Below are 118764 nucleotides of genomic sequence, written 5' to 3'. Positions count from 1 at the left end.
AAACAAAGCCAGTGCCTGCTGTGGAGTCCGGGTTACGGGAAGACGACCACACGTGGGCGAGACCCCGCCCCCGCCACGTGACTCCTCCCACAGCTGGGGCGGGGCCTCTGAGCTCTGACCTGTCCATGCGGGGTCACAGGAACGTGGAAAGCACGACTTTCTAGGCTCACACAAAATCCCCCTTTTTTCCTTTATTAAAACTTCCGTTTCCACACCTAAATCCAGTCAGTGCCTCCTGACATCCTTTCCCTGTGCGTGCGTCCTTCATCTGTCTCCTCTTTACGTGAATGTGGGAAGGGAGCAAGGCTGACCGGCACGGACCGTTAGAGGGGGCAGCCTCTCCCACGGGCGCAGGTACAGAGAGCCCGGCGCAGAGCCAGGCTGGGCAGGAGCCTCCCCTGAGGCAGTGCTCTGGGCTGGAGGCGGCTCTGCATCTCCTTCCCTTTATGTGCTTGGAGGGAGCCAGACGGCCACTCTCCTGCCGAGCTGACCTTCACACCCTTCTGGATGACCGTTCCTAAGCTTTATACACGAAATCAAAGTGGGAGCTTGGGCCAACTGTCATGCTTACGAAATTCACATTAGAACCCAGCGTTTACGTTTTACAGTAATTCACTATTCATTTCCCCCATCAGGAAGATGAGATTTCACTAAGGGTCAATACCAGGCTCCAGTACTTACATAGAGACAATAAATAGGGGCAGCTAGGTGGTGCAGTGCATAGAGCACCAGTCAGGAGTCAGGAGGATCTGAGTTCAAATCTCACCTCAGACACTTGACACTCACTAGCTGTGTGACCTTGGGCAAGTCACTTAACCCCAACTGCCTCATCCTGGGTCATCTCCAGTCATTCTGATGAATATCAGGTCACTGGATTCAGACGGCTCTGGAGGAGAAGTGAGGCTGGTGACCTGCACAGCCCTCCCTCACTCAAAACAAAGTCAAGTGCAAGTCATGTCATCATTTCTCTCATGGCAATGAAGGACAAACATGCACAAAATACAATAAGTAATCATTTTTAACCCTACATATCACAACATAAAACAATTCCAACTTCTGGTCATGTGACGCTTCTTTTAAAGCATTTACAAATAGATCACAAACCATTTTTCTTTTAGCGTTAACCCACTGAGACAAAATAATAACTACGTATGCTAACCTCACAAGTGTTAGGCCTGACTGTATTCACACTATTACTAAAAATTAAAGGGCCCTAACTTATTGTTGTTGGTCTAAAGTCTAAAGGTCTAAAGCCTAACAGCCACCTGGAACCATAAAATTCCTGGTCTCCCGTATCTTGTCCCTTACCTTCCAAACCCCCATAAAACTTGAAGTTATTATAACAAATTAGCTTACAAATATAAATTTGGTAGGTAGGCCTTTCAAAATTCATGCAGAAGATTTTACAAAACATTTCTTCGTACAACAAATATCTTCCTCTTATCACAAAACTCTCACGAACCTAATTGGCAAAAATTATAAGATCTAAAACCAAGACCTTTTCACATTTGGCCGTAAGCTTCCTTTTACAAACATACTTTTGTAAATGCTTGATTCGTAGCAAAAATAATTTTAGTTAAAACTTCCTTCTTAACAGCAGAAACAAACTTTGAATATACTTAATACATCCTTAGATGGAGCAGACTTGAAAATCACAACCATATATAAATATATGTATATATGAATTTTTCCGCAAGGATTCGCATTTTCTCAATAGGAATTCTACAACACAGAAACTCTTACACAGAATTTGTAACAGTTTTCTTTTTAACCAATTCATCATTCATTTAACGATGCAATTTCTAATATAACAACATTTAGATTTACTTAAAAATTTTAAACTATTTAAGTTTACTTAAAACTTTAAATGAGCTATTACTCCATTCAGCTGAATGCATTTCCACATCCCTTTGCACAGTAATTCATCTCCTTACCACCATGTGGGCACACTATCACCTAATCAGATAGAGTCAGCTCAAATTTGATTGCGCTATTAATTATATTAAATCAAGCTACATGATTTTTCTGTTTTCTTAAATTACTTCCTCACACCCTCACTACTTACTGAAACCATCTGAAACTGACCCATCCAGAACTTTTCATCTTTCCAAGTTGCTCAGTCCCATTACTCGATTCAGTTCCTCCCCATCTTAACTATAACTGTCTGCACTGGATTCTCAGTCTAGCCTAAATAAAGCAAAAGTTAACTCTCCCATTATATAGCAAATATCAGCATTTTCACTGCTTATTTATAGCCAAATATAAGTTTCAAATTGCCAGGCTTAGAGGCCTGAGGGCTACCCGAGTCTTACCTTACCTATCGCAGGTCTTCGGCTGGCCAAACTGGATAAACGTATGAGAGAAGAGACTTTCCGGAGTCGAACAAGGGTTAGGCTTTATTCAGGGTCTTGGTTACATGTGCAGGGGGAACTCTTCCTGGGGAGCAAGGAATCTCCCAAGGAGGCAAAGATCTTACAGTAGGAGAATGAAAGTGGAAGTGGAAGTGGGGAGAGAGGGGAGAGGGAAGAAAGAAGAGAGGAAGAGGGAAGAGGGGCCTTCTGTCCTCTAAGGGCCCCTCAGCCTAAGAGCGCCTTCAGGCTTTCCTGACCCTACTTAAGCTCTCCTGCTGCATAGTTTGCACCTGAATACCGTGCCTGTTAGACAACAATAGGTGTGCTCAGATCCGGGCCAATCTCAAGGGCGGGGATGCTCTCTCCCAGCGTTTCCCACGGGAAGAGGCGGAAATGCACGAGATAGCTCAGTCTCACACCTCAATTCCCTGTTGTTCCCTGGGGGGCCTCATGAGAACTCTAAGGTTTAGAAGTTCTCACCTTTACCCGCCCGAGACTGTCCACATGGAACTGAGCTTACACCCCCAACATCAAATTATCAAATTTCTATCACATCCTTTTATTATTATTATTATTATTTATTTTTAACACAGCTTATAACATAAAACAATTCCAACTTTTGGTCAGGTGATACATCTTTTTAAAGCATGGACCACAGAAGAAATTTTTTTTTTAAACATTAACCAACTGAGACACAAATAATATTTATGTTGCTAACTTCACAAGCTCTTGACCTAATTGTCTCCACAGTATTACTAAGAACTAAAGGACCCTAACTTGTTGGTCTACTAAAGTCCTATGCCTAATAGCTTAATTTTAGACTTCACCTCAGATGTTCCCCTACCCATAATCTATAATTGAATAGATCTGGTATTGAGCTTACAAACCTTTTGACTATAGGAAATTGTCACCAAGAGTAGGGACATTGCAGGGAAACAACATCTCCCCAAATTCATGTCTATTCCAGGCAGGAGTAGATTGTCAACTTGCATTCAGTCAGGCTTAAAGTCTGCCAGGTGTCAGTGGGGAAACTGAGTCAGGAAAATCCCACCTCAGCCCATGCTGAACAGCTGCTCTCCCACCCTTCCCTTGAGATCCCCTATGCAGTTCATACCAGCATCTCATCAGCTTACTGGCATCATGGATTGGAGGCTCATATCGCCTTTCTTGCTACCCATACCTGGAGTTAGACTCAGAAGGACAGTCACTTAATAGTCCCATAGCATCTAAAAATGGCAAGTTCCAATAACTAGGTTTCAAATATGATTATAGTTTCACTTTTGCTAAGGAACAGCTTTTGAGGCAAATCTTAAGTGGCTTACATGCCTTTCCATACATGTTCTAGTTCCTGATTAAATGGCAATCATAAAATCAAATTTACCATTAAAACCTTGACTTTTCCATCAATGCCAAATTTTACCCGAGGTTACCTTCCTCTGGGAAATTTAGACTGAAATTCTTTTCTCCAAACTAAAGATGTCATTGATTTATTCTCAGTAATTAATTCAGTCTGTTGTTTTAATACTAATTGCTTTTACTTCACTTTATAACATGTCCAGTTTTTCACCCCATCATTTTCCTCCCCCCACTTCCTAATACCTTGCATTCCGATTACTCCTTCCCTCAGTGTATCCTCCCCTCCATCACACCCCACCCCTCTCCTGTCCCCATCTGCTCTCTTTTCTTGCAGGGCAAGATAAATTTCCATGCCCTCTCCCTTAGTTCTTATTTCCCAATTATATGCAATAAAAATTCTCAACATTCGTTTCTAATACTTTGAATTCCAACTTCTCTCCCTCCCCCTGCTCCCTCCCCAGCCCCACTGAGAAGGCAAGCAATTCAATACTGACTAAATATGTGTTGTTTTACAAAAGACTTCCATAGTAATCATGTTGTGTAATACTAATTATATTGCCCTCTGACCTACCCTATCCCCTCTTATTTTCCTCCCTACAATTGACCTTGTCCCTTCTCGAAAGTGTTTATTACTAGTGACTCCCTTCTCCCATTTGCCCTCCCTTCTAACTTTCCCCTCAATCCACTTGTCGCCTCCTCTTCTACTTTCCTATGGTGTATATAAATTTTCATATCAAATTTAGTGAGCATGCTATTCCCTCATTCAGCCACATATGGGGAGAGTAGCTCTGTTTTTCCCCATCTCCCCTTCTCCCTTATCTCCTCCATTGAATAAGATTTTTCTTATCTCTTTTATGAGTTATAGCCTGCCCCATTCCATTACTCCCTTTCTCTTCCCAGAATTTTCCTCCTTCACCCCTTAATTTTTATTTTATTTTATTTTTGTACGTGTGGACATTATCTCTTCTGATATAACACACCCTGTACTCTCTATCTATCTATGTGTATGTGTGTGTGTGTATGTGTATGTACAATCTCTCCAGCTACTCAAATACTGAGAAAAAATTCAAGAGTTAAAAATATTTTCTTTCCATGTAGTAATGTAAACAGTTCAGCTTTAGAGAGTCTTTTATGATTTTTCTTTTCTGTTTTCCTTTTCATGCTTCTTTTGATTCTTGTCTTGGGAAGTAAAATTTTTAAATACAGATCTGGTCTTTCCTCAACATGAAATCTTCAAATTTGTCTATATCACTGAATGATCATTTTTTCCCTTGAAGTATTATATTCAGATTTGCTGGGTAGGTGATTCTTGGCTTCAGTCCTAGTTCCTTTGACTTCTGAAAGATCTCACTCCAAGCCCTTTGATCTCTTAATGTTGAAGCTGCCAGATCCTATGTTATCCTGCTTGTATTTCCACAGTACTCAAATTGTCTCTTTCTAGCTGCTTGCAATATTTTCTCCTTGATCTGGGAACTCTGAAATTTGGCCACAATATTCCTAGGAGTTTCTCTGTTTGGGTTTCTTTCAGGAGGTGATTGATGAATTCTCTTGATATCCATTTTGCCCTCTGATTCTATAACCTCAGGGCAGTTTTCCTTGATAATTTCATGAAAGATGATGTCTAGGCTCCTTCTTGATCATGGCTTTCAGGTAGTCCAATAATTTTTAAATTATTTCTCCTGGATCTGTTTTCCAGGTCAGTTGTTTTTCCAATGAGTTGTTTCACCTTATCTTCTATTTTTTCAAATTTTTGGTTTTGTTTACTAACTTCTTGGTTTAACTCATAGTCATTTGTTTCCCTGAACTCAATTCCCTCTTTCAATGAATTATTTTGTTCAGTGAGCTTTTGAACATTCTCCTCCATTTGGCTAATTTTGCTTTTTAAAGCCTCCTTCTCCTCGTTGGCTTTTTGGACCTCTTTTTCCAATTGAATTAGCCTCTTTTTAAAGTTGTTATTTTCCTCAGCATTTTTTTGGTTCTCCTTTAGTAAGCTGCTAACTTGTTTTTTAAGGTCTTCTATTGCCTGAACCAAGTTTAAGTCCCTTTTGGAGGCAGGGGCCTTGACTTCCTCTGACAGTATGCCTTGTTCTTCCTCATCCAAAAGGATGGGGGGAGACATCTGTTCCCCAAGAAAGTAACCTTCTATGGTCTTATTTTTTTTCCGTTTTTTGGGCATTTTCCCAGCCGGTTACTTGACTTCTGAGTTTCCTCTCCACAACCACCTAGCCTCCAGTTCCGCCCAGCCAACACTTGGGGGCTGAGATTCAAATGCTGCTCCCAAGCCTTAGGGGTTTTCAGGGCAGGGGCGGGGCTGCTATGCAGTGTGAGATTAAGTTCAATGCTCAGGTGGGGGCAGGGCCGCCACACTGAGCTTAGTTCCCTCAGGGGGTTTATGAGAAGACCTTCAACGGATGGGCCACTGCCTGCTTTGGGAGCCCCTGTCCGCCACCGCCTCCACTGCTGTCTCCTGAGGGGGCCTGAGTTATGGGGACACCCCACTCCCCTGTCAGCCAGCCGAAAAATCCTCTCACTTACCTTTGATGCCTGTGGGTTGAGGGACCTGCCACTGGAGATTCTGTCCCTGAAGCCTGCTCGGATCTGCTTCTCTCAGTGCCTGTGGCCAAGGCAGGGCTGGGCTCTGCTCCTCGTCTAGTGAGCACCAGACCTTTCCCATCAGTTTTTCAGGTCTCTCTGGAACAGAAATCTCCTCCACTCCTTGTTCTGTGGTTTCTGCTGCTCCAGAATTTGTTGAGAGTTCTTCTTTACAGGCATTTTATGGGCTGTGGGGGAAGACCTAAGCGTATGTGTATCTTTCTACTCTACCATCTTGGCTCCTCCCCCTCACATCCTCTTTAAAACCCCAGTCTATATATAGCAAACTCCAAATTTAAAACTTGTGTAACAATTACATTAGATTAATGTTGTATCAAACATATACCCATCCTTATGTTAAGCGCTTTACAATCATAAATGCTGAATAACAAAATCTTTTTCTGCTTAATCCCGATAGGAAGAACATTCTCAGATGCTGCTTGTTATTCCTTCAGGACAGATTTTAACTTGAATCATATCAAACCTGGATTTATAATCACTAGTGATATCCATTTTTTTCAAATGAATACTCTTGTAATTTAAAAGAAAACTTTATTTATAACTTCCCATAATCTCTTTTTTACTGTACTTCCTTAAAGAGCTGAAAAACCCTCTTCCAGCTCCCCTCCCTCTTCCAGGTCCACCAAACTAGCTCTCCCAGTTGCATTCCAGCCTTTAAATCATATTGGGGGGGGGGGGAACCTTCCCCTTGTCCACGTAGTCTGGGCACATGGACAGAGTTAATGCTTCTAAGAGAAATCACTGAAATTCTAAAGTGAATTTGCAATTTTAAACATATTGTCTTCTGGTATCAGATATATGTACTTAATTTAACCATGAAGTACAGATTTTAGCTTTAAGATCTCATCAAATCAAAACACAACCTCACTCCAGACTGCCTGTCCCTCACTCTGCCAATCTCCATTACAAAATAGATCCTCCTTGCCCAGGCAAAAGGCCCAAACAATTTAATACTGACAAAGTGTGACTTCCAAGCATGAAGCCTGGGAACCCAATAACTAATAGTAATAATTATAAATCACAGTAAACAATTTTTAAATCCTATAATCTTCCATAACTTTGTCTATTGGTTTCCCAATCAGGCTAAACATTTTCTTAAGTGGGATGGGGGGGAAGGGAGTTCAAGGTCCAAGCACATGGAATACTCTACCATCCTACTCATATCCTCCCCTTCAAATAAACCAAATACTCACCATTTCTTCCAGCTTCTTTGTTCCTAAAAAAGAAACCTTAGAGATTAAGAGTCTAACAATTTAATTTAATTTAACAATTTAACTAATAGAGCCACATTTTTTAAGTTGAATACTCTGCAAAGAGCCAAAATCTTTTTTTTCATATTCACAGAACCTGGCCAGGGTGCTAGAATGCAGAAAGAAAGATTTTTTAAAAGTAATTTCTTAAAAGTTTTCTAACTTTCTATTATCACCTATATCTATTATCAAGCCAAAGAGTGAAGTATTTTTTTCCCCTTTTTCTCTATCTTTCCCCAGTCTGCTCACTCCTCTGAGGCTGCTGTAATCAGGGAGAGAAGGAGAAGGGAAGATTAAAAGATAGCAAAATTCCAAGGAAAGTCCTCTGGCTAGCTGCATGGCTGCATTTACAATTTAACAAAACATTTCACAAACACACAGACAAATACACAACAGATGGAGCAATACAGATCCTCTCTTTTTAGGAAATAAACTAATTTTAGATTGTTCAGGTCAAAATTCAACTATTCATGTCAATTTACTCTGACTGATTCTAAGCCAATTTCAAAAGGAACCTTCCCAGAATTTAGATTCTCCCTCCGCACTCTTTCACTTTGCTCTCTGTCTCTCCAGAACAGACAGAGGAAGGAATATAGCCAGCATTCCTTCATATGGGTTTCTGAAGGAACACCCAGAGGATTATCCATCCTCTCCTAGGTACCATTATTTTAAGAGTGCACACTTGGTATCTTAGGACTTAGGCTCTCAAGGTCCCCAAGTTCTGACCTTGCCTAAGATCCCCGGGGCACACAAGGCACAGATTTTAGCCACAGATTTTCCTGTCCTTGCTCAGGTCCCCAACTTACGCTGCCTCTGGTCGTCCAATCCTTTGTTTCAGGTGTGTTCTTGAGTTCACAAGAATTCCAAACAGTCCTGGAGAAGTTAGCCGTCAGAAGAAGGGAAACATGCCTGTGGGTTTTTGGGCCACTGAAAAATCAATGGGCACACGCCCATGCCTCACAAGCAAGATTCCATCCTAGCCTTTCTGATGCTAAAGATCCCAGAGGAGACCCCAAGAATTGTTAGAAGTGAGCCTATTTAACAGGCCCCTGACAGTGAGAAACATGCTCACCTTAAATAAAGAACAATACCTGTTGTGGAATCAGGAAAGCCTTTATTAATCTTTACATCCATTCCACCTGAATGGAGGGGTAGCCTCCCCAGTAAGGTTACAGGAAAACTATAACACATGCAGGAAGATGAGGCTTCTTATACCGTTTTCTGAACTTTGGATCTGCCCCGACACCATCCATGGGAACTAGAACAAGTCATGTGATATTACAGAGGAAAAACTGCCTTTGGAAGCCCTTAGAATTCCACCCATGAGGGGGTAGGGGGGTGGGGGGATGTCGGGATGTCGGGGTGTCCTGTCCCCACCTCTTGCCCTCGAGGGCCAGACTGAGACAGGCACTTTTGGACGTTGCCATCCTGGGCATGATGATGCTGGTGCTTTGCCTTCTGGGTGAGGGCTTTGTCCTCTGTTACTGTTAAAAATGGATGGGGAGGGACAGGAGGAAGAAGAGAGAATTTTTAAAAATTAGGTTCCATACAGGAGGTCTTGTGGAGGTAAAATGGCAAGATTGGACAACTGAAAATGGACAACTGGAATATGAGGAATTTGGAGAATGAGAATTTGAAGAGAACACCAAGATTATGGACTTGGGACATTGAAATAGTGGTGCCTTTGAAAAGAACAAGTGGGGAGGTCAGTTGGTACTAAGGCAGATGGAGCACTGCCCTGGAGTCAGGAGGATCTGAGTTCAAATCCAACCTCAGATGATTACTAGCTGTGTGACCCTAAACAAGGAATTTAACCTTGGTTACCTAAAGAAAAAAAAGTTTAATTCACTGGATTTGGGCAAGAAAGATAATTCTATTTTGACCATGAGAGTTTTTCAGGGCATCTGATTTAAAGCATAGTTGTTGATTTAGGACTGAAGCTCAAGGAGAAAGTGTGAGATTAGATATGTATATCTGTAAGTACATAATTAACTAATAAGATTTTTAAATCCATGGGAAAGGATAAAGTCACCTAGAGTATAGGACCAGGAGTTTTTACCCAAGACTGTGAAATTTAAAAACAAAAATTATTTTTCCTCCGTATTTGTAAAAACAATTTTTATAATCCATTAGGTTTTTTTTAAGTTCAGAGGCCAAATTCTATCCCTTCCTCCCTCTGTTCCCTGCCTCCCTTTTTGAGACTGTAAACAATCTGATATAGATTATACAAGTGAAATCATGAGACATTTCCATATTAGTAATTTTATGCAAGAAGACAAACAAAAAAGTGAAAAGTAGTATGTTTTTAAAAAATATTTTTCTAAGTATTTCAATGTAATTGTTTTCCTTTGTAATCCAATGTATGGTTTTTTGCATTTTGAAATTCTCCTGAGAGGAGTCCATATGTGTCACCAGACTGCCAGAGGGACTGGGTGCATGACACAAAAAAGGTGAAGAACCCCCACACCAACCCTCCATCCCCCAGGGAGAGAAAACCCTGGACACATCGATAGTTAGGGGACATGATCTGGAAGGGGTGAAAAATAGCAGACTGGTTTTATGTCTAGGGAATCATCAGAAGAAATAGGGTAGTTGGAAGGAGGGTGGTGGAGAGAGAGGTTGAGCTAAGTCTGAACACATGGAGTGTGAGTGCCAACAAAGGTATATGAGCTTACAGTATATCCAACAAGTATTTAGAAGTGTGGACTAGAATGGGTGGAGGGGGAAGATAAAACTCAGGGAGCCCTTTGCATAGAGGTGATAATGTAAGGCAGGGGAGAAAAAGGAGTGTCATGTTTGTGACTATTTCTATCTCAATGCCTATTTTTCTAAGTTCTAGAAAGTCAAATTTATTTATTTTTTAAAAGTCCCTGCATCCAGTGTTGCTGGAGAACCTACACAATATAAATGAGTAAGCACATGCTGGGTTTAAACCACTGGGGAACAGAAAAAGCTTCTATAAGAAAGGAACTTACAGTCTAACAAAGGGATGACAACCAAAAAGCTATATTATTACATAAGAACATTATAGAGTCCTCCAAAATGTACCACTTAGGGTCTAAGGGTGATGGTCCATAATATCTGGAGCAAGAGGCTGTCTGGAGGAAGGAAGTCATATCCCCATAGAATTGTTAGATCACATGAATACATACCAAAAATAGTGATACAGAAAATAACTGAGTTAAAAAAAAAAGACACCATGGGCTCTAAGAGAGGAAGTCTTCACAGTACTATAGAATCTGAGAGGTGAAAGGGTCCCCTGGAGATCACTCATTCTAACCCATAGAGGAACCCCCTCTGCAACTTCCCCAAGACTCAAGCAGCCTTCACTGGAAGATCTCTGGAGCTTAAGAAAAACCCACTACATCCTAAGGCAAGGGTTCTTTATCTGGGGTCCAATGAACTTGTTTTTTAAAAAAGTTTTCATCACTGTATTTGAATGATTAGTTTCATTTGTAATCCCATGTATTTTGTTTTATGCATTTACTAACATTCAAGGGTTAGGCATCACTAGGCTGCCACAAGAGCATTGATCACTGTCCTTTGTTCATCTTATTTGACTAAATTTTGTTTTTTTAAAATGTTTTTATTCATTTTGAACTTAAATACAAAAAGACCAAAGAAAACCCCAACCATTTCCATATACACAGCATAACATAGAATGAGAAAATTCAATACAAAAATATGAATTTCCATTTCAGACTGTTTACTTTTTTTTGAATAACCATGTAATAAATACTACACATTGTTTTCAAAGATATCCTACTTTTCTGTGCTTCCTTCTAAGTTTTCTTTTGTTCTCAGCTGTGCATTTTTTCTCTCTCCTTCCCCACCCCACCAAGGGAAGGCTACAATTAAAAATACACACACATATGTAAATGTGTAAAACCATATACTTCTATTTATCAGTTCTTTCTGTGGAGGTGGATAACATCTTCCTTCATAGGTCCTTTGTTGTTGATTTGAGTATTTCTGCTAGTCAAGATGAATTAGTCATTCAAAGTTGTTCTTAGGACAATATTTCTGTTGCTATGTATAACATCCTCTTGGTACTGCCTCATTTCACTTTTCATTATTCCATGCAAATCTTTCCACATTTTTCTGAAAATAACCAGTTTGTCATTTCTTACAGCACAGTAGTATTCGAACACAATCACGTACCACAATTTGTTTATCCATTCCCCACTGAAGGGCGTTTATCATTTTTAGCCATTCTGATATGTAAGATTATGTCTCAGTTATTTTAATTTGCATTTCCCTTACCAATGATTTAGAACATTTTTCATGACTATATGTAGTTTTGATTTCATCATTGAAAAAATGTCTGTTCACATTCTTTGACAATTTATCAATTAAGGAATGACTTGTATTCTTATAAATTCGACAAAGTTCTTTATATATTCAAAAAATGAGCCCTTTATCTAAAAGACTACCTATAAAATTTTTTCCCTAATTTTCTACTTTCCTTTTAATCTTGACTACACTGGATTTATTTGTACAAAACCTTTTTAACTTAATGTAATCAAAATTATCCATTTTATACCTCACAATGCTATTTCTTGTTTATTCATAAATTGTACTATCTTTGCCTGATAGGTAATACGTTCCACATTTTAATTCTTGTGATATCTCCCTTTCTGTCAGGTATCCATTTTGATCATATTTTGATAGGTAAATGATTTAAGATATTGGTCAAGAACTGATGGAGTCGGAATGCAAATCAAAGTATACTAGTTTCACTTTTTTTCATGTTTTTTCCCCTTTTGTTCTGTTTCTTCTTTCACAGCATGACTAATGTGGAAATCTGTTTATATGATTTCACATGTATAACCTATATCAGATTGCTTGTTGCCTTTGGGAGGGAGGGAGAAAAAAATTGGGACTCAGAATCTTTAAAAAAATGAATGTTGAAAATTGTCTTTACATGTAATTGGGAAAAAATACTATTAAATTTTTTAAAAAGATATTTGTCTACACCCAGTCTTATTTGACTTGTCAATAGATCTAATTGTTAGAATGGCTTAGGCTTGAGTCAGGGAAAATCTTTCTCACAGCAACCTGATTTCTCTTTGTATCCATACCAGGACCTAGCACAGCGCCTGGTATATAGTGAGCATCCAATAGTTTATTGATTGGATAACAAAAAAAATCTATAAACCCTTTTCCAAAGGCCAGCCCTTCCCATACCAGAACCCAGTTCTCATCCTCCCCTACCTGTTTTCTTTTGTTTGGAATAAACATGCCTTTGTTTGGAATAAACATGGTTTCTTCAATGATAGGGGTCTGGCATGCTCTCAAATCTCCCCACCACCAATGAGCATTTGTTAAATCATTTTCCACATGCCAGACACTGTGTTGTGGCCTGGGGATTGGCCAGGAAAGGGATATGGCTTTGATCAGTGAGTGAATTCATGTTTAGGGAATTCCTGGAAGGGGAGCACAGACTTGTCCAAGGTCACACAGCCAGTATGAGTCATCGCTGGGACCTAAAATGCACTTTTCCAAACTCAGGTCAATTCTCTAAACATGTGGCCTCTAACCCTGGGGACAAAGACAAAAAATGATGGTCCTTGTCCTTTAGTCTTACACGCTGCTGGGCACAGGAGAGGTGAGGGACCCATGGAAATGTACAAGTGTGTGCATAAAGTACACAAGATGAATCCAAGGTGGCTTGAGAAGGGCATTGACAGCTAGGAGTAATAAGAAAGGTTACACATAGGAGTTAGAAATCTTGAGGGAACCAAGGTGGCAAAGCACTAAGCAGAGGTCAGATTGGCATTGGTGAAAAAGAGGCAGGAGGACAGACAGAAGAAAACACATGCAGGATCTAGTGACGAGGCCCATGGATGGATGCAAAGAACTTGTGTTAGAATGAGCCTTGCCTCATCCCCAGGACATTAGGAAGCTTCAGGATGGAAATGTTATAAAAAATCGATATTTTTTTGTTCAGTCATGTCTGACTCTGTGATCCCATTTAGAATTTTCTTGGCAGAGACACTGGAATGATTTGCCGTTTCTTTCTCCAGTCTATTTTACAGATGAGGAAACTGAGGCAAAGTGAAGTGACTTGCCTAGGGCCCCATAGCTAAGAACAGATTTGAGCTCAGGGAGATGAGCCTTCCTGACTCCAGGCCTGGCACTCTAGCCAGTGTCACCTAGCTGCCAAGAATACTGATATAGGAATGGTGTCAACAAGGATAGATCAGGGGAAAGACAAGACTGAAGATAGGAAAGAAGTCAGAACCCTGCCGGATGACTTAACTTAGCTTTCAGGTCTTTCCTCCAAGAGAATATTACTGAACGAGAAATGCTAGAACACAAACAGTTAGCAGGGAGTAGAAGACTCCTCCTTCAGCCCTAATTTCCTTTAAAGGCAGGTTGAGGTGCAACCTCCCACCAAGCCTTGATTCCCACCACTCCTGGCTTCATCCTTTCCTTCTCAAAGTTACTAAGGGGGTATGTGCTGTATCCCCCAGTAGAACGTATGTTTCACAGAACACAGGTGTTTAATAAGTGTTTGTTGTTGAATTCAAGTTGGAGGTGGCAAGATTGCTTGGACTAGGCCAGGGTAGTGTCTGCAGGAACAAAGAGGAAGTAACACGTAAAACATCCTACTGCAGGCAGGATTCTTCAAATAAAACATCAGCTTCATGACTGGCTAGATATAAGACCTGATACTAGATCTAGGGTATTAAAGTGAGGAATGAAGTTAAAGAAATTTTATTTGTTTCAATTAGTAAGCATTTAGTTTCTCTCCTTTCAGCCAGCCCTCTCCCCACTCCCCAACTGGAGGGGAAAAAACCCAAACCTCTTTTAACAAGTAAGCAAAGTCAAGGCAAAACAAATCCTCCACTGTGTATCTACTTGTCTCCATCTGGATCCATTACCCTGTGTGTAAGAGGTGGGGAGATGCTGTATAAAGCTAAGAAAAGAGAGGCTCACCTAAGGAAACGAGATTTCGCCACACTTCATCAATATAATTTTATAATGAATTATTATAATTTACCTTTCATCCCTGGAAATAGGAACTTAAAATACTACAACATTAAATACTGCCCAATAGAAGGGAATTATTTTAAGCATGAAGCTTAAAACAAATCCTTCTGAGAATCCAACGTTCTCAATCATATAAAAATAAAACAAACTCAACCCTTATCTTGGCCTCTGGGAGAATAACTATTAAAACACCTAATTTTTTTTAAAAAATGGTATTTTTATTTCACCACAAAATATAAGCCTTGGAACAAAGTATGTTCATGGTAATTCTAATGGTGTCTATTTTTAAGTGTTTTTAAAAGTTCTCACTGGGCTTTGTTGCTGCTCAGTCATTTTCAGTTGTGTCCAACTTTTCATGGCCCCATCTAGGGTTTACAAGGCAAAGATATTGGAGAGGTTTGCCATTTCCTTCTCATTTGACAGATGAGGGAACTGAAGCAAGAGGATTAAGTGACTTGTTCAGGGTCACACATCTAATAAGTATCTGAGGTTGGATTTGAACTCAGGCGTTGCTGACTCCAGAACCAGCATTCCGTGCATCATGTAGGTCTTTGGAGATCATCTAATCCTGCTCATTTCCCTCATTTTACAGATGAGGAAACGAAAGTCTTCTGTTCTAGTCTTTCTATCCAGCAAACTGTCTATGTCTTAGCTATGCCCTTCCTCTGTTTGGTACTCTCTCTCTCTTCTGTCCTCTCTACTCTCTGTCCTAGTCCATGGATTCCTCCTTGTCTGTGGCCTAAGCAAAAGGAAACCAATCAGAACTACTTGAGTAGAACTCCATCCTTTCTATATAATATCTGACTAGCCTTGATCCCAGAGTCAAAGTGGGTGTTAAAGAACTGCGCCAGGCTTCACAACTAGGCTCCAACCTCCAACTTCAGGACTCTGCAAAAGTGCTAACAGTGTACCTATCGATCCTACTTAATAAACTGGCAAAAATCAGTCTTGGTCAACTTTCTACTGACCTAACATATACCTGCCACTGTGATGACTGAGTGCTGAAAAAGTCCATGTGCAGGTGCTATATAATACAAGAACAGATCTGATCTTTATTATTTTGGTACCCAAACTACAAAGTAGCACTTTCCGTAATCCCATCAATGTCTTATAAGCACCCATTTTAAAACCACTTTTGTGCTCGGAAAAAACATTAACTGACCAAAAGAGAAGAGTTGAAAAGTCATTCTTGCTGCTCTCCTTTAATGAGGAATCTTAAAGAGAAGATGTACCCAAAGGGACTGAACACAGATGTTACTGAAGGTACAGCTCAAAGGGAAAAGGCCCAGAGGCGTCAAGAAGCAAGCCCTGGTGACCAACATGGACTCTCTCTCCTATGTCAACAGTTACAGCTGGAGTCAGAGAAAAGACTAACATGTCCTTTGTGCAGCCTGCAAAAAATTAAACACAAAAAGATAATGGGTCTCTTCAGCGAGGGGCAACACTGACTTTTGGAGGAACATCTAGGTCCATCCATACACATGGAGTTGGAAAGTCCCAAAGACTTTAAGGAGTTCCTGGGATTTTTTTTTAAAGTGACATTCCCCAAGGTTCTGTAATAGAAGTCGGCTCTAAAAGCAATACAGCTAACAGCTGTCCATCCACACTTAAGTAGCATTCATTAAGCACCTACTATGTGCCAGGCGAAACAGTCCCTGGACCCAAGGAAGCTCTTTGAGAGCAGGAACTGGCTTTGTCTGTGCTTCTTTTAAGTATCCTCAGGTCAGCCCAGAGCCAGGGACATGGGAGCCGCGGGCACATAGTGGGGAGGCACTGAATAAGGGTTTTCTCTTTTACCTTCAGGAGGAAGGGCAGGCTGTCAGATGGACAAACGTTGGGGCTTTTTTCCTTCGATTACTAAACCTTGGTTAAATTCCACTTAAACATCCCCGGGACCGCGGGAAGTCCTTGGCGTGGGCAGGGACAAGAAGAGTTAACTTCCAGCTGTCAGCAAAGTCACCAGGGCTGGATGGTTTTGGGGGGGGGGGGGGCAGGGCCGTCTAAAAGCTGCGGGAATCGCAATGAAAAAGCCCCGTCTGGGACACTGCCTTAGCTGCGTGACCCTGGGCCTCAGTTTCCCCATGTGAAGAACTAGGGTCTCGGCGGCTAGCCCGCGCTCGTGGGGTCTGCTGGAGGAGGGAGGGGGAGGCTGACTCCAGGGGCGGGTCTGGGCCCCCGGGGAGCCCCCTCCCCCGCCCAGCCGGAGCGCGCGCGCGCACGCGCACACCGAGGCGCGCACGCGCACACCGAGGCGCACACGCACCGGGGCCAAGGCCGGAGGACGAAGCGGGGCGGAGCCAGCCCCCCTCAGCAGAGCCGGGTGCGAGGCCGGGGCTGCAGCTGGCGCTGGCGCCGCTTCCGCTGGCTGTTGTACAGCCTCTGGGCGATCTTCCGCTCATGGCCCGCGGGCACCGGCCGGTTGGTGCGGAGCTCTCGCTCCAGCCGGGTGCGGCCCTTGCTCCAGCCGGGCCCGCGGATGGGGTACTCCCGCAGGTTGTAGTAGTCGTAGCAGTCGTAGTGCTCCTCCTCGAAGCTCGCCAGCGGCAGCTCTTCCTGGGACTTCTGCCGGGTCAGAGACTGGAACCGAGGAGGCGGCGGGGGCGGTGATGGCTGCCGCTCCGCGTTCCTCTCCATCCCGTGGGCGCACTCCCGGGTCTGGGCGCTCCTCGGGCGAGTAAGAGACCCGCCACGTGACGGGAGCCCGGGGCGCCCATTGGCTTAGCTCAGGGGGCGGTACCTACAGTTCCCGCCCCCTCCGTGCGTCACAGAGCGCGCAGCCAATCGTCGCCCGACCTACGTCATCTGTCTTACCCTAACCCCCACCCACCTAGCTACAAGCGAGGAAACCCTCCCGAGTAGATTTAAATTGGCAGCTTGGTCCCCGCCCTCCTCGTCTGTAGAACTTGGAAAGGAGAAGAGAACTCCCGCTCCACGTGCCCTCTCTTCTCGTTCTCTTCTCGCGGGACTTCCTACAGCCTGAAGATCTGCCCGAACTACCGATCCCAGCATGCCTAGCTAGCGGGTTAAAGGACCTTATCTTCAAGCTGGTGTTCTCAAGGAGCTTAATAAGTGCTCTGTTACCCGTCCGTCTACTTTGTCAGTAATCGATCTGCCTACCTGAATGTAGTGTGTTAAGGTTTGCATCTAATAATAAAAGTAATAACACTGCTTTAAGACTGACAAAGCAGTTTACGTATGTTAGATCTAGCTCATCATAACAGCTAATACTTACACAGGACTTGGAGACTCGTGCAGTGCTCTCTGCTTGTTAATCTGTCCTTACCTTGCCTCAGCTTCATCCCTCCTTCCGGGCTCCTCTGCACCCATCACCTTCGGATGAAGCCCAGCAATAACACCCCCTTCCTTGGTGTGGTTCCATGACCAGCCGTTCCCCCCTCCACGGACGCTCCCAGCCTCCATGTCTTTGCCCCCACACAAAGCGCCCTCCTAAGTGTTGCAGCGTGCATGAGGACTCACTTCCCATCGATGACCTCTTTGAGGGATAGATAAATACCGGAGAGGAAGCTCTGAGTCAAAGGGCATGGGTACCTTGATCGCTTGATGTGCGCAGCAGCATGCTGCCCTACCCTGAGAGCCTGTCTGCCCCCCGCACCCCTCCCCAGCACTGATCGTTGCCATACTCGGTCATCTTTGCCAAAATGTAAGATGTGAGGGGACATCTCGGCTTGTTTGGGGTTTGATTTTCCCTTCTCTCATTATTCATGATCTGGCTCATTCCTTCGTAGGGCTCTATGCAGTTCTTTGTTCCTATCTCATAGCCACTTATCTGTTAGGAATTTACTTTGGTCATATCTTTGTATGAATATGTAATATAATATTGTGACTCCAAGAAGCTGTAGCATGCGCAGTGGCCACATCCCACATCCACCAGGTGTGGGTAGCCAACAGGCCTCAAACCTTTCAGTGAGCTAGGGGGACATCTGCCTCAAGCATGTGAAGACTTTCCCAGGAAGAAGGGGCAGATGGGAACACTTTGTTCAAACAGGCCTGGAAGGCTGAAACAGGTGCTTAGAACTTGGTCAAACGGGAGATACCAAGATTGTTCACCGTGTCCCAGGTCATTGCCAGTCCTCTTGACTTTTGTCCTGCCACTGGAATTAAATGACTCTGGAGGAGAGACCCTTGTTTGGACAAGAATACATCTCCTGTTCACAGTGGTGAAAGGTATATAATCTACTTCTCTTCCACTTTTTCTATTATTTCATTGATTTTCAAATTTGCAGAGTTCTGCTACCCATCACATTCTCACCCCATGGAGAGCCTTCCTCAGAAACAGGAGAACCAGCCTCTGACACTTATTGGCCTGGTGACTGGGCAAATCGCTCAACCTCTCGGTGCCCCCCAGACAACTCTTCAAGACTTTAAGTTTCTGAGAAAATGCCAACTAGCATTGTAGAAGGAATTTCTTCATTTGGGAGTTCCCTATGCCAGTGAAATCACAGGCCCAGTTCCAGTATCAAATTGGATGAACTCAACTTAAAAAAGGATTGGATCTTTCAATTTCACTCTGCAGAAAATTGAGGCCAACCCTGGACCCAACTTGAAACATTTCTCATACCTTCTCATAACTGCTGTGTCCTTGGGCACATACCGAGACTCTCTGCTCAGTTTCCCTATTTATAAAATGAGAAGCCTAGACTAGATGATCTTTGAAATCCCTTCCAATTATATTAATGAGAGTTTAATTTGTTGTACTAGGGCAGGGCTAAGGTTCTGTTAAATGTAGACCCAATAAGACAAATATGCAGAATTCCTGATAAATAGTTTTCTCTTTGCCTTCTGCATATTTGTCTTGGGCCTACATTTAACAGAACCTTAGCCCGATTCTATGCAGATTCATTTTCCTGAATTCAGATCTGGCCTCAGATACTTAATAGCATGTAACTCTGCATGCTGGATGAGTCACTTAGCTCTGATTGCCTCAATTTCCTCAGCTGTCAAATGAGCTTGAGATGGGAATGACCAACTACTCCAGCATCTTTGTCAAGAAAACCCCAGATGGGGCCCCTGAGAGTCAGACATGCCTGGAACAACTGAACAGCAACCAGAGATGAAGTTGCACTCTGCCATATGCTGACTGCAGAGGGAGTCAGCCTGCTTGGGCAAAATCCGGGATCCTTGGACTATTGCAACTCTTGGTATTTGTCACAGTTATAGCAGGAGATGAGGATTTTCATCTAATGTGAAAAAAAACAGCTTATCAACAGACCACAGCACTTTTAGCAACAGTGAACAGGGGTAAAGGAAGCAGCGTGGAAGGTGTCGAAGAGCAGGGCTGCAAATGGAAGTGGGCCAGTTGTGCTGGCAGACCCAGATGGGAGAAATAGTGGTGGCACTCAGTGCCTGAGGTTTGCAAAGCACTTTCCACACATTAGCTTACTTGATCCAGTAATCCTAGAGCTAGGGGCTATTGTCATCCCCACCTGATAGATAAGGAAACTGTACCAGGCAGAGGTTAAGTGACTGGGTCCAAGTGCTGTGCTAAGTACTGGGGTACAAACAAAAGCAAACAAGACAGCCTCTGCCTTCAAAGCGCTTACGCTGTAAAGAGGGAGGACTACGCAGAGGAGGAAGCTGGAAAGGAGAAGGGGAGGGAAGGGTCCTTGGCCACAGTGATAGAAGCGTGGCCAGAAAAGGGGCTAGAAGTTAGGCATGGCAGGAGAGGGTCAGGGTCCCCAAGGGGACGATTTTCTCTGCGTCTGGGGGATGCTCCTCTCTCTGATCCCTGTCTGGATCTCCCTGTCTGGATCTCCCTGTCTGGATCTTCCTGCCTGGAACTAGTATAGTCACTCTCCTTTCTAAGAGCCAGCCAAAGTTCCTTCCTGTGGGACCACATGTTCTAGCATTGAATGAGATAACCTCATTCTGCCCCTGATTAGCAGGGCTTCAGCCTGGAGCCAGGGAGGCCACAGACGAGGAAAGAGAAGGAGGGAATGACTTAATTTTCCCTCCCCGTTGCCATAAACAGCTAACCTATAACTCAAACAAGTCCTCTGCCTTTGAGCCCAGGAATCCCAGGAGCTGATTCCTGTTTTAAGGCAGAAACCCTCTGAGTTCCTTAGCCACAAGAGGTATTAGATGGCAGTCACCCACTGGGCCTGGGAAAGGGCCCTGGCACAGAACCAGGGGCTGACCTCAGGGCCAATGAGTGAAAGTTCTAGCCGCCCTCCCCACCCTGCCCAACACAGACTGCCCTGGGAATGAGATGGGGCCAGGGTGTGCCTGTTTAAAGAAGCTAATCAGGGCAGATACAGACAGGGCTGTTGCTAGAAAAGTGGGAGGCCTAGTCTTTGCCACCTTAGGCCAACATCGTGGGGCAGGAACAATTATCTTGCCAGCACTTTCCAGTTCTCCCATCAACTCCCAGTACTAATGATTTAACTGCGCCTTCATTAGAAACTACTCTCAGGAAAATGCGACATACCAGTGAAGGTTCCCTGGCCCCCTTCAAGCTGTTTTAACTAGCTCACTCTTCCCTAGAGATGGCTACTATCCCTTTGGGATCTGTCTTTCCTAAACTACTAAACCTCAGTGCTGATTCAGAGACGTCTTTTCAGTTGGGTTATTCTGGAGTCCCAGCTAGCAGAATTACAGAGCCAGAGTCGGGAGGAACATCAGAGGGGGTCAAACCCAGGTTTATAGATGAGAAAACAGGCTCAGGAAGATGAGGTGACTTACAGGATGAGATCCAGAAATAGAAGGGGCCTCAGGGCCCTTCAGGTCCAACAGGAACACAGAGGTTAAGGGATGTGCCCAGATCACATGGAGTGGAGGGGAGGGGGTCACATGCCCAGAAGCCCTCTGGGTCCAGAGCCGGGGCCTTCCCCACAAGTACCAGGCTGTCTGCAAAGCCACCCCATTTTTAGTTTACTCTCCTATTTGGTGCCATATAATTAGGAGTGGGGATAGTGGCCTATATACATCATGAGAAGCAGTGCAATTTTGGCGACTCATTACGAGGACAAGTCCTGGAGGACTATTTTTAATAAATCACTAAAGCGTTGCTTCTATCCACATATCCTGACTCCAAGCGACTCAGAAAGAAAAAAGTGAATCCAATTCAATCACAGAGAGGCATCAAGGCAAACAGAAAACTGCTCCAAGTCCTGTGTGTGGACTGAAGTCAGCCAGTCTTTGCCTTGAGCTTAAACCTCATTCTGATGGACGTTTCTGAGTTTTTGTTGACTAATTGGCTTTGGGTTCACACCCTATTACTACCTGGGTTGGGCAGCACCTTGCGGTCCCTTTAAATGAAGGAATGTGTACAAATGTTCTGGCTCCACAAACAGAAACATTTTCCATCAGTATTTAGTCACTGTGGGACTAAATGTAAGGGAAGAGAACTGCCCCAATCAAAAAGCCCTGATTAAGCACTGGTTCTGTGTTTGGCATTGGGGCTGCCAAGGGAAGAGACACCCTTCTCATGAGGAGTTTGCTTTCTAATGGGGGGATAACAAGGACCTTTATATAAGGAAGTATGGACAGAACCCCTTTGAAGATAACCAGCACAGAGTGGTTCTATGCACCATGGTTGGGGAGGGGAGGGCAGAGGGAGCTGGGGGAATCAGGAAAGAATTTTTGGAGAACATGGGACTTGAGCTATGTTTTGAAGGATGAGAGGGTTTCTGTGAGATAGAGGTAGAAAAGGAGTGAATTCCAGGCTTGGAAGGCTTTGGGGACATGAGAAGATTTAACAATTAAGGTAAGACACACCACAGACTGTTTTTAGGAATGGGATGAAGGTAGGTAGTATATACTACTCTCCACTTTCCACTTCCTGAAATGCAAACAATTTTGGTAAAAGTCATTATCAAATCCTCGTTGGGTGAAACAGGATACCTGTGAGTGTTTTAAAGTGAGAGGAAGGGCCCTTGATGGTTCATTGCCCAGAAGTAGGTTCACCGAGACTCTCTCCAAATGTTGGATCTACAGAAGCTGGAGAATATTTTGAATGCTCCAAAAAAAACCACCAGAAAGGGCAAATCCACACATGGGCTAAGGCCTGGGTCCCCATACAGTTCCCCATAACACATGAATAACAAATTTGTAATTTGGGCATGGTATCACTCTGTGCAACTAATAAAGTAGAATTTTAATTATGGTTCAATGTTGCATTTTTTCACTTATGATTTCACTATGCACTAAAACCAGAGGCAGCTAGGTGGCGCAGTGGAGAAAATGCCAGACCTGGAGTCAGGAAGATTCCTCTTCCTCAGTTCAAACATGGTCTCAGACACTAGCTATGTGACTCTGGGTAAGTCACTTAACCCTGTTTGCCTCAGTTTCCTCATCTGTCAAATGAGCTGAAGAAGGAAATGGCAAACCCCTCCAATATCTGCCAAGAAAACCCCAAGTCAGGTCACGAAGAGTCAGACACCTGAAACTGTTGAAATTGGAGGGAGCCTTATCTAATTAGATGAACTGGGTAAAAGCTGCCTAGTTTATTTAATGAATTAAAAAAACCCACAAAAGTAAGCAGGAGCTGGAAGATTTAATCACTTATTCACCTCAGTTTCCCTCTGCCCATGACCAGATCTAGGATCACACAGTTTCAGGGGGAAGAGACCTCAGAGACCCTCCAACCCAACCTAGATCTAAACACGAATTCTCCCTACATGATAGCAGCAGGCAGTCATTGAGACTTGGCTTGTAAACCTTTAAGAGCCAACTGAGGGATGCATATCTGTGATCCCTGTTACTATGGGAAGCCAAGGCTGGTGAATTGGTTGGGTTTTGGAGTTCTGAGCTGCAGTACAGCTAAAACTCATTGGGCATTTGTGTGAAATAGTAGTGCAAATGTCATGGGCCACCAGAAGCAGGAGGCTGCCATGCTGTCTAAGGAAGGGTGAATCAGCCTGGGTAGGAAATGGAGCAGGGCAAAGTTTCTGAGCCCATCAATCAAGAAATGTTTATTTAGTGCTTACTATGTGCTGTGCACTAGGCTAAGCAGTAGGGCAAAAGACAGTCCCTGCACTCAAGGACCTTACAATCTTATTGGGGAGACAACATATAACCAAATATATACAAATATATATGTGTATATGTATGTATGTATATAAGTAATATGTATGTATGTATGTATAATAAATGTATGTAAATAAATATATGTGTACACACATACACACAAAGATATATATGATAAACAGGAAGTAAATAACAGAGGGAAGGTGCTAGAATTGAGAGGGGTGTGGAAAAGCTTCCAGTAAAAAAAGGGATTTTAGTTGGGATTTAAAGGAAGCTAAGGAGGTCAGTCATCAAAATGAAGTCCAGAGAGAGTGTTCTAGGCACGGATAATAGCTAGAGAAAGTGCCCAGTGTCTTGTCTGTGGGATAAGTCAAATCGAGGAGTAAGGTGTAAGAAGACAGGAAACACAGGAATGGGCTAAAGTATGCCTTTGGCTTTGAATGCCAAACACAGAATGTTGCATTTGATCCTAAGAGCAGGGAGATGGGGCTGTGGATGGCCACTATAATGCCAGGCTGAGCTAGATATGGACATCCAGTCTCAAATAAATAGGCAAATAAATAAAAGAAAACCTCCAGCAAGAGGGGACCTACTACCTGCTGATGCAGCCAGTGTGTCTTTAGTGTAGATTTAATTTTTAGGAAGTTTTCCTAAACCTCAAGCCTAAACTTGCCTCTCTGTCATGTCTAAGCCTTGCTTTCCCCACCTTCTACCCTCTATGGCCAGCAGAACAAGTTTAATGCAGTTCTCTGCAATAGCTGTTCAGATACTTGAGGCCAGCTACCTCGTCCTAAATCTCTTCTTCAAGCTATCTCTCTATTTCCCACTTCTGATCCTCATATGGCTTCATACTGAAGCTTTTGCCCATTCCGGCTGCCCTCCTTTGGCCCCTCCTCTCTGGCCTATCAATGCTTTTCCTATTGTGTGGGATGGCTCAGGTCCCTACATAAATCAATTACTCAGAGGCCTCTCAAAGTGATGACAGAAAACAGATTTATTCAATTCTCGAGAAGCGGGGCTAACCTGTAGGAGTAGGAAAGCTGAAGACAAAGAAAAGGGCAGTGATTTATATAGACCCTAACGCAGGTCCCTCCTCCCCCCACTGACCATTATCCTCATTAGCTGAGAATATGATCTTACATTCTAGACACAAAATCTAACCAATCCTTTTTGAAATGAAGACATTGAGGAATTATGTGAGTTTTGTCCAATCATTGAGACCCTAATACACTACACAATTTTATATTCTTATATGGAACTATTCTTTTCTAAAAATATTGTAACCTTGAGCCTTTAGGCCTTACCTCACCCCTGGAAGATGAATTACAATCTGAGAAGTCTTCACTAAACCTATCCCACTCACTATTATATCCCATCTTGAATGCAAGCTGATATTCTATATGTGGTCTGGCCAAGGCAGATATGGTGCCATTATTGCCTCCCTAATCCTGGATACCGGGCATCTCTTATGCAATCTGAGATTGCGTTATCTTTCTAGGTCGCCATATCACACTATTGACTCATACCAAGCTTGTAATCCCCAAACACCAACGCTGACCCCACCCCCACATCTCTTTCAGTCAGACTGGCATCTGGTTGTGCCTTCTCCTTCTATACTTTCAAAGTTGATTTTTTCAACCCTCCCAAAAAAGTACTTTGCATTCGGCACTTTGCATTCATCTTATGAAAGCTGACCCAATTTGTCAAGATGTTTTTCCATCTTGACTGTCACCTAACATGTTATCTCTTCTAATGTATTGTCATCTGCGAAACTGATTTATGTACCATCTATGTTATTATTCAAGAAATTGACATAAACTTCAGACAACAAAGGGACCAAAAGGGATCCCTGGGATGCTCCAGTGGAGATCTCCTTTCAAGCTGACATTGAATAATGATTACTCTTTGGCTTCAAACATTCAACCAGTTCTGAATTTGCCTAAATGTACCATTATTGAGGCTACAACCTCCCTATCTTTTCCATAAACATAATATGAGAGACTTCATTATATACTTCACTAAAATCTAGGTAAATAGAATTCAGCTGTATCTCTAATGCTTTCCTAATCTGCCATTCAAGGATCCTGGTCAGAAGAGGAAATGAGCGTGTTCTATTCATCCATTTGTGACCAATGCTTGCCTTCCTGGGTGTTTTCTTAGCTATCGCTATGGTAATAGGGTAGAAATCAAATTCACCAGTTTAGAGTTTGCTGGCTCCAATCTCTTTTTTTTTTTTTTTGGAAAATTAGAACAATATGGTGGTAGAGCTCCAAACCTATTCTCCCTGATCTTCCTCCCTCCCTCCTTCCCTCCCTCCCTTCCTTCCTTCCTTTCTAGACAACATAAGTTTCATGAGGTTAGGGACCTTGTTTTACATGTATGCATACACTCACATATAAATTTACTTTGTTGTCGTTCAGTCATGCCTGACTCTGGGGGTTTTCTAGGCAAAGATACTGGAGTGGTTTGCCATTTCCTTCATCAGTTCACTTTACAGATGAGGAAACTGAGGTAAACAAAGTGACATGACTTCTTCAAAAAGCAACTGAACTCAAACTGAGCTCTTAGGCATCATAACTCACTGGAATCATTTAGAAAATCCATGATAACAGTTGTGTTCAAAGCAGTTCATTATACAAAACTTTCCTAATTCCAAGATTGTCAAATTGGGGTCTACAGAATCTTCCCTAGGGTACTGGTGTGGAAGCTTGCTTAAAGTCTTCTGGGTGTATTGTCCAAGTATTATTTGGTCTTTGGTGTTCTTACAAGATTACCCAGTTAGGGGCAGCTAGATGACTGGACCTGAAATCAGGAGTATCTGAGTTCACATCTGGCCTTAGACACTTGCTAGCTTATGACTCTGGGCAAGTCACTTAACCCCTATGTGCCTCAGTTTCCTCATCCAGAAAATGGGAATAATAATGTTGTGTTGGAATGAATGGAATGGAATGAGACAATGCTTGTCAAAAAACATTTAGCTCAGTGCTTGGCACAAGTAAGTGCTATTTAAATATTAGCTATTATTATTTCATATTTCAAGCTGATGTGAAGATATTATTTGTGAATCTGCAACTCCTGCCTCTAGTTTCTTTTCATCTTCTCCCTGGAACAACATATCTGTTCCCCAATTCAAAGGCCTTGCCAGAAAGTGCCTAGGTTGTAAATTCATTATCATTGTTTTCTAATGACCAAAGAAATTTTCTTATAACATCCATGCCAAGCCTAACTATGGTAATATTTACTTATTGTTATTATTGATATACTATTATTATCATTGACATAATAATAATATTGTTGGAGAGTAGGATCAGGAAGACTTAGGTTCCTGGCTCATACACACACTAGCTGTGTGACCCTGGGCTCTTGCCCTAGGTGACTTTCTAAGATTATAAATGACAAATGGTTTGAGCGATTTTTACACACAGGGAATTCTCTACATAGATGAAATCACAGGTCTCCCCCTGAAATTGTTATTAATTATTACAGAGTCTCAGCATGCTTCCATAGCACTGACATTTGGCTTTTCTAGGATTCACTTTCTTTTGCCAAAATCCTACTTTGCTTCCACATTGTGGAATGAAGGTGCCAGGGGTTGTGTTTGAGAGGAATTAAGTGACCTGCCCAGGATGATCCAGTGAGGATGTGGATCTGAGGTAGGGTTAGAGCCAAGTATCCTTGATTCCAAGGCCAGCGCCTCGGCCACTGCAACGCCTAGCTGCTCAAATATTTGGAAACTCTTGGACTACAAAGGCTATTCATTTGGAAAGAAGAAGGAAAACTTCTAGAATATAAAGTCTCCAAGCCCTTTCAAATCAGGGTTAACACAAACACTAAAGTACAAAGTACCAGTATCAGTGACCTGGCCTTCAATGACCACAAGTCAATGGTGTTGAACTTTGGAAGCACCTTCTGGCAGCTTGTCTCAAAGGGCTTTACACATCTACACATCACCCCCCACACACCCTTCCACGTAGTCGAGGAGAGAATTGTAAAGTGATGAGTCATTGCAAAATCCCTAACATCGGTTCCTTCTTTCTCCTTTCCCCCTGGTCTTTGACAGAGAGGTAGCCTTTCTCTTTGGCACCATTCTTGTCCCCTCTTCTCCCCTATAAGAGGTCATCCAATCTGTCATTCTCTATCTCTTCTCATATCTTTAACCTCTCCTTGTTAACTGATTCCTTCCCTCCTGCCTTCAAACATGACTAAATCAACCCCATCCTTAAAAAAACTTCACTAGACCATACCATCTCCTCAAGCTATTATCCCATATCTCTCCTTCCCTTCCCCAGGGAACTCCTAGAAAAAATTAGCTACGCTCATTCCCTACATTGTCAGTCTGGCTTCAGACCTCATCACTCAACTGAAACTGCTCTCTCCAAAGTTACTAATGAGCTCAATTGCCAAATATTATGGTCCTTTCTCAGTCTTCACACTCCCTTACACCTTTGCAGTTTCTGACACTACGATCATCCTCTCTGCCTGGATATGGGCTCCCTTCTGGGTGTTTATGACATTCCTTTATTCTGGATTTCTTCAGTCCTTTCTGACATCTCTTTCTCAGTCTCCTTTTGGAGTACATCATCTTTATCATGCCCCCTCATTGTGGGAGTTCCTCAAGGTTCTGCCATAGATTTTCTTCTCTCTCTCTCTCTTTCTCTCTCTCCATTTCTCTCTTTCTCTGTCTCTCTCTTTCCCTTTCTCTTTCTCTTTCCTTTTCACCATCTTTCTGACTTTCCATTTCTCTCTCTTGATATCCCTCTCTCTTTCCATCACTCTCTTGCCATTTTTCTCTCTTTTACTCTCTCTCTCTCTCTCCCCCTCCTCCCACAGGTTTAAATATCATTTCTGTATAGATGACTCCCAGATCTATGTGTCTCCTCTTAGTCTCTCCCTCAGCTGGGCTTTATAGTCTCACTTCATTAATTGCCTAATGGACATCCCAAATAGCTTAGCCTGAAGACATCTAAAATTCACCATGTCCAAAACTGAACTGATCTTATTTCCTTTCCCAATGAACTCTCCCCTCCTCTTCCTAGTTTCCCTATTGCTATCAAAGAACCCACTGTCCTTCTGGTGCAACAGGTTCATAACCTTGCCATTATCTAGGACTCCTCACTCTCTCACCTCACTTTTCTCACAACCAAGTTGCCAAATCTTACTGGGGCTTTTTTTAACCTTAAAAATGACTCTCATATCTATCCCTGCCTCTCACTCACAAGATGTCACCTTAGTTCATTCCCACATTAGCTCTTCTCTGTACTATTGTAACTAATTGGTGTCCCTTTCTCATGTCTCTCCCCACTCCAGTCTATTGTACTCAAGCACAGATCTGACCATGGGCCTCCTCAATGTAACCAATTCTAGTGACTTCTTATCAAAACCTCTAGGATAAATTCCTCAGTTTTGCTTTTAAAGTCCTAAATAAACTTGTCCCAATGTATCTTTCCAGGCTCGTTGTCCTGCTCAAGCAATCTGCAAATCAGCTCAACTGGCCTTTTTTCTGGTCTTCATACACAGTCATCTCTCGTCTCTGTTTCTTTGCACTGGGAATGTATCACCTCCTTGCCTTTGCCTGTTGATGAATACACACCCTCCTAGCCTCTGACCTCACTCCCACTCTGCTGTAGGCCCTTATCACCTCACTCCTGGACTACTGTAATAGGCCAATGGTGGGTCTGCCTGCCTCAAGTCTCTTCCCACTCCAGTCCAGCCTCCATTCAGCTGGCAAAGTGATTGTCCTAAACACCTGTCTAAGCACATCCTCCACTACTCAGTAAACTCTAGTAGTTTCCTATTGCCTCCAAGAGCAAATACAAAATGCTCTGTTTGGCCTTCAAAGCCCTTCACCACCTAACCCCTCCTACCTTTCCAGTCTTCTTCCACCTTACTCTCTAACACTCTGCATTCTAGCCATACTGACCTGATGGTTCCACCAACAAGACCCTCCGTGTCTCAGCTGGAGAATGCCCTGGGCGTTCTCTTGGGCTGAGACCCCATGCTTGGAATATTCTCCTTCCTCCTCTCTATCTACTGACTTCCCTGGCTTCCTTTAAGTCCCAATTATAATCCCATCTTTTAAAGGAATCCTCTTAATTCTTGTGCTTTCCCTCTTTTAATTATTTCCTGTTTATGCTACCGATAGCTTGTTCTTTATATATATACACATATGTGTATGAATATACACACATATATACATATATAAATATATAACTATAGTTAGGGGTGGTTTAGTTTTTAAATAACCTTTTAAAGATGGAGATTTTGGTTTAGGGGAGAGGACTGATACCAAGAAGAAACCCTTTGAGTTGATCTATTAGCTTTTTTGGTGAGGTGATTGGTTCAAAAGATGTACTCTCCTACCCTATAAATCTTCATGAGAAATTTCCAGTTGCAATGATTTAACCAGTGGTTCCACATTCCTTGAGATCCTCTTCCAGCTTTAGAGTTAAGAACCTCTCTGATGCCAGACTCTAAGGATAGTTGGTATCCACCTGAGTCACCCAACTTTCACCTATGTCTCTATAGTATTGCACGGTGTACCCAACCCAGTAAACTGACTCAGCAAATGGGCCAAACCAGATTGAGGGTAGCCGAGGGGTCTCAAATCAGTCAGTGTCAGTGAGCTGAGGGTGTCTACCCCAAGTAGTATAATGGGTGGAATGAGAACAATTTGTTCCAAGGGTCACAAAGACAACTGAAGCAGGTATTGCAGAGTGTTTAGAGTCTGGTCAGACATTGAAGACGTCAAGATCATCCACTGAATCCCAGGCCATCACCCGTCATCTTGACTTTGTCTTGCCACTGGACTTGGATGACTCTGGAAAAGAGAGTAAGGTTGATGACCTGACTCAACCTCTGCCTCCTTTGAATGCACTTCAAGAATGAATCAAAAATCCCTCTGAGCTACACAGCTACTTGGGAGATGTTCGGGGTGATTCGGTCTCTTTTTAACTTTTTCCTTGGGATTCTTTTCATAGGCTGGATCCTCCAATGTGTGAGTTTTCTTGTTCCTCAACTCCTCTATCACGTACAGAGTTACATCTATGAAGAACCTATACTACGTACCAGGTACTAGGGGTATAGGAATAAAGAATGAAGTCACTCCTACTCACAAGGAACTTCTGTTTTGAAGGTGGAGACAAGAAATACAGATATAAATATACACAACACAAACATGGAATGAATAAATACAAATAGATCCACAGCGTTCAGTAGAAGGTAGTTTAGAAGGAGAGGCGTTAGAGTTTGGGACGATCAGGACACAATTTATGCTGGAGATGGTGTTTTGAAATGTGTTTTATTAAATTATTTTTTAGTCTGAGCTTAAACACCAAAAATAACATTTCCATACACACAGAATGGAAGAAAAGAGGAATCTCTATGAAACTGTGAATCTCCATTTCATGACAGTTTGCCCACCATGGCCTCTGTTTTTCTTATTCATTGCTCATTCATTTCTTATTCACCTTTAATACTCTCTGAAAATATTAAGGATCTGAAGAGATACTTATTTCTTCTCCCCCACCAGACTATTAGCACTACATCATTGTATAGCTACTTCTACCTTCTCAGAAAAGTGCCTCAGACACTTGCTAGCTGTGAGACCCTGGGCCCTGTCTGCCTCAGCTACTTCAACTGTAAGGTGGGGATAATAATGGTATCTGTTTTCTATTTCTATTTATGAGAATCAGAGGACATAATATTTGCAAAGTGATTAGCACAATACCAGTCATACAGTAGGCGCTTAATAAGTAGTTGTTTCCTTCCCCCAAATATATTTTTACCTCCCTAGGTTTTCGAGCTGTGCCTTAAATGAAGACCTCCTCTGTGGAGGTGAGGAAGAGTGCCTTCCAGGAACGTGGGATACTCAGTGCAAGAAATTCTTTAAGGTTTGCAAAGTAATGGAGATGCCTGAAATACGTGGAGAGGAAAGAAATGGACTACAGAAGTCTGGTTGAAGTGGGTTCATTGGTGATGCAGAACTCCAGTCGCATTTCACTTTTCAGTTAGTGGTGGTTTCTTCCAAACTGGGCCCTATGTTTTCTCCCATGCCAGCCTTTGAACAATGGAGACCTTTTCTTGAACTTGAAATGGGTGAAGAAGAAACACACTCTGTACTGTTAGAGCATTTTTAATGCGTCCAGGACAGTAACTGGTCAATTCTTCCGTCCATCCACTTTGCTTGAGTTGCTCCCCAGTACATTTTGATGAGCTGGGCTTTTGTCAAGGGGAACAAAGCAGGCTCTAATGGCCATGTTGATTTGAATGCTTGCATTGTCTTCTCTTATTGTTTCATCGTCCTTGGGGAAAAATCCAAAGTGGCGGCAGCAGCGTTGGGAGGATGTAGTGTTGGCTCACTGTTTCCTCTGCTGACGAGATGCAACAGGCCATGAGAACAGGGTTGGGTGGGCAAGGAGTTTGAAATCTCCCATTCGAAACAAGGAAATTCAGAAAGCAACAATTAAAACTCAAAAATTTTCTTCTCAGTCTCCCAAGTACTTTCTCTTGTTTCTTTATTTTGCACCCTGGAAACCACAAGGAGTAATTTCAGAGTTTTAGTTTAATTAGCAATGACATTTTTTTTCCAGGCCAGGAATGGAAACAGTGAACCTGACTTTAAAAAAAAAAGCCCAAAACATTTACTTTCTAAAATCTCATCTTTCCTGACTCTGACTTCCTATTCTCTTGACCTTTTACAGTAGAGCTACCCTGAGATAGATAGAAACACAGAGAGACATAGAGACAGACAGATAGACAGACAGACAGACAGATAGATAGTTGTTGTTCAGTTGTGTTTAACTCTTTGTCACCCCATTTTGAAATTTTCTTGGCAAAGATACTGGAGTGGTTTGCCATTTCCTTCTTCAGCTCACTTGACAGATGAGGAAACTGAGGCAAACAGGGTTAAGTGACTTGCCCAGGGTCATACAGCTAGTAAGTTTCAGAGGCCAGATTTGAATTCGTGAAGATGAGTCTTCCTGACTCTAGGATAGGCGTTCTATCCACTCAGTCACCTAGCTGTCTGAGGTAGAGTATATTTATTAAACAGTCCTTACTATGTGCCAGATATTGTGCTAAAGCCCTGTGGATACAAAACAAACAAAACTAGATGATCCACACTCTCAAGAAGGCCACATTCCAGTAGGGAGAACAAACCATAAAGGGGAACTGAAAGAGGAGGGGAAGGGAGGAAAGGGACCCAGGGCTGCTGGTGAAGCAGTTTGGAAGGTGAGCAGAAAGGAAAGTGAGCAGTGTGCCTCAGGCTTCTCAGCCTAACAGGGTTAAGGCACAGGGCCTCACCCCCAGTCCTGCAAGAGGCCACAGGCCAGAGTCATCCTCTATTGGGCAAGGTATGCAGCAGGAGCAGATGGTTGAGCAAACAGTGAGTCAAGGAGGCAGCTTCCTTCCAGTTCCCTTTTCTCCTATGGAATCTTGTGGCCTGATTTTTCCTCCAGCAGCGAACTTTGCATCTCATGCCCTTAATCTGAGTTAGCCAGTTGTGAAATCTAGCTGCCTTCAAGAACTAGCTCAGATCTCCTCTCCATTTGGAAGCCTTCCTGATGGCCCTTAATAGGAATGCCTGCCCTTAGTTGATTATCACAGGTTTATCCTGTGTATGGCTTGTCTGCACACAGCTGTTTTTATGTTGCTCGCACTGAGACTCCCCATGAGGTCCTTGAAAGCAGGACTTGTCTTTTGCCTCCTTTGTTTTCATAGAGCAGGGTGGGGAACCTTCAGCCTCAAGGGGTGTTCCTCTAGATCCTCAAGTGTGGCTGTACATATGAACACAACACGCATGTACCCATATATACACACCTTTGTGTATGTGTACATCGGAATTTATTCATCTGTTTCCTTCTCCATTCATTTATTCGTTTATTGATTTCTGTTGTTTTCCTTCAGGAGAACAGAAGCTTTTTGAGGACACAAACTGTCTCACTTTTATATAGTGCCTGGCACATAGTAGGCACTCAATAAATTTCTGTTGATTTAAATTTAATTTAACTGTGTGACCTTGGACAAGCCATGCCACCCTGTTTGTCTCAGTTTCCTCATCTGTAAAAAAGACTGGAGAAGGAAATGGCAAATTACTCCAGCAGCTCTGCCAAGAAAGCCCCAAATAGGATCACAGAGAATCAAATATGACAGAAGAACCACTGAAAAACAACAAAAGATGCCAAGGACAAGGCAACTTATAATTATAAAATTTTTATATCTGGCAGGGACTTTAAAGCTTATCTAATTCACCCTGTTTATTTTACAGATGAAGAAAATGAGACCAGAAAAGGGAAGTAGTTTGTTCAAGCTAGTTAGTGAGAGAGCCACAACATCTGTGCATTCTTGACAAACTTGGGTTCCAATAATTTAATTAGAAAAAAAATGAATGGAAAACCTGGGATCCTACAGAGTCACAGTGTTAGAGGTAGAAAGGAACATGGCAGTTATATAGCCCATCCCCACCACCCCACCCCCACCCATTGTACAGAGGAGGAAACCCAGGAGTTTGGGAGTTGGGCTGGGCCATTGGCAGCCTTTGCCCTCCAGAGCAAACAAGGGTGAGTGGAGGTGGCATTGGTTCATTAGATTATGCTGCTAACAAGCTTGGACAAGTAGAGAGTTGAGGAATGTGGCTAGCCAGGGTATAAAAGTGGAGGGACAGACTGGTTGTCATCAGAGCTGAGGAAGTGACTGCTTTCTCTAGAGCTTTTTCACCTAGGACTTTGCTCCCTAAAGTTGGCTGGATCAGTGTGTTCCCTTGGGGGGGGGGGTGTCTTTCCTGACTATGTAAGAAATGTATATGATAAAGGCCCAAGATTGATTCCCCCTTCCCCCCAAACAATCGTACATTTAAATACTCCATTAGACCATAAGATCTTTGAGAACTGTCTGTGTTGTGTTTCTTGACATCTGTCCTTGGTTTAGAAAGATCACAGGCTTTATTGGACTGAATTCTCAATGAGCTCTTCCTTTTGCAGGCAGATTGGGGTTTTTCTGTGTGTATTTAGTATCTTATTTTTCCCCAGTTACATGTAAAAACAATTTTTGACATTTATTTCTAAAATTTTGAGTTCCAAACTCTCTCCCTTTCTCTCTCCTCTGCCTCCCCCACTGAGAAGGCAAGCATTTCAATATAGGTTATACATGTGTAGTCATTGCAAGCAAGATGCCATTACAAAAGTGTCACACCCATGGTGTATCTTTCCATGGCCCTTTGAGTTAATGATTTTAATTCTTATTAGCTCATGTTTTGTGATTGACAGCCACATAGTGTGATTGGGAGAATGATGATATTAAACAGAGGGGCTTTGGCAGTAGTGTGTGTGGGGGAATATCATTGAAAATCCTGCCCAGTTTCATGTCATCTCTGACTGGTAAAGAAGAGGGGTGCCTCAAAGTTAATGATAAACTAACTTAGTATTAGAAAATTGCCATGCTGAAGAAGCCAGTCATGGAGCAACTCTCAATTGCTTTAGGATTCCAGTGTAACTATCCTGGCTGAGTGTTTGTCTTGGGAGATTGATTCTACATGAAGACAGACATCAATGTCAAAGAGCCAAATCAATACCATCTTCACTTCTGATTCTGACGTGAATTTTGGGTTTTGGGGGATGATGGAATTTGAAACAACAAGCTGACTTCCATTTTTAGATCATACTGATGTTATCCAAGGAGCAGGACATGCCCTCTCTCACAAGGAGCTCCTGCTCTGGATTCCCATGAAGCACATTCAGTCCTGGTGGAGTCTGACCTCAAAGGCTTTCTCTCAATTTAGTTTGTTCTGGCCCCAGCTCAGAGTTCCAAAGGAGATCTCTTAAACAAAGCTTAGGTATGTACTATGTCTAGGGTCTCTTCTAAAAGAGATTAACAGGTCACCTTCTACTCAGTGTACAAAGGAGATACCAGAGATAGGACAGCTACCTCCGTATAGGACAGCTAATATAAAAGAAATGCTTAAAATTAAAAAGACTCATGAGCCTGAATGAAATACTTAAAAAAATGCAAAAACAATAGCCCATCAAACTGATTATATTGTCCTGTAAGTTAAATGTGCTTTGTGGGATTATGAATCAGTTCACTTGCACCTCAGATCACTCTCCTGAGCAACTCACAAGGTCCAGCTTTCCTGGCTGCCACCCATGGCTTTGGGTTTAGGCCATTGGTTGCAGAATCCTCCTGATGGTAGTGCCTTTCTTATAAAAGCTACTGTGGAAATCACCTGATGACCAACCCACATCTGATGAAAGAACTCCTGACCTCTTAAACTCTTGAGGTTACTGAAAGGGCTAGAAGTGCCAATAAACACACACGCACACACACACACACACACACACATATACACACACACGAATCAGCTGTCTCAAAGGTCTCAAAGCCTTGTCTCAGGCTCATTTAAACAAGTACACATTGACTGCCTTTGATATGAGTCCAGATTATGGGTTTCCAAGGCTATTAAGGTTGGGGTAAGAGGAAGAGGGAAAATCCCTTCGCTTCCAAAGAAAGTCAAAGGAAAAATATATTTCTAAATAGCTACAGCACAGTGGGAAGACCATCAGAGTGTCTATTTCATGGGAAATGCACCAATCCAACAGATTAAGGGACCTCTCCCCCGATTACCCCTGATACACTTGAGAACACTATATTTTGTAACTACTGTTTTCTTCCAAGATGTGTTAACTTCTCCATAAAAATGGGAATAAATGTCAACTCTCTCTGTCTCTGTCTGTCTCTCTCAATCACTGAGTATGATGTGGAATAATATTCGCAGAAACACTGCTTACCTTTTAAATAAGTCAGAATATTCCTTCTTCTAAATTGAACTTTTTGATCATCATTATCACAGTTAATAATACGTATAAATATAGTAAATCTCTGACCCAACTACCAGTTTTATTGGTCCTTCGCAGTTGATCAAATGACAACTTCATGAAACATCATGGACAAGGTCTATTTATCATTATTTTTATTATTTATTAATATTATTTTTTATTATGAACAAATATACGATTTCAGTACAGAGTATAATTTTTACTCTATAAATCAACAAACATAAAATTTCAGTCTACAGAGAAACAAAATGAAACCACAAAATACTAAGTACAATTTTTTGAAAGTGTATTTTAAATTTAACATGTTCCCTATATTCCTCAAGCCATTAACATCACTTCATCCTTATATGCTTCCTATAACATTCAGAATGCCATGCTTGAAGACTTATTTCATGTCATCAGAAATATGATATTCATTGCTTTAAATAATGATCATTCATTCAAGAGTCACACATTAAGTATCTGAGGCTGGGTTTGAACTCATAAAGATGCATAAAGTACCTTTCACTTCTGTGCATCATAATTGCTAAGTAGATGACCTTATGATAACAAGGCTAACTAGATGACCTTAAAAATAACGCAGTCACAAATGGAAGTCTTGCAATATGACACTGCTATGATCCTTCTACATACCATGCCCCCCCCCACACACATGTAGGAAGTCTCATAAATTTATACTGACAACTTGTCTAATCCTTAACCTGTGACTAAGAATTAGCATATTTTGAAAATCTGATGGATCAGTGATCTCATCATAATGGTACTCTCTCCATCAGTGCACATAGCAACAATTATCACCCTATATAGCCTTGGTCCATGTCATCCACTAGAACTGTCTCAGAGAGTCCACCCACCATCCTAGTGGTTTTCCTCTAGCTCTCTTAACTAGTTCTTTTCTTTAAAAATTTTTTTAAAAATTATTTTATTTGTTTTCAGTTTTCTACAATCACTTTCATATATCTGAGATTTTTCCCCTCCCTCCCCACTTCATCCCCGAGATGACAGACAGTCTTATATAGGTTCTATACGTACATTCCTATTAAATACATTTTCACCTTAGTCATGTTGAATAGAAGAATTAAAATTAATGGGAGAAACCACAAAACAAAACAAAACATAATACAAAAGAAAATGGTCTGCTTCATTCTGTGATCCAGTTCCATAGTTCTTTCTCTAGGTGTGGAAGGAGTTTTGCCTAAAAAGTCCATTGGGAATTTTTTACATCCTTGCATTGCTATGAAGGACTAAGTCTACCAGAAAAATTCCTCGCACATGATACTGTGTATAATGATCTCCTGGTTGTGCTCCTTTCACTCAGCATCAGGTCACATAAGTCTTTCCAGGCCTCTCTGAAGTCTTACTGTTCATCATTTCTTATAGCACAATAGTTTTCCATTACATTCATATACCACAACTTGTTCATCCATTCCCCAATTGATGGGCATCCCCTCAATTTCCAGTTTTTGGCCACCACAAAGAGGGCTACTATAAATATTTTTGTACATGTGGGACCCTTTCCCATTTCTATGATCTCTTTGGGATACAGTCCTAGAAGCGAAATTGCTGGGTCAAAGGGTGTGCACATTTTTGTAGGCCTTTGGGCATATTTCCAAATGGCTCTCCAGAATGGTTGGATCAGCTCACAGCTCTACCAACAATGAATTAGTGTTCCAGCTCTCCCACATCTCCTGTTTTGTCATGTTAGCCAATCTGATAGGTGTGATGTGGTACCTCAGAGTTGTTTTAATTTGCATCTCTCCAATCAATAATGATTTAGAGCATTTGCCATATGACTATAGATAGCTTTAGTTTCTTCCTCTGAAAACTGCCTGTTTACATCCTTTGACATTTAACAATTGGGGAATGACTTGTATTCTTGTAAATTTGACTCAGTTCTCTGTATATTTTAGAAATGAGGCCTTTATCATAGACACTATTAACTAATTCTTTTAACCCTCTTACTAGCACTGTGATACAGATGGAGCTCACAGACTATCCATTGATCATCCCTCCATCTTGTTATGTGGTTGTTACACAGTTTCATTTCCACACATATAGCCCTCTTACATAATCATATATATATGTGTATATATATATATATATACATACACATGACATATACATAAAGCATACAAATACACACATATACATATAGTCTCTTACACTGCTTCCTTCTCCAATGCAGTTCTAGGTTCCATTGAGGGAGCCAGAGTGTGTAAAGTCGTTTACAAATTTATTTTTAATTTTAATTTTTTTTTTTTGCAAATGGCGCAGAATTCTTTGTTAAGAGGAATCATGGCACATTGAATGTCTAACACAATGGGAGAGTTGAGAGACTCATTAATGTACAGTTTCAATAAAAGCAGCTGTTTTTATTTAGTTCTTTGCAAATTTAAAGTCTGAGATGTTTTGAGGTTCATGTGAGCACCTACACAGACGAGTTTTATTTATTTTTGCAAATATCATATTTGCTATACTATGATGCTGGTAAGTAAAATTTAGAGTAAATAAAATTACCTACACATTTTCTTGTCGACAACAACATCCAAAATTCATGGCCGACCTAGTGAAACTCATGGCATCCCAGTGTGCCATGGAACTCCCTTTGAGAGCCCCCGATGTGGAATGTGGGAGGTTATAGCTGGTCTTTTGCCCAGACTAGACAGTAGCTGCAGTTCTGGGTTTAGTTTTGGATGCCACATTTTAGAAAGAATGTTAATAAGTGGGAATGCATTGAAATGATAAAGGTCAGGATAGTGAGAGGATTGAAGACACAGATCAGCAGCGACAACTTGAGATATTTGGCTTGGAGGGGTGAAGACAGCACAACATGGTGGCAGGTTTCAAGGGTCTGAAGGGTTGTTAAAGAGAAGGACTTTGTGTTCTTATATTCTGCTCTGCCCTAGAGGGTAGAGCTGGGATAACGGGTATAGGTTTGCAAAGGGACAGTTTTAGGAAAAATATCCCAGTAATAAAAGAAATTCCAAAGTGGAAAATACTTTCTTTGAGGGATAGTGCGTTTCATCTCACAGGAGGTCTTTAAATAAAGGCTGAATAAAGACTTGTTGACTGTGGAGGAAGGGATTCTTGACTGGATGTGGATTAGATGAGATAGCTTCTGAGGTCCTTTTCAGGACTGAAATTCTACATTGGAAATGTGCTAAAAAGAAACAACATATACATTTAGAAGAGTATAAACATCTTCTAAATTTATAAAGAAATAAGATAGTGAGGGAACATGATAAAAGAAGGCACGTAGATTAAGAATTAGGAGGGTGGGGAAGAGATAAGGGAGGGACTATTAGAGAGGTTGGTGATTAAGGAATAGGAAGGCAATAGTGGTTAGGGATAGGGTAAAGAGGGGAGAGGGATAATGAGGAAAAATAGCGAGGTAAATACACAGCTAGTTATTATAATTTTGAATGTGAATGGGATGAATTTACTCATAAAAGGAAAGGGACAGCAGAATGTATTAAAAATCTGAACTCATCAATATGTTGTTTACTAGAAACATAATAAAAAATGAGAGATACAAACAGATAAAATAAAGGACTGGAATAGAATTTATTATACTTCAGCTGATGTAAAAAAAAGCAGGGGTAGCAATCATGTTCCCAGACAAAGTTAAAGCTAAAATAGATTTAATTAAAAGATAAACAGGAAAACTACACTATGCATCATTCATATTATTTAATATCATTGTAGGTCATTTAAAATAACTTTAGATAGTATAAAATGACTGAGAGTATACCTGACAAAACAGACTCAGGAACTACATGAACATAATTATAAAACACTCTTTATAAAATAAAGTTAGATTTAAATAATTGGAGAAACATTAATTGTTCACATGTAGGCAAAGCCAATATAATAAAAATGACAATTTTACCTAACTAATCTATTTATTTAATGTCATCCTCAATTAAATTACTAAAAAATTATTTTACTGAATTAGAAAAATAATAAAATTCACTTAGAAGAACAAAAGATCAAGGATTTCAAAGAAATTAATGAAAAAAAATGTAAAGGAGGGAAACTTTGCAGCACCAGACCTCAAACTGTATTATAAAGCAACAAGTATCAAAATTATATGATACTGGCTAAGAAACAGAAAGGTAGATCTGTGGAGCAGAATAAACAGACAATCCACAGCAGTAAAGAATTACAGTAAATTTGTGCTTGACAAATGCAAAGATTTAAGTTTTGGGAATAAGAATACATTAGTTGGTAAAAATTGTTGGGAAAGTAGTTGAGCAAAAATTGGGCATAGACCAATATCTTAAGCCATGTACCAAGATAAGGTTAAAATGGATACATGACCTAGATATAAAGGGAGATATCACAAGAAAATTAGAAGAACATGGGCCATATTATCTATTAGACTTATGTATAGGAGAACAATTTATGAATAACGAGAGAGAGAAAGAGAGAGAGAGAGAGAGAGAGAGAGAGAGAGAGAGAGAGAGAGAGAGAGAGGATTGTGAGGTATAAAATAGATAACTTTGATTATATTAATTTAAAAATTCTTGTACAAATAAAATACCAATGTAGCTAAGAAGGAAAGCAGAAAATTGGGGGAAAATTTTCTTAGCTCAGATAAAGGTCTCCTTTCTCAAATACATAAAGAACTTTGTCAAATTTATTAAAATGCAAGTCATTCCCTACTTGATAAATGGCCAAAGAATATGAACAGACAGTTTTTCTTTTTTCTTTTAAACATTTATAATTTTGTTTTTAGTTCTAAACATTCACTTCCATAAAGTTTTTGAATTCTAAATTTTCTCCCCCTCCTTCTGCTTCCCCTCCTGCAAGACGGTGTGAATCTGATATAGGCTATACATGTACAATCATATTAAACATAATTTCCACATTAGTCATGTTGTAAAGAAGAATTAGATCCAAAGGGAAAGACCACGAGAAAGAAGAAACAGAAAAGAGAGAGAGAAAATAGTATGCTTTGATCTGCATTCAGACTACACAGTTCTTTCTCTGGATGTAGACAGCTTTTCCATCATAAGTCTTTTGGATTGTCTTAGATCCTTGTATTACTGAGAAGAGTCAAGTTTATCAAAGTTAGTCATTGCACAATGTAGCTGTTACTGTGTACAATGTTCTCCTCACTCTACTCATTTAACTCAGCATCAGTTCATGCAAATCTTTCCAGGTTTTTCTGAAGTCTACCTGCTCACCATTTCTTATGGAAGAATAGTATTCCATTGCATTCATAAGCCACAACTTGTTCCGTGATGGGCATCTCTTCCGTTTCCAATTGTTGGCCACCACAAAAAGAGTTGCTATATTTTTGCACATGTGGATCCTTTCCCCATTTTTATTATTTCCTTGGGATACAGACCTAGAAATGGTATTGTTGGGTCAAAGGGTATGCACAGTTCTATATCCTTTTGCGAACAGTTTCACATTGCCCTCCAGAATGGTTGGATCAGTTCATAACTCCACCAACAATGCATTAGTATTCCAGTTTTCCTATATCTTCTCCAACATTTATCATTTTCTTTTTTCATCATGTTAACCAATTTGAGATGTGGCACCTCAGAGTTGTTTTAATTTGCATTTCTCTAATCCATAGTGATTTAGAGCATTTTTTCATATGACTATAGATAGGAACAGGCAGTTTTTCTTTTTAAATTTTTTCTATCATTTTTTTCAATTTATTTGTTTATTTTTAGTTTTCAACATTCACTTCCATAAGATTTTGAGTTTCAAATTTTCTCCCCCTTTTCTCCCTTCCCCCACTCCAAGATGGCATGTATTGAACCTATTTTCACATTAGTCATGTTGTAAAGAAGAATTAGAATCAATAGGAGAAACCATGAGAAAGAAGAAACAAGCAAAAAAAGAAAAAAAGAAAGAGTAAATAATATGCATCAATTTGCCTTCAGACTCCATAGTTCTTTTTCTGGATGCGGACAGCATTTTCCATCATGAGTCCTTTGGAATTATCTTGGATCCTTGCAATGCTAAGAAGAGATAAGTCTATGAAAGTTAGTCCTGCACATTGTGGCTGTTACTGTGATATTCTCCTGGTTCTACTGATTTCACTGGGCATCAGTTCATTCAAGTTTTTCCAGGCTTTTCTGAAGTCTGAGAAGAGAAAGTTTTTCAATGAAGAAATCAAAACTACAGTCACATGAAAAAATGCTCTAAATCATTATTGATTAGACAAATGCAAATGACAACAACTTTGAGATATTAGATTGATGCCTAATGACAAATGCCCCTCAGTAGGGAGTGGATAAGTGAATTGTGATACATGATAGTGATGGAATACAACTGTGCTATAAGAAATGATGAGCTGATTGATTTTAGAAAAACATGGAAAGACTTGGATCTATGGAGAAAGATGCTCTTCCTCTCCAGACGAAGAACTGACAAATAGAAATACGTATAGTATGATCTTACATATATCTATACGTGTTTATGTATGTGTGTACATATATATTTACATATATATTATATCTATATATTCATGTTTAATTTTAGCCTTCTCTAGGGCAAGAAGGGGAGGGAAGGAGAAAAAAAAGTGCACAGTAGAGAACAGAAAAAAGTCAGAGGGAAGTACAGAAAAGTTGGATAACCTTGAAAACAATGTAGTATTTATTACATAGTTTTTTTAAAAAGGGAAACAGTCTGAAATGGAAATTTATGGTTGTATATTGAATCCTATATGTTCTGTTCTGTACGTGAAAATATTCTTTTTTCATTTTTTATTTAAGTTTAAAATGAATAATTTTTTTTAAAAAACCCTGAAATTTTTCAGTTCTATAATTTTGCCCAGAAGAGTGGAAGGCAAGAGATGCATCTCTGTGATGACTTCCAAATTCATTGTCTTGCCTATGTGGGATTATTAAAGATGATCCTGGAGATTTTTTCTCTTCTTTTTTTAAAGACTAGCGCAACGGAAGAATCACAGAGTTGTGAGCAACCTTCACCATCATCTTTCACTTTATTTTGAAATTTGATTTTAAACTTTACAATTTCTTTTAATTCACCAAAACTGATTTTCCCTACCTTCACCCCCAACATCCAAAAATAAGCCTGGCCAAGCACACTAAGTTCCCATATTCATTATGTCCAGTGTGGACTCATTCTGCACTCTGAGTTCAACACTTTTCTGTTAGGTGGCGGGTAGAATTTTTCTTACTTGGTCCTCTGGAATCCTCGGTCATTGAATTTCATTTTATTCTTTGTGTCTCTGTCTCTGTCTCTGTCTCTGTCTCTGTCTCTGTCTCTCTCTCTAATCTATCAACTCGTGTCCCCATTTTGTCCTCACTAGAAGTATGGGAGCTACTCATGGGTCCAGTACTAATCAGTACAGTAGCTCCGGCTTCCATTTCCAACCTGGGCCAGTTTGACCCTCCTGAGGTGTGCTTCTAATTACCTTCTGCCTTGCTCCCAGCAGCTCGCCTTATGGATGTCAAACTTAATGGTGACTACCAGTCAGCAGAGCCCACTACAGTTTAGAATTCCAGAGTTCAAGGAATCCACCAGCTTCAGTTTCCCAAATAGGTGGGATTATATACCTTTCTACCATGTCCAGCCACCAATTTATTTAATAAAGAAAGAGGAGGTTCAGAGAGTTGTGGTGACTTGCCCAATGTCACGCTGCTAGCTAATGGCAGAACTGGAGCTAGCATCCAGGTCTTTGTACACCTAATTCATTTTTTTTTCCACCAGAGCACACTGCCTCTGTAATTTTAAAAGTGTTACCATTGAGTGGTCTTCTAAGGCAAAATGCCTTCCACATTCAAAGAAAGATGTATGGAATTCAATCGCAGAATGTAGCAGATCATTGTGTGTGTGTGTGTGTGTGTGTGTGTGTGTGTGTATTATGTTTTGATTTGCTATATGATTTCTCCCATTTATTTAGTTCTTCTACACAGCATGACTACAATGAAAATGTATTCAATAGGAACGTATGTGTAGATCCTATATAGAATTGTTTGCTGTCTTGGGGAGGGAGAGGGAGGTGGGGGTAGGTAGGGGGAAGAAATCTAAGTTTTATGGTAGTGATTGTAGAGCATTAAAAAGAAATAAAATGAATATATTAAAAAAAGTGTTACCACTGGGAAATTGAATTCCCATTTCTTGTATGACCAATAAGGATACTTATCCCTAGATCTTGATTTGAGATAAAAGAAAGGACACATTCCTGTAGAGTGGTAGTTTGCTAAAATGTGAACTCCTTGATAGGACTGGGTGCCATGCCCATGTGTGAGAAAGAGTTGAGCAAATCTCATGTGGCACCCATGAGATTCACAAATAGAATTTTATAGAAGCCCCATGGAATTGTTCATCCCCTGAGTCCTTGAGTGGTTTAATTATGTTCTGGAATAGGTCTAAGGGGAAATGGTAACTGGGCTACTTTAATTCCCAGACATTTCAAGCAATAAGGGATCCACAATGTAACATTTTCCTAAAAATCTGACCTTCAGCATGATTTGGGGGTACGTTGCTGCATAATTCCTTGATCTGTGAACCTAGTAGTGTATTGGGGACAGAACCCCTACCAATAATGTCTGGTTTTATTTTGACTTTCAGCTCTTCTGACCTCATGCTGATCAACACTAAATGGGCACAGAAGGTGACGTTTTCTAGTTCCATCAAAGGGAGAAGGATTCACAGCCTTCTGGGATATTTAAGGACTAGGGCTATGACTCCTGAAACCTTGTCCTCATTAAGCATGCTTTTGAGATTTCTGCATCAGAGACTGACTGGAACAGGTTGTGTTGCCAGTATAGGAGACACATCTATCTGAAAAAAAGAAACATTTCAAGGGTAGTAACGTTAATTGTCCATGGAAAAATGACAAAACTGGATATAAAAGCAGGTGAAGCATTTCTTAATAAGTTTTAACCAATTTACTCTTAGGCCTTCTGTGAATCACTGAAGAGTTAAATAGAATTTTTTAGGGGAGTTAATTAGGATGCTTTTAGACAAGCAAAATGATGAAAAATTCATAGACATTCTGCTGGCAGACAAATGTTTATAACACACATCCGTGGTAGGAATCAATCCAGTGTTTTGGAAGAATTATATTTGACTTGTGCTCCACTTTAAACATACCAACTATATCTTGGTTGGTTTCAATGTCCTCTTATCTTTCTAGAATAAAAGTCTTGGGGGCCTTCTCCAGTTGTCCTGATCTATATCTTGCCACTGGACATAGATGGCTCTGGAGAAGAGAGTGAGATTGGTGACCAATTCATTTGCAAGGTATGGCATCACCTTCCTGAAGTCATAGTCCTCTCTGAGAGTGAACAACGATCTTATTATCTTAAAAAACTTGGGATATAGACATTTACCATTTTTTAAAAAAATCAGCCCATTATATCAACATTGTGCTTATTTCCCACATAAGCCCATAAAGTAAATCATTAATACCCTCTTTGTTCTACTACCAGAACATAAACTCTTTCCCAGAATAAGAAGGGTTTCTGAAGTATGGAAACATTTTTTCTGCATTGGTATGGAGTCAAGAATCTAGGTGCTTAACCAAGGGCTGGGACAAACTGTGGAAACAGCTAACTCCAATTCTTAAGAGGCTCTCAAGACAGTCTCAAGGTCCCATAAATATACAATGTGAGATACAAATGGTGAAGAAACTCAAGTCAGGCACTTCATTCTCTGAAATCAGCAAGGCTCTGAGGAATCTGCAGTCCTTTGGAGATATTCAGGGATGTGTTTTATGCGTTCATTTTTTTTTTAAAGACTGGTTTCTGCAGCATCTGATATAGAAGTGAGTGAGTGAGACTTCTGAGGCTCAAAGGAGTCTCCTCAGCCTTGGGATGGCAATTTCCGGGTTTACTTGCCAGTTGACTAATGACCAGTCACTGTAAGACCCCAAGCAGAACAGCTATACCAGTCTTTGAAATAGGTGCAGTAGCAGACAGGGTAACCAGGGGTGATGATGAAGTGAACCCTTAATAATACTTCGGTCAATCAGGAGAGAGACTATAATGAGAAAATATGATAATTAATGTTGCCCGTGATACAATAATAATAATGAGCACATTGTTAATCTTTCTAGACAACTTAGGGGATAAGGCTAGGACCCTGACATGAGGAAAAGAGGACCTGTGTCTCTTTTATTTCCGATTCACCCCAGGTAGGAACCTCACTGGATCTTTCACAACTTGGTTATGCTGGTGGGGAGGGCAGGAGAAGGAATGCCACATTCATGGCACTCAGGTGGCCAACCAACCAACCAAATGGAATGAGGAGAGCTAGCCTCCCTGCCCATGTCCTCCTTAGGATGGTCCGGTGATGTTATCTTTGTATAGAGCGAGAGAAGCACCACTGAATCATGACTGATGAGTTCACCACCCTTCCTCTCACCCAGCTGCCATTGAAGAAAACAACGCTGTTGCTTCTTTATAAGGATATAACAAAAACAGGAAGTATTCTCCTTAGGATGTGGAGATGATGGTTAGATGTACCATGAGTCGGTCCTGAGTTCCTTCTTATCTTCCAGGGTGGTGGCAAGATTTTTCCACAGTCCCTGCAGCACACAGGCATGTTTACCAGCAGCTGACAGGCCTCCAGCTGACCGACACACCCCTAAGTGGACCCTTGCAGGCATTCCTGGTACAAACTGCTTGGCAGGCAGCTTTCCCTGGAGGCCTAGCCCGTGGAACCAGAGGTTGTGGCTTCATTATCAACTTAGATTTGCCAAGTGCCCTGCTTCTGAGGCAGAAGGAATAGGCATTTATTAGGCACCTACTATGTTCAGTAGAGAGCCAACATCCCCTGTTAGGAAAAGCTGCCCTGACTCCTGCCCCCTTGGCTCTCTCTCTCTATTCCTGATGGGCTCCCACATTCATTCAGGCGCCCTAAAGGTACTCTCTAGACGGTGGCAGGGAAGGGAGCCTCAGAAAGCTTCCTCTGGCACATACATATAGAACTGGGGCAGCTCTGCCCTCCACAAGCCCTCCACGCGGGCACCGAGCTGGCTCTGCCAGCCTGCTGGGCACGCTCCGGGGCTGCCCTCCCAACGCCTTTCGTAGAACCCAGGTTTTCAGGCTGCTTCTTCCAAGGGGGGGCTCGCGGGCTCGCCTTCCTTGGCGCTGGGCCCCGGGGCCTGGCACACACCAGGCGGGCACCGACACCTGCTCGTGGGCCGTGGAAGGGGAGCCCTAATACCAACAGCCCCAGCCCCGATCGAGGCCAGGCCAGGCCGGGGAGCTGGTCTCCGAGGAGAGGCCGCGGCCCAGGGGGGATGGGCAGAGGCTTCTCGAGTGCAGACTTGAGGGGAAGTCAGGGAGGGGAGTGCTTTCCAGTCGTTGGGAGGCGGTCAGTGCAAAGGCTCGGAGGGGGGACCAGACTCCAGAGCGGGGTCACTGGAGCCCGGGGAGCGTGGGAGGTGAGGAAGCTCGCGAGTGTCGGAGGGCATCGAGGCTGGCCCTCCAGGCCTGAGGGGGCGAAGGTGCCCAAGGGACCGAGACTCCCCCAGGGCGGACCCGCTGCTTTTAGCCCCGGGGGGCGGGGATGCTCGGGAGGGTGGGGCCGGGAGGGAGCGCCTGCGGCCCCGGGGGATTCCCCCTCATTTCTGGGAAAGGACGTGGATCCTCGTGGTCGGGCGGCGAGCCCACGAGCGCCCGCGAACCGTTGCCTAGTCCATAGCACCCGGAGAGGCCAGCATCCCTGGGGCGCGGCGCCGGCCCTCCTCCCCACCCCCTCCCTCCCGGCAGGCCCCGCCCCTTCTGCGCGCTCGCGCCCCCGAGGCCCAGCCCCTCCCAGGGGCGCTCCGCCTCCCTCTCCTTCCCGAGGCGGCCGGGGGCGGGGGCGGGGCCGGGGCGCGCGCACCGTCCTCCCTTCCCCCGCCCAGTCTCCCCGCTTCTCCCCTCCCCCCGCCGGCACGGCCCGTCCGCGCGCCGTCAGGGGGCGGGGCCCGGCGGCGGCGGCTGAACCAATGGGGCGCGGCGGCGTGCGGCGGCGGCAGCGGCGGCGGCAACGGCGGCCGCGGCGGAGGCGGTAGAGGAGGCGGCGGCGGCGGCGGCGGCGGCTGGGGTTGGGGCTGGGGCTGGGCGGGGGCCGGCGCTGGGGTCAGCCTGAGGCTGGGTCGGGCCCCGGCGGGCGGCGGCGGCGGCGGTGGCTGAGACGGAGGGGAGCGGCGGCTGAGGCGGCGGCGGCGGCCGAGGAGGATCGGGCGCGGAAGATGGCGGCGCCCGTGCTGCGGGTGTCGGTGCCGCGCTGGGAGCGGGCGGCCCGGTGCGCCGTGTGCGCCGCCGGCATCCTGCTCTCGCTGTACGCCTACCACGTGGAGCGCGAGAAGCAGCGGGACCCCGCGGCGCGGGCCCTGTGCGACCTGGGGCCCTGGGTGCGCTGCTCCGCCGCCCTCTCCTCCAGGTAGGCGGCCCGGGCCGGCGGGGGAGCGCGGGGCGGCCGCGGAGGCCCGGCGGGGGAGGGGGCGGCCGGCGGCCCGGGCGGGGCCGGGGCGGACAGGTGGACGGCCTCCGGCCCGGCCGCGGAGGGAAGGGGAGTCGGGGTCTCCCACGGCCACCCCGGCGCGGGGATCCTGGGGGGGGCGTGGGCGAGGCCGCACTCGATCCCCCCCCCCCGCGAGCGTGACCTTGCCCCGCCACGGACGCCCGGGCGGGGGGCGGCCCCTTCTCTCTGCGGAGCCCCGAGGGCGGCACCTGTGCGGGACCCTGGGGAGGGTGCCCCTGCCGCGCGGCTTCTCCCCTCGAGTGGGGCTTTCGCCCGTGAACAAGTTCCCTTGATTTGCTCGCGAGACGCAAACTTGGGAGAGGCTGTGGCGCGGGGGCCGGTCCCCTTCGCCTCCATCTGTCCACCTTCCCTCAGCGGCGTCTCCCGATGGGTCGTGCTGCCCACCGGCCGCGGACCCATTGTCTGCTCGGGCGCCGCCGGGCCGGGCCGGCTCCGCTCCTCGGGCTGGACCGCGCGGGGAGTGGCCGCCCCGGAGGCCGGCTCGCGTGTGCGCGTCCCAGAGTGGCAGGGCGAGAAGCCCCCGCGTGCCGTGCCCTTTCTTGGGATCGCAGGAAACAAGTCGTGTCATTCCAGGAAAACGTGGTGTGGTGGCGGGAGCTGGGGGCAGCCTCCGGCCTCTGGCCCCCTGCTGTGAAACGGAGTGGGGTCCAGATCTGAAACTTGGCAGCACAGTGGGGTTGTGCCACAGATGTGTGGGGACCAGGAGGCTTTTAGGGGTGGGCGGAGAAAAGGGGCCAACCTAGCTCGGGAGAGGCCCGGGAATGTGATTTCACTTGCCGTGGAGATCAGGGTAGATGGCCATAAGTAATTTCAGTAAGCTTGCTCCCCAGCCACTGGATACACCTCCATTTTAATGTATTTTTTGAAGTAGTTTGGAAAATGTAGAAGCTTGAACCTAGTTTTCTTTATCTTCCAGAAGTGAGTGGAGTCAATGTGGCTCAGAGCTTTCATCTTGCTGTGGTAGAACTAGCCTTAAAAACGCATCTTTTTCTCACTTCTGGTTGTGTTTTTTGTGACTTGATCCAGGTATTATCATCCAGCAGAAGTATTAAAAATGTCACTGATATGGCAGAGCTTGAGCTCTTACTGGGGTAATAGAATTGGAGAACAAGGGAGAGGGAAGGGTAAGATTTAATGAGGATTCTGACTGAGTTCTTTTCCCATCTCCACCATTAAATGCTCATGTGACTTAGAGTTGCTTAACCTCCCCATCTCAGTTTCTCAGTCTCTAGGTACGCTGTCAGATAAGACTGATGTAGGGTTTAGAAAGACTTCTGAGATTTTTTTTAAAAACAGCAAAATAGGTAGACTAGAAAAGCCAGATTTTCTTTCTGCACGTTGATGCTGATGCTACAGACACCTTTTTAGAGGGCAGAGGATCAATCTTCAGTTATTTAAGTGTTTCTTTAGATGACAAGGGACACGTTGAATTTAAATTGTTCATGGGCTGTTCAATTGCTGCCTCAGTGGCACTCTATAAGAATATAGTTAAAGGCCATTTAAAGCACTTTTAGAGGTGTGACATGAGACAAAAATGTGATTACTTCATAGGTGATACCTACATGACTTTATATCGAAACAGGACCAAGTGGTCTGTCTTTTGAGAGAATACAACTGAGACAGCTAGGACAACTTTGCAGTGCCTCAAGACGGTCTTGGAAATAGTTTTCAGAATGGTTAGACCCATAAAAAGTTTGTCTGGATTGCAAATTTTGTATTGGATTAGTCATCTTCTCCGTATATTGCCCAAAGTAATAGGAAAGGGAAAGTGTGATCTATTAAGTTCCTTTTGGGCTTGGTGCCCAATTCCTTGAGGATCATGTTTAGAAAAGACTTCAAATCATCTAGCCCAACCCCCTCACATGAAGAGACTGAGGCCTAAGGAGATGCATAGCAACAGTAATGATAGTTTATTTAATGCCAGTGCCTCCCTTTGACTTGGTGGTAGTCAGGACCAGAGCTAACCAAACAGGACTAAAATGGATTTTCCCAGTGGAGTCTTTTCCAGTTAGGTGCCTACTAGTTCCTGGAAATCAAAAGACAAAAATGAAACAGTACTTGACCTCAAGGAACTTCTGTTTTATTGTAAAGGAGAGAGCAACTCAAACAAATGAAGTACAGAGTAATTTGGGAGAGTGGCAGGTAGGGAGAGGCAGTAAGAGCTTGGAGCATCAGGAAGGCCTGCTGTGGTCTTCCAGGGTTGAGCAGGGCCTGGAAGGAAGCTGGGTTCATGACTGATCTCTGTGTCTGCTTTGATGGGACTGAGAAGCAGCGTGGTGGAGTGGATGGAGGAGGCTGCTTGGAAGGCCAGATGACAGCTGACACTGACTTAGTACCTTGCTGCTCTGCAGTGAAGGCCAGTGTCCTGACACCAGCAAAGTCACAGAGCCAGATTTTTTAAAAAGCCCATGTCAGGGAATTCCAGCTCGGAGCAAGGATTTCCTTTTATTTACATAGCAAGGTAGCATATTGTGGCAGTCTGGTTGATGGACCCTTTCTCAGGATAAAGTTTATAAATAATTGGAAAGTATGCTACAAAAAAAATTCAGGATTAGGTCAGAATTAAAATGAAATTTCCCCCCGTCTGAGTTCACAGACCCCCTGAAATATATCCAAGGAGCCCAGTTTGAGTCTCTGACCGAAAGTCAGGAAGCCCTGAATTTCTAATCCTACCTCAGATATTAGCAGCATGACCCTGGGGGTGGCTGCTTCAGTTCTGTACATTGAGGGAGCTGGCCTGGGGGTCCTTCCAGCTCTAATCTGTGATCCTGTGACTGTGTTTACCTGTGACAAAAGCAAATTGAAAATCTACATATGTATGCATATACATATGTGTGTTTGTCCCTCATTGCCGAAGAAGATCATGCCATCGGAGAAATGATGACATGACTTGCACTTGACTTTGTTTTGAGTGAGGGAGGGCTGTGCAGGTCACCAGCCTCACTTCTTCTCCAGAGCCATCTGAATCCAGTGACCAGATATTCATTAGGATGACTGAAGATGACCCAGGATGAGGCAGTTGGGGTTAAGTGACTTGCCCAAGGTCACACAGCTACTGAGTGTCAAGTGTCTGAGGTGAGATTTGAACTCAGGTCCTCCTGACTTCTGCACTGGTGCTCTATCCACTGCACCACCGAGCTGCTCCTATGGATATGTATATGGAGATGTAAAATATACTTCTGTGTGTCACTACTCTGTAACCCTTGTTTCTTGATATAGAAACTAGAGGAAACCAGAGGACTTCCACAAGTTTAGTGTTAGGAGATTTAAATGAGAAGGAAACTGAGGTCATAGATAGAGACCTAGAGGTGGAAGGAACACAGAAACTAGTTGACTTCATCTTCCCATTGTACAGATGAGGAAACTGGGGTTTGAAAAGATCAGGTGATTTGCCAAAGGAGGGAAATAGGAAAGGGGGGATTGGAAGATCCATCCTCTGACCCTAAAACCAGTGTTCATTCCACTGTACGGAATCATAGCAGCACTATTTTCTTAATACTCTTCAGTTTCCAAGGCCTAATGTGTCACTCTGACTCATGGATATAATGAAGAAATGCTGTGAACAAATGTTTTGTTTCTTGGGTTCGTTGCATTTCAGAATTTGCCTTTTAGGAATCTTTTCCTTTCTATTCAAATGCTATTCAAAAATATCAGCCTAAAATAGCCTCACCAATGAAAGTAGAAGTCACACTCTAGAGTTGATTATTTCTCCATAAAGAATATTATAGTAATACTGTTGCTTTCAAATTTTATTCTAAGTAATAATCATAATCTTTGCAAATACAGATATTTGATGCCTGTCTCTTTTCTTGCCTTATCTGGAACTTGGAGTTAGTCAGTTTTGTTTATTTTAATAATAATAATAAAAACCCTTTCCATTTGTTCAGCACATCTACAGGAAGTATTCTGTTTTACCTTTATGTAGTCCTCTGTGAGACAGGTAGGACAAATGGCATTCCTCCTTTTTACGGATGGGAAGATGGAGGCCCACAGATTTTCCAGTTACTACAAGTTGGTAGCGCTCCTAGAACCTGAATCCAGGTCTCCTGATTCTTCAACCCAAGATTCTAAGAACTGCTAGTTGAAAGTAAGCCAATGCTATATTATCTAGAATTAAGTAATTGCCACCCTGAATCTTCAGAGCAGGGCTTCTTAAACTTTTTCTATTTTCAACCCCTTCTGCGCTTCTTAAACTATGGCTCATGACCCCATATGGGGTCAAAGAATCACTGCTAGAGGAATTTCTTTTTATAGATAGAGAGCCATGTAGTAGGGTAGGCTATTGTGTCATTGATCTGGACTATGTGATGCTTGATATAGTAAAATATGGAGATTTTGAATGGTACAGAACATCCTTGTCCTTCATGGATTCTTGGAGTCACTTATTGAGTACTTGACCCACAGGAGTGGTGTGATGAGTGGTGATCCCTACTTATCATGACATTCCAGTATTGATACCTTTAATCATGGGATCTAAAGGAGAAGTCATTACTCATTCCTTTGTAGCAGGACAAAAGCTGTTCTTTCAGTAAGCCTTAATGCCCACGAGCCATGCAGGGTCCAGTAAACTTCTGTAGATATGTAGTGGATTGGGTTTGAAAGCCCTGGAAGATCTTTGGATCTTGAAAGACCTAGGCCAGGACCTCACTGGTGACCTTGTGAGCACTTCTTTCCCGGAAGGGGTAGGGCATGAATTTCTTGCCTTCTAAAGAGGCTCAGGATTGAAGGACCTGTCCATTTCTCATACTTTTATTTAAGACTCAAGGACTCAAGTGAAATGGGGAACAGTAATCTATACACAAGGAGCTTTCTGCTGCATATTGACTTAGTTTGAAATTGTAATGTTACCTATGATTTATTATTTTGTTAAATATTTCCTAGTAACTTTTTAATCTGTTCTGCCTATACCTGGTGGCCCACTGCAGCTGTGTTTGGACACCTCAAGAGAACCCAGGAATATAAATAGGCCATGGAGAGTGTAAAGAGCATTGCATTTGGATGTGTTGTTTGCCTTTATCTGGACCCATTTCCTCATCTTTAAAATGCAGGTTGTTTGCATCCTCATTTTTGTCAATTAAAATACTGAAGCTTCACCAGTACCCATCCAGTTGGCCCAGATGATAAAAGGTGGAAATAATGCTGGAGGGCTGTAGGAGTACAGGCACACAAATACACTGTTGGTAGAACTGTGAGTTGGATCAACCATTCTGGAAAACAGTTTGGAATTACAGGAAAAAGTCATGGCTTATCATCCTTCTCTCCATTGGGTATATATTCTAAGGCGCTCAGAGACAGAAAAGTCTTAAAGATACCAAAATTTTTTATAACACAACTTGGTAGCAAAAAACTGGGGAAGAAAAAGGAAGTGCCCATCAGTTTAGGGGGGAAGGGAGAGGATAAATAATGATTGAATACACAGATACTTGAAATGGTTTGAAATATCATGGTACCTCAGGAAATGAGAATTTAGAGAAATATGGGCTGACTCTGAATCGATGTAGTGACTAGAGCAGAACCAGGAGAGACAGGCCCCATGGTGAGAGCAGTGCTGCTGGGACAAAGGATGAGACAGGTCCTTGCCCCTCACTACGTAAAGAAGAGTGGGATGGCAGTGTATTCTGACAAAACGTGGTTGTGGTGACCGTTGGCTGCACTCAGATTGTTTTCCTTTGTTAAAAGGAGAGTCTTTTTGAGAAGAAACTTTATCTGGAAATGACTTTTTTTCTTTTTAAACAAAAGGCACCAATAAACCTTAAAAAGAGGATTGGATCGATGACTTCTACTTTCCTTTCCTGCTCCTCAGTCCTACAGTCCGTGAAGTTCTGTGCTCTCTATGCCACTTCTGCTATTAAACTGGACATCCAGCTGTTCCTGGAACTCAGCAGGCTGTTGTACCCCATTGTATGCCTGGTCACAAGTCTTGTCTCCGTCTGGAATGGACAGCATGGCCTCCCCCACTTTACCCTTCAGGATCCTCTGCTCAGGTGCCACTGCTTCCTTCCAGAAAGCCTTCCTAGAGGAAAGTAGTCTCTCCTCTGCTTTTGGGAACTTCTCTGGATCTCTCCTTTGATCCATCACTTAATTGCCTTGCATTAATACTTATCTGTGTGTTTATCTGTTCAAGTAAAACAAGTACTCTTGAAGAGCATTTCCCTGGTCTGGTCCCCATGCCTGACATTCATTCTTTCATCTCTTCCACCTTGTACAATTCCTTGCTTCTCATCTCCAGTGCCATCTGTTACACTACCCTTATACTAATATCAGTTGGCCACTGCTTTACCAGAAGGCACTTGTTTATTTTATTTTTTAAAAATAAAATTCCTTCAATGCAAATCACTCTGGTGTTCATTGTTTGACCCAACAACAGGTTGGTCCCAGCCCAAGCCTCAATTGGTCATTGTTGCCACTGGGCCCAGATGCTTCCAGAGGGGAGAGTGAGGCTGGTGACTTTGAACAACCTTTTTCACTGAATCTAATTCACATCTCCTTCCTGATATCATTGGTCCTCTTCCTGAAGGAAGGAAATCAGCAAACATATATGCACACAAACATACACATATATGTGTGTATGTATATATATTGTATCTACTTATCAGTATTCTTGTTGATTCCTCCCCACCCTAAAAAAGATGTAAGCTCTTTGAGAATGAGGACTTTTTGTCTTTGTATCTCCAGTAACCAGCACAGTTCGTGACACATAGAAGGTACCTTATAAATACTTGTTGAGTGAATATTATTAGTAAAATACAGGATTGTGATCATCACCTGAACTTTTATAATCTTGAAGATTGATTCAGCTTTGATAATCAACACCTCCTTAGCACCCTCACTTGCCTCTCCCCTCAGACCCCTTCCAACGTTGTCCTTTATAGTCGGCTCAGACTTTTCCAGCTAACTTTATTTACAACCACCTCCTCTGCTTGGGTTCTCATCATGGGCCTGCACATACCCTCTGGTGCCCAAGTTGGGGGGGTGGTGTTTCAACTTCCTTTTTGTGTATTGTCTTCCCCCTTTAGACATGAGAAGCTTCTTGAGGACGGAGACTATCATTTTCTCATTGGTATCTCCAAGGCTTAGCATAGTGCCTAGCATATAGTAGGCATTTAATAAATACTTATTGGTGATTTTCTGCTTTCTAGAACATATTCCTGCAAGTGCCTAGAGTTTCTTAGTTAATTTGGTAATTGAAAAATTGTTTCAATTGCTTCTAATTCAATTTGAAAAATTGAAAGAAAAGATTACTTTGCTGCTGTCTTTGTAAATATTATTTGATAAGTATGCTAATTTCATGTGATTAGAGAATACCAGATGTCATTCAGTATAGTATATCATTTTGAAAAGGCATTTCCTTAGCATCTCAGTATTGAGGCATCCTAGGTTTAAAAAAATTAGCAGAGAGATTCCTGGGAAAGAGGGATTAAATGGGTTTTTGTGCCAAGAATATTCTGTGCTGTGGGGTGAAGGATTTTAAAAAAATGGTGTGCCAATGTGGGAGAGCACATTGATGGTCTCAAAACTAAGATCAGAGTTTAACTTTGGTTCAAGTCCCTGCTTTTCGACTTATTACTTATGTGACTACAGACAATTCACTTATCCTCTCTTAGCCTTAGCTTTTACATTTGTAAAATAAGAGTTGAACTAGAAATTTTGAGGTTCCTTCTGTGTTTCTGGCCCACACTTTGCTGTGTGGCCTTGAGCAAGTCATTTACCCTTGTGGTGAGCTCAGGCAGCAGGGACAACTGCTAAGGCAGAGTTGTGGATGATGTACATGGATGACATTGTAATTTTGGACCACAAATAAAAACATGAAACCTAGAAAAGAGCTCATAGCGTGATGTATGTAGACTTGAAGAAAAAAAATTTTTTTTTTTGCAAGACAATTAGGATAAGTGACTTGCCCAGCGTCACACAGGTATAATGCCAAGTGTCTGAGGCTGGATATGAACTCAGTTTCTCCTGACTCCAGGGCCAGTGCTGTATCTGCTGTACTACCTAGCTTCCCCTTGGAGAGATTCTCTTAAAAGGAGACAGAAAATTATTCCAGTACATCTTTCATCCAAGGGAACCATTTTGGTATGCACTAATATATAGGTGAGGGAGCCCTGAAAGTACTTTATGGTATGTAGAGGTGGTGTATGCTAGGCAGCATCTAATCACAGTTGTTTCTTTTTTGAGGATTGCTTCTCTCTCTTGTTTGAAGCCATATGCTTCTACTATTTTACTGATTATTAAAAGAAATGAAGTCTGCCTGCATTACCTTTGACCCTTATCCTGCATTGACCTTGAAGTTTGTTGAAGGGGAAAGGTTTCTTCATTTCTGCTGACCTGGAGCTCTCTGTTCTTATCCTCCCATATTTCTATGTATTTATTTTTGTAAATAGGGTAATTCCTTATATCTGTATGTCATTCCCAGTCACTAGTTTCAGTTCCCGGTTGTTGGACACAGGAAATATTTGGCTTTGGAAGTGGCCAAACATTTGAAACTAAAGTGGAATAAAGAGAGTTATTAAGGTTATATAATGCAATTTTGGGGCAAAACCAAGGTATAGTTGTAAAGTGAAGCTGACTTTCTTGTGTGGCTTAAACTAGCTTTGAATGCCATTGCAAAAAGGGGTATTGGTTGAATAAATACATACTGTCCAGTGGTGACTGCTCAGAAGGTCAAAAAAATCTTTTGGCTCTTTTAAGTTCATAAAATCCTCAAAGTCATTTTGCAAAGAGCAGTCTAGCAACCAATGACTTGCTTACCCCATCAGCAAGCCTTGTGTGTGTTGGGCACTGTGCTAAGCACCTGGGTTAGGAAGACAATTGGATCAATGTCTGCTGTCAAGGAACTTCCATCCTATGAGGGACCCTGCTTTTTATATGTGTGTATGTATAGGTATTTATATACGTATATATTAACACATAGGGCAGCTAGGTGGTGCAGTGGATAGAGCACCAGTGCAGAAGTCAGGAGGACCTGATTTCAAATCTCACCTCAGACACTTGACACTCACTAGCTGTGTGACCTTGGGCAAGTCACTTAACCCCAATTGCCTCATCCTGGGTCATCTCCAGTCATGCTGATGAATATCTGGTCACTGGATTCAGATGGTTCTGGAGGAGAAGTGAGGCTGGTGACCTGCACAGCCCTCCCTCACTCAAGACAAAGTCAACTGCAAATCATGTCATTATTTCTCTGATGGCATGGTCTTCTTCGGCAACAAAAGACGAACACACACACGTTAACACATATGTATGAAGATGAAGAATAAATACAGAAAATTAGGTAGGAAGGGAGGGAGAGCATGAGCAGTTGGGAGCATCAGGAAAGGCATTTTGTAGAAGGTGGTGGCTTGTTGCCTCTTGAGGGCAGAGATGGATGCTGTGAGGTGTCAGTGGTGGAAGCAGTGCCAGGTATGGGGGCTGAGAGCAGAGGCAAAGGGGGGAGGAATGCGAGAAGGAGGCTCATATCTGCCACAAGGGAGCTATACCATACAATGGGGAGACCAGAAAGAGCTGTTGGGACCAGAGTATAAAGGGCTGTAACAGCCAAACAGGGATATTATCTTCAAGGCAGTAGGAAGCCAGTGGAGTTGAGAGGAGGGAGTCACATGGTCAAAGCTGGGCTCAAGGAAAATTCCTTTGTCATCTGTGTAGAAGATGGATTGGAGTGGAGAGAGTCTTGAGCCAGATTAATTTGGAGGCCAATTCAGTAGTCTAGGCAAGAGGAAATGACAACCTAAACTAAAGGAGTGAGTAGAGAGAAGAGATTGGATGTGGGAGATGTGGTGGTTTTATTATCCGACTCTTGATGACCCCTTATAGGGTTTTCTTGGCCAAGATACTGGAGTGGTTTGCCATTTCCTTCTCCTGCTCTATCCACAGTGCCACCTAGCTGCCTGATGTGGTGGTAGAAGTGGAAAAAATTGGCAGTTGATTGGCTGTACGGGGTGAGGAGCGGAGGATAATGCCAGGATTACAAACCTGGAAATCTGGAAAAATGCTTGATTCTTCAAGAAGAGGGGGGCAAGTTTGAGGAGAAAGGTGATGACTTCTGTTTTGGACGTCTGAGTTTGAGATGTTGGAGGGATGTCCACTTTGAAATGTCAGTAAGCAGTTGGAGAGGTGATAAGGTTGCGAGGTGTGTGAGGGTCTTTGTACTGAGAGAGTATAGAGAGAAAAGTGATGAGGGTCCAGGATAGGCCTTTGTACTTGGGATGGACGCTGAGAAAGAATGGTCAGACAGGATGAGACCCAGGAGAGATGAGAGAAGCTGACTGGTCAGTAGTATCAGATGGGACAGAGGGTTAAAGAATGGTGAGGACTGAGGAATGACCATCATACTTTGCAATGAGGAAGTCACTGGTAATTGGAGAGAACAGTTTAAGTTGAGTGATAGAGTCAGAAGCCAGATTGTAAAGGGAGAAGGAAATGAAGTGGGTGCAGTGAGTGTCAAAGCTCTATCTAGAAGAGGAGAGATAGAATGAGAACTTGATAGAATGGTAATGTTTAGTGAAGGTTTTTTCTAAGAGTGAAGGCAACTTAGACATGTTTGAAGGTAATAGGAAACTGAAGACTAGAGAGAGAACAGTCTGCTGGAAAAGAAGGTAGGGGAAGAGATGAAGGCATATTTTGACCTGGCAAGGAGAAACTTGTGGAGGGAGGAGAGGAGGGGGCATCACAGTGAGTGGCCTACATTTTCTCCGGGTCCTCAGCAGAGTCTGGGGGAGAGAGGCCTAGGAGGCCTGAGGAGGGCAGGGGAAGAGGTTTGGATAGCTGCTGGAAGTGAGATCGTAGGCAATTAGAGAGGAATAAAAGGATTGCTTTTCTGCAGTGAGGGTGGGTGTACTTACTCTGGGCTCCATTTGGCAGCATGTTGAGTAGGGCCAAGGACAGGAGGGCAGAGTCCAGTTGTGGTGTTGAACTGGTAGCTGTTGGGTCCAGATTGGAAGGGAGGAGAGTGAATTTGAAGTACTAAGGGGTGGAGGGATTGTGGGTCTTGGTGAGGGTAAAGACCAAGCTTAGGAAAAGTGAGGCCCATTGGGGAGAGGACTGGCAGGGGCAGGAGATCCAGCTGTGAGCACCCCAGCCTTCAGCTCACCTGGGCTACAAGGAAGGCAGAGGGAGCTGAAGTCTGAATGAAGAAACGCGGGAGCAGGAGGATTGTTTTAATACTTTTTTTATAAATCCTATTCTCTTAGTTCTCTAATTCTCCTTCACTTGTACTACATGACCTGTTTGTTAAAACATCAGGCACGTGCAAGTTTACTTTGTATGACACAGTATATGCCGTTGGCTATCAAAATCTTGAGTGACTGCATGATTGGGGTCTTAGTGGTGGTATAGTATATTTTAGATTGAAATTATCTGGGTACTTTGAACCCATATAGTTGTTGTTTTTTTTAAATTTAACATTAGCAAACCATATTCTCCCTTTTAAGTGAATGGGGCCTTTCTGATTGTATACCTAGCCAGATGTTTATAGGTTATGTTTATAGAAATGTTTCATTTCTTTTCTGGGACATTTCTGTGGAATTTGTTTTGTAAGTTTCAGTCTAAATTAAGAACATTTTATGATAATTCTACTGTTAAACTTGCTCCAGCAATGGTTATGTGAATGGTACTGTAGTACAGTATTTTTAACCTTGAAAACTGACAGCATTAAGTGACTAATGCATATTAAGAGAAACCAATAGTTGATATAAATGCTTTCAAAGTAGGAGTGTATTATCTTGTGACTCAGAAGAAGTCACCATTATGTTGAGGTTTTTAAAATTTCTCGGATTATCAATCCCAGAATCTTACTGAGGGCTAATGTGCTTTGGTAAAGGGATCATAATTTTAAAATTTTATTTCGTATTTTCTCTTTGAGAATAGACAGTGGACGACTCAGCTTCTTGAACAGGCTTTTGGAGGAAAGGTTAGAGTTCGTTTATCTGCTTTAGTTTATAATACTGAAAATCATAGATACCACGGAAAAACGTTGACAAAAAAAATCAACAAATAAACATTTGTCTAGAGCTTCCTGTGTGCTAGGTACTGTGAATTGGTCCTTGTTCTTCAGGAACTCACTTTCCCCTGGAGGAGGGGATACCACATAGTCACAAATAAATAAATGTAAGATTTAGGAAGAGATTTTGAGGAGTTCCTAAAGACTTGAGAGAAGCAGAAAAGCTGCCTCCTGAGCTGAGCATTGAATGAGGTTGAGGGCTTCCAGGAGGAGGGAAAAGAGCAGGAGGGACAGCCTATGCCAAGGCAGCAGGGGGAGAAGAAGCAGAGAGCAGCAGCCAAGAGGCCAGTTTAGCTGCGTTTGGATTTGGGATCTAAAAACAATCCTTATTCTTTAGGAATTTCAGGTACAGTATAGTTAGCCCTCCCTTCCACATTCTGACTTTCCCTATCATGGTTTTGATATATCGCAAGTTGGCATAAGAAATCAAAAGGGAATTTTTTGGGAGTTTTATAGAAGCCCAAATGATGTGAAGGCCCGCAGACACCTCAGAGCCTATGACCAAACACTTAACCCATATTTTGCAATACGATACTGTAAACACCCCATAAAAGAAAAAGAAAAAATTCTTCTCTGATATGAAGGACAAGTTAAAAAATTTTACATAGATTTTCCAGATTGCAGGGCATGCCCACGCCCCTAACCCCCACAATGTGGAAGGGATAACTGCATAAATCATCTTGCCCCCCCACATTGCTAAGTCGTATCAGTTCTGCTTCCATTATATGTTTTGCATCAGTACTCTTCTCTCCATTCCCACTGGACCCATTTTGATTATCTTTCCCTCCCCCCTCCCCCATACTCACTGGTCTTTTGTACTTCTCTAATCTGCCTCCCCAAGTGTCTCTAATTCAGTCCCTTCTCTCTAGTCACATGGCCAGCACCCTACTTCACACCCTCATCACTTTGTATTTGGACTGTTCAGTAGCCTGTTCATTGGACTCCCTGCCTCCAGTATCTCCCTTTTCAGGTTCATCTTCCACATGGCTGCTAAAGGTCTCAGGGTGTCACTCTCCTGTTTGATAAAAGTCCAGGAGCTCTCTACTGCCCTAGGAGAAAATGTAGAGTCAACTCTTTGGTGTTTACAGGTCTTCACAGCCAGGCCCTATTGTACGTATCCTGGGCCTTTACACATTGTTCCTCTCCTGCCTAGAATCCATCCATATGTGCTATTCACGTATGATACTTTACTTCACCTTCTCTTTATCTTTGCCTTCACTGTTGTCTGTGCCTGGCATGTCCTCCTCCTTCACCTCTACTTTCCAGAATACTCTTGTTTCCTTCAAGTCATATTTAAAAGTGTATTCCTTTCATTTGAACGATGAAGTGGAGAATTATAGAAGTTAAGTTGATTTTTTTTCCTGGTACATAGATCAAGGCTTGACATTTTGTCTTTGGTTCTAGGAGCTGGCTTCCAATTTTAGTAGAAACCTGATGCATTTTTCACCTCTTAAAGAATGAAAACCAAAATGGTGACGGCTGACTGTATATTGCAATGGGCCACCGTTTTTCAGCCCTTGATGGAGATCCAGATTGAGGTCCCTGAGGCTCTGCAGAAGGATCTGCTTCAAAAGCGACTTGAACATGTGACCAGGGGCCCTCTGGCATCTTTACTCCTCTTTATCCAGCTTCCTTTGGGGAATTGAAGTCTGAGCTGGAGCAGGTACCTTGGAATCTGAGAGTCCTGAACAGGCCCCAGGCCCTTCCCTCCTCTCCATATGCACATTCAATGGTCCTTTCCCAGGCTGTGAACTTTATAGAATCACACACAACTTCAGAGCATCTAGTTCAGTTTGTTCATAACCAAGAATCCTCTCAATAACATAGTTGGCAAGTTGTCATCTGACATGCTGTCCAAGACCCTAGCGGAGGCCTCCTGTTGCTGGCCATGTCTGCACTTTGGAGGCAGCTCCAAATGGTTGGGAAGTTTTCCCAGCCCTAGAGCCTGAAGCTGAGTCTGTTGTTTCTAACCTACCCCATAGACTTAAGCAACAGAATAGCCCTCTTCCACATGACAGCCCTTCAGATACTTAAGACGACAGCTATCTCTACTCCCTGTCCTTCGTGGGTCCCATTCCCAGTTCCTTTAGCACACGTATTCTTCCTGCTCTGTGTCAAACACTCAGTGTGACCCTTGGGCTATAAGGACAAACCAGCACCTTCTCTCAAGCAGTTTACACTCTGAGGGAGGGAGTGGGGAGAAGGAAACAACACATACATAGAAAATGAAATAGAAAATATATCAAATCTCATTCCTTAAAAGTGGGATCAGATTAGGCTTCCTATAAGAGGGTTCACTGCAAAGTGATGAGGGAGCCCATTCTGGGCATGGGGAACAATCTAGGCAAAGGTGGGGAGGCAGGAAGCAGCAAGCAGGGCCAGTGGGCCTAGAATGTCACAGGTGTGAAAGGCACTATGCCCAGTGAATCTAGAGCCAGATTATGAAGGCCTTTGGAAGCCAGAGAGAGGAGCCTGCATTTTTTTATCCTAACAACAAGGCAGAAGGGCCCCCGTGAAGCTTCTTTAGCAAGTCAGCTCTGTGCTTTGGGACCATCTCTTTGGTAACTGTGTGGCTGGGGTGCAGAGGCTCTTGCAGTAATTTGGGTCAGAGGTGATGAGAACTTAAGCTAGAATGGTGGTCTTGTGCATACATGCAATGGAGTGAAAGAGATCCATGGGATGCTACTTTAGAGGGGGAATTGATAAGATTTGGCAGGAGATTGATTGGGAAGAAGGAAGAGCCAAGGTTGGGAACCTGGGTCATGGGAAGAATGAGAGAAAGTCAGGAAGAAGGCAGGGTTTGGGGAAGATGGGATAGCTGTAGCACATCCAGTTAGAGATGGGTGTTGGTAATCCAGCAAGATGATTTAGGGGTTCAGTGGGTAGGGAGTCAGGAACATTGGAGTTCAGATCTCACCTCTGTGTGACCCTGGGTAAGTCACTTCATCCTGCTTGCTCCATTTCCTCATCTATCAGATGAGCTGGAGAAGGAAATTTCAAACCACTCCAGTGTCTTCACCAAGAAAACTCTAGATGGGGTCACAGAGAGCCTGAAACAACTGAACAATGCTGACGTTAGTAATATAGGGCTGGAGATGAGTAGGGAGACTTAGGGGCCTCTAGCCTGTGAGTGTGCCTCCTGAATTCTGGCATCCCACAATGAGTACAGTCCTGTAGACCTGGCCTGATGAGGGGATGTTGTCACTCCTGTCGCTTTGGGCAGTGGGTCTAAGGAGAGAGTCAGCTTTAGAGCCAGGAAGACCTAGGCTCAAGGTCCACTTTTGCCACGTGTTGGCTTTGTGACCCTGAGCACATCTCTTGACCACTCGGTGCAGAGGAGCTGCCATTCTGCATTAAGGGATGATATTTCCTGGCCTGGGAATTCTACGTGTCAATGAAGGCATAAGTGAGGCTCTGTCCCTGTGATGCATGAGGTTTGAGGCTTCTCCTTCCCACTTTTATTGACAGTAAAACAGAAGAGTGGATGAGAGGGACTTTTGCTTTTGTAGTTCCTGTAGGTAAGACTGTCCAGGAGGTAATAGATGCCCTAACGACTTGTCCCTTGGACATTTGTCTTGTTCTCCCAGATGGTTTTTGTCATCACCTTAGTTTAGTGGTGTTTGATGTTGAGGAGTGCTAAGAGAGATCTTGGCCTTACTCTGGGCAGGGTACCTCTTTGGGTAAGAGTCAGCCTTGGAGCAGATTTGACTTTTCCTGATTTTTCTTTGTCAGTCAACAAACATTTTATTATGCATCTCCTAACAGCCTGGAGAATAAGATAGCCTCTGCCCTCAAGGAGCTTAATGTTCTGTGCCAGTTCTCTAGGAGGAGATTTCCTCTTAGGCTTATTTATCACTTATTTCTGCTTTGAGGTTCGTAGATTACTGGAATACTTTGATTAAGAAATAGCTTTGGAGCCAAATCATCTTAGTTTTTTAAAAAATTGAGTCAGAACTGCCTTCATTTGTAGCCCATGTATCGAATATTTAAGACAGTCTATTTCTTTTGATTCATTTCAATGTAAATGGGGCTGATCTTCGGCAAAGTTGTGAAGGTTCTTAAGTCAGTTGAATACCCTCCCCTTCTGCAACCTCCTCCTCCACCCCCTCCTCAAAAGTTGACCACAAAATCCTGCTTTCAGAGACTCAGACTCTGTCTACCTTGTCTCCTGGTAAAACAGGGAAGAATTCAGTAAACCCCTTTCTAGGCTTGTTGATTAGTTGGCTGGTTGTACTTTAACGGAAACTCATATTAATCATTTGCATTTTAGCATTTGGCTAATTCTGGACACAAGAACTATAAAGATGAGCTTTTCCCTTCATTAGAGGAGCTTCATGTATCAGAAAGTAAGTGTGGTTATTTTGAAGGGTCAGAGAGTGTTTTAAAGGATATCAGCGGTCACATGTATACTGGACGCATATTGCTACTGTAGAATCTCATCTACCATAGTCCAGGTAGTGGCCATCTACCTTTGAAGGTGTCCATTGAAGAAGGCCATTACCTCCCCAGGCAGTGCATTGTACTTTTGCACCTTGTGACTTGTTGAAATGTTTCCCCCTTCTATCAATCCAAGATCAGGCCCCCCTCCCCGCCCCCCGGTGGCTTCTTCATTCTGCTCTTAGGTGATACTCTGGGGCCCTGCAAAACAATATGAATTCTTCTTCCCTGAAGTCTCCTCTCCTACTGTTCCTCTAGGGTTTTTTGTTTTCTCTCATTGTATCCTTACTTTCTGACAGTGTACCTGGCACGTAGACATCTTCGTAATAACTTTTTGAAAAGAATGGGATCTGTTCCAAGCGCCTTCACTCCATTGGTTCCTCTCCTCTGGACCTACTTCAACTTGTCCAGATCCTTCCTAATACTCTCTTGCTTAGAACTGAAACCAAGACTTCAAATAAGGTCTGTCCAAGGAAGAACACAGAGGATCTTAAATCGTCCCTTTTTCTGTCTGCCTTTCCTAAGACAGGCCAAGGTACATTCTCTCTTTGAGCTGCTCTGTCATAAAGACAAATCACAGCCCATCCTGGCTGGCCTTGTGGGTAAAACTGCTGATATTTTTTCTAGACAGGACTTTACAAAGGCAGTCTAAAGGCTCCCAGAAAGAATTTTTGCAGCTAGTGTCTGATAAAGGCCTCATTTCTAAAATATAGAGAACTGAGTACAAGAATACAAGTCATTCCTCAATTGATAAATGGTTAAAGGATATGAACAGGCTATCTGTAGTCATATGAAAAAATGCTATAGATCACTCTTGATTAGAGAGATGCAAATTAAAACAACTCTGAGGTACCACATTACACCTATCAGATTGGCTGACATGACAAAACAGGAAGACGATAAATGTTGGAGAAGATGTGGGAGAGTTGGAACACTAATTCATTGTTGGTGGAGCTATGAGCTGATCCAACCATTCTGGAGAGCAATTTGGAGCTATGCCCAAAGGGCTACAAAAATGTGCATACCCTTTGACCTAGCAGTTTCGCTTCTAGGATTGTATCCCCAAGAGATCATAAAAATGGGAAAGTCCCACGTGTACAAAACTATTTATAGCAGCCCTCTTTGTGGTGGCCAAAAACTGGAAATCATGGGGATGCCCATCAATTGGGGAATGGTTGAATAAATTGTCGTATATGAATGTAATGGAACACTATTGTGCTATAAGAAATGATGAACAGTAAGACTTCAGAGAGCCCTTGAAAGACTTATTTGAACTGATGCTGAGTGAAAGGAGCAGAACCAGGAGAACTTTGCGTGCAGCAACAACCACAGGGTGCGAGGAGTTTTTCTAGTAGACTAAGCCCTTCACAGCAATGCAAGGACTTAAAATATTCACAATGGACTCTTGAGGCAAAAGGCTTTCCACATCCAGAGAAAGAACTATGGAATTGGATCGCGGAATGAAACAGACCATTTTCTCTTGTGTTTTTTTAAATTTATTTTATTCATTTTCAGTGTTCTACAATCACTACCATATAACTAAGATTTTTTTTCTGTCCCTCCCCCCTCCTTTCCTCCCTGAGATGCCATACAGTTTTACATAGGTTCTACACATACATTCCTATTAAATACATTTTCACCATAGTCTTGCTGAATTGAAATGAATGGGAGAAATCATATAACAAACCAAAACGTAATACAAAAGAGAATGATCTGCTACATTTTGCGACTGAATTCCATAGTTTTTTCTCTGGATGTGGAAGGCATTTTGCCTTAGAAGACCATTGGGAATTTTTTTTTAAGTCCTTGCATTGCAATAAAGTTCCAAGTCTACCAGAAAAAACTCTCACACACTATGGTCATTGCTGTGCACAAAGTTCTCCTGGTTCTGCTCCTTTCGCTCAGCATCAGATCATATAAGTCTTTCCAGGCCTCTCTGAAGTCTTCTGTTCATCATTTCTTATAGCACAATAGTATTCCATTAATTGATATACCACTTGTTCAGCCATTCCTCAACTGATGGGCATCCCCATGATTTCCAGTTTTTGGCCACCACAAAGAGGGCTGCTATAAATAGTTTTGTACACGTGGGACTTTCCCATTTTTATGATCTCTTGGGGATACAGTCCCAGAAGCGAAATTGCTGGGTCAAAGGGTATGCATATTTTTGTAGCCCTTTGGGCATATTTCCAAATTGCTCTCCAGAATGGTTGGATCAGCTCACAGCTCCACCAACAGTGAATTAGTGTTCCAACTCTCCCACATTCTCTCCAACATTTATCATCCTCCTGTTCTGTCATGTTTGTCAATCTGATAGGTGTAATGTGGTACCTCAGAGTTGTTTTGATTTGCATCTCTCTAATCAATAGTGATTTAGAGCATTTTTTCATATGACTATAGATATCTTTAATTTCTTCCTCTGAAAACTGCCTGTTCATATCCTTTGACCATTTATCAGTTGGGGAATGACTTGTATTTTCGTACATTTGACTCAGTTCTCTATATATTCTAGAAATGAGACCTTTATTACAGACACTTGCTGCAAAAATTCTTTTCCCAGTTTTCTGCATCCCCTTGAATTTTGGTTGCATTGGGTTTGGTTGTGCAAAAACTTTTCAATTTAATGTAATCAAAATTATCCATCTTGCACTTCATAATGCTTTCTATCTCTTCTTTAGTCAAAAAATGTTTCCCTTCTCCACAAATCTGATAAATACACCATTCCTTGCTCCTCCAATTTGTCCATAGTATCAGTCTTTATACCTAGATCACGTACCCATTGGACTTTATTTTTTTGTATGGTGTCAGGCATTGGTCTGTGCCTAATTTCTGCCACACTGTTACCCAGTTTTCCCAGCAGTTTTTGTTGAACAGTGAGTCATTATCCCAGAAGCTGGGGTCCTTGGGTTTATCAAACAGTAGATTGCTGTATTCATTGCCTACTGTGTCTTGAGTACCTAGCCTATTCCATTGGTCTACCCTTCTGTTTCTTAGCCAGTGCCAAGTGGTTTTGATAATTGCTGCTTTAAAATACAGTTTGAGATCTGGTAGCGCTAGGCCACCTTCCTTAACATTTCTTTTCATTAGTCCCCTTGATATTCTGGACCTCTTGTTCTTCCAGATGAATTTTGCTATTTTTTCCAGCTCTAGAAAATAATTGTCTGATTGTTTGATTGGTATGGAACTATATAAGTAAATTAATTTAGGTAGAATTGTCATTTTTATTACATTGACTCGGCCTACCCATGAGCAACTGATGTTTTTCCACTTACTTAGATCTGACTTTATTTGTGTAAAAAGTTTCTTGTAATTGTGTTCATATAGTCCCTGGGTTTATTTTGGCAGGTAAACTCCCAAATATTTTATAGTGTCTACCCTAGCATTAAATGGGATTTCTCTTTCTAGCTGTTGGACTTTGTTACTAACATATAGAAATGCAGAAGATTTATTTTGTAACCTGCAACTTTGCCAAAGTTGTCTATTATTTCAAGTAGTTTTTTACTTGATTCTCTGGGATTCTCTAAGTATATCATCATATCATCTGCAAAGAGTGATAATTTAGTTTCTTCTTTTCCTATTCTAATTCCTTCAATTTCTTTATCTTCTCTAATTGCTACAGCTAACATTTCTAATACCATATTTAATAACAGTGATGATAATGGACATCATTGTTTCACCCCTGATCTTATTGGAAATGCATCTAGCTTATCTCCATTGCATATAATGCTTGCTGAAGGTTTTAAAGATTAAAAAGTTGAAAAAAAAAAAAAAAGCTCCCAGGCACCCCTAGGATGCTCTTGCGTGTGGATGGACCAGTGCATGGCCTGTTCCAGGTCATCTCTTTGCTCTTCTTCTCCTGCTTCTACCCCTGCTTCCCTCCAGAGCTTCCCCCATTTTGCCCTGGCCCTTTTCCCACCACTATTCAGGCTCAGTTTCTGCCCTTCTCCTTGCAGAAACCCAACTTTTACCTTCCTCTCCCATCTGCATAAAGCTTCTTGTGCATGACGTAAGTTTTCAGCACATTTGATTTTAGTTTAGCTTGTGTTTCTTGGTGGTGTTTGTAGCTGTGATGTCAAAGGATCGTAGAAGGGACCTTTTCATTTGATCAATGGTGAACATCAGTAAAGCCCAAGGACCCAAAATTGTGGCTGGAGTCTTGATCCCTGGTCCCTGTTAGCAGCAGACCAGTCTGTTTCCCCTTCTCTGTTTAACCTCTAGCTGACTTCATTGGATGCTTATGAAGTTTCTGAAGCATGTCACTGCAATGAATACATCTTTTTCTTTCACAGAGTAGTTATCAAGCGTATTTTTCTTTGTGTTTAGGTTTGTTTTGGCTCAGCTTGTATTGTTTTCAATTACCTAAAAATATTTTTGAGATAGGCATCCTTTGATTTAAGGACAATTGCATATAAAACAGAATAAAATCCTATATACTAAAACAAACACTTTCCTTTAAGCCATGTTGAAACAGAGGGGAGGTCATTCCCACCCTACCTTGCTGGCTTAGCACCACCTGCCCAGTAGGGAGTAGCCGGCTGTGTTTCATTGCCTTCACCCTGGGCTCTTCTGTGCAAAGCTGGATAGTTATAGCAGGAAATGTCATGGGGTCACTCAGCTGCCAGGACAAATGGGCCCTGACTGCAGACCTAGTGGAGCTGGCTACTTGCTTTCTATGGCACTGAAATAATGGGGACCTTGACAGCTCCAACCTACTGATAAAGAAAAGGTCTGATAGGTGACCATAGGAACTGGAATAAAATTGTGTTAGGTACAATACATTGGGTTTGGGTGGCCACATGCTTGCTAATTGAGGCGGTCTGCCACAGTGGTGTCAGAGGATCGAGGCTTTAGAACCAGAGGCTGCTTAGAAGTGCCTGACATTGAGTGGGTCACTTCTCACTTGTACCTCATGTTTTCAGTCCTAAAATATCCTCCTCTAAGCATCCTTTGGCTCTAAATCTTTGATCCCTTTCATAGCCTATGTTTCAAATTCTGAGATTCAGATTGTCTAAATGTTGAGGGAGGGGAGCAGTGTGAGATTGGGGAGGGTGTGAGAATTTTTTTTTTTAAATCACATTGGCAAGTTTTGTAGTTTTTCAAGAGGTTGGATTCAGAAACTAAGTTCTGGAAGTATTTGTTCTTCTGTACCTTGCCCCCCTTCCATAGTCTAAGCATTTAGCATTGATTGATTTTAGTAGAATTTTCAGGCTACTTTTATGCCACTATCGTATGATTATTGAACCTTATTTGAGAGTTCCAGAACTGAGAGCCATGATTTAAAAAAAGCTGAGTTGGGTTGTCCATTCTTGGGTATCTTGGCAGTACCCTTTGCTCATATGTGTAGCATTCTCATTGTTTTTTCTTTGTTCTTTGAAATATAAAACTCATTGATAGCTTTTGGATTTCTGTCACCTTCATTTTCCATTTTGGTCCTCACCCTCCCTTATACAGCAAAGAAAATCATTCAACAAACTTATCACCTGCATCCCACGTTATCTGTAGGTTCCACCCACATAGCTTCCCATTTCTGCAAAGCAGGGAGCAAGGTATATGTCTTGTATGTGAATAGGCCCTTTTTGGCTCATTAACTCCTAGGATCTTGAAAGATAGGGTAAAATTGAGCCCTGAAATTTGGGGTTGATTTGGGTAGAATGTTTACATTGGGATTGATACTGATTGCTGATCATTTCTTTGATGGAAATCCTTCTGAAGCCCAAGTTAAACTCATTTCAGTGTTCTGAGTTGACTTAGAGTGTGTTGATATTCTGATTTTTAACAAGTAGAAAGAGCTCTACATCCTTGGAGTTTGAATATGATTATATTGTATTTTGTAGTTGCTTTTTCAAGAAGTGTCCTAAAACATGTATCAGGTACACTTTGGGAAGTAGATGTCTTTTTATCATAGTTATTTTAACTTATAGTAATAATGATACTGGTAATAAAATGTTGAACATTGAACATTTACTGTTATTCTTACTAATAGTAATAATAATAGTACTAATGGTAATATTGTTTTCCCTTTTAAGAAACTTTTCAAAATGCATTCTAATTTTATCTTTACTGTGTTCTGTAGCCCTATGAGAAAGATGGGTGGCAAGTATTATCCCCATTTTACTCCTGGAAACTGAGGCATGCGGTTGTTAAGTGACCTGTCCAAAATTACAGTGTCATGAGTATCAACAGAAGGTTTAACAAAGGCTACAAATTGGTCTTGTCATGAAATGTTTAAGGATTTCATAGTAACTTACAGCTTTCTAGTTGTCATTCATTAACAGAATAACAGATCTCAAAGCAGTTATTAGGGGTTATTGGGTGAAATAGGATTTGGGTTGAAGTTAGATGTGAAGGAGTTGGTGTTGTTTGTTTGTTTTTAATGCCTTACTGCTTGTTGAAAGAGCGGTCCATTTGGCCAAGGATTTGGTAAGAGTTTCTTTTTCTACCATTAAAGCGTAGCATCTATTGAGATTATAGGGCACTTGTCATTGGGAGACAGTGAACCTTGTTTGTAAGGATTCACAAGTTCAAAAACTCAGAGGAATTTGTGGTCAGTTTGTCTTGTTAAGAGCACGGGTCCTTTTCAGATATTTTTCAATGTTCTTTTTCCCCCTTTCTTTTCTTGTAGTATATAATTCAGGATGGTTGAGCTTCCTCCCACAAGAGGAATTTTCTGCATACGTTCTCTGTGCTCTGCTGAGTGGTTGGAATTTCCACCAGAAGCAGGAGGCTACCAACCACTTTTTCCCAGCCTGAGGTTGGGCTGTGAGCTTTATTCATGGCCCTTCATTCAGAAGAGAGATGAGGCCAAAATTACTGGAGTTTGGGGGGATGGGGTAGAGATGATTTAAGTTTGATTTGTTTTAGCCTGTTCCTCATTTCAGATTTAGGCCTCATTTGAGTGAGAGATTGCAGTGAGTGTGCTATTCAAAACAAGGTCGGGTGTAAATGTAGCGATTCTATAAAGAAATCATAAATGCTTGCAAGCAGTGATTACCAGACCTCTCATGCCAGAAGCAGCAGAGCTCCATTGAAACTAGGTTGATGTATTATTCCCTTAGACCAATACAGAGAGCATCTTTCAAGTTGGGAAACTCTTTTTTTCCTGCCACAGTTAATGACATGTCATATGATCTGGGCAGCTAGATGGCACAGTGGATAGAATGCTAGGCCTGGAGTCAGGAAGACCTGAGTTCAAATTTGACTTCACATATTTACTACTAAGCAAGTCACCTGACCTCTGTCTCATTTTCATTGGGTGTAAAATAGGGAAAATAATAGCACCTAACCTGAAGTTTTAATAGAGTAAAATGAGATATTTGTAAAGCACTTTGCAATCCTTAAATTATTCTTTAGCTATTCTCATAAACTAATGTAAAAACAGTATGATTGAACATGGGACTAAGTCAAACTTTATGCAGAAAGACCTTGAAAATAGAGTAATCCTTAACTCTCTAACTTTGGGCAAGTTGCTTTTCCTTTTTCTGGGTCTCATTTTCCTTTTCTGTGAAATGAGGGGTTTGACCTACTTCTGACAAAGTGGTGATGGATTCGAGATGCAGGGTGAGGCAGACATTTATGGACTTGGTCAATTTGGGGATTTGTTTTGCCCTAATTATGGATACTGTTATAAGGCTTTTGTTCTTGTTTTGTCCTTCTAATTGGGGGTGGGAAAGAAAGAAAATAAATGCTTGTTAACTGCAAAATTTTTAAAAATAAAGTGCCAGGTTTGGACTAAAGGATCTTCAAGTTTCTTCCCAACTTTAATTTTCAATGTTATTTCTGGTACTTTCCAAGAAAAATGAGATAAGTCTCCAAATAGAATTCGAAGTACTGCCAGTCAAGATCAACAGAAGTTTGCAGCCCTAAGAAATAAAGTATTAAGTTATTTGGGGTTTGAACATTGGACATTTGACTTGAAAGCATCTTTTTCTTTTCTAAGTACAAATTACTCTTTTAGACTAATGTGCAGGTGGGTGATAGCGTTATCTCCTCTGATAGTTTTTTTAATTGCTTAAACTATGCTTCTCCTTCCTTGCTTCTCTTATCCTTGGGTTCTCGACCCAGTTGTACCTACTACTTAATGGCTATATGGACAGAGACAAGTCACTTAACTTAGTTTTCTTATCTGTACGATAGAAATCATGACATCTGTTCTGCTGAGGGTTGTGAAGATTAAATTAAAATGCTTTGGAAATTGTAAAATTCTTTTTTAAAAATATATTTTTATTGATTTTCCTTTAAAGAAAGTAAATAACTTTTATTGATTTTTATTTTTTTACATTGTTGTTATACCTTCCTCAAGAGAATGCTTTCTTATAATAAAAAAATACAGTTAAAATAGGCCATCAGTGAACAGCAGGGAGACCTCTTTGGCCAGAGTCCAAGGGGGTGTGTGTGTGTGTGAAGAAATAGGGAATGGACCTAGAAAGCCAATCTCCAGCCAGATGGTAAAGGACTTTAAATGCCAAACAAAAAGTTGGTATTTGATCCTAGAGGCACGAAGAGTCACTGGAGTTTTGAGAGGAGAGAAGCCACCCCACCAGCCTTTGGCCTTGGTAATGCCCATTCTGAAGCTCTGGAGGACGAATTGGAAATGTGAGAGGCTAGAGGCAGAGAGGACTTTGTAAGAGTCATAGGACAGGGAATGAGGTCTGGAGGCTAACTGGAGAGATGCTGGGGAGGTCTGACTTGATAAGACATTGCTGCTGACTGGCCCTGGGGGCTGAGGAAGCATGAGGGATCAGTGATATTCAGTGATGGTGAAGTGTTCCCTTTCTCCTCTTGAGGGGATGAAGTAGAGGTGAGAAATAAAGCATACATAGCCAAGATGGTAGATAAAGGCAACCCAGCTGAACTCTCTCAACACACTCTTCTCTAAACAACTCTAAAATAATGCCTCAAATAAAATTTTGGAGCAGCAAAGCCAACAAAACGTCAAGGGGAAACCATTTTTCTGTCCTAAGGAAACTTAGGAGTTTGGTGGGAAAAGTTTGTGACATCTGGGTGGAAGCTTGTCTAGAACCCACACACAGGGTGGCAGCAACTGCTGGGATGGCTTTGGTAGCTCTTGGTCTAGAACAGTGGCAAAGGGGTCAGAGATTTACAGAGGACGTTTTGCTGGCACTGGGCACAGTGTTTGATGATTGGCAACTCTGTTGCCCATATCCAGTTTTGGGTCACAGTTTCAAGACAGAAAGGAGCGCTAGGGATTGGTCACAAGGGAGCAAGGCCCTGGTTGCAGTTTCAAAGCAAAGAGGGGTGCTGGCCCTTGTGGTTGGAGAGGATCAAGGCCCTTCCTGGGTAAAGGTCAGAGGGCAGACCAGGAGAGCAGTGACCACACCTCTTCTAGGATCACATCCCTTTGGAAGCACCAAAAATTTGCAGGACTTCCAGGAACTAGCTCTGAAAACAGTAGCATGAAAAAGCCTGCCCACCTCCAGGTGAGCAGAGCCCACAGAACCCACCATAAATTTCATAGTCAAGAAATAGAAATTTTGCAAAGAGCAAAAAAAAAAAGAATTTTACCATAAAAAGGTGCTAAGGTACTTAGAAGACAACAGTGTATGAAAACAGTTAAAACAAAGCCTCAAAGAAAAATGCTAATTGGACCCAAGTCCATCAAGAATTCCTGGAAGAGTTAAAGACAAAGATAAGAATGATAGGAGAAAAATTGAGAAAAGAGAAAATGGTGCAAGAAAATTATGAAAAGAGCACTAACAGCTTGGTAAAAGAGGCACCAAAAAATACAGAAGAAAATATTACCTTAAAAGAAAAAACTGTAAAACAGGATTGGCCCTAATGATAAAAGAGGCAAAAAAATTTACTGAAGGAAAAAAATCCTTAAAAAACAGAATTGACCAAATGGAAAAAGAGGTACAATAGATCACTAAAGAAAATAACTCCTTAAAAATTAGAATTAGGCAGGCAGAAGGTATTGACTCATGAGACATCAAGAAACAATAGTCAAAAGAATAAAAAAATAGAAGAAAATGTAAAAGATTTCATCAGAAAAACCTAAACCATATATTGAGGAGAGATAATTTAAGAATTATTGGACTTCCTGAAACCCATGATCAAAGAAAGAGCCAAGACATCATTATTTCAAGAAATGAATCACAGAAAACTGCCCTGATATCTTAAATCCAGAACATAAAATAGACATTGAAAGAATCTACTGATCACCTAATGATAAAAATCTCAAAATGAAAACTCCCGGGAATATTATCACCAAATTCCAGAGTTCCCAGATGAAGGAGAAAATATTGCAAGCAGCCAGAAAGAACCAATTCAGATATTGTGGAACCACATTCAGGATCACATGAAATTTAGGAGCTTCCACTTTAAAGAAGTAGAGGACTTGGAATATGATATTCTAGAAGATGAAAGAGTCAGGATTATAATCAATAACTAACTGGCAAAACTGAGGGGAAAGAAGTGGAAAAATTGGACATTTAATGAAATTGAGGGCTTTCCAGAATTCTTGATGAAAAGATCAGAACTGAATAGAAAATTTGACATTCAAGCAGGAGAGTCTTGAGAAGCAGAAAAAAGTAAAATGAAAACATAATCATAAGGGTCTCAATATTATTAAGTTAAACCATTCCTTACAGGATGATGATATGTGTAACTACTAAGAACTTTACTATTATTAGGGCATTTAAAGAGTTTACGTGAATAGGGAGTATGGGTGAGTCAATTATGTTGGAATGAACTCCAGAAAAAAAAAATTAAGGGATAAGAAAGAGGGAAGCCCTGGGAGAAGAGAGATATGTAACTTTCCCAGTAGGGAAATAGAAGGGGAAGGGGATAAGATAAGGAGATTGGGGAGGGATGATACAAGGGAAGACAGATTAAGGGAGGCAGTGGTTAGAAGCAAAGTAGACTTGAGGAGGGACAGGATAAAAAAAGAGAAGAAACAGAAGAAAATGGGATGGAGTTCAGAAATAACATTCGATAATCATAACTGTGAAAGTGCCTGGGATGAGCTCACCCATAAAACTGAAGTGGACAGCAGAATGTATTAGAAAACAGAATGGAACAATATATTGTTTATAAGAGGCACACTTGAAACAAAGACAAAGAATTAAAATAAAGGGCTGGAGCATAATCTAATATACTGCAGTTGAAGTAAAGAGGGCAGGGGTGACAGTCATGATCTCAGACAAAGCACAAGCAAAAATAGACATAATTAAAAGGGGTTATCAGGGAAACTGCATTTTACTAAAAGGTACTCTAGACAATGAAGTAATAGCAAAAATTTTTACAGCAAGTTTCTCAAATAAAGGCTTCATTTCTCAAATATATAGAGAACTTAGTAAAAATTTTCAAAATAAGAGTCATTCTCCCAGTTGATAAATGGGCAGAGGATATAAACAGGCAGTCTCTCAGAAGAAGAAATCAAAGCTATAGTCATATGAAAAATATTCTAAACTACTATATTGATTAGAGAAACACTAAGTCAAACAACTTTCAAATATCACCTCACCCCTACCAGAAATGACAGATGCTGGAGGAGATAGGAGAAAAATAGGTACACTAGTAAATTGTGGTGAGTAGTGAATTGGTCCAACTATTCTGGAGAACAATTTGGAGCTAGATCCAAAGGACCTATAAAAGACTGTATAATAGCCCAGAGGGTATAACACTGTATGCATCCTTTGATCCAGTAATACCACGACTAGGTCTGTACCCCAAAGAGATGGAAGAAAAAGGAAAAATATATGTACAAAAATATTGTGGTGGCAAAGGATTAATTGGAAATTGAGGGGATGCCAAGCATTTGGGGAATGGCTAAACAAGTTGTGGTATATAACTGTGAAAGGAGTACTGTTGTGCTGTGGGAAGTGACCAGGGGTGCTTTTAGAAAAACAGGACAAGACATGAACTGATGCACAGTGAAGTGAGAACCAGATTGTTGTCCCAGGAAGAACAATGTGGTAATGATGACCAACGTGGAAGACTTGGCTACTCTAGTCAATAGTGATGCAACGAGAGGTCCGAAGGACTCATGATGAAAAAAATGCTGTCTACCACCTGAGAGAGAACTGATGAATTCTGGGTGCAAATTGAACTATAATTTTCACTTTATTTTGCTTGCTTTTAAAAAAAATTTGGCTAATCTCAAAATGTCTTGCATGATTTCACATGTATAATTGATATCATACTGCTCACCTCATCTAGTGGAGGAGGGATGGGAGAGAGAGAATTTGGAATTTAAAAAGAAAAGAATGCTAAATGCTAAAAATGATAAAGATATATTTTAAAATTCTAAATGCTAAACATGCTAAATGTTAAAAACATAATAAATTAAAGATTTTTATTTTATTTTTTTACTTTTCCTTTTTTTAAAAAAAATTTATTTATTTAACTTTTAACATTCATTTTCACAAAATTTTGGGTTCCAAATTTTCTCCCCATTTGTCCCCTTCCCCACCCCAAAACACCGAGCATTCTAATTGCCCCTATCACCAGTCTGCACTCTCTTCTATCATCCCTCCCTTCCCTTGTCCCCATCTTCTCTTTTGTCCTGTAGGGCCAGATAACTTTCTATACCCCTTTACCTGTATTTCTTATTTCCTAGTAGCAAGATCAGAACTCGACAGTGGTTCCTAAAACTTTGAGTTCCAACTTCTCTTCATCCCTCCCTCCTCACCCATTCCCTTTGGGAAGGCAAGCAATTCAATATAGGCCATATCTGTGTAGTTTTGCTCATGACGTCCATAATAGTTGTGTTGTGTAAGACTAACCATATTTCCCTCCATCTTGTCCTGCCCCCCATTGCTTCTGTTCTCTCTTTTGATCCTGTCCCTCCCCAAGAGTGTCGACCTCAAATTGCTCCCTCCCTTCCACCATCCCCCCCATCCTTCTTATCCTCTTCTCCCCCACTTTCCTGTATTGTAAGATAGGTTTTCATACCAAAATGAGTTTATTTTATTTTATTCCTTCATTTAGTGGAATGTGACAAGAGTAAACTTCATGTTTTTCTCTCACCTCCCCTCTTTTTCCCTCCACTAAAAAGTCTTTTGCTTGCCTCTTTTATGAGAGATAATTTGCCCCATTCCATTTCTTCCTTTCTCCTCCCAATATATTTCTCTCTCACCCCTTAATTTCATTTTTTTAGGATATGATCCCATCCTATTCAATTCACTCTGTGCTCTGTGCTGTGTGTGTGTGTGTGTGTGTGTGTGTGTGTGTGTGTGTAATCCCACCCACTACCCAGATACTGAAAAGTTTCAAGAGTTACAAATATTGTCTTTCCATGTAGGAATGTAAACAGTTCAACTTTAGTAAGTCCCTTATGACTTCTCTTTGCTGTTTACCTTTTCATGCTTCTCTTCATTCTTGTGTTTGAAAGTCAAATTTTCTTTTCAGCTCTGGCCTTTTCATCAAGAATGCTTGAAAGTCCTTGATTTCATTGAAAGACTATTTTTTCCCCTGAAGTATTATACTCAGTTTTGCTGGGTAGGTGATTCTTGGTTTTAGTCCTAGTTCCTTTGACTTCTGGAATATGATATTCCATGCCCTTCGATCCCTTAATGTAGAAACTGCTAGATCTTGTTGTGTTATCCTGATTGTATTTCCACAATACTTGAATTGTTTCTTTCTAGCTGCTTGCAGTATTTTCTCCTTGACCAGGGAACTCTGGAATTTGGCCACAATATTCCTAGGAGTTTCTCTTTTTGGATCTCTTTCAGGCGGTGATCTGTGGATTCCTTGAATACTTATTTTGCCCTCTGGTTCTAGGATCTCAGGGCAGTTTTCCTTGATAATTTCATGAAAGATGATGTCTAGGCTCTATTTTTGATCATGGCTTTTAGGTAGTCCCATAATTTTTAAATTGTCTCTCCTGGATCTGTTTTCCAGGTCAGTTGTTTTTCCAGTGAGATATTTCACATTATCTTCTATTTTCTCATTCTTTTGGTTTTATTTTGTGATTTCTTGGTTTCTCATAAAGTCATTAGCCTCCATCTGTGCCATTCTAATTTTGAAAGAACTATTTTCTTCAGTGAGCTTTTGAACCTCCTTTTCCATTTGGCTAATTCTGCTTTTGAAATCATTCTTCTCCTCATTGGCTTTTTGAACCTCTTTTGCCAATTGAGTTAGCCTATTTTTCAAGGTGTTATTTTCTTCAGCATTTTTTGGGGTCTCCTTTAGCAAGGTGTTGACCTGCTTTTCTTGCATCTCTCTCATTTCTCTTCCTAGTTTTTCCTCCACCTCTCTAACTTGATTTTCAAAATCCTTTTTGAGCTCTTCCATGGCCTGAGCCCATTGAATATTTATTTTGGATGTTTGGGATACAGAAGCCTTGATTTCTATGTCTTTCCCTGATGGTAAGCATTGTTCTTCCTCATTAAAAAGGATGGGAGGAGATATGTGTTCACCAAGAAAGTAACCTTCTATGGTCTTATTTTTTTTTCCCCCTTTTCTGGGCATTTTCCCAGCCAGTGACTTGACTTCTGAGTGTCCTCTCCACACCCACCACTCCTCCAGATCCGCCCAGCCAGTGCTTGGGGTCTGAGATTCCAATGCTGCTTCCCAGCCTCAGGGCTTTTGGGGGGCCAGGGCTGCTATTCAGTGTGAGATTAAGTTCAGCTGCTCAGGTGGGGTCAGGGCCGCCACACTGGGCTCAATTCCCTCAGGGGGTTTATGTGGAGACCTTCGACAATGGATCCAAGCTCCTGCCTGCTTTGGGAGCCCTTGTCTGCTGCTGCCTCTGCTGCTGCCTCCCGAGGGGGCTTGAGTTATGGGGACACCCCACTTCTCTCTCCTCCAGCCAAAAAGACTCTCTCACTGACCTTTGGCACCTGTGGGTGGAGGGACCTGTGAGGCCACAGGAGATTTTGCCTGAAGCGTGCTCGGATCTGCTCCTCTTGGTGCTGTGCGGGTAGGGCTGGGCTGGGCTCTGCTCTGGGTCCAGTGCACTATGGACCTTTCGCATTGGTTTTTCAAGGCTCTCTGGAACAGAAATCTCCTCCACTCCGTTGCACTGTGGCTTCTGCTGCTCCAGATTTTGTTGGGAGTTCTTCTTCACAGGTATTTTATGGGCTGTGGGTTCGGAGCTAGCATATGTGTGTCTTTCTGCTCCACCATCTTGGCTCCTCCCAGAGATTTTTTTAAAAAGTTAAATAAAGCATCCGTCTTCAGAAACATGGGTTTGTTTTGCTTAACTGCAATTCTTTATTAGAAGAAAGCCTTCCCTTAAGAAGGACATGGGAGCAACATGGAATGAACCAGTGAAAGATGTTTTATTTTTTTTTTTTAAATGTTGGTTAAAGGAAACAATCAAAATCTTGTTTATAACAAATCTTGTTTTGTAAGTCCCTTTTCATCTGTCCCATGTGGGTTTGTAAGTGAAACCTTCATGACATCACAGAATTCCATTGTGCTTCTGGGCATAAAAATGGAGTTTCAGAAACCCTGTTCTTTTTCTTTTTAAAAAGTCTGATCTTTGTTCTTGATTTTGACTCTACTTCAGCTCAGTTATCAATTGAACACTTCTAAGCCTGACATTGCTAATAATGAATTTGCAGGTTACTATAAATTCTTTCCATTTACATCATTACATGTATCTCTGGAATAGTACTTGGATTCAACAAATCTGTTAAAATATATTTTTAATTACATTGTTATAATTATAAAGCCTCTGGGAAGCAGTATTTTATAGAAACAAATTAGCATAATTATACATCAACCACATAAAATAAATTCAAAGAAATACTCAGTGCTGTTTTCTTTCATTAGGACCAAATCATGGCTTAAATTTATGTGTAGTTCTCTAGGATTTATAAAGTGCTTTGTATACATTATCTCACCTGACACTTATAACCACATGTAGGGATTATAAGCAATATTATCTTCATTTTATAGTTGAAGAAACTGAGGCTAGCAAATGTTAACAAAGTCACAGTGGTGCCAGTGGAAGAACCAGGGTCTCCTGGCTGCAAGACCTGATTGTATATGTGGAGGAAGAAGGTCAGCAACCTTGAAGTCATCCTTGTAGCCCCCATTGACCATCCTCTCCTCCAGGACCCTTCTTATCTCTGGGCATTCATGAATCTGTCTGTTCTTGAGTCTCCTCCCCACTGATCACTCCTCAGTGTCTTTGGGAGCCATACCCACTAAACATGGATCTGTCCCAAGGCTCTCCTGGGTCCTCTTCTCTCTCTGTGCTCTCACTTGGTGTTTCCCTTTTGCTTCCATGTGTTCATTTATCTGTGCAGATGACTTCCAGATCTATACATCCTCCTCTGGTCTCTTTCTTGAGTTCTAGGTCTGAGTTCTGCCTATCAAACAATTTAAACCAGATGTACTATAAATGATTCCAGACTTCCAAAATAGAACTCGTCTTTTCCCTAAAACCATCCCTTCAAGGACACTGCTGCTTCTCCAGGTTTGTAATGTTGAAGCAGTTCTCTGCCCCTGTGCTGAACTTCTCTGACCCCCTGCATAAGTTGATTGCTCTGTTTTCCTTCCTCATCTCCATGCAGGCTCCCTGGCGTCCTTCCGGACTCCAGTGCAGTTCCTCCTTTGTCTGTTTACCCCAAGCTACTAGTACCTTCCCCTTCAAGGTATTATCCGGCCTGGGCCCAGAAGTGCAAGTGTCTCCCACTGAGTGTTTTACCCTCCTAGAGGAGCTTCTGGTTTTCCCCAGCTCTTATCACAGGTCCTGGCACACTGTATATCCTTAACAGAATGAATAGTTGTTGACTGTCCTACAGTGGGAGGGACCAATGGAAATAGTACCTTAAGGCACGTTAGATTTTAAAAAGAGAAAAACAGCCAAACCTGGCTGTCAGCAGTGGCTTAGAGCATATTCTGCATCCCACAGTTAGAGTTTCCACCTCTGCAAAGATGGGAGGGAGGCACATTTTCTCATCTCTTCTCTGGGGCCAAAGCTTGGTCATTATAATGACAGAGCTTTCAGTTTTGGGTTTTTTGTTCTTTCTTTTGGCACATTTTTAAAGGGTTTTCTAAAATAGTTACACCAGGGAAAAGTCTCCTGCAGAATGTGGGACAGTCACCCAATTAACACAAAGAGACAGTTGTATTACATAAAAAGGAGCCCTGAGGAAGCTGTGATAGCTTCAGAAGATAGGTGTTATGCACAGATAAGATGATTTGTAAGTTTTCATTTAAAAATCTTATTTATAGGATCCTAGGGCTGGAACTGGGAGGGCTCTCAGAGGCTTCTAATCCAACCCTCTCATTTTTTAAAGAAGGAAACTGAGGCCCTTAGGAGCAAAGTACTGAACCACCTCACCAGGTTACTTTAGCTTCCTAAAGACCTAACGAGGCTTATTTATAAACAGTCCAGATGGCAGAGAGCTAGAAGGAGTAGCTCAGCCACAGAGTTGCAGAATCAAGATACAAATGATTGGTTAAAATTATGAAACTAAGATTAAATTTGACAAGAAAAAATGGAAAGTCTTACCTAAATTCAGGTTTTAAAATCTAATTACAGTAGCTGAAAAACTTGTGAGAAAACACATCAGTGCAGCAGACTATTATCCTATAGAAATGACAAATAACAATCATAAAAATCCAATTTTTTAGAGTTGCAGATTTGCAAAGAACTATCTTACCAGGATCTCTGGAAGGTGAGCATTGCCAATTCTTAATCCCTATTTCACTGGTGAAGTCAAGTGAGTTCCCCAAACATCACAACTTCTATCATCAGAATTTTAATCCAAGTCTCTTACTCAGAAGAAATATGGAAACAGATGAACAGCTCATAAAACAGAATCAGATGAACATGGATCTTGACAATAATACATATTTTTAAAAAAAGCAACAGAAATAATTTTCTAGTTATACCAAAAAGACATTGGAAGAAGTCACAAACCAAATAGATTGTTTCTGTTATTTTCTTAAGGTTTATGTATTTTTCTTTGTATAAAATATATTTTTAGATTACATGTAGTTCCTGATTGGTGTAAAAAAGAGGAATCCTTCAAATAGTTGTGTTATTCAAAATCCCACTGCATATTTCCATTGGGCTGGATCCAATTACCATGTTTTACTAATTATAACTTCAAAAATATATGACAAGTTCAGGAGATTCATTGTTTGCACTAACTGGGACCTGGCTATAGGTGGCTTTACTGGGAATTTTAGTCATTTACCCACTTACCTCCATTTGTCGAGTTTATAAAGGTTACAAAAACTTTTCATTTAAAAATTAATTACCTGTATATGCAGAACAGAGGTAAGGGTTCATTGGAAAAAACGGTTTGGGAGTTTTAGCTGATTAGCTGAGCACAAGGGCAAAATGTGCTCGAGCTGCTAAGAAAGCCGAGGCAATCGTTTAGCATTCATTACTCAGTCAACTCCAGGGACTCTGTATTACTTCAGGGATAAAAAAGAAACTCCTCTGTGTGGCCTATAAAGTGCGTGTCTGACCATCTAGGCCTTCTTTCTCATGTGTAATCCCTTCATCTCCTCAAGAGGAAGAAAGGGACACCTCTCCATCACTCAATATCATTGGCCCACTATGCTTTCTCAGCCTCCAGGGCCACAGTGGCCATAGCTTGACCCTCAGACCTCTTCTGCAGGCCTGCGACTCTTACCAAGCCTCTCCGCTTTCCAATCTGTCCTCCACAGAGCTTCAGAATGGGTACTGCCAAGGTCCAAGACTGGGCACTGCCGAGGCCACTTCTCTTTTCTCAATTTCTTGCCTCTAGGATCAAATACAAACTTTTCTGTTTATCACAAACTTAAAGCCTTTTACCATCTGGCTGAAGATTGTGTTTCTAGGCTCATTCCTTGTTTCTCCCCCCCTTGCTCTCTTTGGCCCTGGCCAAGCAGGTCTCCTTGCTGTTCTCCATCCACAGCCTTCCCTCTTGCACCTCTGCGACTTGGTACTGCTGGCTGTCCTGCAAACCGAGAGTGCTCTCCTCCTCCTCTCCATCCCCTTTCCAAGACCTGTCCAGACCTTCCCATCATTCATGCCCAATTGTTGTCTCCCTCATTTCAGTGTAAGCTGAAGGGCTCTGGGGGGGGAGGGAATCTATCCCCAATGCTGACTGCCATTGTACCTGACATGTGTGCTTAATAAATTCTTGATTGCATTGACCAGAGTACTTATGTTTATTTGAATATTTAAACACATATTTAGGGGAAAGAAAATTTCTTATTCATTTGCTGTAGTCATTCATCTCATATTTAGTTTTTTTTAGTAACATAAGGGCTTATTATAAAAAAAAAAGTTTAAGGTGCAGAAAGGGTCAAATTTTTGGTTTCTCAGTTACAACTTCTTGGGTATCACTGCTGTTCACCTTCAGTTCATTTGAATAGGGTTGAGCTTTTAAAAATATGATTGTTTGGAAAATAAAGGTGGAATTAGACTTTTTAAAAAAGTGACTCCAATATCCAATACCTTTTGACTCAGGCATCCATCCCACTTGTGCGTATGTGTGCCTGCAAGGGTCAAAGACAGAAAGAGAAGAGACCTTTACATACCAACATATTGAGGCACTTTTTGGGGTAGCAAAGAACTGGCCACAAAGTAGATAGATGCTCCTTGTTTAAGCGGGTATGGCTACACATATCGTAAGCCACACGTGTGATGGAAGGTGAAACAGAGAAGACAGTGCAAGACTGATTTAGAATGAAGAAAGCAGAGCCAAGGCAAAGTGCACAGTGACTGCGACAACATCCATGGAAGGAGCAGAAAAGTGTGCAGTGATCATGGCCACACTTGGCCTCAGGGAAATACTGCAGAAATGAATCTCCTACCTCTCATTGCAAAGGCAGGGGCTATGGGTGTGGGTTATTTCATACACGGTCAGACATGATCAGTCTGTTAATTTTGTTGAACTGCTTTTCTCTCAGTCTCTCAGATGGAATGCATTTCTGGGGAGAGGGGAAGGAAGGATGTATTTGGAAGTGAATGTGCTATGAAATACAAAAGGCATCGTGAGGGTTAAATGGATTATTTTTCAAAGAATGTAAAGTATAACATAATCAGAGTTATTTTAAATGTGTCCAAGTTGGCCAGTTGAGCTTTGAATTTTTCTAGTAAGATGTAGGAGAAAAGGCAAAACCGAATATGCCTGGTTTGAAAAATTGTCACCATGGCCAGAAGAACCAGCACCATGTGGCCTGTCCCTTTGGTCTTAGGCCTGGCCAAAATGAGGGTGGGGAGAAATATTGCAAACATTTCTTATTTCGTTCCCCTGGGAGAGTGTTGTGTGTTTCTGACTTAAAAGTTACTGGAGGAAGAGCAAATTTAGGTGAGAGATGAACAAATACTCCCCCTCCAGTTGTCATCTCGTTGGCTCTGCTTGTATTGAAGTGAAATGAATATCTGTCAGCACCGATGTATGTCATCTTAAGATGTCCTACAGGGACCCCCACAACCCCTGCCATTCCCATCCCCAGGTTTAAAAACAGATCTATTGGCGGGGGGGGGGGGGTGGGGGTTGGGGAAGTGTTTCTTCTATGGAAGATTCATTGTTGAATTATGTTAAGTCAAGTCACAAACTTCTCCCTAGTTCACAAAAATGGGATTTGTGAAAATGTGCTTTACATACTTTGACTATAGTATCACATTTAATCAAATGAGTTAAACTGGCTTGAATTTATTAAAATTTAATATATTTCCTAAAAGGGGACCTTAAAGGTCTTCTTGGTCAACCCCTTTCTAAAGCTTGAATTCTGTAGCCTGATAACTCTCAACATCTGGGGTGATGATGAGGGATTTGCACAGGGACAGTGGGTAGGGGAGGGACCCCACTGATATTGTGGCCAGAATGCTGACATTTAGATACTTGCAATCAGACAAACTTGGGTTTGACTCAGTCCCATGGGAAAGTCATGGTACCTCTGGGAGCCTCAGCTTTCCTTATCCCTTAAGTGGGGATAAGACCATTCACTTACCCCGAGTGGTGTAGTGAGGCTCCAGTGAGATAATGTATGTCAAGGGCGTTGCTATTATCAGCTATTATTAGTAGGGTTATTTTTACCTCTGAGGCTCCTATACTGTTCTGGGGCAGCGGAGGGTTAGGAAGTTACTCCTTACACTTTGCCCTTAACTGCTGTAACTTCACCTGTGGAGCCTGATTCTACCCTTCACAGAGTAATTCCACTGTCTTTTCCACCTTGTATTGACGATACATTCAACTTGACGATGTATTCAACTTGGTTCTAATTGCTAGGATTCTTAGGACATTTTGTATCAATGTGATGGTAATCCTAATCAGTAGAGTGTGAATCTAAAAGGCAAGAAGCCCTGGGTTCAAGTCTTGCCTTTGCCAGATACTGGCACCGTGACCCTGTGTAAGTCAGTTAATCTTTGAGTGCTCCAAGTGACTCTCCAAGGCACTAAGTGGCAGGGATGGTGCTGACTGACCTGCTTTGGTGGAGGGAGTTTCCTAAGGCAGTGAAATCACAAGCCCTGGAGTAGCACCCACTGACCCCCCCCTTCCCCCCAGCCCTCCTTATCTCCCCCCCCCCCACCTTTCTCTCAGGGAGGTCTGGCTTTCCTGCCCTTCTTCTCTCTTCCTTTCTCTCCCTCCCTACTTTGTCTCCCTCTCTTTCTCCCCTTCCCCCTATTTTTCCCCTCCCCCTTTCTCCTCTCTCTCTCTCTCCCTTTTTTCTTCCATCCATCCCTCTCTCTGTCACTGTGTGCCCCCAGTGTTAGGAGACTCAGATTCTAATTGCAGATTCTAGTGAGACCTGGATCAAGACTCTGAACTGATTAGTCTCCCCATTTGTCAAGCAGACAACATAAGGCTTGCTTTGCCTGTCTCTCAAGATTGCTATTAGGATCTTACATAGGGAAGGGTTTTTGTAAAAAGTGCAGTGTTTGGTGCCAGAAAGTGGTGGCCTGAGTTGGACTCAACAGTCCGAGACTGAAATAGGCTCCTTTTTAAGAATTGTTTTTATTTCTAAATTATGATTTCAGCTTATTCTGGTTCACAAAGGCTCCTCAGTGTTTGTTAGCATGACCTTTGAATCAGATCTAGGTTCCCAAATTACATTAGGAATAGCCCTTAGACCTGTGCTTTTAGTGTCTTGGGGAGCTCCCCAATGAGGAGACTCACTAGTAATGTGATTAAATCTTCTCAACAATCTACAGTCAGAGATTCCCGTAGCATGGGGAAGGTTCAGTGATTTGTCCGGAGCTCCCAGGGCCAGTGCCTGTCAGAGGTGACGTGCTGACACGCTATCCACTACGTCACACTGCCTTTCAAAAATTACATTACAAAAATGATTTTTCATATATTCATTGTGGGTACAGTGGAGGCTGGTGCCGTGTTTTCAGCAAGTTCAGAAATAATCTTATTTAGGGGTGTCCTCCCCTGGTGCATGTTGGCAGCCTTCCTGGTTGTTTGCCATAACCCTTGGAAGGGCTGCCGGCTGACAGTGTTGAATCGTCATTGGATTGCCGGTGTGCAAGATCAATTTGTAGTCCCTAAAATGGGACCTTCTAAGACAAACCATCAGTTTATCAGTTGGGTGTCAGGCCTGACTCCAGATATCGTCATATTTGCAAAGAAAGAGAATGTTCAGGAGGATTGATCATAAGACAGAGAGGCAGCCAGAGCCTTGGAGAGCATTTATCTCCTTTAGGGCAAATCCTGTTCCATTTTTAATCTGTTTCCTCAGTGTGTGGCACAGAAGAGCCAATTGATCAATTCTTGCTGGTTGATTGAGTGAGTGATCATCTGGTTTAGCCACATCATTTTATATGAGATGAAGCTGAGGACCAAATAGGACTCAGTAACATAGCTGGGGTACTCTGATCCTCTGATGCCAAGTTCTGGACTGCCTGCAGTACACCACATGGCCACCTTTCTTCACATCGAATTTTAGGTTTTTAAAGTGTTACTGATTTATAATCTTTTCTGGTTGATTTCTGCAAAGAGGGTCACAGTGACAGTTCTTTTATTCAAAATCATTTTAGAGTTTGAAGATTATCTTTCAGAAACAAAAAATAGAATCAGGTGAGGTCAAGTTTAAGGTCAGGTTGTGCTATATTAAAAATTTATCATCTTTTCCCCTGCAAAATGGAAGAATACTGAAAACTTTAAATCAGGTCTTCAGATAATTGTCAAACTGTCTAACAAACAATGGACGTCTGGGTGAATGATGAATCTGTAATGTTTTTGTCTTTTAAAATTACACTTTAAAAAAAATTAGTCTTGAGTTTCCGTTGTTGTTTTCTTCGTAAAGAGATCATCAGCTGAGAGCTGAAAAGGACCTTAGTGGCTGGCCGGTCTGACCCTCTTGTTTTACAGATGAAAACCTCTGAGGCTCCGAGAGGTTGAAATGACTTGTCCAGAGTCACACAGCTGGTAATCGTCAGCGGCAGGGGGTCTGGCTCCAGCGCAGCGCGCTAGCCATTCTGCAGCATGCTAGCCATTCCGCAGCGCTGCCTGTCCTGGCTTCAGATACGCATCGTGCTGACACTAATAACATGAGGAAAGCTTAGAAGCTTAGAACCACAAGTGCACTGTGTCTGACCTGTTTGTCAGTGGATGAGTTTGGTTAGTTTAACTGGAGAAAATATTTTATTAACAATATTAATGATGCAGATGACATCCCTGTCAAGAAATTATTTTGTACCTGATGTGAGAAGGCAAGAAATGCTGAAGTTGTCATGAGTCCAAAAATCAGTGAGGTCAGCATGATTGTCCAGAGGTGTCCGCAGATCAGTACTACTGTGTATGTGTTAATTTTTAAGACTAGATTTAAACTAGTATTTTAATACTGTGCTGATTTGTCACAAAACTTAAAAAGTTATTTTCCTACTGGGGGCAAATGATTCCTTTTTTTAAAATAGTTGGTGGACAAACATTTATGACCAGAGAATGTGATATTTTTTTTTAATTGGATGGTGTGTTTGGGGATTATTTTAGGTTAAAAGTATATAGAGATTCAAATGTAGTATTACTGATGTTCCTTATTTTACAGATGGGGTCAAGGATTTGGTCTTTTGGGGTCCATCTTTGGAAAGGACAGTGCAATAAACCAGCCAAACAGTGTTTTTGGACTTATATTTTATATACTACAGCTGTTACTTGGTAAGTGTTTAATCAGTCATATAAAATCCATTTGCTGGCGTGTAGTATGTTTGGCCAGAAAAAAATGAAAAAGAGTGTCTGATTTACTGAACAGCACTGTATTAATAACAGAACCCACAATTCACAACACATTAAGGCAGTGGTTAGTGTCAAAACTTGGAATTGGTTCAGGCAACATCTAATATGAATAGAGCTGAACTCAGAGATATGTAGACTAAATAAGGGGTTTCAGACTCTTGTGTCTAGGATAATCTCTCTAAAATTATAGAAAATCTTCCTAATACTATACATGTTACTATAAATTTGCATTCTTTTTTCCTTTATATGTTTTCTTTGTAATCTGGTTGATAGAAAGTATGTTATTTTAGGTCGGATCTTTAGGATGTTGCCACCAAGGGCCCAGTATCTGTCAGGGTTCTTCTCTCCCTCTTCAGCATGAATGAGGCTAGTTTTGCCCTTTAAGGTGATAAAGGTCTCCCTGGGACTTGATTGCACCTCCCATGATGCAGCTTCGTGTTGGTCTTTAGCCATGTTGACAGTGTCTTCTTGGTCACCTTAGGACATAAAGCTGGTTTCAGGCGCTTCAGACGGAGTGCTGGAGCATCCCTGTTGAACATCTTTCCTATGCTAGTCTCCTTTGGTTCAGTTTTGTTTTTTTTTAAATGAGTTTATGTTATACTTTCAGATTTTTTGCTCATTAGGTTGTAAATTCCTTAGAATTTATTTAGATCAAGTCTTATACTGTAATATGCATCTGGTACCATACTGGACACACTGTTCCACATTATGTTTTTTTGTCTATCTTGTTTTGTTTTTACCCTGGAGCTGTGATTTCAGAAATCCCAGTTTGAAAGCTTCCTCTAAGTAATAAAGAATGGCAGCTGTTCACAACTTGGAATCTTAGACTATTGGGGTGGGTATCCCTTGAGCCTCAGTGCCCCCACCCCCTGCCCAGGCTGGTCAGGTCCTGGAGACAGCTTTGTCACCTTTTAGGGTAAAGTTGCTGGGGGGAAGGAGCAATGTTAGAAGAGAACACTGAGACAAGTTACTTGCCCAGGGAAACATAGCTTGTACGTGTCCAAGGTGAGTGTCTGGTCCCATAGCTAGTTCTCTGTCCACTACTGTTTCACTTCATACCTATTAGTGGAATAAGGTACTCATTAGGGTCATGGAGGGAATACTGTCATGTGAAAGAATATACGAAATGTAAGGATTTCTACACTGGATCAGAAATAGGGTTCATTTAGTGTTCCATATCTGACAGGTAGACAAGTTTGTGGAAAGACACTGCTTCCAGTGTCTCTGGCTTCAGTTCCCACTTCTGTAAAATAGGGGGCTTGGACTCATTGACCTCTAAAGAACCCCTACTAGCTTTAGGTCTTTGAACCCATGGTCTTCCAACACCTTTCAACCTTGGGAGATCAGGTGAGACCCCCAGACATCTATTATTTTCCTTAATAAACTGCTCTGGATCCCATCTTCATGCTTTCATCCAAGTATCTTTGTGTCTACTTGTTTTTAGCCTATCCCTTCTTTTGGGGAAATGAGTTCTGTGACTTTATTATTTTCAGTGTCAATTAATACTTCCATTTATTTGTTCTAGAACTTAAAACTTCTGTGGATGCCCTCTAATTATCAAGTATTCCAAGAGAAAAAAAAGGAAAAAAAGTCTCTTTACCCATCCCTACATCCTTCATGATTTTACTGATTTTGATCCTCATTTCTTTCATATTTTTTTCCTTTTCATAAGGAAGTATTGCAAATGCTTTCAGTTTGTTCTCATTCTGTTCATCTCCTTGATTATTAAGCTGCCTTTCTCTAGACTTTTTTTTGTTTTCCATTCTGTCTCTTAAGATGTAGTAGTTCTGAACTATATGCATTTCAGGTGTAGATCCACCATGAGTATATACAAAGGTAGAAGTTTTTTGATCCTTTTATGGTAATTGAGCAGTCCATGGTGAGCCTTTTGGCTACCCCAGCACACCGAACAGATCTCTTAAGGCAACAGGCTACAGTTACACCTCAATCTGTTTCCTGTGTTATTGATCCACAGGATTCATTGTTTTTGAAATATATCTTTCCCAGAACCCACTACCTCATTCTTGTTCAGCCTGGAGAGTTTGTGGTTTTTATGCCCATATCTACAATGTGGGAATTTCTCTTCGATTTATCTTTATTGTCTTGGAGTTTCCCGATTCAGGAGAGCTTGATATTACCTGTAAGCATAGAGATTTCTCTGTTCACACTCTCAGTTCTACATGATATACATCATAAAGATCAGCAGTTCTGATTCTTGTGCTGATTGTACCAAGCTTGTGGTCATCCTGCTCTGCACACTCCTTTATCTGGAAATGTGACTATTTAGGTTCACTTGTTATTCATGGGAATCACAGAATTTTTTAGAGCTACAAGGGACATGAGAGGTCCTTCAGTCCCACTCTCCCATCGTACAAAATGGAGAGTCCTTTGTAGTTAGTAGTAGAATTGGCACCAGAACTTTGATCTTCTTCCTAAGCCATTGCTGTTTCTAGAATACTCCTGTCATCCCATTGTGATTATTTTTTAAAAAAATAACCCATGATGTGTTGAGCATTATTCCGGGCTTTTTCTGAGTTTCATTAATCACATCCACTTGGTTTCTGCTCAGCTCCGTGCTTATGTCATCTCAGAAGAACTCTAGATGAGTTGGGCACAGTTTTGCCTGGCTGATAATAAGAATGCCTTTCTCCCAAGGCAGCTGCTACTAAGGTTTGCTGTCAGTTAGCTGTAAGATATCCTCTCTTTCTTCTGACGTTTATATTGTAAGACATTAAAAGTGCCTGTGGTGGATCACAATTGCCAAGTGATGTGAGGTGACAGCATATTGGGATCTGGGAGCTTTGAGCACGTGTGCTGTAGGTGAGACCCTCTGAGTGCCACACTGGTAAGGGATACCCCCCAAATCCCAAGTTCTTGGTTGCCACAGATTTCCTACAGGATCCCCCAAAACAACTTCATATACAGGTTCATGGGAATGAATTAATGTTATCAAGGCCGTATTAAGAGGACACAGTCATCTCTTAGTATATCCAGCTTCCAGACACTGATGTTATATAGAACAGTGACACCTGAATAGCTCACAAGTGGCTTGTTAGCCCAAAGGAGATTGAGGCCTTATGTACTTAAAGTCAGTTGTTGGCACTAACATGTTGGTGCCTTTGTGTGGGCTTTCTTCTGTCTCCTTGAAATCCCCCCTCCCCGAACTTTCTGCTCCCTTCTTATTTTCTGCCCTACCCCTGAGCTCTATTCTGCTGAGAAATTTTCCATAACCCTGTGTAAAAGGTGTTCATTGGGAGCATAGGGGGACCTGGAAAAGATGTGTGAGACACATTTGTGTGAATCTGATCAGAGTTGAAATGTGAGGGGTAGTGCTGGTGAAGTGAATAAAGAGTTAATCTCCCAGCCAGGTACACCTGAGCTCCAGTCTGGTTTGACACATCCTATCTGTATGACCTTGGGAAAATGACTGAACCACATGGTGCCCCCAAGGGTGAGTGTCCATGAGAATAGGTTGCTGAGCAGGGGCCGATATCACTGCATTGGGAGAGGCAGCTTCCTCTGTGACAAATCACGGGTCCAATACCTGCTTCTATCCTATTTGACATGCTTTTCTATTTTAGGGAATCCCATAGTGAGTTCATTAAAAAATCACCCTTTATTTGTCCTTGAATTTTCCTATGCTATGCTTTGTCTAAAGTTCCCCTATGTAATAGATACAGTTATCCAGATGGTAGCTTGGCTTCCAGAATTCTATGGGAATTACATTTCCTGTAATATATTTGAGAATTTTTTTGCCATTGATGCTATCTATGTATATCCTTTGGAAACAGTCCTTCATTGAAAAAAATATTGGAAATAGTATTACTATATGGAGAATGAGGTGCGTAGTGCAGCTAATACCAACATCTTAGCCTTTAAGAACCTTGTTAAAACTTCAGGGCAATTCTATGAATTCTTAGCACACGAGCTCCTAAGGTCCTCCTTCTCAGAAAGTGACTGGATTTTATTTGATAGACAGGGAGACCTGGTGGAATGGACAGGTCAGTTGCCTGTTCAGTATTTTTCTTGCTAAGTGATTTGCATAAAAGCACAGCAAGAGAGATATTACAGCAAAGACCTCGACATATGTCTGAGCTGAGTAAAATACACTACTTCTAAAAGGCCTTTTCCTTAACCCAGCTTCTGAAAACGTGGGATTGGGGAACAGATAAAGGCAGGAGTTTTGATGTCTCTTTCCCTCAGCAGACACAGCTATGTTTGATCGACCTCGTCTGCTGCGATCGACCGTGCCCGGGTTGTGTGTCGACTTTAAACGTCAGCCTACAGAACTAATGTTACTCTTTGACCCGGCGCCCATGTCTACAGCGTAATGCCTGTGGCCCCTCAGTGTAAGATCAAGGAGTCATTGGGCATCGCTGACCCTGGTTCTGTTCTCTCTCTTGCAGGCTTGACGGCCAGTGCAGTCGCAGCTTTAATCCTCATGACCTCCTCCATAGTGTCTGTGGTAGGGTCGCTGTACCTGGCGTACATTCTGTACTTTGTGCTGGAGGAATTTTGCATTCTTGGTTTTTCCATATACATACTGAACTTCTTTCTCCTTATCATCAACTACAAACGACTCGTTTACTTGAATGAAGCCTGGAAACGACAGCTGCACCCCAAACAGGACTGACCCAGCCCAGCGCGCTCTGAACGGACCGTCTGGAGACCCTTTGTCCATTCAGTTTAGTTTGCAGTGATTTTTTTTTATTCTTCATATCAGACACTTTCCCTAAGAATCTTAAACTGATTTTTAAAAAAATCCTGTAAATTAGAAGGGGCCCTGTCTATTTTCTGTGTCAATCTTCCGTTTGAATATGGATACAAAAGCGGATACTCCGAGCCAATCAAAGACAAGCTTTAACTTTCCTTTGAAGAGGTTTCTGAAATAACAAAATATAGTTTTTTTCTCCCCAATCCCCGATTGTCAAGTGAAGCAACCGTTGCTAGTAATTCTCTTACATGTATAAATTCAGTTTCAGGTATTAAAAATGTGATCATGACATGAAAATATTTTAGAATAGATGTATTAAATATTGCCATGTTTACAGTATGTAATACATTTTTAGCCGATGGATTGAAACATGTAGATTCAACTAGAATCCATTTATGTGATATTGTCAATAAAGGTAGAAATATTGGATCCATCCCTGCAGAGCTCACTCTACAGTTTAGTTTAGTAGCAATGAAGAATTTTCAGCTCATAGTTGACTAATAGCGGAAGGAGTCAGAAGCCCCTACAGGTGGGTAGCGTCTCAACAAAAGCACTAGTAGCTATTTCTGCCAGGCTAGCCAGCCTCATAGACCCTTGGGATATTGGTCGCCTTCCCTGCACCTTTTCTCTAAGGAAAAAACTAAAATTGAAAGAAGGCCCCAGTCAAGTTTATGTGAAGTCATGAAATGGGACTGATTGTTACCTACACAGAATGAGTGACCAGACCTGGCCACAAGAAAGGTATCTCTGGGGTGTGAAGAATGGGAAAAGGGTTGGTGATATTAACTTAAGGTCCTTAGGGGCTTCATTTCTTCCAACAGTTGAGTTTTCCTGCAGACATTTTTCATTTGAATTGGTGCCAGACAGCCAAGCAGTGTTACGACTCATTGGTAATAGATGTGTAAGTAAGCCCAAGGACTGCAAAGGAGGCTTGAGGTCCCATGTAGTTCCAAAGGGATTTCCCGAATGGATGAGTTCTGCACAAACTAAAGAGACATAGAGTGATCTGGTTTAGAATCTCAGATTTGTACTATATTTAGAGGTGAACTTTAGGCCTGACACCCTGCACTTCTCACAAGAGATTAAATCTGCTGAGGAGGGAAAAGAAAGTATTGTAGGTACTGAAGGGAGGGAGGCTCCAGGAGCTCTGGCATTGCCCTAAGAGCCATTGAAAGTGCAGGATGAAGTTTTTAAAAAGTTGATCTGAATAAATCCAGTGGAAATTGTGACAGTGTGTTTCTATGGTCAACATCCTAAAACAGAATATTAAAAGTGCCTTCTGTCTTCAATCCTTAAACCAAATATTTTCTGTGTTGAACTCAGCAGGCAGAAGTGTCCTTGCTTCCCCCCCACCCTGCTACACGAATGGAATAGAAAAACTCACAGTCTATAGAAAAGCACTGTATGTTGTCATTCTGGTCCTTAGGCTGAGTAGTAACAATAGCATTGATTCCAGTTCTCTTAGCCATCAGTGTCCAAGTATAGCCGACCAGACTCGGGGAATTAATGAATGAAGACTGGAGAGCAAGAGAGCCGGCATAGAAAGTTGGAATTTGTAGAGTCAACCACAGTGGTAATTTTTTTCAGCTAGTCTCTCAGTTCATAAAATCAGTAGTGTTTTCTACCCTCCAAGCAGGTATATTAGGGATCTATCTGGATGTATACTCTAAATTACAAACTAGTTTATTTAAAAATGGCCTAATCCAGTTCGAACAAAAGCTTCCTTTTCCTGTGAATGTGAATGTTTAAAGAACAAATCTCTTCTATGAATTTCTTGTACTCTAATGGTTTAAGAACACTAGGAGACAACGATGCTCAAAGGGCGACAGTTCTGTTTGGAGGAGAGTATTGATAAATTTGTGGAAAAAAGTTTCAGTTTTGCTAAGGCAATTCACTTGAAATCCCCTTCTCCAATATTTGGAAGGAGACGGTCTAACGATTAAGAGTGCTGTAGTGAAGTAAAATCGACTAGGAAGCACTCTGCACGTTCCTGTCCCAGCTTGAGACAATTTTCCACCACATTTGGGAGGAACCAGCAGCATACACTTCCAACTTGTTGATGTTTCATTCTCTCTCAGACAGCTTGAACTTGGATGAGAAAACATGAGTCTAACATTCAGCTGGGACCCTTATGGCTTTCCTTTTCCTCTCATAAGCCTTAGGGGAAACACCACTGGTTAATATATTGTATAGAAGTTAGTTATTTTAATACATTCTTGTGACTAGTAGACTTAATGTGCTTTTTCTCCACAAAAAGATGAATATGTGCTGCTTGATGTACGAGCTTACCATTCATTGTAACCGTCTCTATAAGCACCTGTACTCATAGATGAGAACCTTGATTTGATTTTTTTGCCCTCTATTGACCCTGCCCTGCATCTCCCCCCTCCTCCCCAATAAAAGCCACCATATTTGTCAAATTTAAATGTTGCTGTAGACTGAAAAAACGTTTTGGATTGGACGTTTTGTTTTAGCCTGCTAATGTGATTTGCCAACATCTTTAAAGAATGGGTTAGGGGAAAGATAATTTTTAAAACTCTAAGCTTTTTTTCTTTAAGCAGGGTCTTTTGTAGTTGATGTTATTGGTTAATTGACTCACAACGAACGAAGATCTCTTACACACTTTTTGTAAGTCTTGAATGTAATTTGATAAAATGGTTAAAACACGTTGTGGTGGGATTACAAATTCTAGTGGGCCTGGGGGAGGTTTGGGATTGGTTTGTTTTTTCTTTCTGTTTCTGCCATCTGATGTTGTCTGGGGTGAAAACGTATTCCCTTCTGGTGAAATAGCTCAGGGTTAACCAGTTGTGTGCCAGGAATTGTACTTGTATTTCATGCAACTTCTCATTAAATCCGTTATTACTAAGAGTCCCAAAGTGTGTGGACTTGACTATTTTCAGACAGAAGAACAAAAAATTAATTTAAAAAATTGGCTGCCCAGAAATCTTAGGATATCTTGGGTTACAGGCACATAGGATAAGGTAGAGAGGTAGAAAATGATGAAGACTGAACCCTGAGTGGCTTCAGCTCTTGGGGCTTTATATTGCCATGGACGAGGAATAGCAAACAGCATCACGAGTCTTCAGTTCTTTTAGAATCTTGGGTCTGTGTTACTCGCTTGTGGTGGAATGGGAAAGTTTTGGGGGAAATTCTCAGACTTGACAGTTGTTGTTGGCAGACAAGTTCCAGCTGAAGATCAGTGTTAGATCAATACGGACAGATTTCAAGGGGACAGACACTTCCCCTCCTCCCACCTTTGATGCTTCTTTGAGGGAGTGACTCACATCTGGAAGAGGCAACGTGAACACCAACCTCCACTGACCAGCAGAACCTTCCCATATGGATGCTTCAGCCAGCCATGGGGGCTTTGAACTTAGGTGGACTAAACCTCAATAAATCATCTGATAAACCTTGACTCTGGTTTGACCAACCTTGTCTAATTAAACGCGGTCCTTGCATTAGTCCAGAGAAGGTGGAATGTTCCATTTCTGTAAGACTGGCTTAAAGCATGGCCTCACTCTTTGGCATGGGTTGATCTGTATAGTGCATTCCATCAGAAGTATTTATTACTAGTGCTTTAATCTCCAAAGTAACCTTCATGTAAAGTTGCACCAGGCAAATATTCCTTTGAACAACTGATACATTCTGTGAAAGAGATTCGGGACACAGTTTTTCTAACTGGTAAGAAAAAAGACTAACCCTGTAAATATGTAAGAATGCTTATTTGTTGCACATAACTTTTTGGTATAAAATAAATGTCAACATTTCCTGTGGAAGTCTTTGCTGCAATCATTCTTAGCCTGCAGTTCTGCATTTCCAAACAGGAGCTTGGATGAACCTAAACACAGAGGCCTTTGGGGCTTCAGGCTAAGCCTTAGATGTTGAAAAAAAAATGGATACTTTTCTGGAAGTGTCCTAAGCTGCAACTATTCATTTTTAAAAGTTAATTTGTATGTAGTTTGTAAAGAGGTTCAATTGTTGAAACCCTAAGAGATCTAAGTTCCTGGAATTTCTGCCATTTTATTATATGACGTGGGTATGTGATTGTCTGGAGTCAAGAATCCATGACTTTAAGGTATTACTGTTTATAATGCTTCGAATTTACAGAAATGTGTTTTTCTTTTTTTAGATTTCATGCAACTTGGACAGTATTACAGTCTTCAGAAGTGGTGATATCCCTTTTGTTGAGAAATGCTATGACTTTTAAGCATTTTGAAATCTCTGCTAAGAAATTTGCCTTTGTAGTTGGATGGATACTGTTTTTGCTCTCCTGATGCGCCAGGTCCAGGGAAATGGGACAGCTCTTTAATTTGTAAAGCATTCATCATAACAGATGTGATTGGTATCATTTTTAATGTGGCTTTTAGAGGCTAGCGGTTTTATATATGACTTTGTTGATGTTGAAATGGTGTGGAACTTAACGCTGTTTTAGAAGCTTCGTTTTATTGTGTCACTGGTGACAGAAGAAATGCATGGTTCTTTGGGAGACCAGCTAAGTGCTCTTTTAATGGGGCTGATTCAGTGGGGATGGTTTTGTTTTGAAGGGATGGAAAGTTATAGTAAATGAGTCACCGCTTTGGAAAGCAAGGCTAACATGGATATTAGGAAAGACTTGTCTAATTCATCATGTCAGCCTTCATTTTGAATAATATTAGGTCACTCCTGTCATCCATCCCTTATTGTAAAGATGAGGAAACTGAGGCCTCATGTTTTGTAAAATACTGTCTTCTGAGAATGGGGAGAGGGTAGGCTGTTGACATAAGGGATGGAAATTTGTGAGAGTAACCCACTTTCAAGGGTATTATTCTGTGTGAGATAAGAGTTATTCATACTGGAGCCTTATTTCCTTCCCCCCAGCACTAACTAGAGCAGTGGTGGTGACAGTGATAGAGGTTTCTTGAATAAAAGAGCCTCTTTTATAAACGATTGCTTCCAATGAAGACCAACGAAGAGGCATCCAGGACTGAAAAGGCAGGTAGATAGATGGGTGTTGTAGTGGATAAGAATATGGAATTCAGAACTGGGATGACCTGAGTTCACATCCCACCTCAGACACTTGCTAGGCAAGTCACTTAACCTCCCTCAGTTTCCTCATTTGTACAATGAAATTGGACTCTTTGGCCTTCCAATTTTAAATCTATGGTTCTGTAACTGGGGAAAGCATCATCACCTACCTTCCCAATCCTCATTTTCCTAATCTGCAAAAAGAAGATAAGGGTAATTGCACTACCCACATCACAAGGTTATGAGGAAGAGTGATGCATAATCGAAAACTTTATTGTTGGCTTCCAATAGGGCAGAAAGGGATGAGGCAAGGAGGCATGGAGGCCTTGACTTCTGATGAATTCTCTAAAGAAACTGGGGTTATGAACTTCAGTAAAGACAATGTGAAGTCAACATCCCCTTCACATTGTACCATTTAGGGTGCTGGTCATCATGAAGTTCAGTCACGGTTGTAAAAAAGAAAAACCACTGTTTCCTGTGTTATTTTAAATTCTCATTTACTTCATCCTGGCTGGTCTGACGTGGTGTCCAGGGTGGAGGAAAACATATTACCTCTGTGTTAAGGGACACAAGGCTGTTGGGAAAACATACAACTTTGTAACAACATACTGTTAATAGTGAATTTTAATACTGCAATCAAAACACCCTGATTTTAAGTCTATCTGCACAAGGGATGTGAAAATGAGGCACATTTGTCTGTCAAACTGGTTTCAAATTCTGTTTAGCTAATTTTTTCATGCAGGTCCTCCCGCTTACGGAGAGCTAGTTCTTAAAACTAGCATTCCTGTTGTGGACAAAGGTCTCATTTCATACTTGATAGTATCCCATCTTACAGAACATTATCAAAAAGCATTATAAAAAACCATGTCTTCCCACCTCCCATCAGAAGATGTAGTTGAGAATCCTGGAAACATCTCTTCTTGTATGATAGAGGGACTCCCAGAGTCCCTTGCAAATCAAGCAGCTCCCCCTTCCTTGGTTCATAGAAACAGTTCTTGTCCTTTAGTCAAGGAAGTAAAAAAACCGGTTTTCCAAATACTGTGGAGTTGCTGCTAAACGAGGATACATGGTTTCATTGGCGATTTTCCAGTATCGTTCTCTGAGAAGGAATGCTGAACCTTTAGGTTGTCGCTGTCGGGTGAAGATTCCCTTCTTATTTCCGACCACTCTCTGTGGTGCTGAAAATGAGGCAAAAAGCATAGTGAAGGACAACTTTGTTGCTCTCCATTGTTGCACATAAGTGGCCTAGATCCTAACTCACCAGACATAAAACTGAACTGGGTAGGCACAGCTAGGCTCAGAAAAACAGATTAAAAATAAAATGTTCATGAACTGCCTCATAGTGCCAGTAGACTGCCTGAAGGATCAGTTGGGTTAGTATGCCCAAACCAACACTAGAGGAGAACATTCTAATCTCTCCCCTTGAACAGACACTTCAAAATGAGCCCCTAGGAGTTAGGGATCTGCTAGGTGGCTCTGCTGGGAAGCTCTGCTCTGGGCACCACCCAGGGTTCTCATTGTGAACTCACTGTGAACCCATAAACCCTGACTGAGCAAAGGCTTAAGAATCTAATTAAATGAAAACTAGCTGCTCTCCACGAAAAGGCTGAGGACTCCTGACTGACACCGAAGCCACTCAGGCCAAGTCAAACAGGTTTCCGTCTCCTTTTCTCCTACTTTGCTCTCCTCTTTGCCCTTTTGTAGCCTTATTCCTCCCTTTTACTGCCATGGCCTCTTCCACCCTTGTTCACAATATAACACAGCATCTTTAAGCCTCTAGAAATATTACAGGAATTGGGAAATAAAGTTTTACTTCCCAGAGGATTTAACCAAAACCACAGTTTTGTACCTTTGCTAGGAAAAAACCAAACCAGACACGTATATAGTCACAGGTACCAACCCCATTTTCTTTTGATTTGAATAAGGCCTGTTTAGCTGAAAGTGAGTGGTTTCTTTGAAACCATACCTTTGTCAAACAGCTGGCTGTCCCTTCAAATAAGCTTTGGAAAACTGGCCTATTTTTCAACACTTGAAAGTTAGTGTATCTCAGACCACAGCGGAGCAGTGAGTGCAGTGTAAGGGATAGAGTCAACCAAGGAATCCAGAGGATCTGGGGTCAAGTTCTGCCTGTTACATATACTGGCTGTGTGACCCTGGACAAGTCACTTAGCTCTCTGTGTCCCAGGCAACTCCAAAGTAGATTTTGCCGAACAGCTTTTATCAAAAGAAATTACTGCATAGCAGTAGTGGAAATTTATCATTCTTGGTGATCAGAGCTCCCCCTGCACTGTCTCTGCGCACCCCCCACAAAAAAAAACCCAACTTGTAGTAGAAAGAATGCTACTGTAGGCAATCTGGCTCATTTCTCTCATGTTCTATCCAACTCCCACCAAAAAAAGGGAAAAGAAAATCAACAGAATTTATCAGCTGCTTTGTTAAACCCTCAGGAGAAGGGACGTGTTCAAACAGTAAGTTAAATGACAGCTGAGTTTAGTAGTGAGTGATTCACTACCGTCATTGTAAGACATTGTAAGACTCTAATACTGGCTTTTTTTTTTTTAAACTAAAAAACATTTTACTAAAATGGCTGTGAGTTTGGTTAAAGGTTTACAATCGAGTTACAGGGAAAGAACCTCAGGTTCCCAGAGTTTCCTAGCAAATTTCACACGATCTAATGTGTCTCTCCTACGACTTTGTGTTTGTAACTAAGGAAAACTAGTGGTTGCAGAAGACAGGCAGGGCTACTCACATTGGTCTGTCATGAAATCTGCAAAATTCCAAATCAGCTCTCCAATCACGTAGTCTTTGCGTTTTTGGTCGAAAGCCAGATGATACTGCTGCAGCACAAATTTCTGGTATTCTTCGCTAAACATCAGAGGAGGGTCCTAAATAGTGTAAACGGAGAGAGGGAAAGGAAGGAATATGGGGGTCACAGGTCTCAGTGTCCATGAAAGTTGGTAGGTCTCTGCCTTCGTGGTGGGCGGTCAAGGCGGCCACAAGGAAGACTTTGGAGGCTACGCCAGGCCTCCCTCGAAGGAACTTTGAGAGCCTTGTCCGGTGCAATGACTGTGCCTCATCCCCAAGGCTCTGTTTTTACTGGCTCTGCTCAAAGGATATATGTGAGAGCACAAGAATGTCCCCACGTAGCAACCTGGATTTTTATGTGTCCCATTGCTTATGCATGCGTCATGACTTGGCATGAGCGAATCTAGACTTCAGACTGCCCTTCTCAGCTGGTGCCATGTTCAGCTTCTACACCAAATAACATGAATTGACTGACTCTAGAAGGACAGGCCAGTTAAATCCCAACAACAGTTTTTATAGGATGTTTGCTGCCAGGGTATTTGCTGGAAATGTGGTACTGCCAAAGAACGAAGAGCAACTATGTCTGAAAGCAGACCAGGGAAGGTGGTGATCCTCCATAAAACAACCAGTCTGCCCTAACACGGACACAGATGGTTTTCAAGGTCGTTAACATTTCCCAAGGTCTCAATTCTGCCCATTATCAGCTTTTAGGCCTGACAGTGAGCTGAGCCAGATGCATTTGCTAAGACAAAGGCTGGAATTCCAAGATCCTAACTAACTCTTGGCTTCCAGGCAGCTAAGTGCATTGGGAAGTGAGGCTGGCTGCACCAGAGCTGGTCCCATCTCCCCCAATGTGGTGTCTCTGATGCCTCCACAGAGGTGATCTAAGAAGTACATTTTCAGTCATGGAGAGCAAAGGCCATGATTTTCTCTTCTGATTTATCCCAACTAGAGAAAGTAATCTGCTGGATGTCCTGACCTAGTACCAAGGTGGCCTTGGAGCAGAGAAGGGTTAAAGAGTTAAAGAGTTAGTATGGTGTAGTGGATAGGGCCAGGAGGAACCCAGGTTCAAGACGCATCACACACACACACACACACACACACACACACACACACACACACACACACGAATCAGATGGTAACTAAGCCAATGCCAGGAGAGTGTGTGGAGAGCAGGGAATTCTTAATCTGAGGTCCATGGGCCACAAGATCTTGGGGGGGCCTCTATGAACGTAATGGGACAAGAATTATACCTTTATACTAACCTTTGTTGTTTTCTGTGATCCCATGGACTTATACATGTTAAAACATTATTCTGAGAAGGGATCCATGAAAACAGGTTAAGACACTCCCCCTGACCACCCATGAGGCTAATAACGCCTGGAACAATGACTGTTTGAAGGTCACACAGCCACTGCAATGGGGTGCTTGGATGCACAACCATCACCCACTTACAGAGCTGGATAAACTGAAAGTGGGCACACGGTGCATGCACATGAACATAAGAAACATTTTTTAAAATCCCATCAGAAAAAGGAGGTCTGCCTGCATCTATTAGCATAGGGATGGCATTTCAGCAGGGCCAGGCTGAGCTTAAAAAGAAAGGAATCCATCATTCAGTCCTAAGGGTGGCCCAAGGGAGAACTCCAGGCCTGTAATCGGAGCCACATGAGGAATGCCCTGGCCCTTGCACAGGCTCCCTGAGACAGGGGAAAGAGAATCCAACTCTGGAGATGGAGAAGGAGGCTGGGCTTAAACCCATTAGCTGCCCTAAGGGATGAAATGTAAGCTGGGCCCAACAGTCGCCTCCCTAGCACCACAAATACCTTTGGAAATGGGCCAGAGAAGGAAAGCCAGCTGGCTGCCAAACCTTGCCCCCAGGGGAAGGATGAGATCAGTGTGGCATCCGCCACTCACCTGGTGCAGCCCAGGGACGGTGTCTGCTCCGTACTCACTTTGGATAATTGGCTTCTGGTATAATTTGTACCAGTTCTCAAATTCAGTGTTGACCTGCAGCTGAATCACCTCCAGGTGCCCATAATCATGGTACCAAGAGTAGTAGTTGTTGATACAGATCACATCCACGTATGGTGCCTAAGAGACAGATTAAAAGCTCGCTTTTAGCTGGGCATGATGGTGTACCCCTGGAATCCTAGCTACTAGGGAAGCTGAGGAGGGGGCTGGCAGGTCTCTAAAGGTGAAGAGTTTAAAACTGGTGGGCAGTCCATCCCTCAATAGAGGATGGTTGGCAGTTTAGCCATGTGAGTTGAGCAAAGGGGTTTTCCTCCCCAAACTCTGCCTCCAAAGATTGCCCTGCTGCTGGTGGGCAGGAGATACGATCAATAAAGTGCTGAAATAGAGACTTTGCTTGTTCTGCCCATCTGGCTGGCCAACGGTGGGGATGGCAGACCAGGAGACAGAGCAGAATACTGGGGGTAGGGAATGATGTAAGGACTTAGGAGGGGGTCAGGCCCAATGTCACTGGCAGTATTTTCTCCCCCAGGGACCTTTCCCCCAGACGTTGTTCCACTAGGGAATTTGGTGGTAAGGAAGAAGGGGACTTCTTGGGGGGGTGGGCAGAAGAGAGAAATGAGCTGAAATGGTGCCACAGCACTAGGGAGGGCCACTTTGATGTGTGATTCTCTGCCGTTAGCTTAATAATCACGTCTGTAATAAATATACTCATCTCCCAACCTGGGTTTGCCTTGATGTGATCTGTCTTCTCCCAGTGACTACTGTTCCTCTCTGACTTCTCAGGCCACGTACACAATACAGGTGGTGGGAAGGGTGTAGAGGAGCCCTTGATGAATGGGTCAGTGTGTCTGTGCGTCTGTGTGTGGGGGTGGGGCGGGTCACTACAGCTGAAGGCCCAAATGCCTCTAGAATGAGGTGAGGTTAAGAGGGCCAGCTTGGACTCATGGAAGAGTTGACCTGGGAGGGCCCAAGGACAAAAACAGTGACTCATGGAATAAGGTGTTTTCTGTGTGATCTCAGTAAGTCCTTGAAAGTGGAGGCTGGAAGAAGGCAATGGTCAACCCCTCCTGTATCCTTGCCAAGAAAACCCAAAATGGGGCCATGAAGAGATGGACAGGACCGAACAACAACAAACATGATGGCTAGGGGCCAGCCTCACCCCTGGTTTTAAAGATGGTGGGCAGCAGTGAGAGTGGGAAGTGAATTATTTGTTAGGCAAGAGACCCCTGGGGTCTAGCTGTGGCTGTCACTGACCACCGTCAGGGCCAGATTCCTCCTCTGTAAATGAAGGGCTAGGATGTGATGGGTGGTTCAGCCCCTTCAACCGTCACATTCTACGAATGGACTCGGCATATGGGAGTTAGCTGGCCTAAGACTAGGCCATGTGCCCAGTGTACATGGTCCTTTCCATTAATTCCTGCTACCTACCCTGGGATAACTGGGGAGAAAGCAGGAGAGACTAGAGTGGAAGGACCAAAGCTGTTCCCTGGGCCTCCCTTGGGCAGGGCCTCCCCACTAGACCTGTCTTGGCCCCATAGTGGACCAATGTTGGCTGTTGGGTTTTAGCCTATGCTACCAAGCAAAAGCAAGCAAGAAGTAGAAAAAAATGAAGCCATTCCAGCACTTACCCCATGATCCACTTCAGGCCTAGAATTGGACACAAAGGTCACAGGTCGGGTGGGGTCCAGGGCTCTGGTGTGGGCGATCACAGTCCTGTTCAGGACAGAAGACATATGGTGGCCCATCAGAATGGGAAGGGCTGCTGGTTCCTGCTCTTCCACCTGCTTCTTTCTGGGGGAGTCACTGGTCCTTGCTCCCATGTGCCCCTGACTCTGTTTCCACGGGTGGGCAAAGACCTGCCTCCTGAGGTTCGAGGGGGGCAGGGTGGGGAAGGGGAGTAGAGGGGAAGCTGCTGCTTGCGTGGGCAGCTCAGAGAGATAAGGCCCCAGAATGGGCAACCCATAGTGGGCTAGGAAAAAGCTGATACTGAATTGTTCAAAATACCTATGACTTGGTGATCTCAGCTTAAAACTACTTGTTCTAAAGGCCTAACAGATGGAGCCCAGCCAGCAGCCTTTGCCCAGTCATTCTGAGGGAGGAAGCCACTCCTGCTCTTGTGCCATGGACCCGTCCCCTCCCCACTGTGACTGTATGCAAGCCTCTTATAATAATGTCTCTGCGCTGACTATGACGTGTCAGCCCAAGAAGCGTCTTTAGGGATCATCTGGGCCAGCAAAACAGCGCTGGGCCTAGAGTTGGGAAGACCTGGGTTCAGATCCAACTTCACATACCTACTAGCTGTGTCCTTGGGCAAGTCACTTAACCTCTGCTTCAGTTTTCTCTACTTCCCAGGGTTTTTGTGAGAATCAAAGGAGATCTTTATAATAAGAGGAAATGGAGGCTCCATGGAGAGAGGGGACCACTGGCTAGTGGCAGAACTAGACTTCAGGTCACTAACCTTTCCAAGATTTCAGCTTACCGAGTGGTGATGGATGGGCAGCTAGCAGCTGTCATGATTGCTGCCCTGACTCCTCCTTATGGCTGGTCTCCCTCCTTCCCTTCTCTCTCTCCCTTCTTTTCTTTCCTTCCTTTTTCTTCCTTTCTTTCCTTCCTTCCTTCCTTTTTTCTTTCTCTCTTTCTTCCCTTGTTTCCTTCCTTCTGTCCTCTCTCTTCTTAGCTTATTTTAATTTTTATCAAGTTTTTTTGTTTTTTCATTCTATTAATTTCCAAATTTATCCCTTCCCTTCCCTAAGATCTTTGTTACAAAGAATAAAATGAAAGGCCCCTGAGAGGTGTGGGGTAAAGTGGCAGGGGGCTGGCTCTGGAGTCAACAACCGGGGTTCTGATCCCTTGTCCTCTATGGGCCTCAAGTTTCCTTCTCTCTAAAATGAGAAGGGCCCCTCCTGCTCTATATCCAGGATCCTGTGTTATTTTACTCCTCAGAAAAATGAGTTGTACCAGATGACCCCTGGAGGCCCTTCTACCTTGGAATTCTTGATCCTATGAATTAACCTATGCATCCAATGAGTCTGACAGTATATGCAGTAATCCACACCCATAGGCTCCCACCTCTGTAAAGAAAGGGAAACCTTTTTGAGGAAGGAAATCCGCATTTACTAAGCACCTACTTACTATGTACTGGGAACTGTGCTCCGCATTTTACAGAAATCACCTCATTTGATCTCACAAGAACTCAGGAAGGGATCGATTCCCATTTTTACAGTTGGAGAAACCAAGGCAGGCAGAGGTTAAGTAGCTTGCCCAGAGTCACATAGCTGGTCCATGTAAATTCCTATCATCACCACACCCCAGCACTGCTCTTCTGAAGTTTTTAAGTTTCTATTGTGGGAAACTTGTAGCAGGCCTTAGTCCAGTTCTGATCAACTCTCCTCCAAACCTTTCCCCAGAGGACAGAGTCCTGAATCAGAGAGGGAAAAAATCTCTGTAGGTAGTTGGGAGTTACCTATGAGATGATAATGTGCCAGTTTGGCCCCAAAGAAGAGATGAGAAGGCCCTTCCCTACCTCCTTTCCAAAGAGACGGGACTATGGGTATAGAATACGGATGTATTGTATTGCCAGACTTGGATGATGGCTTGGTTAGTTGGGCTACAATGTTTGTTTGTTTCTTTGAAAGCTGCCTAGAAGGCAGGGAGAGATTCTTAACCTGGGACCCAGAACTTAAGAAATTTTTTTGAGAATTGTATTTTGATATAATTGGTTTCCTTTGTATTTTATTTTAAACTAAAAAATAAAATTATTTTAAAATAAAAAATTTTAAAAATTCATAAACAATGAATGATAATAAATAAATCAATAATACGCAATTTAAAATGTGACTCCTAGGAGGGCCCACAAGATTTTGCAGACTGCTTAAAGGGGGCCGTGACACATAAAACATTAAGAACCCTCATCCAAGTATGGGTGCCTGGGAAGGATAGGAGGAGCATTAAGACATTAGGAAAGAAAGGCAGGATTAAAAATTTTAAAATTAATTTAAAAATTTTAAAAGTTATCAATTAAAATTAAAACTCAAAAATAATGTAAACTGAGGTCATTAGAAAATGCATTTCTAAGTACAGGGTCGTGGCTCTAGAGCTAGGAGGGACCTCTGAGGCCACAGAGGAAGGTGTGACTTGGCCAAATGACAGCCAGTATTTATATAACACTTTCAGGTTTGAAGAGCACGTTCTCTTTGTTAACTCACTTGATTCTCACAACAACCCTCAGCTCAGGGGTGTTATCATTAACCCATTTTACAGAAGAGGACTTTGAGGCACAGACAGTTTAAGAGACTTGCCCAGGGTTACACATCTTGGGATGTCATCGGTGGGACTGGGACCTGGAACCTGGACCTTCTCGACTCCCAAATTCTGACCCCTGTGCTCTGTGCACCCATCTGCCTCCCAAGGTCAGCCATGGTTTTGGGCCAGTCCCTTTCCTTTCTCAGCTACCTCTGCTCAATCTGAGATTTCTGACTGCGCAAAGCCTATGCTTCTCAGGAGAAGGCACACAGGAGAAGGTCTTTGTAGACTGGAAACATCTTGAGGGCAAGTTTTTATCTTGGTCTCCCCAGTACCTAGTACACAGTAGGTCCCCAATACAGGCATCCTGGTTGGTTGATTGGATGGATCCCCCTAAGCCCCCCAATATGATTCTGATGATGGTTTCCTGTAGCAATGCGCTCACACTGGGTGTGTCTCCCTCCATCCAAGACCACCGTCAGGACCATCCTCCCCACAGCCCCAAGCCTCACCCTCAGACAGGGTCCTCACTTGAAATAGTAGGCAGCAGGCGCCAGCCAGGAAACAGGCTCATTGGCCACAGACCACATAACCACAGCAGGGTGATTCTTGTCCCTCCGGACCAGCTCCTCCATCACTTCTAGGTGGTGTTGCAGAGAAACATTCCCAAAGCTCTCTCTGTGGGGAAGGAGAGGAGTCAGCATCAGCCCTGCCAAGTTCAACTTCACCATTTTACAGATAAGGAAACTGAGGCACAGGGACATTTCATGTCACATAGCTGGGAAGTAGCAGGGGTCCCCCCTGTACAGGGGGCTCAGGAGGAGGAGGACACTCACGGTAACACAATCCCCACGCCCGGACACTCGTCAATGACCACAATCCCGTAGCGGTCACAGAGTTGCATCACCTCCTCGGCATAGGGGTAGTGGCTTGTACGGAAAGAGTTAGCCCCCAGCCACCGCAGCAGGTTGAAATCCTTCATCACGAGAGCCCAGTCGAATCCCTTCCCGCGGATCTAGGGATGAAGATGATGAGGAAGTTAAGGCAAGCATGCCCGCCTTTCCATGGAGTGGCGGACACATAGAGAGCTCCCCTGTATATCCCTCACCATCCCTCTGGTCACCCAACCCAGGCCTCAGCACTAGCTGCCCATAACAGCATTAAAAGGTGGCGGAGAGATGGCCCCACCCTGCATAATCACCACCCTCCTCTGCCATCACCCCAATTCTTCTTACGGCCTCCTAGCCTCCAGTCTCCCTATGCTCCAATCCATCTCTCTACACAGCTACCAAGATCTCCCTGAAGCAGGCAGTCAACCAGCACTTATGAAGCTCCTATTGTGTACCCAGCACTGGGGATACAAAGAAAAGCTAAAAAAAGTCAGTTGGGTACGTGAAGAGAAGTCATATAGAATAAGTCTGGGAATGTATCATGGAGTCAGGTTGTGGAGGGGTCCGAATGCAAAAGAGGAATTTGGATTTGATCCCTGTGGTATTTATTGAGCGAGGGGGCAATGGGTAAGTAAGCCTGCTCAAAAATCTTCCTCATGTGAATGGGATCCAGTCCAGCCTCCTCAGCCTAGATTTCAAGACCCTCCAAAGAGTGGAAGGCCTCCCACCTACCTTACAATCTATCCCACATTCCTCCCTACCACGTGCCATTCATTCTCCATCTGAGCTAGACTGTGAGCTGTTTCCTGAACTTGAGAATCTCCCACTACTGTGCCTTTGAAAAGGCTGGTCCTCATGCTTAGCATGCAGTCCTTCTTATCTCTGCCTTTCCTCAGGTTTTTCAGCTCAGGCAGCACCACCTCCATCAGCCCTCCTCCAGTTTTGATCTGTGATCACTCCTTTTCTCTCTTATACTATAGTGACCTGGATACCTGTGATATCCCCACTCTGGAGAAGGTAAGCCTTTTAAATCAGGGGCTTTGTTGTTTTGAGGGGTTTTTTTTGTCTCATTACCCCTGGGCCTAGCATGGTGCTATTATTAGTAATGTTGGAGGGGTTGAGGTGATACCTTTGCTTTTAGACTGACCGCCCCTGTTTGCACCCCTGTTTGCACCTCTACCCCGAGACCATCTCTTACATCAGCGTCTTCATGCTTGTTGACCCCGTGGAAATAGAAGGGTTTTCCGTTAATGAGAAACTGGTTATGCATGACCTTCACAGTGCGGATGCCCACAGGAAGGGTGTAGACGTCAGACACGATCCCGGTTCCTGTCTGTACTTCTAGGGTCACCTGCCATTCCCAAAGCACAGGACATGAGGGTCATGGTGGGGGGCCTCTTCCAGGTAGTATGATCTGCTATAAAGAGAAACCACCCCCTGGCCCTATGGGGATGTAAGGGTGGGTAGAGGGTGTGGTCAGTACTCAGACACCAGAGACCCAGGCCCAAAGGAGTCAGAAAAAATTAAACGAGGAAGACCCCAGGCCCTGGTGACCTCCCCACCAAGATTTAAAGGAATCAGACAATTGTAATCTCCCTACTGTTCACTCTGACCCTGTCTTGGTTTCTGAATGTTAGAAATGAGCCATCTCAGGACTGGTGGCTAAAAAGGTGGACAGGTAGTAGGGTGGAGTGGAAAGCTGGTTGGTCTCCGAGTCAGGAGAGACCTGAGTTCAAATTCTGGTTCTGACATTTGCTAGTTGTGTAACCTTGGGCAAGTCACTTAACCTTTGGAGGCCTCAGTTTCCTCAACTGTAAAATGAAGGGTCTGGACGTGGCCCCTCAGCTCTAAATCTTCGATCTAGAGTAGAGGTCAAAGAAAACCCAGGGCCTCTCCCCAGAGGCTCCAGAAACAAATGAAAATGTGTTTAACCAAATAAATAAAAATACAATACAACATTGGTGGTGTTAACCTGTAGTCTTCTAAGCCACTATGTGGCAGGTACGGATCTATTTCTGGAATGGGAGGAGGGAGTCAGCATTTATAAAGCACCTAATATGTACCAGGGACAGTGCTAAATGCTTTACAAACGGTATCTCATGATCCTCACAACAACCCAGCAAGCTAAGCGTTGTTACGATTTATGAGCCTCAGTTTTTGGTTGGGGAAATAGAGGCAGACATAGATGAAGTGACTTGCCCAGGATCACACAGGTAGTAAGTATCTAAGGTCAGATTTGAACTCAGGTCTTCCTGACTTTAGGCCCAGTGCTCTGTCCACTGATTTAGAACAATCGATGTCTCTGGGCCTTAATTTCCATCTGTATAACAAGAAAGAGGGCTGCAAGATGAAACAGGCTGGTCACCTCTGGACATAGGGGATGGATTCAGGGGTCAGATTAAGCCATATTTTCTGGAATTAGTCTAAGAATTCATTTTGCTTGACTATGAATCTTTGTCACAAAGGTTGTCTTTTTTTCCCCCAGTGGTGGTTCTACAAGGGTAGGTGAGAAGGAGAGAAAGCTGATTTTTTATAAAAAACACTTGAAGATAGAATAAGTTGGACTGTATGACTGCCACCATCAATCGTCCAGTGACCTCCCAGGGCCTCCTCACTTTCCACCTTTGGGCACTGGAATTCTTAGCATTTCCTAGATTTTGTTGTGAGAAGATTCTTTGTGGCACAGAAGGGTGTCATCAGAGGCCTGGAATTGTCTGGAGGACATTTCCCTGAGGCCTCCTTTCCCTGCCAAGGCCTCTTACTGGGTCTCCAGATAGTGCGGGGGACAGGAATCTTCCTGCCTGGGGCACACAGATGTTACCTCAAGTGAGTACAGGTAGGCAGGCTGCTCGTGCATCAGATAAGGCCACCAGAATTGGGCATTGGGCACTGCGAGCTGGCCCCGGACCCCCGTTCCCTTGGCCACCACTCTCCCTTCTTTGTCCCAGAGAAGCAGCTCGAGCTCAAAGTTCTCATTGCTTTTGACAACAATCTCATAGTTCACTAGTCCTGGAGGAAACCAAGACACATCTGAGCCATGAGGGCAAGTCCCCTAGAGAGACCCAGGAGAAACCCCTCTAGCACCCAGTGGTCACCGGGCTTGGGCAGCATGCAGCAGCTGGGATTTAAGCAAGCCGCATCTGGATACAAGAGAAAGAGCCTCCCTGGGTGTGGGGAGAGAGCTCAGTGGAACCATGGTTGAGGACAGTGGCTGCCCCTGGCTCTCCGCTCCTTGTTTGCTGAGACTTCATCTGACCTGAGCATTCTGGGGTCCCAAGTCAGACTTCTGAGAGTCCTGGAGGAGGTGTAGATGGCCCCTAGGGATATCTCTGAATAGAAGGTGATCCCTTGCATCAGGCCTGGAGGTGGACTCGATGCACCCAGGAGCTAGGGATTGGAGCCCTTCCCATCCCCCCTCCCACCTAGCAGCAGCCACAGGGCAGGGCCCCTCACCTGTGCCCTGGTCTATGTCGGTAGTGACGGTGATATCATCGATGTAGGAGACGGGAGTAGTGTAGAGGAAGACTGAACGGTGCAGGCCAGCATAGTTAAAGAAGTCAAAATTTGTTTTCTGAATAAAATAATACTTGGGATACCTGGTTTGGGAGAAGGGAAGGGAGTGCTTTCAACCCTTGTCCTCCTTCAGTGATGTGCCTGGGTCAGCTCTCCCTGGCTGAAGTAAAAGGGCTGACCCTGGAGCAGGAAGACAGGGCTCTGAAGTTCACTACCTGGGGAAGTTAGGGGCACCATAGTGCAGGGAATCTGTGTTGGGAAGACATCTTCCTAAGTTCAGATCCGGCCTCAGACACTTCCTAGTTGTGTGACCCTGGACAAGTCACTTTACTCTGCCCCAGTTTCCTCATCTGTCAAATGAACTGGAGAAGGAAATGGCAAACAACTCTAGTATCTTTGCCAAGAAAACCCCAAATGGGGTCATGGAGAGTTGGATACAACTGAAATGACTGAACAACTCCTTGGGCAAGTCACTTACCTTTACGGGCCTCAGTTTCCTCATTTGCAAAATGAGGTTGTTAAAGGGCTCTAGAGTTAGGATCCTCATAATCTAACCTTCCTGCACCTCAGTTTCCCATGTGTCAAATGAGGGGGTCTGGCCTCTGGGCCCCCTTCCTGCTATGCATCTGTGATTCTGTGCCAGGCCTGCGGCAGGTGAGAGGGCCCTGCTCACCGGGCCCTGTCGGTCTTGTGCTCAATGATCCCTGGTGGCAGCGTGTGGGGCGTGAGGGTATTGTTGATGGCGATGGTGATGCGACTCAGCTCTCCAGGATTGGACTGGACCAGCCTGCTGATGTCGGCTTCAAAGGGAAGGTGGCCACCCTCGTGCTCGGTCACGTGTACCCCATTCACCCACTGCAAGCAACCAGGCAGGGGAGCAGAGATGAGTGAAGGAAAAGGACAATGGTCAGGGCAGGGGGTCACCAATCTGCACATACCCACACGTACATGCGGAATCAGATATGTGCGCACGCACACACACGCACACACACACACAAGCACATACACGTACACACATACATACATCCCCTAGTGTGTGCTTTCCCCCAGTTATCCCTCACAATCTCTTGCTCCCTTAACCCCAACCTTGGTACTGACCACAATTGCGTAGTAGTGGGCACTGCTAATTCTTAGCATCACCCTGATGCCCGGGTCCTGGGCCCAGCTCCGGGGCACCAACACCTGCCGCTCATACCACACCCAGCCGATGAAGTTATGGAGCGTGCGGTTCTGGCCCACATCGTTAAAGCTGGAGGGGACGGGCATGTCCAGTACAGGGCCCGACTGGTAGGAGGCAGAGAGGAAGAAGAAATGGTGGTGATTCTCTTTGTCCCTATAGAGGAGCCTGGAACTAAGAAACACCCCTGTACTGGCAGTCAAAGGATCTGGTTTCCAATCCCTCCTCGGTTTGCTACATTGGTGACAAGTCACCTAGACCCTTTCTAAATGGTGGAGTTAGGGCTGGATCAGAGGTTCTGAACCTCTGTTGTGCCATGGATCTCTGTGGCAGCAATCTGGGCAAACTAACTGGGCCTCTGCCCAGAAGCATAGTTTTAAATGCATAAAATAAAACTGAATCCAATTAGTATTTAAATATAGTTTTCAAACTATTTTTAAAAATAAATTCATGGACCTCCAGGTAAAACCCCCTGAATCGGATGATCTCTAAATCTCCCTCCTCTGGCTGAGTATTTTTTAGGGTAACCCAGGGGCAATCTCAGCCTGGGTCATCCCAGGTTCTCCAGCACAACCCAAGCCTGCCCTGCCCACAAGGCTTTCCAGGAACCTAGCAGCTTTGGAAACCTTTCTCTTTGGAGAGCCTGAGGCGTCAATTGAGATAAAAGGCAGGTATGTTTGGAAGCAGACAGCTTCAAGATAGGATCTTCCATCCTCTTTAGGAAACTAGGATTCCAGCTCAGCTGGTGGATGTCTGACTCTGAGATCACCCAAGACCTTATCAGTCATTCCAGATGGCAGTGGGATATTGGCTGGCTCTTTGGCTGGGATGTGTCAGCCCAGGCAGGTAACAAGGAAAGGTAATGATGGGATGCCTGGGTGGGTAGTAAGGGAAGATAATGATGGGATGGAATGCAGCCCCAAGGGGAGGGCTCAATTCTACTTGGCCAGATCTTGTCAGAGGGAAGCCAAAGAGGAGGCATTCTTGGCTGAGTTAAAAGCCAGGAGGATTTGTGTAGTGGACAGAGCACTGGTGTGGAGACAGGAAGACCAAGATTTGAATTCTACCTCACATACTTGCCAGCTGTGTGACTCTGGGCAAGTCATACATCTGTGGGTATCCAGTATTTTGACTGCAATATAATATATATGTCCCCAAAGTCTAAATATAGAGTCGAATATAATGTACATGTCCCCAAAGTCTAAAATGTAGTCTAAGACTCCAGTATATGTATGTATATATATTCCCCCAAAGTCTAAATAGAGTCCAAGACTCTAATACAATATTTGCCCCAAAAGTCTAAATACAGAATTTCTAATATATTGCCCCAAAATCTAAATATAGTCTCTAATATTATATATATGTGTGTGTGTGTGTCCCCAAAGCCTAAATATAGAACCCAAGACTCCAATATATGTCCCAAAAGTCTAAGTAGAGTCTAAGATTCTAATATAACATATATGTCCCAAAAGTCTACATGTGGAGTCTAAGACTCTAACATGATATATCTGTCCCCAAAATCTGAGTAAGTCTAAGATTCTAATATAACATATATGTCCCAAAAGTTTTAGTGTAGCTTTAACCTTTAATAGATTATAGAATTAAAAATTCTTTGTGTCTCAGTGATTAGCACTGGCATTACCTGGCATGTAAGAAAAACTTAATAAATGTTTATTGGACTGAAAACATTTAAGCCATTAAAGCTTAAAACTGATCTCGACTTTTGGGATGCCCACTATGGACCAAATGGCAGTATGTCAAAGCTAGGAACCTCCTACAGGAGGGAGCACCTCAGAATTCCTGAGCCCTTCCTGGGAAAGGAAGAAGAAGCCTGGCTCCTCACTGGCTAACGGACTGATGGGATCATGAAACTGTCACACAGAGGAGGCTGGGACTAGCGGGCTCAGGAGCTCTGGGGGCTAGTCCCGTCCCTAGGATGCTGATTCTGGGTGACCTTGGGCAAGTCCCTTCCCTGCGCTGGGTCTCAGCTGCCCCTCGTTTTAAGAGACATTGGAAGGAGAGGGTATCCGCAGTCCTGGCCAGACCCCACATTCTGTGCATCGGGCTGACGGCTGCCAGGTGCCTGGCAGACCCTTAACAGATGTTTATGGACTGACTGAAGTCCGTGTCAGAGGGGCAGCGGAAACCGGACCTCCCAAAGCTGGGCTCTGGAAATAAGGAGCAGGAAATAGGATGGAATCAGGAAGGGGAATGGTTTCCCCTCCACCTCGGCCAGGACAAGTGGAAAGCAAAGTCTGCAGACGTGCGGGGGCTACAAGCACAGCGCACCGCACACGCGGAGGAGCGGGGCGGACCGGGCGCAGCGCCCAGCGCACCGTCTCCCCTCCCTACCCCAGCACTTGCTGCCCCGGGGTCTGGAGGGCACAGGCTGGGCGCCCCAGCTCCTCTGTAAGGCGGGCTGAGCCGACCTCCAGGACTGCTCCGGGCTCTGCCCAGCCCCTCGTCTGCCCGCTCCGCTCTGCCCAGCCCCTCGTCTGCCCCTCCGCTCTGCCCAGCCCCTCGTCTGCCCGCTCCGCTCTGCCCAGCCCCTCGTCTGCCCCTCCGCTCTGCCCAGCCCCTCGTCTGCCCGCTCCGCTCTGCCCAGCCCCTCGTCTGCCCGCTCCGCTCTGCCCAGCCCCTCGTCTGCCCGCTCCGCTCTGCCCAGCCCCTCGTCTGCCCGCTCCGCTCTGCCCAGCCCCTCGTCTGCCCGACCTCGCGCTCTCATCCCACTTCCCCTTTCTCCCTTCCTCCTTCTGCCCCCTGCCCCTCTGCCCTTCCCCCCAGGCGATCTCAGATCTCCAAGAAGATCTCTAAGACGGGGGACACCGGGGAGGGGTCGGAGCCGGGGGTCCCAGGGTCTCCTTCCCCGGGATCGCGCTGCTGGAGGACTGGGGGGCAGGGGGGCAGTGAAGGGCACCCGGCTGCTCGGAAGCAGAGCCCGGCTTGGGGCGGGCAGGACCCTCCCTCCCCTCCCGGAGTGGGGGGCTTCCCAGCGGGGCGCCTTCCCCCGGGCAGGGGCACGGAGCCCCGGGTCTGGGGATCAAAGCGTCCTCGGGCTCCCGATTTCAGGGAGGGGCCACACTCGAACCCCAGCTTGGCGATCCCGCGTTCACAGTGACCCCCGGAGGCCGGCCGGTCCGGAGACAGGCAGGCGCAGAGCGCGGCTCCGGGGCCAGACTTGGCCGTACGGGGGGGCGGGGGGGGGGGGTGGTCACCTCCCGGTAGGGGGCGCGCTTCCCCTTCCCCCCAGGGGTCCCCGGGGGGGGTCACCTCCCGGCAGGGGGGCGCGCTCCGCCCTCCCCCCCTCCCCCCAGGGGTCCCCGGGTTCACCTCCCGCAGCGGCCTCTGGTACCACCGCTCCCGAAAGCCCTGGGTCCGGTCCTGGGAGAAGTCGGCTCGGAAGTGCCAGAGGCCGCCCAGCTCCTTGCGCTCCCGGCTCGGGGTCTCCCGCGGGTACAGCATCCCTCCAGGCAGGGCCGCGGCCTGGCCGCACAGCGCGGCCCAGAGAGCGGCCACCCAGGCCACCCGCAGCCCCGGGGCCATGGCTCCCGCCGCCGCATTCAGCCGGGAGCGCCGCCTCCTTGTTAGCCGGGGAAGGGAGGGAGGGGGAGGAACCAGAGGGGAGGGCGCACCGACTCCCGGGCGGCCATCTTGGATAAGGGCAGGAGTCGGCCCGGGAGCCCGCGGTGATACTTCCTCTGGCCGCCAGGGGGAGCAGCGAGCCAAAGGAGCCCACGTGGGGAGCCACGCCCTCCTAAGGCCCCTCCCACCTTTACACAGAAGTCTTGCAGGCCTGTCCATCAGTGGACATGTATTGAGCGCCTACTGTGTTCCAGTCACATCCCCCAGCCCAGGTGGGGCGTAGGGAGCAGCTGGCAAACATGCCAAGTACCAATACAAAAGGAGAGGAGAAGCGGCCCACCACAGACCCCAGGACTGGGTCAGGATCCAGCAAAGGAGCCAGAGAAGGGGTGGTCAGAGAGGCAGGAGGAGGACCCACACTGCCCGAACCCCAGAGAAGAGGGGTCCAGAGGCAGAGCCAGGAGAACCGCTAAGTGCCAGGACTTCTCTGGCTCACTTAGCCCTTCACAGCAATGCAAGGACCTAAAACATCCCTAGTGGACTCTTCGGGCAAAATGCCTTCCACACCCAGAGAAAGAACCGTGGGACTGGATCGCAGAAGGAAGCAGACCCTTTTCTCCTGTGTTATGTTTTGTTTTGTTTCATGGTGTCTCCCATTCATTTTAATTCTTCTATGCAACATGACTGAAGTGAAAATGTATTTAATAGGAATGTACGTGTAGAACCTATGTAAGACTGCACGCCAGTGGGAAGGGAGGGAGGAGGAAAAAAATCTAAGATAGATGGAAGTGATTGTAGAAAACTGAAAGCAAATAAAATAATTTAAAAAAATAAAAGGAAGACTTGAAGGCTGAAAAAAAAAAGAGAGAAGAGGGGTCCAAGGCTTCCAAGGGGCCGGTGAGGGAGGCCGGAGGAAAAGCTCTGGGACGGGGCCACTAAGAGGTTGTGGGCAACTTTGGAGAGAGCAGCTTCCATGGAGTGAAAAGATAAGGAAGAAGCTGATTTGTAAGGGATTAAGAAAAGAGTGGGAAAGAGAAGCAGAAACACCTGGTGCAGACAAGGCAGAACAGAAAGAGGATGAGAGTTAGAGGGGATGGGAGTATCCTGGGGGGGTGCCGCTCCAGGTTGGGGGAGACTTGGCAGCAAGAAAGGAGCCAGGAGAGATTGAAAATAAGTGAAAGAATGGGGGTGACAGGGATGAGAGTGGGGTGGGAGAGGCAATGGGAAGCCACTGGTATTAATTGAACAAGGAAACAATGGAAAGAATGGATGGGAAGAAAGAGAAATTACACACAGGAGTCCTGGTGGCAGCTGGTCATAGAGTAGATTGAGTGATGTGCTTGGAGACAGGGATATCTGTACTCAAATCTAGCCTTGGACAATTACTAGCTGTGCAACCCTGGGTAAGTCAGTTAAACCTCTGTTTGCTTCAGTTTTCTCATCTGTAAAATGGACATAAAAACACCACCTACCTTGTAGGATTA

At 43.2% G+C, this 118764-nt stretch overlaps 3 protein-coding genes across 3 annotated transcripts; 1 reads left to right on the top strand and 2 right to left on the bottom strand.

The window, feature by feature from the left end:
• Positions 1–15741: 15741 nt before the first annotated feature.
• Positions 15742–17728, bottom strand: NUPR2 (nuclear protein 2, transcriptional regulator). Its single transcript, XM_072640092.1, has 2 exons — positions 16830–17728; positions 15742–15957 (listed from the first exon to the last, which is right to left on the bottom strand). Exon 1 carries the CDS (start codon positions 17198–17200, stop codon positions 16874–16876), a length of 327 nt encoding a protein of 108 aa, XP_072496193.1. The 5' UTR covers positions 17201–17728; the 3' UTR covers positions 15742–15957; positions 16830–16873.
• A 30721-nt stretch (positions 17729–48449) lies between these two features.
• Positions 48450–96961, top strand: VKORC1L1 (vitamin K epoxide reductase complex subunit 1 like 1). The gene is made up of 3 exons (XM_072640091.1): positions 48450–48744; positions 89192–89301; positions 93786–96961. Exons 1-3 carry the CDS (start codon positions 48554–48556, stop codon positions 94010–94012), a joined length of 528 nt encoding a protein of 175 aa, XP_072496192.1. The 5' UTR covers positions 48450–48553; the 3' UTR covers positions 94013–96961.
• Positions 96962–99703: 2742 nt separating this feature from the next.
• On the bottom strand, positions 99704–117290 carry GUSB (glucuronidase beta). Its single transcript, XM_072640090.1, has 12 exons — positions 117029–117290; positions 113620–113805; positions 113195–113376; positions 112462–112604; positions 111830–112017; positions 110207–110359; positions 108955–109133; positions 108650–108796; positions 105505–105589; positions 103820–103996; positions 101847–101982; positions 99704–100275 (listed from the first exon to the last, which is right to left on the bottom strand). Exons 1-12 carry the CDS (start codon positions 117239–117241, stop codon positions 100100–100102), a joined length of 1965 nt encoding a protein of 654 aa, XP_072496191.1. The 5' UTR covers positions 117242–117290; the 3' UTR covers positions 99704–100099.
• Positions 117291–118764: the final 1474 nt, after the last annotated feature.

Source organism: Notamacropus eugenii, chromosome 2 (assembly GCF_028372415.1).
Source record: "Notamacropus eugenii isolate mMacEug1 chromosome 2, mMacEug1.pri_v2, whole genome shotgun sequence".
Taxonomy (NCBI): Eukaryota; Metazoa; Chordata; class Mammalia; order Diprotodontia; family Macropodidae; genus Notamacropus; species Notamacropus eugenii.
Note: the sequence above shows the minus strand (reverse complement) of the source record. Positions and strands in the feature narration are given on the sequence as shown.

Bases quoted from the DNA above. Each gene is read 5' to 3' on its own strand.
- NUPR2 (XM_072640092.1), bottom strand. From the start codon at position 17,200: ATGGAGAGGAACGCGGAGCGGCAGCCATCACCGCCCCCGCCGCCTCCT.
- VKORC1L1 (XM_072640091.1), top strand. From the start codon at position 48,554: ATGGCGGCGCCCGTGCTGCGGGTGTCGGTGCCGCGCTGGGAGCGGGCG. The intron at 48,745-89,191 runs GTAGGCGGCCCG...CTTATTTTACAG, and splicing joins TCCGCCGCCCTCTCCTCCAG to ATGGGGTCAAGGATTTGGTC. The intron at 89,302-93,785 runs GTAAGTGTTTAA...TCTCTCTTGCAG, and splicing joins TATACTACAGCTGTTACTTG to GCTTGACGGCCAGTGCAGTC.
- GUSB (XM_072640090.1), bottom strand. From the start codon at position 117,241: ATGGCCCCGGGGCTGCGGGTGGCCTGGGTGGCCGCTCTCTGGGCCGCG. The intron at 108,797-108,954 runs GTGAGTGTCCTC...CCTTCCCCACAG, and splicing joins GGCGTGGGGATTGTGTTACC to AGAGAGCTTTGGGAATGTTT. The intron at 101,983-103,819 runs GTGAGTGGCGGA...TACACTATTTAG, and splicing joins CCGTCCCTGGGCTGCACCAG to GACCCTCCTCTGATGTTTAG.